General features: G+C 43.5%; 15 protein-coding genes and 2 long non-coding RNA genes across 34 annotated transcripts; 10 read left to right on the top strand and 7 right to left on the bottom strand.

The window, feature by feature from the left end:
- The first annotated feature begins 10,145 nt into the window (after positions 1–10,145).
- il11a (interleukin 11a) lies at positions 10,146–15,844 on the top strand. The gene is made up of 5 exons (XM_056445178.1): positions 10,146–10,228; positions 10,939–11,096; positions 13,767–13,862; positions 14,025–14,186; positions 14,304–15,844. The coding sequence occupies exons 1-5, from the start codon at positions 10,222–10,224 to the stop codon at positions 14,481–14,483; spliced, it is 603 nt and encodes a 200-aa protein (XP_056301153.1). The 5' UTR covers positions 10,146–10,221; the 3' UTR covers positions 14,484–15,844.
- Positions 15,845–16,243: 399 nt separating this feature from the next.
- znf628 (zinc finger protein 628) lies at positions 16,244–27,344 on the top strand. The gene is made up of 9 exons (XM_056445033.1): positions 16,244–16,344; positions 16,755–17,308; positions 17,628–17,700; positions 17,784–18,722; positions 19,407–19,577; positions 19,708–20,041; positions 24,049–24,203; positions 24,659–24,901; positions 25,032–27,344. The coding sequence occupies exons 2-9, from the start codon at positions 16,947–16,949 to the stop codon at positions 26,991–26,993; spliced, it is 4,239 nt and encodes a 1,412-aa protein (XP_056301008.1). The 5' UTR covers positions 16,244–16,344; positions 16,755–16,946; the 3' UTR covers positions 26,994–27,344.
- Positions 27,345–27,385: 41 nt separating this feature from the next.
- On the top strand, positions 27,386–29,536 carry nat14 (N-acetyltransferase 14 (GCN5-related, putative)). Of its 3 annotated transcripts, none has more exons than XM_056445161.1 (4): positions 27,386–27,681; positions 28,121–28,277; positions 28,366–28,671; positions 28,764–29,536. In XM_056445161.1, the coding sequence occupies exons 2-4, from the start codon at positions 28,197–28,199 to the stop codon at positions 29,211–29,213; spliced, it is 837 nt and encodes a 278-aa protein (XP_056301136.1). In that variant the 5' UTR covers positions 27,386–27,681; positions 28,121–28,196; the 3' UTR covers positions 29,214–29,536. The 3 variants fall into 3 exon arrangements, with proteins under 3 accessions (XP_056301136.1, XP_056301137.1, XP_056301135.1); XM_056445162.1 differs by having other exon boundaries at positions 27,386–27,946; XM_056445160.1 differs by having other exon boundaries at positions 27,386–28,277.
- A 2,681-nt stretch (positions 29,537–32,217) lies between these two features.
- On the top strand, positions 32,218–39,504 carry LOC130213480 (adaptin ear-binding coat-associated protein 1-like). The gene is made up of 7 exons (XM_056445168.1): positions 32,218–32,585; positions 33,485–33,585; positions 34,016–34,120; positions 34,329–34,410; positions 34,528–34,636; positions 34,849–34,996; positions 37,538–39,504. The coding sequence occupies exons 1-7, from the start codon at positions 32,485–32,487 to the stop codon at positions 37,636–37,638; spliced, it is 747 nt and encodes a 248-aa protein (XP_056301143.1). The 5' UTR covers positions 32,218–32,484; the 3' UTR covers positions 37,639–39,504.
- On the bottom strand, positions 39,418–41,267 carry mfap5 (microfibril associated protein 5). Its single transcript, XM_056445186.1, has 6 exons — positions 41,191–41,267; positions 41,047–41,079; positions 40,888–40,923; positions 40,690–40,777; positions 40,080–40,153; positions 39,418–39,988 (listed from the first exon to the last, which is right to left on the bottom strand). The coding sequence occupies exons 1-6, from the start codon at positions 41,231–41,233 to the stop codon at positions 39,876–39,878; spliced, it is 387 nt and encodes a 128-aa protein (XP_056301161.1). The 5' UTR covers positions 41,234–41,267; the 3' UTR covers positions 39,418–39,875.
- A 1,827-nt stretch (positions 41,268–43,094) lies between these two features.
- On the bottom strand, positions 43,095–45,383 carry LOC130213502 (uncharacterized). Its single transcript, XR_008835473.1, has 2 exons — positions 45,308–45,383; positions 43,095–45,196 (listed from the first exon to the last, which is right to left on the bottom strand). It is a non-coding gene; the product is annotated as an uncharacterized LOC130213502 (long non-coding RNA).
- A 2,770-nt stretch (positions 45,384–48,153) lies between these two features.
- sbk3 (SH3 domain binding kinase family, member 3) lies at positions 48,154–52,883 on the bottom strand. 2 transcript variants are annotated; one of them, XM_056445145.1, is made up of 4 exons: positions 52,609–52,883; positions 50,468–50,657; positions 49,810–50,012; positions 48,154–49,262 (listed from the first exon to the last, which is right to left on the bottom strand). In XM_056445145.1, the coding sequence occupies exons 1-4, from the start codon at positions 52,612–52,614 to the stop codon at positions 48,486–48,488; spliced, it is 1,176 nt and encodes a 391-aa protein (XP_056301120.1). In that variant the 5' UTR covers positions 52,615–52,883; the 3' UTR covers positions 48,154–48,485. The 2 variants fall into 2 exon arrangements, with proteins under 2 accessions (XP_056301120.1, XP_056301121.1); XM_056445146.1 differs by having other exon boundaries at positions 50,468–50,615; positions 52,609–52,882.
- Positions 52,884–61,178: 8,295 nt separating this feature from the next.
- On the top strand, positions 61,179–70,980 carry epn1a (epsin 1a). Of its 4 annotated transcripts, none has more exons than XM_056445075.1 (11): positions 61,179–61,280; positions 61,648–61,806; positions 62,817–62,945; positions 63,290–63,410; positions 63,888–64,045; positions 64,251–64,322; positions 65,590–65,673; positions 66,711–66,999; positions 67,615–67,779; positions 68,021–68,263; positions 69,111–70,980. In XM_056445075.1, exons 1-11 carry the CDS (start codon positions 61,212–61,214, stop codon positions 69,557–69,559), a joined length of 1,938 nt encoding a protein of 645 aa, XP_056301050.1. In that variant the 5' UTR covers positions 61,179–61,211; the 3' UTR covers positions 69,560–70,980. The 4 variants fall into 4 exon arrangements, with proteins under 4 accessions (XP_056301050.1, XP_056301049.1, XP_056301048.1 ...); XM_056445074.1 differs by having other exon boundaries at positions 63,290–63,419; XM_056445073.1 differs by having other exon boundaries at positions 63,290–63,419; positions 65,560–65,673.
- Positions 70,981–71,043: 63 nt separating this feature from the next.
- Positions 71,044–75,661, bottom strand: foxj2 (forkhead box J2). Of its 3 annotated transcripts, none has more exons than XM_056445095.1 (10): positions 75,463–75,661; positions 74,845–75,243; positions 74,607–74,681; positions 74,415–74,492; positions 73,554–73,709; positions 73,097–73,478; positions 72,871–73,008; positions 72,668–72,769; positions 71,606–71,908; positions 71,044–71,469 (listed from the first exon to the last, which is right to left on the bottom strand). In XM_056445095.1, the coding sequence occupies exons 2-10, from the start codon at positions 75,163–75,165 to the stop codon at positions 71,357–71,359; spliced, it is 1,668 nt and encodes a 555-aa protein (XP_056301070.1). In that variant the 5' UTR covers positions 75,166–75,243; positions 75,463–75,661; the 3' UTR covers positions 71,044–71,356. The 3 variants fall into 3 exon arrangements, with proteins under 3 accessions (XP_056301070.1, XP_056301072.1, XP_056301071.1); XM_056445097.1 differs by having other exon boundaries at positions 73,097–73,475; XM_056445096.1 differs by having other exon boundaries at positions 74,845–75,201.
- A 280-nt stretch (positions 75,662–75,941) lies between these two features.
- isoc2 (isochorismatase domain containing 2) lies at positions 75,942–78,195 on the bottom strand. The gene is made up of 7 exons (XM_056443999.1): positions 78,107–78,195; positions 77,876–77,983; positions 77,379–77,503; positions 77,076–77,288; positions 76,540–76,610; positions 76,299–76,416; positions 75,942–76,098 (listed from the first exon to the last, which is right to left on the bottom strand). Coding segments are annotated over exons 2-7 (594 nt in total). The 5' UTR covers positions 77,877–77,983; positions 78,107–78,195; the 3' UTR covers positions 75,942–76,032.
- Positions 78,196–78,237: 42 nt separating this feature from the next.
- Positions 78,238–80,657, top strand: atg12 (ATG12 autophagy related 12 homolog (S. cerevisiae)). The gene is made up of 4 exons (XM_056444000.1): positions 78,238–78,431; positions 79,199–79,335; positions 79,454–79,516; positions 80,465–80,657. The coding sequence occupies exons 1-4, from the start codon at positions 78,338–78,340 to the stop codon at positions 80,522–80,524; spliced, it is 354 nt and encodes a 117-aa protein (XP_056299975.1). The 5' UTR covers positions 78,238–78,337; the 3' UTR covers positions 80,525–80,657.
- Positions 80,658–83,366: 2,709 nt separating this feature from the next.
- On the top strand, positions 83,367–87,233 carry LOC130213377 (germ cell-specific gene 1-like protein). Its single transcript, XM_056444952.1, is given in 7 exon segments — positions 83,367–83,562; positions 85,867–85,971; positions 85,974–86,042; positions 86,210–86,257; positions 86,361–86,513; positions 86,654–86,765; positions 86,870–87,233. Coding segments are annotated over 7 exon segments (1,047 nt in total).
- A 2,769-nt stretch (positions 87,234–90,002) lies between these two features.
- rcvrn2 (recoverin 2) lies at positions 90,003–93,286 on the bottom strand. The gene is given in 5 exon segments (XM_056444406.1): positions 90,003–90,527; positions 90,985–91,020; positions 91,023–91,095; positions 92,648–93,154; positions 93,267–93,286. Coding segments are annotated over 4 exon segments (579 nt in total). The 5' UTR covers positions 93,029–93,154; positions 93,267–93,286; the 3' UTR covers positions 90,003–90,438.
- A 5,324-nt stretch (positions 93,287–98,610) lies between these two features.
- si:dkey-17m8.1 (C-Jun-amino-terminal kinase-interacting protein 4) lies at positions 98,611–109,794 on the top strand. 6 transcript variants are annotated; one of them, XM_056444946.1, is made up of 29 exons: positions 98,614–98,681; positions 98,847–98,937; positions 99,770–100,160; positions 100,268–100,462; positions 100,562–100,682; positions 100,803–100,873; positions 101,298–101,362; positions 101,782–101,854; positions 101,955–102,124; positions 102,284–102,540; positions 102,852–102,909; positions 103,120–103,272; positions 103,399–103,441; positions 103,549–103,676; positions 103,831–103,884; positions 104,493–104,621; positions 104,772–104,868; positions 105,066–105,152; positions 105,257–105,304; positions 105,438–105,579; positions 105,702–105,744; positions 105,868–105,948; positions 106,067–106,134; positions 106,249–106,397; positions 107,100–107,271; positions 107,741–107,854; positions 107,932–108,030; positions 108,471–108,560; positions 108,722–109,794. In XM_056444946.1, exons 3-29 carry the CDS (start codon positions 100,062–100,064, stop codon positions 108,838–108,840), a joined length of 2,925 nt encoding a protein of 974 aa, XP_056300921.1. In that variant the 5' UTR covers positions 98,614–98,681; positions 98,847–98,937; positions 99,770–100,061; the 3' UTR covers positions 108,841–109,794. The 6 variants fall into 6 exon arrangements, with proteins under 6 accessions (XP_056300920.1, XP_056300921.1, XP_056300919.1 ...); XM_056444944.1 differs by having other exon boundaries at positions 104,736–104,868; XM_056444945.1 differs by lacking the exon at positions 98,847–98,937 and having other exon boundaries at positions 98,611–98,681; positions 104,736–104,868.
- A 79-nt stretch (positions 109,795–109,873) lies between these two features.
- LOC130213375 (uncharacterized) lies at positions 109,874–110,944 on the bottom strand. The gene is made up of 2 exons (XR_008835462.1): positions 110,824–110,944; positions 109,874–110,511 (listed from the first exon to the last, which is right to left on the bottom strand). It is a non-coding gene; the product is annotated as an uncharacterized LOC130213375 (long non-coding RNA).
- A 282-nt stretch (positions 110,945–111,226) lies between these two features.
- Positions 111,227–115,261, top strand: LOC130212798 (coiled-coil domain-containing protein 106-like). Of its 2 annotated transcripts, none has more exons than XM_056444010.1 (8): positions 111,227–111,450; positions 111,926–111,995; positions 112,082–112,180; positions 112,286–112,507; positions 112,633–112,689; positions 112,843–113,124; positions 113,224–113,391; positions 113,501–115,261. In XM_056444010.1, the coding sequence occupies exons 2-8, from the start codon at positions 111,926–111,928 to the stop codon at positions 113,815–113,817; spliced, it is 1,215 nt and encodes a 404-aa protein (XP_056299985.1). In that variant the 5' UTR covers positions 111,227–111,450; the 3' UTR covers positions 113,818–115,261. The 2 variants fall into 2 exon arrangements, with proteins under 2 accessions (XP_056299985.1, XP_056299986.1); XM_056444011.1 differs by lacking the exon at positions 111,227–111,450 and adding an exon at positions 111,468–111,754.
- A 976-nt stretch (positions 115,262–116,237) lies between these two features.
- Positions 116,238–124,596, top strand: u2af2a (U2 small nuclear RNA auxiliary factor 2a). Of its 4 annotated transcripts, none has more exons than XM_056444023.1 (13): positions 116,238–116,813; positions 118,040–118,184; positions 118,766–118,810; positions 119,372–119,410; positions 119,719–119,825; positions 119,936–120,087; positions 120,221–120,337; positions 120,420–120,558; positions 120,697–120,776; positions 121,193–121,315; positions 121,413–121,499; positions 122,198–122,446; positions 122,541–124,596. In XM_056444023.1, the coding sequence occupies exons 1-13, from the start codon at positions 116,765–116,767 to the stop codon at positions 122,673–122,675; spliced, it is 1,467 nt and encodes a 488-aa protein (XP_056299998.1). In that variant the 5' UTR covers positions 116,238–116,764; the 3' UTR covers positions 122,676–124,596. The 4 variants fall into 4 exon arrangements, with proteins under 4 accessions (XP_056299998.1, XP_056299997.1, XP_056299996.1 ...); XM_056444022.1 differs by having other exon boundaries at positions 120,420–120,576; XM_056444021.1 differs by having other exon boundaries at positions 118,013–118,184.
- The last annotated feature ends 10,013 nt before the right edge of the window (positions 124,597–134,609 follow it).

The raw sequence follows: 134,609 nt of genomic DNA, 5'->3' as shown, positions 1-134,609 counted from the left end.
ATATTCGCTCCAAACAGGCTTTTTTTCCATATTAGTGTCAGGGATACTCTCTGAGTTTCTGCCTTCCACTGATTCGGCACATTGGAGGTGAAGGGTGGTGGGGGACCGCACCTCAAATGGATCGCTCCCTGGAGGATAACGAGGGTGTTCCATAGGTCGTCCCAGGGGCCTGTTCTTATACCCCTGAGTGAACCCCAGCCACACTCAGCTGCAGACCTGAGAGACAGCCCTGCAGCCATATATATAAGTCCCTGTAGTGAAGGAAAACACACACATAAACACATGAAAACACTCTCCCTCCTGCTTGGCTGCCCCGGGCTCCACCTCAGCTGTCAGTCGTCCAAACCTCCCAGGGGTTCTCTTTAATGGAGTTACCAAAAAAACAGAGTTACCTCGTCTTGTCTGCCTGTGCCATGCACTGCCTCACCTCAAAACACACACACCTACCTTGTGTCAGCTGGTTCAGATGGGTCGAGTCATTATATGAGGTTTGGACCTCCACGTTCACTGGATCGAATTCTGACCCCAATTTGTTCTGTATAAACCGTACTATGAAGTACAAATAAAGTCTCATGTATTGCCCCTCACAATGTTCATCACTTACTGTATTTCTATATTTTTAATGTTGATCTGACCTGAGTTCCCAGAGTGGCGACAGGCTATGCTTTGTCATTTACTTTGAGAGTTAATCAGAATGTAGCTTTTGAGAGAAGAAGCCCAGACTGTGGCCAGAATATTATTTACCTATCTCAATTGTGTAATTGAAATTGGCCACAGTTTCTGCTGTTACCGAAATGAAGCACTGTCACACAAGATAAAACACCCTGGGGAGTTTTATATGGATAATGTTTCATTTCCTTCTGGGTTGTTCATTATTTATGATCTGAACACAGAAAAGACCGGGTTACGGTCAGATTGGAACAATAAGCACACACACACACACACACACTGGCATGCACACACATAAACTAGATCCCCATCAAGCTTCCTTAAATCTCTTATCTTTTTATTGGAGATGAATAGAAAACCATGCGCAGCAAGGACCGTTTACACTTCCTGCCCCCCTACAAACTTCCCATTATCCGCTTTTCTGTTCTAACATATTAGACATGTTTCTGGCCTCCCATGTGACTGTGAGGTATGTGCTTCTCACAGATGAAGGAGCCTACACTGTGATGTAATCCAGGGGAAGCAGGGAAACAAGAAGGGGAGGCTGCCCTGGTGGTAATCCAACCCCTCCTGTTGCAATCTAGCAGCTCAAAACAATTACCAACCGGCTGTCACCAAATCAGCACCGCCAGTCAGACATGTGGCCTCTGCTTGTTAGTCGATGCTGATTTGAAGTCAGATTTAGTAACTCACTACAGAGGGGAAGATAATCTGGATTAGAGTTTGGCAATGCTGTCTCAAACTGAGCTTGAAAGCCTCTGCAGATGGTAGAGTGTGGGGCGACGTAGGGTCAGTGAGTCATAAAGAGGGGCTGTCAGTCAAACACAGAGATCCACCAGCCAGAAATCTGCCTGTGAGATATGTGTATCCTCCTCTTCCTCCTCACTGTCACCCAATCAGGGGCTGATTAAAATGGTTCGCCTTTCCTCTGTGACACGCCCCTATCTCTATCTCTCTTCCTGTCCCACAGGTGCCCCTTGCTGTGGCCCCACACCCTTCAGATGGCTGATATTCTGTTTTAAGTCTTGCTATCTTCATTTTAGTCATTCTATTCCATAGCATTTACTGGTCATTGAATCTTTTCTCCATGACCGTCTCACCTATCTCTCTCCAGTCATCCCAACCCATCCCATTCATTTCTCTCTTCACCATCAGCTTCCTAGGAGAGAATAGCTGAGTTTATTGTCTCAGTGTCAAACCGAGACCTATGTCTGTCCAGGCATCCTGTTCCATCCCCTCCCGTTCCACTCGTTGTCGTCATCCCTTTCAATTCTCCCCAGTGATTGTACGTGCTCCTGTTGTTTCTGGGCTTTTCGTCCAGTCTGGTGTGGGGAAATTCATTCTTATCGTTCAAAGGGTCATTCCTTACATTCCTGGCATGCTTCCTGGCACTACCGGGGGTCCAGCCAGATGAGAGGGCGTCTGTAATACAAGGCAGACGGTGAGGCCGACTGACACCGTTCATACATCCGGCAATGACCTTCTGGTGAGAGTGGACAGTGCGATTGATGAACAAAAAGAGGATGAGGAGCCAGGGAGAAAAGGGAGGGGGAAACATAAGAAGACAGTGGCGTCGGGGGTGTAATGGCAATGTGTGTGAACTCTGTGCCAAAAATAGAATATTCTGGATAGCTGTCATTTTTAAGTTCTCAACTCAGACTGATAAAAGAAGACATGTAAGGCATTTAACCCTTGTGTTGCCTTCGGGTCAATTTGACCCGATTCAATGTTTCACCCTCCTGTCGCCTTTGGGTCAATATGACCCGATTCAATGTTTAACCCTCCTGTTACCTTTATATTTACTCACATATTTTACCCTTGAGGTCAATATGACCCCAGCTATTAAAATCTCCAGAAAATTATTAGAATTAATATTGTTTTCCAAGTTTAAGTGTGAGGTACTTTATGTTTGTTTGTTGACTCCCGAAAGAACACCGACATTAAACATTGAATCGGGTCAAATTGACCCGAAGGCAACACAAGGGTTAAACACCTCCCGACAGAGCAGTTTGTGTCTGATTAGGAACAGCAGGGGGTCAAAGTGTACATAAACAATGAGATTATAATAACTTTATGTCATTCCTCTTAGTCACAGCCCTCTAACTGCACACTAAACAAAGCGTTTGTGAGTTCCCACAATGAACAAAAGTCAGGAAAATAAAAGTGTCGAGAAGTGACGGGTCGTACAGACGTAGCCTAAATGTAAAAGATGGCAGTCAGACCTCTCATCCGGAGATAATGATAATGGTGGTTGCGAAGAATGCACGCCAACACGTCTTGCTATCACTATTCCTGAGTTAAGATAGCATGTCCGAGAAGGATGAGGAACAGATAGTCCACAGTTTATGAAAACATGTACATTTGCACTTCTTTCCACGAGAGAATGCAAACAACTGCAGAAACTTCAATCTAAAAAAGGAAGACAGTGTATCTTCTGTGCCGTGTCTGCACCGCTTTTGAGTAAAATTCTCTTCAAACCAAAGTTGACATTTCAGTGAACTTGAGGTCCGCCTCCCCTCCCTGTGCGGTTGAGGCAGAGCCGACTGAATGTGGAGAGAAGTCTTTCTGATCTGCAAACATTTGCAAATGCACTCGGTCTCCAAACTGTTGTCCTCCAGCTCCCCGTTCCTGATGTCCGTCCGCTGTTTCAAAACATAAACAGTGACAACATGCGGATATGAAATTTCCGTTGTCGTGTTTGCTCTTAGTTATGATGAAATTTACACTGCACGTCTGACGCACAGGAAGTGGTCGGCGGAACGACGGTAGAATCAATACAGCTGCTCGTGTGCGCTGTTATAAGTTGTGTTATCTGCTATCATTGTTGTAGGAGGTTGATTTACGATTGTCAGCATGTAATGAGCGTTAATTTAATGAATGCTAAGTGATGAAGAGGCCTGATGTGCGTCAGCATTCACAGAAGCAGCCAGGACATGACAGGTTAAAGGGGGGGCGCCGGGTTATTAATTGAGTTTAACGCTGGGATAGACTGTCTCACAGACGTAAGCATACGTGTGTTTCTGTGACTTTGTTTGTGTATGTGTGTGTATTTGTGTGTGTCCATCTGTCTACAAAGGGCATGTTCCACCCCCCCCCCCTCCCCCCTGTGGCTGAGGTCACGTGACGTTGACAAAGTCACTCAGTAGGGCAAACTGCGACGTCACACGGGTGCTCTTCCTTTTGTCTTCCCGCTCCCGCTCCCCTCACTTTTCCCCTACGTCTCTCCAGACCCCACTGCCTCCTTGCACACACACACACACACACACACACACACACACACACACACACACACACACACACACACACACACATTTCCCCGTTTCCCCTACATTTGTCAGCAGCTCTTAGCTTCCGTAGAATAACACGACAACAGGCTCAGTGTGTGGCTGACGCAGACGCACGGCGCGCCGGCCAGTGGTGGTCAGCTCTGATACACAACACACACACACACACACACACACACACACACACACAAACACACAACGGCATAAGACTGACAAAGAGACAGGGAATGCACACATATTGTTTCCGGGATCACTATTCTGCACGCAGAAGAATGCACCAGGAATAGGACCTTTCCGTCTCTCTCTCTCCCCTCTTTTACTTCTCTGTACAGGAACACTGATGCAGAGATATTGCAGCCAAGCTATAAAACTAGTTCATTGCTTGATTACACACGCTTTGATTGTTTAGAGCTTGTACTGTTTATGTTTAATTGATCCTCCTGCGCACCAGACTGCAGCAGAGAAGTGAAGAGAGGGATGTGAAGTGGAGGTGAGGGAGTGTATGAAAGAGAAAATGAGGGGAGCTGAGGGGAAGCACTTTGAAAGGAGGAAGAGATGGAGGGAGCGAGAGGGATGCAGACAGGACACGCAATGACAGAGGAGGAAAGAATGTTTAGGGCGACTGAGAATGGCGGTGAGAGGAACGGGAGCTCTGAGACCAGCCTGAGCTCTCCAGTGTATTGACACCAGTCTGAGATGGAGGGAGCAAGCAGGGTAGATGGAAAGAGTGTTTGCACAGTAAAAAGTTCCTTTTGCGTGGGTTGCTTGCTTCCCGTTGTATGCCCCCCACCCACCTCTCTCTCTCTCCCTCCTTCCTCTTCTCCTTCTCACACTCTGTCTGTGACCTATTGGTTCAACTAGTTCATTCAGACATTTCCTTACTAGCGGAGGCAAAACTGTGAGTGAAGCAGGTGAGCAAAGCAGAGTCAGAAAGGGAGAGGGTTTCTGCTAATTCCAGCTGTAGCACACACACACACACACACACACACTGTGTTTTGTCACAGACCCTAGAGTTTGGTTTCCAAACAAAATGAGCCTCGTAAATGTGTGTTTAATAGAGAGCTGATTTAAACATTTTGCTCCCCCAAGTTTCTGCCGCGAGAGACGTTTGCCTCATGCTCTTCCTTTCATCCCTGCATCCTGCCCTTTGCTCGGCTCTGTGAGTTGAGCGAGTGGAGGAAACCTGCAATAATGATGCTGGTTAAAGCCCCTCTTTAATGATCTAATAAAAAGGAAAAGCAACAGATGCACAAAACAGCGTATCTGCTCCCATTGGGCCACTCGCATGATAAAGGAAGAGAGCAATTGACACGCATCATTTGTAAATCACGTCCATGGCGAGTTTTCTCAACTACAGTCTCGCCAGAGGAGGGAGGTGAAGAGGGTTGAGAGGAGCATCCCTTTCCATATATCAATTTGGAAGAGGACAACAGCACTTTAACACTGATCACCGACAGTGAGAAAAAGAGAGTCATGGACGTCACTTTATTGCCCAATGATTGCAGCCCCCTCCTGGGTGTCACTATCCCCCCCCCTGAACTGTTAACACACTCACTTGCTCTCTGACGTAGGTTGAAGTAAGGGGGCATGCTGGGGGGCAGAAGAGGGATGGGGGTGATGATGTCGCTGGGTCGCGGATTAGGGTACGGTTACCATGACGACTCCCCAGATAGGATACCCAGTCGGAGACACGCACTTGGCTGAGAGCTGGAGAGAATGAATGGGCGACAGGATGACGGAGGAGAGAGGATGAAGAGGAGGAGGTGGAGGAGGTCATGGGTAAACTTGAAAGTATCCTGTTATAGGAGAGTAAATATTAACAGTAAAAGGTCAGACCTTTGGTTTTCCCTTTGAACGTAATCTGTGCATTTGTTTACTCAGGGCCTGCTGGAATTCCCTGAAGGAAATGAGGGTGCAACATGAAAATGATGAATTTATTACTACTCTTTCTCCAACAGTCCCTTTTACCATCGGAGCAGTGTTGCATCACAGCCAACATATTCACTGTTGACACATGACCCTCTGAGGTAAGCAGAACATGGAAGTTAACCCTAAAACCCACAAGACTACTTTATCACCCACCTGGACATGGAAATTAACCCGAGGCAGCAAACGTCTACGGGAAAGCCTGCATGGTCCGATCGGGCTTATATGATGCGTGTTCTGATAATCAGACTATACAACCATCGTCACACGGAAGTACACACTGAAAAAAAGAATCCAGACATAAAAAAAAAATTATGTTCAAGTGTTCCTTGTCAGATAAATGAACGATGAAGATTACATTAACGTGTATTCTGAATTTGTTTAGACTTTTAAAAGTGACTCTGGCGAAACCAATGAATCGAGCAACTGTGCGAATTAACAGCCGGGCAAAAGGTGAGCGAAGAGTGTGAGGCATTCAAATAATTTGAAGGCTGCGTAATAATGTGTGAATACATGCCATGGCGCACAGGAAACCCAGTGTAAAGCATGACCGAATTGAGTGAAGCTTGTGTGAGTAAAGTTAGTCTGGCAGCGAGGCCTGGCAGGCCCTGTCACAGGTTCCCCTTCCTCTCTGATGTCTTTGAGGTTGTAGTCTGAGTGTCTCACTCTGTTTCTCCTCCTATGGTGGTTTATACAGATTGGTGATGTAATGGGTAGCATATGAAGGCCACACACAAACACACAGACGCACACACAAACACTGATGCTCATGCACGTTATACAGACACCGCACTTATACCACCACATACCCATAATTACACACATATACCGTACGCACACCCATTCACACAAACCCTGGATTCCCCCTTTTCCAGCAGGCATGCGCCAGAGTGCGCTGGCTCTCTCACACACAAACACAAAAGTCTAAACAAAGATACATGACCCTTTTTGATTTTGCACACTGACATCTAGATACCGCCCACACACACACACACACACACTTAAGGGCACCCAGCCGGTGTCATGGTGTGTGAGTGATCAGCGCTGGCGGACGGCCTAACAGGAGACCGTGTGCTTCAGAACCACCCAGGAGACCCCCATCACGAGAGGCAGCCCGGAGAGGGAACGAGGGAGAGTGACTAACATCACTTTTTCTTTTCTTCTTTCCCCAGCTGTGTCTTCAAACGGCCCTTTGATGTGGGAAATTAAAAAGAGCGAGTGTGTCAATATCTCCCTACGTCCAACTTCGCTCATCTATTTCCACTCCGCCGTCTCCTGCTTTTCTTCTCTGCTGTTGACCCGAGGAAACAGAGTATGCCCTCTTCCCACCACAACAACTCTACCACCCACTCGCTGCCACCAGGCCCTCATCCTTTGGACGGTGTTTGTTTGTCTGTGCAGGCGCACCACTGGACTGGCAACTCTGTGTGCAAATGTGTATGAGTGTGCGACTGTGCGCATACAAGGCCCACCACTAATTATTTTCTAACCACACATGAGTGTACGTCTGCGTATGAGGGTCTCCTAATCTCACACCCAGACTCAAAAAAGCTTTCTTCCTTTTCCCTGGTCTCTTTCTCATTCTCTCTTTCCCTTTGTGCGTGTGTCTGTATTGACTCTAGGTAGGAAGTGGCCGTAGTCACTATGTGTAGTCACCCATTGGTGCGTGGACTCCCTTTTTGAAGTCTCGAGGTCGGCATTGTGGCCGTCACCATCTTGGTTTTTGGTCGTTGCCATCTTGTTTTTTGTAAACAGAATTGACAAGAGAGGGTGGAGCTAAGTACTAACTCACCCTGAATCAGTCATTGTCATGTGACCACAAATGTTACAATGAACCTTCATGAACTGAAAGCCCTTGGTGAAAGGGTTAAAGTTCAAACACCAACACATGTACAACTCCCAGACCAGACAACCAGGGCCAGCGACCTGTCAATCAGGTAGCCATGCCCTTAAGCCTGTTTATTTTTCCATTTACTCTAAATAGGACCATAAGTTACATCATACTGTATTTAATTAGACTTGAAACAAGGGATTGAGACCATGAACTCATGTTAACAGTTTACTGAGGTAATAAATTAAGGGAGAAGTTGATACATTTTCTCACTGACTTCTTTCCTATCTGATTTATAGAGGAGTCGCCCCCTGCTGGCCAGTAGAAAGAATGCAGGTTCAAGGGATGTTCACATTCTCTTCACTCTTTAGACCCAGAGGTTGCCACCAGGTAAATAATCAGTTTTCCATCCAAATATAACACACATTTATAGAAAATAAAACTGCATAAACACTTGTACACCCTCCACTGTCCATTGAGATAAGCAGAACTTGGTGGTGCTGATTCTCAGATGCCAGGTGACTATTGATGAAGAAGAGGGTGAAACGAGATGAACCAATGAGAGGCCAGTCAAACTTAAAAGGATTTTCCTGACTTTTTTTAAATTTTTATATTGAGCATTTATGTTTTTTTTATTGATTAACTTGAGGAAGGTGACATTCTCCTAATTGTTCCACAGAGATCTGATATTTTGGTCTGTCTGCATTTTTTACACGTCGAACAATGTTTTGCATTTTCACTGGTGGATGGAAACGTACCTATGGATTTCCTTTTGATTTACAATATATGTACAGTGTGATACATCAACTGTCCCCTTCTGATGCCAGGAAACTCATTTTTGCCCTTTGCAACATGAGGCCACGCTTTACTGCACCTGACTGAGTGTTTCCAGGCTGCCCCACTCTACTGTGTGTGTGTGGGTGTGTGTGTGTGTGTGTGTGTGTGTGTGTGTGTGTATGACAGAATTTGTGAGAAATCATGTTCACGTGTGTACAGTGCATGCTCAAATGTATCTTTTTAATAAAGCAGCATGTTTTATTATGATGTGTGATTGCATCCAAGTGCATGTTTTGTGTGCGTGTGTGTGTGAGTATGTATGTGTGTGTGTGTGTTGTGCTGACCCCACCAACCACCTCCCACCCCTCAAACGTGTGTGTCTGTGTTAATGTCCTGTGGTGTGTATATATATATTAGTGTGTGTCCGCTCACTGTTTCTATGCAACACTTTCAGAGGCCCCTTCTGGTCTGGACAACACCTCTCTCCTGCTCCTATTCGTCTCTCACTCCTCACTCTTTCCTTCACCCTGGAGAGGGAGAGAAGGAGTGAAAAAAAGAGGAGGTGGGTGGGGGGGCAGTGGAAATAACAGGCTGCTGTCTCAGGAGGGGCTCTGAAAAAAAAGAGCAAAGGGTGAGAAAAGAAGGGAGAGAAAAGGTGTTTGCTGTGCGTATTAGCTATGATACAGGGAATGTGGCATGTGTAGCCCAGCGCGGACATAAATTAAATAACACAGGCGAGAACACACTCTCTGTGACATGTCACCCGAATACAGCGCATATCACCACAAGGAGAAGACAGGGCTCTCAAAGATACATGGTTACATAAGATGTGCTGATACACGTGAACACAATGGGCTTTTTAAAGTCTGATGTGATAGAGAGAGAGAGAGAGAGAGAGAGGGAGAGAGGGAGAGAGAGGGAGAGGGGGAAGAGATTTGGAGATGGAAAGATTTTAAAAAGGTAGATGGGACTGATTGGCGCAGGTATAGCGGGATGCGACAGAGGACGTGCTGGAGATAGAGGACAGGACGGGAGAAAGTGATAGAGGAAAGAAAAAAAACAGGGGGAAAAAACAACGGAACATTTTTTTTAAGTTTCGCAAAGGGAGACGGCGAGCGGTAGGGAGGGGAGGAGTAGAGAGAGAGAGAGAGCGTGTCTCTCTGTGTGTGTGTGTCTCTGTCTGTGTGTGTGTGTGTGTGTGTGTGTGTGTGTGTGTGTGTGTGTGTGTGTGTGTGTGTGTGTGTGTGTGTGTGTGTGTGTGTGTGTGTGTGTGTTTTTATGAATGAAGTGAGTCACTGCCGATGTGTCATAGGCCCGACGTCTTTATAAAGGAAGTTTTAAACAAGCCTAAACACTTCACTGCGCGCAAAAATTGGACTTACCACACTCGCATCCCTCTCTCTGCATTTCTGTTGCCTCTCTCTCTCTCTCCAAACTATAGTGTCTCTCTGCCTTCAGCACTCCATAAAGACTACAGGGACTCATCTCTAACTTTACCAAAGACAGCAAGTTTGATTACTTTTACCTTTCCTCTTCTGTGTGAGTGCTGCAGTCATCACTCTCTCATTCATCCTCTCTCGTCCTGACAACTTTCCTCCTCACTCTGACTGAAGAGTGCGAAGAAGAAACCGGAGCACGTGACAATTTCCGGAGTTCAATTTATTTATTAATTTTCTATTTATTTATTTATCTACCATTTGTTTGCTGGTTTTATCCCTTGGATCAGAACCAAATATGAAATGTAAGTGGTTGTATGAGTGTGTTTTGTTTTCTTATTTATTTATTCAGCTTTGCTAGTTATATATTATTTATGAATGTTAATGTGACTGTTACCAGATATTTTCTTATAGGCTTTGTTACAGGCTAAATATATTATATTCTAAACAATTGACCCACAAATGGACACTCAGAATGGACAACTTTAGTCTCTGGTGATAAAATGCTAATGTTACACTAGGACATGGAGATGTTCCTGCAGTGTTATTTTGGCTGCGATTCTTGTGGTTCACCTGTAATTATCAAGCATTCATCATTTCAACACCACTGTGGTTCCCTTTTAATATTTAGTCTACCTTGTATTTGAACTTGAAAGGAAAAAGAATGAATGAGCTTACTGTTAGAGAGTTGCCTTGGCTGGGTCTATATAATTTATACCACCAACTCACGTACCTATCCAGTTGCAGGTGTGACGATCAGCAGCATTCATTGCAGTTGCTTATGGTAAAGGGGTAATTGTTATATTCAGTGTCAAAGCCGGCTTTTTAATGATTTAATGTGTAAACATGACTGTGACACTGAAGCTCTTTAGGATCCCTCTGCCAAGTCTGGAGCTATTGTTTACATCATGGTGCAGCATCTTCCCTCTGACAGCCGCGGCCTGAGGTCATTATCGTTATTGCGAGATGACAGCACCTCTCCACTAATTGCTTCCGTTTTGTTCCATCCCTGCAGTGTTGCTCGACTCCTCCTCGTCGCTCCTCTTCTCGCTGCTATTGGCTCATCTGCCCGTGTTCACGACTGCCTCTCCGTTACCACCGCGGCGGCCCACTGACATGGACAAACTGTCCAATCAGACCAAAAATCTAATGAAGCTCACCCAAGAACTGCTGGTAAGTAAAGATGTCGTCACTGCGATTGCCAATCACAGCTATTGATTGGAGGGGAGGCTTTAATGAGGCTGATTGAATTGTCAGCATGAAGGTGGAAGAGGATGCACAACCTGTCTTGATTGATCTTTGCCTAATTTGATTACAGTGTTAATGTTACCTTTCAGTTTGGGTATACAGCACTAACTTTGTACCCTGCACACACTACAAAGGTGTGCTCAGGTGTTCAGTTTGACTTCAGCTGCTTTCATTGGTGACAGACTGGCTGTAAGCTTAGTTTAGGGCAGCAAGAGGGGAGATTTGACCAAGTGATCTCACTTTTAATCCACACTGGACTGGAGGGGAGGGCTGACTCAGCCGCCTCCCGGTCTGCCTGCTCACCTGACTGGTGGCAGTGGCAGGAGGATTGGGGACCAGGCCAGTGAAGGTGCAATGAAATCAATATAGTGTATAGAATTAGTTAGAATAAACACACATTTACAGCGATTGTCTTGGAGAATGCGTGATGGAGTCAAGAGGCTGGAGAAACAAAACATAAAGTTATGTCAGTTCACCCATTAAAACTAATTCAGACCTGCATATCAACACCTGCCTCCATTCGTGAAATGACATATCACTGGCCTGTTTACATAGAAACATGTTTATGTTCTGCAGCTAGACTGTGGAAGCAAGGATGGAGTTGAAGGAGTTTTTTTCTCTGGTTAAATGGGCACCGGTCTGACAATGCTGGCTCCAAATTTTAATTTGTTGACAGTCAAATAGGAAAGTTAGATTTAAGAGCTCGGCCAAAATTTGGTTTCAGCTGTTGATTGTGTATCAACAGCGTTTTACAGGTGAGAAGAAAGCGGGATCATATCTGTGGATCTTCAGTTACACACGGCTGATTAGATTCTATTTTTGCAGTGTGTGTGTGTGTGTGTGCATGTGTGTGTGTATGGGTGGGTGTGTGCTTGTTGCTTTAAAACAATGTTACAGGCCATTGTGTAGCAGAAGTCTGAACCTGGGGTCCAGATGTGAACAACCCAGCATTATCAAAGAGTGATAGGGACAGTCGACGACAGTGTTCAGTAACATGGACGGTTTATTTTTAATTAGTTTTCCTTATTGTGTGGAATTCCACTAAAGAGAGGAGAAAGTTAGGAAAGATAAATAGAATGGGAATCCATGGAAAGTCCCTGCAAAATAAGCAATGAAACTGATGCTTTAGGAGAGAAAAATGTGTGTCCACACATTGGTCTAGATAAGTTTTCTGACGCAACTGTGTGTGTGTGTGTGTATGTGTGTGTGTGTATGTGTGTGTGTGTGTGTGTCTGTGCACGCGCACGCATGTTTGTGTGTATTTGCATGCATATGGGTGCAACTGTATGTGTGCATGCATTTGTGAATGCATTTTTGTGGCTGTGTGTGTGTGTCTGTGTGTGTGTGTGTGTGTGCGTGTGCATTGAGGGTTCTGTAAATAGTCATGGTTGTGTAGGTGCGGTGTTTACTGTTTTGCTTTCAGTCGCCACAGCAAAGTGACTTGATAAAAATCAAAAAGATTCATCACATTCCAGTATTTGCATTCAGGAAAAAAAAGGTTGGATGCGAGGGTTCTGTCGGGTGAGGTCATGATCTGTGATGGAGAGAGCAAGAAAAGGAGAATAAGAGGGAGAATTAAAGACTGAGAAAGATGGAACAAAAACCACAAGAGATGAAGAGATCAGAGAGTCAACTAGATGACAAGCCAGTGGTGTATGTGTGTGCATGCACGCACACGTGCACGAGATATTGCATGTGCTTGTGCACCTGGTCAGAGAAACAGAGAGAGAGAGAAGAGGGTAAGGAAGCAAGGGATGGAAGGGGACAAAAGCTACAGAGACATAACATTGGACCACAAACAAGTGCGCTCTTACAAAAGGCTGACGGAGAGACATACGAGACAATGAGGCACATTCATCACTAAAAACATCAACACAAACAACTGGAGGAAAACAGGAGGGCACGGAAAACACTGCATAGCAGTTTGAGGAAGCATGAAGCGCACACACAACCTGTTTACACACACCATTATCAGCACTTATCATCCCAATGTTGTTATGTTCCTCTACTGATTAGATATGACGCATGCCACACCAGGCATCTCCACGTATACCCATGCATTACTGAATCAGGCATCTTTAATACTGCAATGAAACAGCACAGCTGCTTTTGTAAAGGAACATTTAATTAACCTGCAGTCAGGTTTTTATCCCCCTCTGGTGGTCACCATGAGAACTACACCTGCCGTCTGGACGTAGTTTATAACACAACTCGAGCTGGGCAGCGGTACTGCGTCATTCCCTCTTTTTATAGCTGTGACCCTGGAGTTTCCCTACGATCCTGTGTTGTCTGTGGAGCTTTCTTAGTCATTGCATATGTTGTTATCCTGGCTCCATGTAGAAAACATCCTGTGGGTTCAGGTCATTTGCACTTATTGTTGACATTCGGGAGGCTGAATGTGGGTGAACTCACACTGACCCCATCAACCACACTCCCCTCAGTGAGAGCTACTGTCTCTAAGCACAGAAAACAGTCATTTGACGGAGGTGCTAGACTAATACTTTCCTCATGTTGCCGTGACTTGTCTCAGGATGAGTTAAATTGCACCGATGCAAATTACTAACGGGCTGCTTTGCGTCTTGTTTTCTCTTTCAGAGGGAGCATGCATTCGACTCAGATGTGGAGCCTCACAGGTTCAGGTCTCTGCCAGAAATGAGCAACAGATCAGCCAATGACCTCAACAATCTTGAGGTAATGCCCTGGTATTTATATTCTGTATTTGTGTGTGACTGTGTGTGTGTGTGTGTGTGTTCATGTGAGGGTAGAGGGGCTTGTCTTGTTGCTATAGCCTACACACAGTCACCTCTTACCACACCCATGCTAAGTCTCTAAGTGTGTCTGTGCTCTTTCCAGCTGAAGCCCACACTCTCACAGCTGCATGCTGACCTGAAGCTGTACGAGCACCACTTTGAGTGGCTGAACAAGGTTTCAAAGAAGCACCACCACCCTGCACTGCCCAAGCTAGTGGAGATGATCAGAGAAATGAAATCTCTCATCAATCTGCTGCACCGTCAGGTAAAGAGTCATGAATTAGATTCTCTGGCTTCTTCAATGTTTAATTTGATGTTTATCCGTTACGGTTTGGGCATAAATAAATGAATTGTTTTTTGTAATCTGTCATTTCCACTACAGATGCTGAGAGTTGAAGCACCAAGGCTGACTCAGGTGACCCCCTCCCTCCCCCCTCACCTCCCATATCAGTTTGATGTCCTGCAGTCCAGCCATGAGCTCCTTCAACACTTCAAGCTCTTCTGTGACTGGGCTTACCGAGCATTCATCAGCCTCAAGCCGAAGGTCTCTGCAGTACAATGACGATCCAAGCTCATTCGTTTTCCTCCTCTTCACTACACGGCGACATAGCCAGTGAGGATACTTGGAGCCCCGCCTCATCCAAACGGGAATTAGGACCCTGTCACTGTGCACTGTAGTCAACAGCATCTCTTCAAGGGCCAAATGTCAAACAATGACACTTGTGTTGAAGAACGTGTTTCCATCACAGCCAATACGAATGTGCTATACTGCAGCCAGTGCAACCATCAAACTGCCAGTTTAACTATATGATAATCATGTCACAATTCCCCAAACCGTCTCCTAAAGGCCTTGTTCATGACCATGTTATTTATATATTTATTTATTTATTGACTGTTGGTAATTTATTTAATTGTATTTATTTGAAGTCGTAATGTGTCACTCTCATCTTTGTTTCTGTATTAACGTGAATTGATTTGCCCACATCTCTGTAATTTTTCTTTTTGTATTGTGTCTCACTGATCCTCATGAAAAACACGGTAGCACTTCCTTACTTTTGTTTAAATTAACTTAATCTACTTTGCATTCGTGTTTTTCTTTAGACTATACTTCTTCCTGTAGATGTAGCAGAAATACGGGACATCCAACGTTTTCACTCTCTCTCACTTACAGTGCCTTTAAATTAAACATTTTAGAAGACGTTAATGTCAGCAACCATGTTAAACGTGCCATGTCTTAAAATATCCATTTCAATTAATTGTATTTATGTGATCATGTCAAATGGTAGCCGAAGAGAATCGAAAACTTTCTTTGCTACCTTTTGTTAAAATCTCTATTGTTGTTGCCTCTTTCTCGTGTTCTGCATGAGGAGGCATATTTACCGTTGTGGTAAAGTTGTATGAATATGCCCTGTTGCTGAGCACTGATGGACCTGATTAGATTCTTTGCACAAACTTGTTAGGATTAGCCGCTTGGATGAGTGAGATGGCTGATTTTGAACCTGGGCTTTAGGGTAGAAAAGAGTGTTTTTGTTAGTTTAACACCCAAAGCCTTAAGATACTATGTATTGTGACACTGTGTTCTTAGTGTGTACATAAGTGTAATGTAAACTGTTGTATACAGTGCTTTTGTGGATTATGTTGTATTTTTACAATATAATGTAGATTACTTTACCAACTTTATCACTATATTTTTTTCATTCCTATTCTAGTATTTTTTACATTCTTGACTATTTATTTTAGTAACTTGGTGGAACTATTTATTTTGTGCTGCAGTGGAGCAAGTCTCCTATCTTTTTGTACTTTTATACAGTTTCTATTCTTATTTACTAATATTATACCATCATGTTTAAATTATTGTTGTCACATTAGGATGCCTCTTCCACACACTGATTGGCCTCAATGTGAAATATGTGCCTTGGTGAAATAAATACAAAAAAATGTGCACAATGGATTTGAATATATATTATTTAAAACCATGATCCACCTACCCTGTCAACAATGTGACAATTGGAAGTGAGGGCAGAAACACACACACATACTACATTACCCAGAAGTCTGTGCGACATAGTCCCAAATATAACGGACTCATATTGATTGTAAATAAAACGTTATAAATTAAATGTAAGATATTTAAGATGTTGGCGTTTCGACGTATCACTTGCTTTCCCTCAAACATGAAGGCTCAGAAATAAGTGAGGTTTAAAAACGTCAATCTGTCTGTTGGAGCTCTCAGCCAATGGCAGGAGCGCATCTATCGGAGCCACCAGCCAATCACCGTCGCTGTTCTTAGAAGGCGGATTCGGGTGGAGAACTGCTGTTAGTTTGCGCTGTGTTTATTGTTAAGGTTGTGTGGATTAGCACTGCGGTGCCCACTTCATTTTCACAATATCAACAGTTTAGCTTTAACCAGTTACAGATGCGCGGTGAGTAACGTTTCAGGCTGCAGTCACTCACGTCCCTGGCGAGCAGTTTAACGACGATATTCTGCATAGACGGCGGCTAGATTAGCTTTAAATTAAGGCCAGTAGCTGATTTTGTTGATAGTGTGGACACTGATATGTGCTGTGCGTGTTGTGCGTCTGTGTGCACGGCTTTTCGGTTGCATTGGGCTACACTCATAAAGCAGCCTCACGTGTAGGACAGCTGTAACCTCTGTGTCTGTTGAGCGAGTCCGCACTGCGGGGACCGACAGCAACGGACTGCCAGATAAAGACAGCAGGGAGGGGGACTAGCTTCATTAGCAGGAGGAGGGAGAGAGGGGAGGACTTAAAGGGGACATTCTCGCCTGGAGTTACCAAGTTGTAAAACTGTATTTCCATTTCCCTTTCAATAGACCTGTCCTGAGCTGTCTACTTGGGATGACAGCTGTTGTTTCCAGTGGCTGACAGGGAATATCATGTATGAAAGACATGGAGAGAAAAACATGAATGAAGGAAAGGTGGGAGAAAAACCATGATACTGCACCAAAACTGATCCACGCCTGCTGCCAAGGAACACCCTCATCTGCTACCAGCTTGCGCTGGTAATGGCGAACTCGGTCCAAGCAGAACTTCTACCGCCTCAGTCCACCCCCTCCCTCTCGAGTTTCCCATCTCTTCTTGGTTCGGGAGAGGATGTTGAGGACGACAGGCGGGAGCTGGTGGAGGGGGACAAGGGAATAGTAGAGGGTGAAGTAGAGGTGGTTCTGGACATGGTGACGTCGTCGGATCAACCCCAGCAGCCCGAGCAGTCGGACCATCCCTTCCAGTGTATGGACTGTGGGAAGAGCTTCAAGTGGTCATCCAGGCTGACCCACCACCAGCGGAGCCACAACAATGAGAGACCGTACCGCTGCAACCTCTGCCCCAAGGCCTTCAAGGGCTCCTCTGCGCTTCTCTACCATCAACGGTAACCGTCATTAGCATCTTTTCACCTTTTTTTATATAATTATAACACTGGTATAACAGAGTCCTGAAGCTGTTATTGTTGCTTCATAGATTGAAGTGAACAGGAGATAGAAGCATAAGTGTCCTGGAATCTGAAAGTAGTGAGGATCATGTCAAATTAATAATCTATAACTTTTAATAAAAACATCGATGGTGCCATACAACACATCACAAGAAAAAGTGTTACAGTGTACTTTTTATGTTTAGTATCAAACTGATGTCTCACCATATATGTACAATGAATTGTTGTATCCTCCTCAATAGTTGGGTTTCTTTTGCAGGTCTCATTCAGGGGAGAAGCCGTACAAATGTCTGGAGTGTGGCAAAGCCTTCAAGCGCGCCTCTCTGCTCCAGGTGAGGTGTCAAACAAAGCCATTTCATAAACAAGGAAATGCTTACAAATGAGCAAGAGATTTCACATCTGTATCTCTTTCCAGGTCCATCAGAGTGTCCACACTGGACTGCGTACCTTCTTGTGCCCCTATTGCCCTCTGACCTTTAAATGGAGCTCTCATTACCAGTATCACCTGCGCCAGCATACTGGAGAGTGTCCTTACCCCTGTGACACTTGCCCCAAGGCCTTCAAGAACTCAAGCAGCCTGCGGCGACACAAGAACGTCCACCTTGGTCTCAAGCCTTACACCTGCTCAGTGTGTAACAAGTCCTTCACTCAGTCTACCAACCTGAGGCAACACATGCGGATCCATACGGGCGAGAGGCCTTACATCTGCTGCGAGTGTGGACGGACCTTCACACATTCATCAAACTTGGCCCTGCACAAGCACTCGCACTCCAACCTCAATGCAGGAGGGAAGGAGAAAAAGAGGGGAGAGGATGTGAGGAAGGGAAATGAGATAGTGGAGGTGGTGGTCGGGACGGAGGAAGTGACATCGTCCATGTTGACGGACATGGTGGGATTTGTCAGCCAAGAGGGAACTGATGGAGTCGGGGTGGGGATGGAAGAAGTGTTCCTGTCCACCACCCCGTCCGGGCAGAATCAAAGCCTTCTCCCCCAGCTCACTCTCACCTCCTTAGGGGAAGGCGTGTGTTCTTCTCGGGCCATCGGAACAGAGGTTCACCTGAGCACACACACCGGGGCCAGTCTGCTGCTGTACAGCTGCGGCAGCTGCAGCCACACCTTTGGCACACGAACGGATCTCGAGGAGCACCAGGTCATCCACATGGCTCCAGAAGGACATGAGGCAGACGGAGAGCCCGGGCCCGGAGCAGGGCTGGAGGTTGGGGACGGGCTGGTGGGAGCTGGTCACCTGCTGGCCGATTTTGAGGAGGTGGTAGAGACTACCACAGTGCCTGAAAATGGACACACGGCAGAGGTGCTCCTTGGTCTGACAGAGGGAGTAGATGGCAACAATACAGTAAGTGATTGGATCAAATGGATTAATGTGAGAAAAGAAGAACAGATCTGAGAAAAAAACTTCCACAATAGAAAGTCTCGTGATTCTTGTAGCCTGGCTCCAGATCTCTGAATCACTGCCCACATCTCAGATCTGTTTAGAAACTAAAATTCCTTGGTAAGAGAAACCCTTGACCAACTTGAAGTTATCAGGTTATTATAAATGGAAACTTAATTTCCCTACATAACTACCAGCATTCATCAAAAATACACAAAAATGGTGATGAGATTTCCAAATCTGCATATTTCTTTTACCAATCAGACAGATGTTGAATTAGATGTTCCTGCAACTGCTTCTACTACAGCTTCTGTGAATTTAAAATTCCCTAATCCACTCAGTTGTGAGTGGATTTGGGAAAACAGGACATCAGATATTGTAAACGCCTCATAAACTCATCAAGCTAAATTAATGAATGGCAACACAATGTCAATGCAGACTCTATAAGTTGTATGTTGTACCGTATATCTGCTGTTTGCAATGAGGCATGGAACAGAATGACTACTCCTGAAGATCAACAGATAACCCCTTATTTGTCGACATAAATAATTGATGTAAAAAAAAACCTGACCCACCCTATACAGTGCTTGAGTCTGATGTGAAGATACATTTTATTTATATGTATAACTTCCTTTGGTTTGTCCTCAGAATGTGGGAACCACCCAGGCCCAGTTTGACCTGCTGCAGAGCTTCACTGAGGTGACTCAGAGCTCGGGGACCGTTCAGCCAGAGCCCAGAACCACATGGGCAGGGCTGTCATGTGGCTACTGCAATAAGACCTTCAAGACCAGTGGAGGCCTCAATAGACATGTGTCACTGGTGAGAATGATTGTTATGATTGCTTCGCTACTCACACTGGTATGCAAATTACAGCACTGCACTGAAGGCATTTCGATGAATCCATCCTTGAATGAATTCACCCGTTTGTGTTCCGCTTCTGTTTGTCCAGATTCACTCTCTATCATCACAGTCCCGCTCGCAGTTCAGCTGCTCGGCCTGCGACCGCTCCTTCCCCCTTCTCTCCTCACTCCTCACCCACCAACACTCCCACACGCCCGAGCAACGTCTACTGGCTGAGGCGGAGGCCGAGATAGTGTGCCCTCCCTCCTTTTCCCTGTCTCTCCCCCTCCCCTCCTCTCCTAGCGAGGCCGACAAGCAGCAGGAAGGCCACAGGGAGATCCACGTCAACATCATTACCGTCGGGGAGGAGCCAGAGGAACAACCGGCCAAACCGACCAAAGCCCCCAAAAAGACCGCAGCCAGCAAGACCACTCTTGCTGGAGGTAAAGGCATTTTTATAGTAGAGCACGAAACATACAGACAATGGAGATGTAACTGAACAATAGAGAATATGAGCCGGGCACTCCCTGCCCAGCGAATGATCTCACTGCAAAGCTAGCCACGCGGTATCAATGTGCATTTTCTACCTGTGAGGCGAGACTACTGACTACTTGGATCCTGCTAAGTGTCTTCTTTAAATTAGTTTTATCTGCTGAGTTACTGTTGTATTTGTTGTTTGGAGCTGCTGGATTGTTAGTCTGTACTGTTTTAGGATTGGTTTTGGTAGAGAGGTGTCCTGATTACTGACACCTGAATCTTCACTGATTGGACGAGCGCTCATCACCTGGTTTCAATTGAGTGTCATTTGAATACCAACGAGCAAGGGGTGGTGTCAACGCGGCTGGAGGTAATTGGCACCAACTTGGGCTCATAACCGGATCGGGTCTTTAGCGTCAACGGACGAAGACTCGGAGGACGAAGACATAGGAGTCTTCCGTTGGAGTCAAGACTCGGAGGACAAAGACATAGGAGTCTTTCGTTGGAGTCTTCGTGGTGCCTGTGTATTCCACCATTTTGTGAACATGTGTGTCTTTTCCATACCTGTGCGTATCTCTACTCGTAGTTACTATAGGACTCGTTCATTCATGTACCGGAACCCCTCCTCGGTTATCCTTCCTACCCGTTCTACTCACACCCAGCACCTTGTCACAGGAGGCCTCTGGAACTGTCAGTCAGCCAACCGCAAGGCCGGTTTCATCTCTTTGCCATGGAGCAGTCGCTTGACTTCCTGGCTCTCACTGAGACCTGGATCACAGCAGACAACACGTATACCCCGGCTGCTCTCTCCTCGGCCTTCTCCTTCAGCCACACACCCAGACCCTCTGGTCGGGGTGGAGCTACAGGTTTACTCATCTCACCTACATGGTGTTTCTCTCCCGACCCGCTTCCACTCTTTATCCCACTGACTTTTGAGTTCCATGCTGTGACGGTTACTCATCCGGTTCAACTCCACATTGTTGTTCTCTACCGTCCCCCTGGTTCTTTGGGAGATTTCTTGGAAGAGCTAGACGTCCTCCTCTCGAACTTCTCGGAACACGGCCCCCCGCTCATCCTTCTGGGTGACTTCAACATCCAGACAGAGAAGTCATGTGATCTGTTACTCTTACTGTCTTCCTTTGACCTCTCACTCAGTCCCTCCCCTCCTACTCACAAAGCCAGCAACCACCTTGACTACATTTTCACTAGAAACTGCTCTACCTCCAACCTCACTGTAACTCCTCTCCATGTCTGACCACTTCTTCATCTCTTACTCTCTCTCGCTCTATGGTACTGACAACCCACCCATATCAACAGACTCTACCTGTACGCCGCAACATTCGCACCCTCTGTCCCTCCTCTGTCCTATCTGCTCTCCCCTCAACTGGCTCCTTCTCACTCATGCATCCTAACTCTGCCACAGACACTCTCCTCTCTTGATTCTCTTTGTCCTTTTAAGACACGACCGGTTCGGAAATCCTCTCCGGCTCCGTGGTTGTCGGACTCGGTGCGCGCCGAGAGAGCCACCCTGCGAGCGACGGAAAGGAAATGGTGCAAATCGAATCAAGCGGAAGACCTGCTCTTCTATCAATCTCTTCTCTCTTCTTTCTCTTCCTCTATATCTGCAGCCAAAAGCTCGTTCTATCTGACCAAAATTCAGTCTTCCTTCTCTAACCCCAAAAAACTCTTCTCTATCTTTTCCAACCTCCTTGATCCCCCCTGTCCCCCTCCTCCTTCCACCCTTTTGCCGAGCCACTTTGTCGACTACTTTACAAACAAGATAGACGACATACGCTCCTCCTTTACAAATCCATCTTCTATCACCTCACCAACACTAACTTCTTCATCCCCCTCTCTTTCCTCTTTCACCCCCCTGTCTCCCAATCAAGTTCTTAGCTTGGTGACCTCCGCTCGACCGACCACCTGCGCCCTTGACCCCGTCCCGTTCCCATTCTCCAGGCTATTTCCCCTGACCTTCTGACCTTCCTCACCCATCTTATTAACAGCTCCCTCTCAACTGGCTGTTTCCCTCTGAAGGAGGCGAGAGTCAACCCTCTCCTGAAGAAATCACCTCGACCCGTCTGAAGTCAGCAACTACAGACCGGTCTCTCTTCTTCCTTTTCTCTCCAAAACTCTGGAGCGAGCTATCTTGAGCCAAGTGTCCTCCTATCTCCACAGTAACAACCTTCTTGACCCTCACCAGTCTGGATTCAAGGCCGGCCACTCGACAGAGACTGCCCTCCTTGCTGTCTCTGAGCAGCTTCACACTGCTAGAGCATCCTCTCTCTCCTCTGTCCTTATCCTTCACTCTGCTAGAGCATCCTCTCTCTCTCCTCTGTCCTTATCCTTCACTCTGCTAGAGCAGCCTCTCTCTCTCCTCTGTCCTTATCCTTCACACTGCTAGAGCATCCTCTCTCTCCTCTGTCCTTATCCTTCACTCTGCTAGAGCAGCCTCTCTCTCCTCTGTCCTTATCCTTCACACTGCTAGAGCATCCTCTCTCTCCTCTGTCCTTATCCTTCACTCTGCTAGAGCATCCTCTCTCTCCTCTGTCCTTATCCTTCTGGACCTTTCTGCAGCATTTGACACCGTGAACCACCAGATCCTGATCTCTTCTCTTCAGGACCTGGGGATCTCAGGCACTGCACTCGCTCTTTTCTGTTCCTACCTTAACGACCGCACCTACCGGGTAACTTGGAGAGGATCTGTGTCTGATCCTTGTCCTCTCACTACTAAAGTTCCTCAAGGCTCCGTCCTGGGTCCCCTCCTCTTCTCTCTGAACACAAATTCTCTTGGCTCTGTCATTCGTTCGCATGGCTTCTCCTACCATTGCTATGCCAATGACACCCAACTGATCTTCTCGTTTCCACCGGCCGAAACACGGGTGGCGGCGCGAATCTCTGCCTGTCTGACCGACATCTCTCAGTGGATGTCTGCTCATCACCTGAAAATCAACCCTGACAAGACTGAGCTACTATTCCTTCCAGGGAAAGGCTCCCCCACCCATGACCTGACTACCACCTTCAACAGCTCTGTGTTGGCCCCTACCCTGACTGCCAGGAACCTCGGGGTGACACTAGACAGTCAACTCTCCCTGACGGCCAACATCACTGCGACAACGTGTTCCTGTAGGTACATGCTGCACAACATCAGGAGAATACGGCCTCTTCTTACTCAGAAGGCGGCACAGGTTCTGGTCCAGGTTCTGGTCATTTCACGCCTTGACTACTGCAACTCCCTCCTGGCTGGTCTACCTGCTGAGGCCATCCGACCTCTGCAGCTCATCCAGAATGCAGCTGCTGGTCTTCAGTCTCCCGAAATTCACCCACACCACTCCGCTCCTCCGCTCTCTTCATGGTTACCGGTGGCTGCTCGCATCTGCTTCAAAACACTGGTTCTGGCGTACCGTGCTCTGAACGGATCGGGCCCCGTCTACATCCGGGATATGGTCACACCGTACACCCCGGCACGTTCGCTCCGCTCGGCAACAGCCAATCATCTTGTGCCTCCTGCACCTCGAGCTAATCACTCTACATCCAGACTGTTTTCTGTCCTGGCTCCTGATTGGTGGAACGAGCTCCCCACTGACATCAGGACAGCAGAAAGTCTCTACATCTTCTGCCGGAGACTGAAAACACACCTGTTCCGACTATATCTGGATTAAAACACAGATTTGCACTTCAGTGGCACTTAAATAGCTCTTATTATGGTACTTTAGTAGTTCGACTATGTTGAGGAAATGTTACTTCCTGTATTCTTGTTGTTCTTAGTTTGTACTCTAGGTTGAAATGCACTTATTGTAAGTCGCTTTGGATAAAAGCGTCTGCTAAATGACATGTAATGTAATGTAAAATGACTTTGATATTTACTTACAATGGCTACGAGTCAATCAACAGTGTTGTAAATGTATTATATGTCATTTTTTATTTAAATTGATCAGAAATGTGACCCTCTGTTTCACTCACTTTGATACAGAGAGACCGTACCGCTGTTCAGAGTGCGGAAAATCCTTCAAAGGTTCATCGGGGCTGAAGTATCACATGAGGGATCACACTGGTGAACGGCCCTACCGCTGCACCGAGTGTGGGAAGAGCTTCAAGAGGTCCTCTCTGCTTTCAATCCATCAGAGGGTAAGGCTTCTGTTCCAAGAAATGTAAACGCAAGTAAAGTGTCAAATGAGAGGTGCATCAATTGGGAGCGCCGTTTGAGTATTTATGTCCCCTCAGAAATGAAGATTTCTCTCGTGGACAGGTACGGCGGCTCTCTCGTACGGTTCACATCCCAGCTGATAAATGCCATATAAGATAGACAACATTTTAAAAAGCAATTAAAGATCCCTTTGATGAAATAACACACGAGTAAACACGTTCTTGTGACAAAGTGGCTGTTATCACACTTAATGTGTAACGGTTGTAACTGGGCTTCACATATTTATATGTTTCCTTGGGTTGCGTTCAGATTTTATTGGAACAGAGAAAGAAATGGGAACACTGGATTTCATTGCATTCTTTTAAGTTTTACTACCTAGAATGAACACTTAAAAACTGTATTTCTCCATCATTTTTTCCACGTCCACTTTACCCAGGTGCACACGGGCGTTCGGGCGTTCCAGTGCCCTCACTGCCCTCTCACTTTCAAATGGAGCTCTCACTATCAGTACCACTTGCGGCAGCACACAGGCGAGAGGCCGTATGTGTGTAAGGAGTGTGGCAAGTCCTTCAAGAACACCAGCTGCCTGCGCAGACACAGTCAGATGCACTCTGGACTGCGGCCTCATACCTGCTCCATCTGCTCAAAGTCTTTCTCCCAGACATCCAACCTCAAACAGGTCAGGACGGTCGGTGCACATTCAGCTGCGAACTTGTGTCGATTATTAGCTTTTTGCACAGAGTTTATCTTTTTTTAATCTCAATTGCTCTTTATTTGTCTCCCCTCTTTTGCTATTTCTTTGTGAGCAGCATGAACGCACCCATTCTGGCGAGAGACCCTTCCAGTGCACGCACTGCAATAAAAGCTTTACACACTCCTCCAACCTCCAGCTCCACCTTCGCACACACTCCTCAAGCAAGGACTTCAAATGCCCGTACTGCTCCAAGGAGTTTGTCATGCACTCCTACTTGCAGAGGCACATCCGTACCCATGGCAGTGGCGTTCCACTGCCCTGCCCTGGTGGTGGAGGTAAAGACGGAGTGGCTGTAAACGCCAGTGTTGGGGGAGTAACGACCACAACAACGCTGCTCAACCCCATCACCTTGGAAACCTCAGGAAACCATGGCAGCCTGATTGTGTCCCAGCCAGCACTTAATATTCCCCCCAACACCTCCCAGAACTACTTTATGATTCAGACAGCCAGCGGCCTGCAGCTCATTCCTCTGTCATCCCCACCGCCAGCTCCTCCTCCACCTCCGCCACCACCACCACCACCACCTTTGTCCCAGCCCCAAAACTTCTTCCTCCTCCAGTGCCCCTCCAATAATGGCAGCCAGTCCAGCTTGATCCTCGTCCCCACAGCCAACCATCCTCCAGCAGCTCCAGAGCCTCAGACCCTCCCCGTGCTTCAGACTATCCAAGCACTCCAGCCCGTCCTCAACCAGACGCAGACTCGGATGTCCCACTTTCCGGCCATTTCGCAGCAACAACAACAGCCGACCAGGTTCATATTCACCAACAATAATAACACTCCTGTTGTCATGTCATCGCGCACTCTCACAGCCAACCTCCTACTGACCAAGCCCATTTTAGGGAAAAGCACGCGGACTGCTCGGGGCAGACGGGGGCGCAAACCAAAAGCTAGTCTTCCGATGTCTGCAGCAGCGCCGGTCTGTCAGACAGCAGGTGGCGCTCCGTCAGGACTGAGCTGTCATGTGACACATGCTGCATTCCTGTCTTCGGTATCGACAGCGTCCCACTGTCCCCTGTCAACGTCTTGCACTGCTGTCCCATTTCTTCCATCTTCCACCACTGTCGCCCCCACAGTGGACACCTCAGGATCCTCATCAACTGTTACCATGGTTACACCAGCCACGACAGTACCTTCTCTGGAACCTCATGCCACAGTGGGGCAAATAAGGACAGGGGATACCATGACAGGGAAACAGTTTGTGTTGTGTTTTGATAATGAAGGGCGGGCCAAAGGGGGGATGAATGTGGAGGCGGGGGGGCACTCGTATGTGTTGCAGTTCGAAGGGGATGCAACAGAAGAGGCAGGAGATGGAGTGGTGGGCGGGGAGGGAAAATCACTTGTGTTACAGTTCAAGACGGATGAGCAAGGTGAAGGAGCAAAGGGGGAGGATAAGGGAGGAATGATGTCACTTATGCACGAATGGGATGGCGAAAAGCAGGGGCAGAGGGGGATTGGAGAGGAAGGAAGCCAGGGAGAGTCGTATGTCCTCCATTTCCATCCTGAGGCACAGGACGGCGGTCCATCCAGCACTACCTTCAGCCAAGGGCAAGAAAGCAGCCTGCAGCTCTCCTGCACACCAACCCAAAGTCTGGTGCCACTTGATGGGCAGGAGGTCGTGTTTGAACTCGGGGGTGAGACCAAGATGGATCAGGAAACTGACGACGGTATGCAGATGATCGCCCTGATGGAAGGTGAAGGGGGAATGATGGGAGAAGACGGTGCTGGTTGCGATTCTGCGAGTGGGAGGGTGGAGGAGGGTGGAGGAGCCATGGAAGGCATATTTCAGCTGGGAAATGGAGAAGAAATTGTCATAATTGAGGTCAGCACTAGTAGTTTAAGTGGAGGGGATGGAGAGATCTCACTAAGTAATGAGGTGAAGTACGAAAGTTTAACAGTCGAGCCAAATGAGAAGTGTGTCAAGGACCACGGCTCTGCAGCCGGTACAGAGGCACAGACATCAACGGAGGACACGATGAGAAACGGACCTATACCCAACTCTAAAGAGATGCAGTTCTGAGAGTGTGCATGTTAGAGAGTGTGTGGTGAGTGAGTGAATGCCTCACTATTTGTGGGCTCAGTGTGTTAGCACTTTAGTTTGCGTTTTCTCCTGGAGCTGAGGGAGAACATGCAGGTAGAGGAGTACTGTATCGTTATCCCATGGTGCCACATACTAGAAATGTTATACATTCAAATAGGCTCAACATGGACCTACATGGAATATTCTAAAATATAATACTTTCAATGATAGGCTACTGTGATTGGCAGTAAATAAGTATTTTGTGAATAAATGTTGTACATGACCCACTTTCTTTACATGTCAATAGTAAATAGAAGTTAATATTAATAAATCTGCCAATACCTTTCATAATTTGTTTCTTAATCTCGCTTTGTGTTTTGTTGTTGGTGAACACACAAAGGTCATCGCGTTTGGAGCGCTGGGTACGCCGTTACGTTGCGGAAGCCTTTACGCAGCCTTTACGCAGTACGCGTTGCCCTTACGCAAATAGCGCAGCTCGACACGTTGAAAACGTGAAACGGGACCTCAACCAGACTACCGGTGTGTTCTGAATCCCTCTGCACGAGAACCGGCTCGTATCGACCAATGAAACGTGTACAGGCTGCGAGGGACTTTGCAACAACACCGAGGGACACATTCACAACTTTCCCCCCGTTTTCAGTTTAATGTGCGCAGCCGGGCGGAGAAGGTAAGCGGACACGCGGGTTAGCGCAGGAGCTGGAGTCTAAATGTGTCGGCAGGACGCAACAACCATATAAGGGGCTGAACTCGGTCGTTTCGCTTTCGACTGTAACGTTGCCTTCTGGCCGTCACCGTTAAACGTGCAGATACAAAACAATCTGGACTGAGTGATGGGCACACATGTCATGCATCCTCCATAATCCCCATCTGTCTTTGTTTGGAACCAGTCTGGCTGTGATTGGTACAACGTCTGGCTCGTTGAAGGCAAAGTAGTACGTGAAGAGACATTTTCACCCATTTCCACTGCAGCCTTGGTGTCATAGTATCGATAACACAGTCGAGTCTACAACCGTATATGTTATGTGCGAGATTGTAGTATCAAACATCCCCAAAATGCATTTCGCTGACAACCTTCTGCCCATGTCCTCCTCGTGTGTGTGCTTTAGGGTCCTGTGCACACCGTGTGGATATGTGTAGAAACACTGGTGCGCCAGTCCTGCTGTTGGAGCTCAAACCCTAAACATGGTGAGGCTGGAGCTGGATCAGGTGGTGATGAGGAGGATGAAGGAAGACGATATAGAGATGGTCAAAGCCCTCATCAAGGTTGGTGCACATTTTAGATGGTCTCATCACGGTGGGAATCCATCCCTGTGGTGCTCGTGCTAACGTGTTGTAACTTGCCCCTCTCCAGGAGGGCTGCGAGGGCACAGAAAACCGCCTCATCCTTCACCTCGTCACTCGTCCGCTCTGCCTCTTCATCCTGGCCATTTGCTCTTCGATGCTGCGCTGCCTCGTGCATTCCTTCATCCTGGCCCTGGCTATTCCTGTCTTCCTGCTAATTATTTTTCTCAAAATCACCATGCCGCGGTCCACGGGGGTTCTGGGCAGCAGCCGGCCCTCCTGGGACTATGTGGGTAGCAGCTACAGAGGGACACAGGATGAGCCACTGCTGAATCCGTACTGCAGGATCAGTGGCAAGACACCCGGCACTAGAAAGGTCAGTCTACTCGTGTGCTCAACTGTATTTGGAGCAGTTTCCTTTTCTTTCTTTGATGTTGCAGCCAAATAATCATATTTTGTACTGCTCAGCCAAGGCGCCGAATCACACCCAAAGACAAGGACAAAGATCTGTCAACAGAGAATGTCACCCCGGAGAGGGAGCGGGAAGCAGGGCAGGTCTGGGTGTCGGAATGCGATGGCGAGATCCTCGGCTGCATCTTCAGGGAAAGCGAGAAGCGAGCCAACGTCCGGAGGATCTGCAGGTTGGTGACGGGCTGCTGGTACCGCAGGGAGGGTCTGGGCCGGCTGTTTGTCCAGAGTCTGGAGCGGAGAGAGAGGGAGGCCGGCGCACACAGAGTGTACACTCACGTCCCTTACCCGTCCAAACTCGGGGAAGCCTTTTTCAGGAAGTTGGGCTATCAGCAAATTGGGGAGGGGACTGATGAAAAAGAAGATGAGGAGGAGGAGAGGAAGCTCGAGCCTCCAGAGAGAGGCTTTCTGGGATACCCCCTCACCAAAGTGTTTTACAAAGACCTGTGATTGAGTGAAGATGGACCCATGGAGAGAAACGGGCAGCGTTGGAATGGCTAAAAGTAAAGAAGCCATAACACAAGTTACCATTGCTGAACATGTTTGGATGTTTGTTTAAACTGATCATTTTTTGAATATTTGTTATTTATGCCAGTGTTTATTTATGTTATGTGTTTCCGTTCTGTTTGTTGTAATTATATTTTTAGCTTTTCATCAAATAAGTACCATCTCTCCATTCTTTTAAAACGGATAGTTGTTATGTAAAACACCATGAAGCCACAAACATGCAATTCTCGTCTTTTATAAGGAAATAAAATATTTATGTAAAATGAGTGTTTCCTTAATGTGTTTGTGTGGTTCTTTAAATGTATTTTTTAAAGTGTCCACACTGTGAATTGTGTGTGTGTAATTGCACACGTGTGTGTGTGAACATATACAGATTGTCAAATAAGATATACATAACATATCTAAATATAATATTTAATATATCAATATAATTAACTTAAATATGAATTACTGCTATATTCATTTATAATGAAAGTAACGATTAGCTGCAGCCCTACAATGTTGAAGAAATATTTCTTTCAAAATCTCACATTTAAATCTACTTTGATGACCGTTTTTTAAAACTAATTTGTAATGCAGATTGAATCTCATTATATACACTTTATGCGTCGGTCATCTGACACCAGAATGTGTGTGTGGTTTGCAGGTGACTGGCAGTTTATGTGACTAAGTGGGGAAAGGCACACAGCCCCATTCTGAGGCTAACCTTCATATGGTGAGCAGCTCACACACGCATCTACCTCAGGCGATGTCTGTGTAGCATCAGTGCGCCACAGATAAACACCACAGGATGTCTGTGCTGTGCTAGTGTGTGTGAGAAGGAGGCATATCACACCTGATGTACAGACAAACAGGCCAACTGTATACTCACTGCAACGCAATCATGCAAGCTGCAGTGGAAAAGCACTGTCCTTTAATTAACTTTGATGAAAAAGCTGAGACACCCAGTAACATAACAGTGTTGTTACATGCACGCGTAAGTGTGTGGTCAGCTCGTTTCACCTCGTGAAAGCTGTACTTCACTTCTTTGGTCATCATCGGGTTGTTTCTTCATGACTGTCAAAGAGCAGACACCTGTTAGCTGTGCCTCTACCCGCCCGATCTGGAGCTATTATTGTTGTCAGGAAACAGATGTGAGTTCACACTGGAAAGAAAGTCTGTTTGTGACTGTGGTCATGTGCGTCTGCACGGTATGGCTGTGTGTGAGTGTGGGCGGGTGGGTTTTGGAAAGTATGACTTGGCATTTCCTACACCCGGTTACTGCCCCTGACGTTGGGTTAAATGCACAGCCGTGTCTGGCCATACTGTACTACTACACACACACACCAGAGGGGTGGTAGTGCACGTGAGCGTTCATGTGTGCCTATGAGATGACCTTGGTCAACTGTGGTCAAACCCAGTGAGCTGGGTGGGAAGTGGTTTCATATAGTTTGGCATTTGATCGCCTCTTGAAGTCGAGAACAGACCCATGCACACAGGATCAAATGTGCAGAGACATTAGGCTTAGTGCACCGTCAGAGTAATGCAATATGATGTGAGGTCGCTCAGAGCATGCACACACACACACACACACACACACATGAATCACTTAAAGTGTTGGGGCACCATACAATCATAGGATAAATGAGATAAATTAGTTCCAGATGATGTATAACATATCTGTTAATGACATTCTCATACAGATGGCTAACACATACACACGTGCGCACGTACACCGACAGAGGAGCTCCAAAAACAGCCACCCTGGGAAACGGTGAATTCCCCAAACCACAGAGTGCATGAGAGGGTGAGGGGAGTCATGGGAAAGCAGGATGCCTGCATGCAGTGCCACCGAGTGAGCCGACCGGGCTGGAGCTAAAACAGACAGAGCAAAGAAAAGACCAGAGCAAAATAATACGCGTCCCGATTTGACAAAGGAAGAGCGACAGCATCTCACGGTTCAAAGGCCTATGAGTGAGATTTATCCGCTGTGGTCGGTCAGCCGGCCGTTCCAACACACACGTAGGGGTGAGGGAGGTCGAGTACAGTTCTGCTCTCAGCCTGACACAGTTTGGGAAAACCCAGATCAGAGGACGAAGTAGGTGTCCGGGCCTTCGAGGTCAGGCAACGCCTAAGGCTCCACCAAATCTTGGGGCCCAGAGGAAGTGGGGGGAGGGAGGGGCCGGGGGGGAATGTGTGTGTGTGTGTCCGGGCTAGCTAGGTGGAAAAGGCCTGAATAGTAGAACAGTACTGTGGATCAAGGTGAGATGGTATCTGGAGATGTTTACTTAATGATCTGGGGAAATTAAAGATCGAGACTAGATGAGGCTTTAGTGTTCGGAAAAGTCCACCAGTTTACTCAGTTTACTGACGTCTATGAAAAAGTCCAAAAGTTCCAAATCTCATCCTCTCATGTGGTCACTCTGATTGTTTAGTCAAATGTTTGTACTGTAATCTATAATAAAAGGCCGTCATGGCCATGTACCAAAAGAAGCGTTTTACTTCAATCACTATGAACTAATGTTAAAATGTAAAAAAACAAATAAACATGAATATAATTTGGAAATTAAGTACTTTATTTATAGCTTGAATTGTTTTTGCAGCAACACAATTTTACCCATCCCTTTCTTTAGTGAACTTACTTTGAAAAACCTGTCCGTCCAAACTGTCTCTGTATGCAGGATGTTTATGTTTATGTTTTCAGTTCCCTCCTTTTACCCCCCAACACACAGAGACACACACAAACACACACACACGCACGCACACACACACACACACACACACACACACACACACACACACGGATATATTCTAATTATACGAAGGATGCCTTTCAGATTTATTTGCATTACACATCAAATGAAACAAAAACATGTAGCTGATACTTTGATACCAATAGAACATATTCCTCAGTGAAATAGTTTTCAATAACTGGCAAATACCACCTTTGAGTGTTATCAATGTGAGGTTTCCTTATTAATGAATAACGGTCCTAGCTTCGCTAGATGTTGTGGACCAGAGTGAATGTTAGTCGTCTTCTGGCTGTCCGTGAGTAAACTAACCTTCTGTGCGCAGAGATTTTGGGAATGCGCCTTTAAGGGCATCCCATAAGGAGCAGCGGGCGACCGTCGGTGCGCAGACACTCCGTCTATTACGGTACCGAGCTGTTAACGCCGCACGGACGCGCCACTCACCGTCACCACCGCCGGCGTGCACCGACTGAGTAAAAGTCAAGATGGCGACCGAGGGTCAGGCTGAGTACGAGTCGGTCCTCTGTGTCAAACCTGAAGTCTGTGTCTACCGAATCCCCCCGAGAGCCTCCAACCGGGCCATCAGGTGAGTGAGCGGCGGCCCGACGGAACCGTTTCTGACCCAACGAGCACGAGCCGCAGCCGTTCGGTGCCGTTGCTTCGGCGACCTCCACTACCAACCGAGCTCATCCCATAATCTCGCACGCAACAGCGGTGTTTTTGGGTGGCGCCGGTTGTTTTTGCTGTGCATTTACAAGGTCATCGTGGGAAATACGTAACGAACGGCTGGGCTGTGTGCCCACCGAACTGGGTCGAGATGGGTCCGTGTCCGTGTGATGGTGTGCTGTTCATGGCACGGAGGATAAATACTGCTTACGATGCGTAAAACCGCTTCCAGCAGCGTCAGCATGAATCACACTTTATTGGGCCACACAGATTCTCCTTGTGCGTGTCTGACCTTAGAGTAGCAGGTGGTAGCAGAATAAGCAGAGCAGCATCCCTGCAGCTGCCTTGCTCAAGGACACTTCAGCAGGGTCGATGCTGCACGATGACAGGGGGCTGTCACGTGATTATACAAACCGAGAGACAGCGTCGCTTATCAGACAGCTACGTGGCCATGCAGGAGAGCTGTTGTGTTGTTGAAAGGCTGCCATCGCATGGTTTATCCCACACTCCATTGGCTGGGGGCTCCAGCTGCATCATAGTGGACATCACACCAACGTAGCACCACGAGACACATGATTGGTTCACTGTGACCATATATACAGTGAGTAAGGGTCATGATGTAATATATTAGCCTTAGGTATATTGTCTTAATCACGTTCTGCATAGAAAATAGCCAAATAGAACTACAGTGGGTTTGAGCGTCAGGATGAATCACAACAGACGCATGCATCCGAAACACACATCTCAGTCTCAATAAACCGCTGTCACCTCCGTCACACTACATCTCCCTGCCTGTGTGTGTGTGTGTGTGTGTTCCAGGGCTGCAGATTGGAAGCTGGACGCTCCCGACTGGACGGGTCGCATGCGTGTGACGGCCCGGGGGAAAACAGCCTTCGTGAAATTGGAAGACAAAATCTCTGGTGAGAAGGCAGCAGACAGAGCTGTGTCATTGTTTACTGGCCCTGCCGCCGTTGTAAATCATTTCCCCTTCTCGGTTACTCATCTATTCCAAGGTGACCCAGCCCACGTCCAAGCATGCCGTTTATTTTGCAGCACACAGGGTTATAATCTCTTTCTGTCTGTGACGGTGATTTTCAGGTATTGGCATGCTTGTTGTCCTCCAGATTAAACTTTTATACTGCCCCATTTTTAAAAAATCATTAAATCATGATAAATAATCGTTACAAGCATCAGCCAAACGTTTAAAATATGTCCACTTTGTTGAGTTTTGGCTTAGTAAATATGCCTTTTTTTTCTTTTTTTGTGTGTTGTCTTTTCATGATCCAAATTCCCCACTGGACCATTTTGCCAAAAATAAAACAAACATATTTATTTTGCTCTAACCTACAGGGGAGCTGTTTGCCCAAGCACCAGTGGACGAGTACCCTAGCATCACAGTGGAAACAGTGAGTGACTCAAGCCGTTACTTTGTGCTCCGCATCCAGGATGACAACGGTGGGTAAACAGTTTGTTGCTACGCTATAAATATTTGGTAAATGTGCTCATAATTCAGAACACGTTTGAACGCCAATGAAACCCTTTAATTGTAGTGTAGCGAGTATTGTGCAAAGCTGTCGGGTTTAGCGTGTGTTCTGTTTGTCATGACTTGCACGTCCCTCACTGGTCTCCTTTGTTGTGTGTGTTGTGCTCATTCCTCTTGCAGGCCGCAGTGCGTTCATAGGCATCGGGTTTGGAGACCGAGGCGATGCCTTCGACTTCAATGTTGCTCTTCAGGACCACTTCAAGTATGCAGCCGCTTCATCGTCTGTCATGAATCACAACCATTCAGGAGTGAATTTATTCATTCTAGGTCGTTAAACTATCTCGTAATCATCTCGCCGTTCTCCTCTCATTTTTCCCAGGTGGGTGAAACAGGAAGAGGAGTTTAAGAAGCAGGCGCAGGAGCCAGACACCACCCCAAAACTGGACCTGGGATTCAAAGAAGGACAGACTATCACTCTCAATATAGGGGTAACCGTATTGTCATTTAATTGACTAGTTATAGGGTTGTAACATTAGAGCAGCAAGCGTGCTAACAGTTTGGTAATTAAACCTCCCAAATGTATACAACTATTTAAAAAATGAAAATTTCTCTTATGCTGTGTTTTTTTTCTGCAGTCTTGACCATAAATGTGTTTAATTCGATACATACAAACCCGCTAATTTTCTAAAAACTTTTCCAGCAATCAAAAAAGAAGGACAGGTCTCGCCCGCAGAGTACAGGTGGATTTGGGCTTCTGCCACCTCCTCCTGGGGGCAAGATAGCCCCGCCTCCTTCAGCCAGATCTACCAATCATGACACACAGCCATCTGCAGGAGGAAGTGACGCTGGTAGGTCATTAATAAACACGACAGTATGGAAAGCCGACGGGGTCATACCCCCAGGCCCGCCGTGTGTCTTTGCCTGTGTCCAGGGCAAGATGATAACCGATGTAACATGTAAACATGTGGATTGCACTTAAACCAACATTTGGCTAATTTCACACGGCAGTAGTGCGACAGCCTCAAAGGCTGTGACGCAGACGGTAAACATTGAGCTCAACAACAACTTAATCTAACATCCTGACTCATTTCTTTGTAACCACAATTCAAGTTAATGAAGACTAATTGTTGTTCCTGCTCAGCTTGCTTTAGTTTAGTGTATCCCAATTTAGTATCCATCATCCTCAACATAGTCGAACTACAAAAGTACCATCATAAGAGCTATTTAAGTGCCACTGAAGTGCTAATCTGTGTTTTAATCCAGATATAGTGGGAAAAGATGTGTTTTTAGTTTCCGGCGGAAGCTGTAGAGACTTTCTGCTGTCCTGATGTCAGTGGGGAGCTCGTTCCACCACTGAGGAGCCAGGACAGCAAACAGTCTGGATGTCGAGTGATTAGCTCGAGGTGCAGGAGTCACAAGTCGGTTGGCTGTTGCCGAGCGGAGCGAACGTGCCGGGGTGTACGGTGTGACCATATCCCGGATGTAGACGGGGCCCGATCCGTTCAGAGCACGGTACGCCAGAACCAATGTTTTGAAGCGGATAGTTAGTGTGTGTCAAAATGCAAACGTTACTTTGTATTTGTCTGTTCAGAATAAAGTTGCTTTGGTAATTGCACAATCTGTGCATGGTGTGTAGTTTTAACCACCAGTGTCGTCGCTGCTCAATTTCTTTACGGCGGGCACCTCGTTTCTTCTCCTGTCGGTTGCTTCATTGAGCTTTCCCTGGTTCAGATGTGCTGCTTTGGATGACGTTTGTCAGGTAAAATAATGTTCAGGCTGACCTGACAGTCGGGGAGGTTTCCAACTAGCTTTTATTTTATGCTCTGAAGATCAAATTCCGCCAGTCCACTCACTCATATTCTGTCTTTCTTTAAATTGAAAACTATTTGATTGTCATGAGTTGTCAATTAATCAATCGTTCATCGTTGGGCAGGAGGGGGGAGATAATCAACTCGGCCTTGACGTAGATATTTGTGGCTATTTGGTGATCTGACGGCAGTCTTTGTCCATTTATCTTGAGTTATAATTTACTTTTGGTTAATTTTATGCAGATATGATGATTTATAACAAGTATGCTTGTAACAGGCTTTTGCGCCTGTAAGGGTTTTTAAGTGTTTCTGTGACTGTTATGATTTGTGCTGTTTTTGATTGAATTGGTTGGGTTTTAAATTGTGATGGAGTTGGAAACTGATCTGCAGTTGCGCCGCTTATGTCTGCGAGTCCAAACTTGTGCTTGGCGTAGTATTCATCAAGTTCATATCTATTGTTCACAGTGGGGCACGTCAGCGGCCCTCACGCATCCGCTGTAATTACAGTCTGCCGGGTTTTGTTTTTCTCAGAACTTAAATAGTTGCATCAAGATCTCCACATTCTGTAATCCTACAACAAGTAATCCACCATCACAAGAAAGTAATTTGATAGCTTGTTATCAAGGTAACAGAATAATATGTGTATATGTATGTCAAGGTAACAGTGGAAAACACGTTTTCGAGAGCTCAACCCAATCTCATCTCTAAATGTAGTTTTTAAAAGCAGGTTATACGTTAAACGTTGTGGCCTGAAGGATTCATGGCGCGTCAGCGTTACTTCCACGGTCCTCCTGCAGGCTGTTGTCGACCGCTGCAGAGTGAAACCTCGGAAGTCATCCAGAATGAAAGTTCACGTTAATGGTCGGGGGAAAGTTATTCCCATGTTGAAAGCTTGTATTTCCTTGGCACCACTGGGGCCTGTTGTAAAGCAGTTTCCAGTGGAGCGTATGTATCCACAGTCTTTACAATGAAAGTGTTGAGTGCAATGTTAGGAGCACGAGCCAAAACTATGACGGATAGACTCCAGTTGTAAAATAATGGAATTTGTGTCTTGAAAATATCGTTGCCCTCGTCCTGTGTGGCCCGCTGTGTTAGACGCTCCTGGCCACTGATATCACAATGATGGGTTGATTTTGGTCTTCAAAGCATTGAAAAAGGAAATTTGACTTCTAATTATTTATCAGGATACTCCACAGACCGTTTTCATTGGAGCTCGTCGATACTAAATACAACTCATGAAGATGTTGTCAATGAAAAACTGTGGATTATCCAGAGTACATCGGAAGCTGTTGAAACACTCATCGCTTGTAGATTTCAAATGTAACATTTTATTGGTTTTGGTCGCACAAATGAAATCCTGTTTACCTCCATTGTGTTTTAAATCGATAGTACAACTCTGCATGTTTAGATCCCATTAGGTGACGTAGGATAGTGCTGAATGTTTATTTGAAACTTCATAATGGGTGCATTTACTCTTAAGATAGAAATGGTCTTGTTTAGGAAGAAACCATCATATCAGACCTCTATATTGCCATCAATATTTCAGAGATGCATTATGTTTTTTTTTTTTTTACCCACCAGGTTCTTTGCTTGATCTGGACGCCAGTAACTCAAACTCGGACTCCACCACGACAGCCAGCTCTGACCTGTGGGGAGACTTTGACTCCGTTTCCCCGAAGTGAGAAGGGGTGCACGTTGTTCTCCTCCCTCTTGCGGCGCTCGCTGTAAAAGTATGCAGCACCTTTTGCATTTGTCTTCCCCGTCACGGGGTTCCTCTCCCTGCCAAGCAGGGTACCGCCCCGCACTCGTTGGTTCTATTTGAGTTCTCTTGGCTTTTGGTCTTCGCCAGAGATCCACCCAGACCTCACGGTCCCGTCTTAATTTAGGCCATCACGCCCTCCACCCCCATGAGGGTCCTGGTCCCTCTCCTTCTGTATCTCCTCTCTCTTGTTTCCATTTTCCTCGTTTGAATTTGGCTTTTGCCCATTTTCCATTTTCGGTTTTATTTGCTTCTATATTATATATTAACTAGAAACACGAGCAAGGGAGACATACTTTGAAACATCTGATGATGATGATGAAGAAGACATCTAATTAAATAGGATAATGAATTAATTTTCTGTACAGAAAAATATTTATTTTCAATGTATATATTGTCAGTAGTTTGTAATTATTGTCATTGGTGTTGTCACCTGTGTTTTCTGTAGCTTAGCTTTCCTCTAAGTCCCCAGCAGTGGGGCTGACTTTGCACTGACTGGCAGTCTTTCTGTCTGGAGTTGGTAACCCATGAAGTCTTGTTTAACACTCGCATTGTTTAAATAGACTTGCACTGCTGTTCGAAGGTTTAGAGTCACCTATTCTATGCTGTTCTTCTTTCCTTCAATAATGACTCTTTTAAAAGGGATAAAAAGAATATGATTCAGACATAACATCTTCTTTAACTGTTGTTCAGATTGATCTTTGTCTCTTTCTGCCCTTTCAGTTGTCGGTCTTGTTGAATAATTGTACCAACAATAATAGCTTTTTTTGCAAACTTTCAAACTATTTGTAAAGAGGACTTGCTCCAACTTAACATCATGGCATAAACTGTGACAAAGCAAACTTATTTTGGCAGGTGATCTCAAACTTTTGGACAGCAGTGTAGGCTCAAAGTTTACCACACAAGGATTTTACTTGAAAGAAACTGATTTACAGATAAGTTGTGCTCTCTAGTGGCTCTACAGCATCATTATGACATATGTCACATCGAGCTGCAGCTATTGAACACATATTTCACTGGGGGCTGGGTCCTTGGCAATGTGTGCAATGTTGTAACTGTAGAGCGGTGCAAAAAAGACCAGGAAATAGGAATGTTTGATGCGATAGGGTGTTGGCGAAAGAAATCGAGACTTCAAGCACTTTTATCTTTGTCTCAAAGAGAAACAGAGAGGGTTTAGTCCTTGTTAAGTCGTCTCTACTCAGCCCAGCTGTTCAAGCGGCGACTGGTGAGTCATTTAGGTCACGACCTCTCTCCTCCTCAATGAATAGGTCTGTGTGTTTGCACTGTCCCGCATGTCATCTCCTTAATTCTTTATGAGAAGGCGGTCTGGTCGCGGACCTCAAACGCAGCATCGTGTGCAAACTGAGTTTTAACTGTGAACTTTGATTCCATGCCGACGTGTAACGTAGTTAAAGGTATTCTGATGCAGACGAATGCAACCTGGGACCAAGCTAGTCTGTGTTTGATGCAGTGTTGTGATATAGTCCTATACAGAGGGATGGATTATGGTGCACTGATGTCACATGTGGTGATGATGGATATTGATTGGAACACACATAGATTGTGTGAGTGTAAAGATCTGAACAATGTTTGCCAGTGTTTGTTTACTGTTTAAATTATATGCATCTCTCCCAAATGTGACTTGTTATTCAAACTGTATATGTGTATGTATGTATATGCAAAGGAAAACATAAAGATATCACTCAGTGACCATCACTTTAATTTGTTTCTTCTCCTGAATGAACAGAGTGGAAAAATAACAAATCAATAAACAAATAACTAATGAAAAGATGTGTTTTCTGTGGTTACATTTGTGCATATAATACTGGATTGTTTATGGAGTACACGCATCGGGTCGTTCTTGTACAATGAAAGGACTCGGTGCTGCTCTCGGCCCATTACTGCAGCACCTTAAATGGATTTATGTAAACGATAGATATATTAAAAACACACAACTGAAATGAGCTTCCATATTCAGACACAGAAGGTTAATACATGAACATAGATGTGACTCGGCACACGTGTGAAGGAGAAAGACGGCCGAGGTGTCGAGTGGAGGATTTACGGTGTTCTGGGCTGTTTTTATGACGACGTCCCTGGTTTGTGTCTCTAAGAGAGGCTCCATCCTCCCAGGTGGTCACAGCTCCATCCTGGGCCCCATCAGGCCGTGTTTGCCCAGGTTTTGGGGTTGCTATGGCGATTGCGACAGCGTTTCCTATGAGATGACCTCTCTACACGCCTGGGCCACCCGGACAACTCTCTGCACAGTTCAGCTGTAAGGTGCAAAACACAGATAATGTCTGTAATGTCTGGACCAGTGTGATCACGTGTCCACCAGCTCGTCATGCTCGCAGCGCGTCTCACCTTTGCGATGCTCGTCCTGCTCGCACACAGTCCTCCTACACACTTCGTTGTTGATCACGTAGACACGAGAAAGGCTGCGTCAGAAACACGAGGTCACATGAGAGCTGTAGTGATTGAGGTAAACGCCATCTAATAACATCCGTTTCATCAAAACACTGACTGGTGCTATTCTGCTGCATAATGAGTCATTTTATGAGTACTTGTATGTACAGGTACATTTTGCTTATATTATTATGCTTTGACATAAAGCCCCAGAATTGATTTCTTCAATCGGCTTTTGATTATAAGCAAGAGACGCTTCAATTTTCGCTGTTTCCTGCCGACGCTAGAACAGCGTTGTCTTATTTCACATGAGAGTTCTCCGTGTTTCAGGTTTGACTGTTGCTCTTACCTGTGTTTTAGCAACAGCTGAATCAAAATCTGAGGACATTTGAGGGATGTATAACCTGACCAGGTCGCTGAGTATCAGGCACAGGCCTGACAATATTAAAAAACTTAGCATGCATGTGTTTCCTTTACTTTTTAGTCCTCCATGACTAACTTTTCAAGGAGCATTTAAACACTACTTGCTCATTTATAATGGGTGTTTTGTACTAAGGCTGCAGACCACCTGTAGAGACAAAGAGCGCCAATACATCTCTTGATGGGCCGGTGGACCGAGTACATCCTGGTGCAAAGATACACCTCCTCCCTACAGTCTGCAGAGACAGGAGAGACGAGACATGTTGAAATTGGACCGACCACGATGACGAGCTGAAGGGCCTCCGGAGAGGCCGCTCAGGGTCATCTCCAATCGGCTGTCACTCACTGTCCGGCAAAAGGCTCCCAAGTGCATCAGGACTCTCTAAAAGAAGGAGAGAAAACAAGATCAGATTGTGAAAATACAAGTGACCCATTGCAGTGACTCACTGACTGGCGGATGGCATGCAGCTGATCTAAAGTGTGACTTTTAGGAGAAGAGTATTACCGGTCTGCTGGTCTTGGGCTACAGCTGTGAGCGCTGTGGAACAGAAACCACATGAGGGGAGTGTTTCGCAGCATAAAAACAAACACGCAGCGACTCAACCGTAGTTAAACAAGATGATTTGTGTGTCCTGTTTGGCAGCGTTACCGTGGAAACTGCAGAGGAGCAGGACCACTGGAAGGCCGCCCATTCCTTCAACTTGGAAGAGTTTGAGCTTTACGAGGCTGGAGGAAACCAAAGAGGAAAAGAGTCGGGATGATTTCACAGAGTGGAACTGTTCAATATCCTCTCTCAGGATTTTTGTTGCTGTTTATGTTTCCTTTTATCTCACTGCATATAAATGCTCCCAGATCGCTGTAATGTTTTCCCCGAGGTTTTGCCCCAGCTGAAAACACAGAGTAGTTGCCATAGAGGAGTGTGATGTCACTTTGCCGTGGAATAAACTTTCTGTACGTAGACTGTTGGACTTCTTGTGAGCAGCTAGACTAAGTAGTACAGGAGGCAACTGTCAGAGAGAGTTTTTTTAAATGACACACACAAAAATGTTTCCTCTGGCAACAATTGTGTTTTACTCCTTGCCTTCGCTCCTTCTCGTCTCTCTCCCGCCCTGCACCATTCCTCTCGTGATGTGTCAGTGTAACTTTGGAGTCCAAGAGGTGAGCTCTCTCAAAAGAATGTGTTTTTTTGGTGCCCTATTTGAGCCCCCCCCCCCCTCCTCCTCCTCCTCTGATACAGTCACACATTCTTTTCCAGCTTTCTTTTCATAGAACATATTACTGCTTTCCAGCTGTACGCTTATCTCAAAGCCCCTCTGAGCATTGGCAGTCTACTCACACGTTGTGGCTGTTCCTGCTCTGATAATCCCAGTCACACGTTTGCAATTACTGAATTGAAACTGTGGTCTTGTTTAACTCGGTGCCTGTGTTGATCTGTTTGTGACGGTGGCATCTTTCTTTACTTACTGAACTCTGCATGCAAGCGCTAATCACTCAACAATGAAATATCGATTATGTTCACGTCTCATCAATATGAAATATCCTTCTATCGACGTCTTTGGATGTGATGTCTCCTGCATGTGCCAATGCTCCTCTGTGTGTTTCCTACAGTATGAGAGGAAAATAGGTAAAAAGAAGCATAATTAAATACTCACAACCTGTGCTGTCTTCCACAACTGCTTTAGGCTTATGAATCGTTTGTCTTCTCTTCTTTCCTATCCTTCCCTCTTTTCCCTCCTCCCCCTTTTTTTTAACTTTTTTGTCCTGCCCCAATCTGGTAAGAAAATCTAGCATGCAGCTACAATCTGATCAGTATCTCGTCTTTGGTTCACACAGACACCTTTATATTGCTCTTCTTGAGCAGACATTTTATTATACAGATATATTTTGATTTTTTTGTTTCTCATCACCAGACAAAGCTAAATATTCACTGTCATCTTCCACAGAAAGTATGGCAGATTCTCTTGTTTATTAATTTGGCTCCATTGCATTTGCGATGGCACCCAAGTGACTTTTTAAATCTTTTACCCAAAGTTTTGTCAACACCAACTCTCTTAATTTCAGTTAATAATGTCAGGGAGTAGGCTTGTCTGAATACATAGTTTACACATGTTTGCTAGTCATTTCTTACATAAGTTTCTCCTGGAATCTGCTTTAAAAAATAAAAAAAATGATGCAATTGACAGACACAAAAATTCCCTCAAGGCATCCAACCACAGTGGGCCTCAAATTGTACTTGTGCACTACTTACTTTAACCAGCAGGTGGAGCAGCGCACTCAGAATATGGTCTGAATGTACAGTCTTATGCAACAATAACTGAATTGATCGAGCAGCTAATGAACCACAGTAAGGATCAGAGAAAGTCTCATGTTTTGAACTTGTTACTTCCATGTCTGACTTTTATTCTCCACAGGAAGCACACTTTGTTTAGTGTTAAAATATTACCTGATTAATTGTTTAAGTTATTGATGAAGCAAACAACACTAAATATTCTGTTTTATATCGATGTCAACTGATGCTCTTGCTCAAACAAAAAGAGACATTTGAAAAGGAAGTGGTGATGGGTATTTTCTTTATTATCTTTTGACATAATAAACTACCGATCAATTTATGCAAAATACAAATGCAAACAATTATTTCACAAGTTACTTATTAATTTATTGAGACAGGAATAAAGTCTTCAAAACACCTGTTAAAGAATATAAAATGATTTTTTTTAAACACAATCCGACCCCATATTTTAACCAGTCGGCTTTTAAAACAATTTGACTCAAGTCACAATCTTGTGGGTTTGATTCTTGACTTCTTAACTAATTAGACACAAAGATTGATTCTAAATGGAAATCTGTTGGACCAAATTTGCTCCTCCACTGGCTCCCCACAGGGATGTGTGCTTTCACTCCTCTTATTCATCCTCTATAGGACCATTTTAAAGTATGCAGAATGATTCTGTTATTGTTAGTCGGCTCCAGGGCAACAAGACCAAGACTTTGGTGTGAGGAGTCTTATCTTCAATTAAACATATCTAAAATGAAAGCCATGATAATTGATTTTAGAAAAGAATGTCCACACACATGAGGTCATATCCACTAAGGGTCAGACGGAGAAATATGTGAAATCCTATAATATATCTTGGGACAATTATTGACCAAAAACTGAATTTTGATGCAAACTGTGAAGCTGTGTGCAGAAAGGGGTCACCAGTGTTTTTGTTAGTTTGAGGAAACTGTCATATTTCAACATTAACAAGGATGACTTTATTTTATCATGCTATTATTGAATACATTTTTCTTTGCTGCCATGGTTTGGAGGCCTATCTGTAAAAAACATAAACTCTCTGTATCAGATTGTGAAATGGTCCAGCAGGCTGATAGGAGAGTCACAGCTAAGCCCAGAGTCCCTGAACACCACGCCATAACAACAGATAACCGGCTCCATCTTAAAGGACGACTCCCACCCTTTGCACAGGGAGTTTCAGCTTGTTCTGTCTAGAGACGGAGGTGTTTAGTACCAATGGTGGAGAACAAAGTGGTATTGAGCAGCCATCATCACGCTGAACACATTATAATTATAACAGTGCACTGATTTGTGGCCTTGTGTACTTTTATCATCATGTCTGTCTTGTTGTTAATTGTAATGTGTGTCGAGATGAAGGCCTCACTTTACATTGCAAAACAAATCTACCTACGGGTGCAAACACAGTAACCTGAACCTGAACCTGGACCTGGAGATCATGTCTGCATAGCATTGCTATTTATACTTAATGTGTTCTTGTGAGGGTTTTTTGAATATTGCGCATTAACAGGCGAAGCCTTCAATAAGATAGCTGAAAAATAAGCACTAAAACTTAGTTCTGACTTTACAAGAGCACCTTTTTCAGCAAACTAATTTTCTCAGTTGACGTCATTTGGAAAAAATATCACTTAATATCAAAGAGTTTCCCCCTGATAAGAAGCCCAAAGTACTCCGCTACTCATCTGCTCTTCTTTGTTGTCTCTTGGCGCCATTTATAAGAGACGAATATGTAGTAACAGAAGGGTAGAGGTTAAATCTTGCACAATTTAATTAATTGATGAACTTCCACCATTGGAACACGAGGGATTTGAACACATCTTGCAGTCAGTTTTTGTTTGCATGTGTAATTAAACATTTGTCATTTCTGACCCACAACTCCTTGTCAGTTTACTTAAGCTGTCTTTCAATTTTCCCAAGTGGTATCTGTGCGATGATGAAAGTGACAATCGAGGCTCTGGTTCCTGACCCTTTGTCTCGGAGGCTCCGCGTGTCGATGAGATGCTTTTCATTAACGCCGTCGCTGCGTCGGAAGGGAAACTTGACTCTGCATTGACTCGGCTAATATAAATATTGCTAAACATTCCATTGAAGTCACAACTCTCACTGGCTCTCACCCTACGGTGGGCCATGTCAGTTCAAGAGTGAGACGCTCATCATCCCCTTGGCATATCGGGGCTACACGGACTCGAGGGTGGGAGCCTGTGGGGTGGCCCTAACAAGGTCGACTAGGCGAGGCCGATGACAGCTTGACAGATGGAGGCCATGTAAGCAGAAAAGAGGAGGAGGGGAGTCGAGAGAGACGATCACTTCTTTGAAAGTCAACCTGCCTCTCTTCGGAAACGCCGATCAGGTTATGGGCGATCTAAAAAGTTTGGGAAACATGCCAGATAGTAAACACATGATAATCTTTAGACTTGTTTATTACTTATGGCATTTCAGAGGCATGCCAGCTCTGCAATACTCTACCACCGACCTCCTTTTCACCCCAACACACCTCCCTCCCTCCTCTTCTCTCTGGCTGGAGCTGGTAGCTGTTGTGCTGTGTTTCCTACAACACACACACACACGCACACACACACGCGCACGCACACACACACACTCATGAATTACGACAAACTAGACACAGTGTTGCTCATCAGTGCTGATTTGAGGCTCTTCTGGTGACTCAGTGCCATTACTCTCGATCCCTTCTAAACATTTAAAGAAGTTGCACCGTAACGAGCAGCCAGGTGACAATGCTGGAGGTTTAGGGGTTAAATCAGGTCGTGATGTCCCAAGTGTAATTTTTACTGGGGGGATACATTTCAGACATTCGGCTCTACGAACTCTTTATTTGCTCACCACTCACCATCAATCTGGCTCTTATATCGGTGTCCAGCTACCACTCCCACTAAACGTGACATCTTTTATCAGATATCTGTCTAAATATATGTTACACCTGACATCTTTTTGCAGCAGCTGTGGGCGAAGCCATGTGTTGCGCAAGAGAGAACTCAAAACTCTCCTCTAAAGACACAAGCAAGGGAACTCACTTCATATAAACGATAGACTATTCATTTTAAAGATAATTTACAGGCCGTGAATGTGACGCCATGCCTTCACGGTGTTTACACTTTGTGCTGAAGTGAGCATCATTCGATACCTGCAGCATGGAATCAGAATTTTGCTGACATTACATATCTAAATCTGATGATGTCGGTTTTCCAGAACTTCACAAATGTCTAAAGGTTCGTTGTAACTTAACATAACTAAACATAAATGAAGCTGCATCTCTTTGACATTGTGCTGAGGACCAGTGGGTAAAGCGTGGTTTGGTTCTCCTGCTTTCATCTCTCCTGTGATCCGTCCTCAGATTCGCACCTCGATCAGCATCTTTCTGTTGGCACTCTATTGTCTCTGTGGTCCGCACCATGTGTTTCCATTTGTCAGGCTGTGGTCCTCCATTGACCCCGCCCGAGTGTCACCTGAGCCGTGTGTCCTCTGTTTCCTGGGAAACAGCGCATCCCAAACAGCGGCTACTCAAAGAGATAGCGTCTTAACGTAAGCATACTTCGGGACACTGCTAAAGAAGCTATACGTTGCTGCTACCGGAGAAGAGAAGGGAGAGAATGAAGGGGAGACAGTTGTCGCCGATAGACAACGTAGACGTGACCACAGGAGCGAAGATAAAAGGGAAAGACGAGGCCTGAGTGTCGTGAGAGGAGGAACACAGGAGGAAAAGTAATCAGCACGAGCGCCAGGGATAAAAAGAAAGCAGAGGTGAAGGAATTAACGGGCATGATGGGTCACAGTGTTCTATCAGATTGTGCTGCTCCAGGCCTGCAGGCGCCAATGGAAGCCTGACTTTTGCATTTGAGGTCTGTGCAGTGCAGATAGTCAGAGGGAGGTGATGATGTGCACGGTGTGTAAATAGATGGGTCCGAGATCTATTTATAAGTCCATCTGGAGTGGCTCTTAGCAGGGGTTAGCACATGCCCTAGTGACATACACACACACAACCACACTGCACATTAGCAGCCTGCTACCAACAGGGATACACTCCAACTTGAAATTGAGACGTTGTCCATATTTCAAATTTAATTTGAAGTAATTTTTCTTTTCTTTTTGCAGTGGGAGTAATTTCAACTCCCTCTATTGTGAACTAAAGTTACTTTTAAAGTTGTATTTTCTTCTTTTAGCCTACAGTGGTAAACAGTTGATAACATCATAGAATAATTCAGGGGCGGCAGGAGTGTGCAAAGTGGCTAGAAGCAATACCAAAACCTTTTTTGGATGCGTGTGATTTTTCAACCAGTAGTTTTCCTGTGTGACCGCTGTCGGACGACATGCGTGCAGGTTTCACGTGAGGTCTGTTTTACTGCCAACACGTCAATCGATCATGCATACAGCACAGTATAATATACTATAATAAAAGTCCTTTAGCTTCAGTGTGGAAAACCTATTTTAAATAAATTGTTAAAAAATAAATATTTTCTGTTTAAATTTCTTTTGTACTTTTTTACTGTTTATCTGCTTATATTCGATCTTATTTGACATTACTATGCACTAAACAACAAGACACATTCCTTGTATGTGAAGACCTACATGGCAATAAAACCTTTTCTGATCTTTGATTCTATCTCTTTGGTCCGCCTCAGGTAGTCCGAGGCCCTGGATTTGCATCACATACACTTGAAAGAAGATCACGGTGGTATCACTGTCAGCTTGTATTGTTCAGTCCAATTTTAGATGTGCTTCATCTGCAGCACCTGTTGCTTCACTACATCAGAGATGTCACTTCATACGTACTCGTGGAAAGGTTGTATAAGTTGTCCATGATTATTCAACAATAATTAATTTAATTATTTACAAGATGTGCTTATGTTTCAAAATTGTGTTGACTGGTTTATAGCTCACATTGTTGTATGACTGACTAAATTATTATTATTATTATTATTGTTATTATTATTACTATTATTATTATTATTATTATTATTATTCTTAAGACATTACATATTTATTCAAGAGGTTTACTAAGTTTATTTCAGTTGCAGCAGCAACCTGACAACCATATAGCCTACAGCGTGATCCCAATAAAACAGGTATCTTAGCTGGTTACTTGCACTAATCATATCAAATGTAATTACATTTTGTTTTGTTACATTTCATTACATGCATTTTTTAAATTTATAATCAATAATGTATAAACACCCAATGACCTTTGTCTAGGTTGTTCTTTTGCTTTAAAGGGTCAACATGTCTTCTGGTCCCTTGGTGTCCTGCATCAGAAACATTTATATTATATATACTGCATGTGTAACTCACAAACTGCTTCTCATGAGAAGTTCAATACAAAGAGTTTATTTTACAACAATGCGATCCAGATGTTTAAAGGCACTATGATGACACTGCTACTTTCAAACTTTACTTGTATTTTCTATGGACTCTTTTCATTAAAAAGACACATATTCACATATATACACACAGTGGAATACATAAAAACAATGGAAGTGGAAACTTTAATGAGGATATTTATACAAAAAGATATGAAAATATAGCACCTTATATATACGTTTGTACTAGATATAAGTCTTGAACTATACACAAAAATACATGTTTTACAAACATGTTACATTCATTAAAAACCTAAAAAAAATATCATAATACAAAGCTTATCTCTCCCCTCTTCCTTCCCGAATTAGTTCTTCTTCGACACCTGCTCCCTCTCTTATATTTCTGGCCTCCTTCTCTGCCTCGTCTGCCTTCCTCTTCTCCTCGATCTCGGTCTCCATCAGCCACGGCCCTCCCAGGTAGCTCAGGATCTCCTCAGGGCTGCCTCTGTGTTTGGGTTCAGGGTGGAGCAGCTCCTTGAAAAGAGTCATCACGAGCGGGCTGAGGCCCTCAAACTGTGACGGAGGAGGGTTGTCCCTTTGTTTCTCCTTCATGATTGTATAACTGTCTATTTCCTCCTCACCCCTCCACTCACCAGCCCTCATCTTCTCCTCCTTTTCAGTCTCCCGGTCAAACCACTCCTTGAATCTACGATAGCCATGGTCGTCGTGGGTGCTCTCCTCCCAGGGGAAGCAGCAGGTTAAGAGGCAATAGCCGAGTACACCGAGGGCCCAGCTGTCAATACATGGCTCCACCGTTATCCAAACGTCCTCCATCTCCTCCTCGGTCCCTTCCCACTCCCTCTCCTTCTGAGCCTTCTTGGCAGGTTGCACCTCAGGAGTGCAGAAGGGAGACTCGTACCAGACGGCACGAACAGTGGAGCCAATGGCCCGGGAGAGGCCGAAGTCCCCCAGTTTGACCCAGCGACAGGAACTGTCACACAGGAAGATGTTCTCAGGTTTGATGTCGCGGTGGACGAAGCCCAGCGAGTGGAGATGTGTGACCGCTCCGCTCAGCTGGGCCATCACCCTCTGGACACACTCTTCATCCACGCCGTCCTAGAAGAAAAAGAGAAAGGCAGTCTGGGTCGGTTGCAGAAAACACACTCGATGACTTATTACTGCATTGCATATTTGATGACGGATAAAAATGAGGTGAGGAGGTGCGATCAGAACATCGTTGGAGCAAAGCTGAGCAACATCTCTTGAATACCCTCACGTTGCTTAATTCACTCCCACCAGAGCAGAGGGCCTTCTTCTTATCAGTACTCTATTATGTTGTGACCCAAACGCAGAGGAGGGCGAGCATGTTTCAGGTGGTTGCTGACATAAATGAGAGCTCAAAAAGGGGCAGCAGTTACATTTCCCATAAAATCCCCACGAGAAAGACACCTGCAGACATTGAGTGTAAGTCTTTCGAGGAGCTACTGTAGCCAATGGGTGGATGGGGATTGGTGGGATATAGATGTCGTGGTTGCAACCCAACCAAACATTCAAGCTTTTGTTTTGCTGAAACCAAACAAAATCCTCTTTAAAGTATGTCAGACTGGACACGCCATGCAGGGCAGTCACAGCACATTTTACGCCACAAATCAGGCAAACTGACCTCTGACACTATCACACTGTAGAGGTCACCGTATAGACCAGCTTGCTGGGCAAAGACATAGTAGGACGGCGTGGAAAAGAAGATGCCAAGGGCCCGTGTCAGAGAAGGATGAGTGCAGTAGGAAAGGGAGAGGTTGTATTCTCGTAGGAAAGAGGTGAGCGAGGTAGACTGACGAGGGAAGAACTTCAGAGCCATAGGCGTTCCTGAAGGGGACGAAGCAAGACAATATGTGGTGAACATCACAACATCGGAGCAGCTATGGTCAAAAAACTGTCAACAGTCATGGTATGGGAGTGTTGTCTTTCAATGACACTGTGAACAAATATAACTTCCCCTTTGGGGCGACTCTGTTACACCGCTAAGCCCCGGTTGCAGCAACTCTATCTCAGAGAACATCCCAAAGCGCTTCATTCACGTTACAGCAGCAGAAGTGCAAAAGGTTAAGTGAACACTATCAAAAGACAGATCTCTGCTCGCATTACTGCACGGCATACCACACATGACATGCCAGGTCCAAAGAAACCTGGAGATAATGCGCTGCAGTGGAGATTGACCATTTCACCCGTTTCAGGTCTGGCAGTAGAAAGTTAAAGGCATAATACAAAAAACTCTGTCTAATTTGTCTAATTTTATATTTGAACTTGAATCTTGCACCAACCTCTCTTTCTGTGTACAGCTAACATGACCTTTCCATAGGATCCCTCTCCCAGGAGCTTCACCACCTGGAAGTGATCGGATACCTTCAGCTTGGACATGGACTGCGCTGACAGGAAGCATCGCTCATCAAGTTCCAGAGCTGCTGCCGCCTGGACACACACACACACACACACACACAAACACAAACACATCTATATTCATATTTTTGTTAGTGATGATCAGGTCAGTGGCATCAAGGAGAAAGCAGATCCACAGATTGACAGAATGAAGTCTAAATCTGTCACCTGATCCTCCTACACAACTGTACATTTTTAATATTTCATGTCACTAATAGTATTCCCCTGAGGTTTTCTTTCCTCGCATTCTCCTAATCAGAGTAACATATGCATCCACCTGTCGTCCCAGCAGAGATTAGTGGTGCATTCATTGTGTCATGTTATCACGTTCTTCAGATCTGGGATGATCTCCATTGTCTAGGGGGAATAAACTTCAGACGTCATCAACCCGATGTCTTATCAGGCCGACCGCGACATTTGGCGCCGTCACTCAGTTTCCACCATCGTTCACATTCGTGACGACTTTCTTTGAAGTAGATCACGCACCACATACTCGAGGTAATTAGGAAGGCAGTGAACAGTTACCACACACTGCTTAACACAAAAGATAAAGCGATAACATGTTTTTAATTTTGACCTTCCACGTGTTGCGTAACTGAGTTTAGTGGTCAACCGATATGCGATTAAATTACGCCTGTTTATCTGTCTCTGCAAACACATGTAACATCGTGGTGATTATTGCAGTAATATCAACAACTTGTTCTCATTTGGATTACGATTTTTTTGGAAATTTCAATTTTCCAATCCCAAATAAATCTCTGATGGTGACAAGAGATCAAATGTTGACGTACAAGTCTTTACATTTAATTTGAGTTAATTGATGACAATCTTTACAACGTGATCTCAGTTCTGAGTTACTGCTCGACAATTATCTGATGTGAAGCCAAAAATAAGGGTTCAGTCAGTCTGAGAGTGCTGCTTAACGCAGATGTTATCAATATATCTTTATTTTAAACAGAGCCAATGATCGGCCACATCAGGATCAATGGTGTAAAGATTGATGTGGCTGTATCTGTACACCAATAAGACATTTAGGGAAAACTGTGCATTTCAGACCAGTTCCAAATGTAAACCTCTGTAGGTAATAGCTTTATGGTGAAACACATTCATTTTAGTGCAAACATGGAAAAACAGTCAGATATTATTATATTTCGTTCAAGTTTCAAGTTCTTTATTGTCATATAAGAAACAATAACAGATCCGCTGTTGTTGGCAATGGAAACTCCCTCCAACAATGATAATTTATATATGTACACATAGTAAAAAGGTAATTATAGACATACAACAGTTAAATGATAGTGATAAAAAATAGGATATATCCCAAATAGCCATGTTTAAATCTATTCATCTTTTTTAAGTTATTAAATTCAAATCACAGTTGGGTTTCGTTCACAGAGTTGTTTACACTTGTTATCGCATTATTACATTCTTCATCAGCTCCTCATTCCACTCATGCTACATATAAAATAAAAGTGTATTATGTTTGGAGACACTGAAACATTAACCGCGAGGCATGCACCCAAGACATTTGCTGCACCAGGTGCATCCTGATACATGCCGTGTCCTTGTGAACCGAGGTGATTATTAAACAAACCCTATTAGTTAATGGCCTCGGTATAAAGCGACAAGTGATCTGAGATTTTAAGAGGGGCTGTCACGAGCTAAAGCCATTGACAAATTTGAAGTTGGATACAAGTGCTCAACATTTACAAGCTGAAAATCCTCTCAACAACATTGTCTATCAAACCTTTGCAGCCTCGCAGTCATTTTGCAATAAAAGGCCTCAACGGATTTGTGTCATTCCTGCATGTCTTCTCATCATAGCGCTGCAAAAACACTCTTGTGATATGAAACATAAAACCCCAGCAGGTTTGCACTAACAGGAAATAAGTGCACGTTTTAGTTGCCATCATTTTAGTTCGCTTTTTTGCGGCACATTGTGAGGCTTTTCTGAACTTTCATTGAGGTGTGCATGAAGCATCTGGCAGCTGGACTCACGCTCACAGCAATACATTACAATACTTACTGTCATTTTCTGTTCAGTTGGTTGATCTCTGCTCACTTTCTCTCGACTCTTCTCAGCATCTAAAGACGTAACCCCTGGTTACTGGCTATACTGTTGCCTGCTCGGCTGATACTTTAACTGTAATAGAAGCTGATATGTTTCCCTTTGCTCCGCGGGTCCTTTCAGGAGCACAGCAGCTTTATAGTGGCAGCGCATAGATGTTTGCAGGAGACCTGGATGTTGGCTGTGTGACTCTGTGCACACACACCTCCCTCTCTTTTCTTCCTCCTGTGCCAGCTCTCTCTATCTCGGCTTCTCTCCTGTTATGCTGGCAAATACGCGTGAACCAGCTACTAGGCATTTCAAACCTCTCCCTCTCTGCCATGTGCCCCCCCACCCACCCCACACACATACACACACAGACACACACACACACACACATTCTCTCCCACTAAGATAAGATAAGATAAGATATATACTTTATTAATCCCCAAGGGGAATTTAGTTCTCTGCATTTAACCCATCCTTAGTAATTAAGGAGCAGTGGGCTGCAGTGATGCGCCCGGGAAGCAACTGGGGGGTTCAGTGCCTTGCTCAAGGACACTTCGACTTGCTACTAATGGGGAGAGCCGGGATCGAACCGACAACCTTGGGGTTGCAGGACGACCCCCTTACCCCACTGAGCTACAGCCGCCCCATAGCAGTGTCAATATTCCACCATTTACAATCTGTCACTCAGCCTGACCGATTTAACTCGTAGCTCTCCTTCCTCCCCTCTCCTCAGCTGTCACTCACTTTCTGCAATTTCATATACAACCTGGATCGTCCTCCTCTTTCCATGTTTCTATATCACTCTTTCGCACCCTCTCAGCGAGTCTGAGGCAGGAATTCCCACACAGTGTAGAATCTCTCATCTAATCAGCTGGTATGCTGGAATGATCGGAATAGGCCAAAAGGCTGTATCCGTGATCCCTGAATGTTACTGGGATTACTGGGACCAGTGAAGCATGCCATTTTACTGTCCAATAGCACTGCTCTTTCTTCCTGCACTCTAGGCTAACTTTGCAGGGGGATGTTAATTTAATTTCCCAATGAACTTCCTCAATTATTTTAAGTCTACATAAGGAACATCTTTAAGGTTTGTAAGTGCTTTTTTTCTTTTTCTCATCTTCCACCCTCTTGTCATCAAACACATCTTGCTTTATCACACTTACATGGCTGACATCGGAAAACACCTTTGTTCAGTGTTATGCTCTCTACATGCCAGCTCAGTTTCCTACCACTGCAGGTCAGGCCTCATCTCCAGCTCCCACAGCCTCGACACCCTCCTCCTCTTTCTGTCCACTCAGATAGATTTCCCTTGGTACAACATACTACAGGACTATACTTTCCACTGGCTTAATGGTTGTTTGTTATGTAACACAAACACTGGCTGCCATCACAACGCCGGGTCCCCGCTCAGGTTACTACCCCTGCTGCGGTTTATGTGGCTGGCTGTGACCAACATGTGCTTTCATGTTTTTGCTCACACCATAGGGTCCATCGGCCCCTGCTGTGACAACCTGCCACCATCTGAACTCAACTTCTAGCACTTTCACCAAAGTTGGTGCCAGGAAATAAGAGTGTGACTTTCATTCACAAATGCAGGGGGTAAAACACACACACACACACGCACACACACACACACACACACACACACACATCAATCTTAGATGCACACATGCTACATGAATGTGGATACATCAAGAGTCGTGCACACATGCACAAGAGCACACACTCAGGACAGCTTTGTTGACAGTTACTGTCAAGTGACATTATGAACGCTTTGCTATTTGGTTACATGTTCGTATTTTTGAGTAAACTAAAAAAGGAAATTGTTTTTGCTTACGCGACAGATGAGATGGTCTTCTCTTTCATCTCTTTCACTTGAGATAGTATATAGGACAACACACACATGTTATCTTAACTGAGAGAAGACTGCAAGATTTTTTTCGTCATAAATTGACATAATATATAATTTCAGAAAATCCTAATTGTAAACCATTAACTAAATATATTAATACATTAGTTGTACAGGTAACAACATGTTTACATTTCCTGATATGTGTTGTGAGACCAGTGCAATAAAATAAATAACATAGTTTGGAAATGATGGGAACAAATCTCAAAGAGTTCTAACCCTAATAATTGGTTTTATAATAACCATATCATTTTGGTTTTTTTCTTGAGCAATTCATGACATCTACAAATAACAATGTCGTGGTACAACAACATGATTAGATCCAACCCCAAATCTCTTATTCCTCCTCAGATGACACCACACGTTTTAGAGACAAGGAGCATCGTGTTGTGAGTGATGTTTTAGTTAAAATTATTGCAGCACAAGATCTATGAGCATCATCTGGACCAGATTTGACTGCTAAATTAGTTTCTTAAGAGGGGGTTCCCATTAGTTCATTTGGGGTGATATTCTGTTTTGCTATGTGCATCCAATTTAGATCTATTTGTATATGAACCTATACCGTATCAAACTACAAAGTATGGACAGTGAACATAAAGGAAATATAAAGTTTCTCTGCGTGTCAAAATAGCTTTTATGCCTGTTCTTAACGCCTGCATTTGTTTGTATGTTTTTATGAGATTAGTGTTTCCAAAGCAGAACAACAGTGGATCACAGTTATATAGTTGGCTTGAGTCATGCTGCAATGATTCCTTCAGTCCCCTCCTCCCTGGAGAGAAGGCACAGATAAAAGGATAAAGAGTTGGAGGATAAAAGGGGAACTTGTAACACACACATGCACCCCAGCTGTTACTGTGTTGTTCTGATCTATGAGGCTTACCATGTTTTATTTATGGTTCCACTTACAGGAAAATCTGAGGTACGTTGTTTCACTTGATGTTAGAATTAGTTCACCGATGCCTCAGTGTGGACAGTGTGTGCTATTACATTAAGGAGGAGAAACCACACACAGTGTCACTTTACTCATGAAGTTTAGAAAGTGAATTTGGATCTTCATTTAATAAAGTATACATGTTGTTCAGTTATAACTCAATATGATGTGACCTGTTCCAGATTACAGATCAAAGATTAAACGTACTTATGGGTATCTCAAAAACACTTTTGTTTGGTGAGCAGTCATACTGAGTCTGTGGAGAGAAACACGATGTGATGTGTTTATAACTATCTATGCAAAAATTAAGCGTGTAACCTACATTGTCTGAATGGCAAACATAAATTAACGAAATAGCCCTGCATGTAAGGATGATTTTAAAGATGTATGGATGCTCACTCAAAGAACAGTTTATGGACAGCTGTCATACATTTAAACAAAGTTCATGAGGATGGTGACGATGTTTCATTTGGACTTTGAGCATCATTTCCCACAATATTTAAAGGTTAGATGTATAAACCTGTTGTGCATGTGCAACCTTCGCATCGGCTAATGATGCATAAACATGTTCAAGAAAATAATTTTAAAATAAATAACAGACAGAATAATCTTGTGAAACATGACGTTGAATTAGTTTCATTATTATTAGTAAACATGGGTTATGGCTACTAAATCAGAAATAAGGGACAGGGAATGTTAACTTGTTTAATATATTATCACAAATAGTGTAATTAATTGTCTGTTTTAGTTTTTTGAATTAATTTATAACTATACAATATATCACCACTCTCAATGGTGTCTCTTATAATTGTCTTCTCCACATGGGTTTATAGGCACAATCAAGTTCAATCATTTACCTCTGATAGGCCTGAATGAAAGCATACCAAACATTAATTTTAATTTAATTTTTAATTTTAGATATACTTGTAAATGTAATATTGGTTTCTTGCTGTTCCAATTGTTTGGCTTTGACTCTTTGTGGAGCACTTTGTAAACATTGTTTTTAAAGGTGCTATATAAATAAAGTTATTATTATTAAAGTTATTATTATTACCAATCTAAACTATTAAAAAAAAGAGGGTGTGATTTATTTCCCCTACATAGACAGTAGGTGGATTTAGATTAAATATTAAACCAGACAATCAATCAAACGTTACGCCTCGGCTCTCTCTCTCTTGAAGGCGTCAGCCATTAACAAAACTTCGTGTTGTACATCTTTTCATTCGGGACTTTTTTTGTTTTTAATGTTCACTATTGTAACACCAATGAATAATTCATGAGTCTTCTCCTACAGCCCACCAAAACAAAGCTACAGGGGGTGCGGTCTTTCCTGTCGTCGGGAACGGAAGCGGAAACTCGGCCATCTCCTCGTACATTCAAGCTACAACAGGGTCAGTATTCACTTGATTGTGTTTGTTACTATCGTGCGGTCGTCAGTATTTCTTGACATTTGAGCTCTTGGTTTAAACATGTGTATATAACCTTGTCCCGAAGCGACACGTGTCCTCGTTGCGTCTCGGACAGTTTAGCGGTCCAGTTGCGAACTAACTCGCAGGAGCTAGCTAGCTAACGGCTAGCTTGCTAGCTAATCAGTTCCAGCAGCAGCAGCAAGTGATTTTTATTCCACGAGTCGAACTGACCAATAACCTTCATAACGTCCGTAACTAATCTGCCGTGAGTCGGTGTTGTGACGCGAATATCACGTTATATCTGACGTTAGTTTGTCTGCCTGTTCGTACCGCGCTCCAGCCTCCTGTGCCCTGTCCACACTTCACAGACTTCACTCTGGAGGCGACTGTCTGCTCGCGAGGATGGGAGCGTCGTCCTGCGGAGCGGCGGACGGACGCGGACACGAACGGTTGACGAAGATCTAATTGCTTCAGCGCCTAAGCGTGTCTTTCGCATACAGGTTGTCTGACAGGTGGATTATATGTCAGGCTGCCCATTGCCTCTGAGTGCGACACCCAACGTCAGTGCGCGCTGCCGGTGAGCGCGACGTTTCACAATGTTCCGCTCCGCGAGCTGCTTGATGACGTGAGGCGTGAACGGCGCAGATGTCTGGGTGGGCAACGTGAACGCGAAGAGTTGTTGTTGGCGTTGTCTAGATGGGCAACGCAGAGTTGTTGTCAGTTGTTGACGTTGTCTGGATGGGCAACGTAAACGCGAAGAGTTGTTGTCAGTTGTTGGCGTTGTCTAGATGGGCAACGTGAATGTGAAGAGTTGTTGACGTTATCTGGATGGGCAACGTGCACGCAAAGAGTTGTTATCAGTTGTTGGCATTCTCTAGATGGGCAATGTGAAAGTAAAGAGTTGTTGTCAGTTGTTGACGTTGTCTAGATTGGCAACGCAAAGAGTTGTTGACGTTGTCTAGATGGGCAACGCGAAGAGTTGTTGTAGGTTGTTGACGTTGTCTAGATGGGCAATGTGAATGTGAAGAGTTGTTGGTTGTTGACGTTATCTGGATAGCCACCGTGAACAGTTGTTGTCTGGATGGGCAACGTGCACGCGAAGAGTTGTTGACGTTGTCTAGATGGGCAACGCGAAGAGTTGTTGTAGGTTGTTGATGTTGTCCAGATGGGCAATGTGAACGTGAAGAGTTGTTGGTTGTTGACGTTATCTGGATGGGCAACGTGCACGCGAAGAGTTGTTGTCAGTTGTTGGCATTCTCTAGATGGGCAAGGTGAACAGTTGTTGACGTTGTCTGGATGGGCAACGTGCACGCGAACAGCTGTTCTGTCGGTCACGTTGTCTGTGTGCGGTAACAGGGTGCTGGTGGGGCTGTTCATGCACGTGAGGGGAGAAGTTGGCGTAGCTTTAGTGACGACTCTTAGCCGTGTTGCTTATCTATGCAACGCTATGATAACACGCCCTGGATGCTTTGTTACTTAATAATCCAGCTCGTGGATCCAGGTGAGCTCTCTGCCAGTCACAATACACAACGTGCTATGTGTGTTTCTTTTGATGTTTATACATTCCAGTTGCAGTACCTTACCTCTCATATACTTCATTCTAACTTCTTCTCTTCCAGCTTTCTTGTGAGCGGGACATTTTCCTCCCTCGCTTTGCTCAACTCCAATTTAAGGGGACATATTTCTGATTTCTGCACCACATTCCTCTCGTGCCCTCCATGCCTCGTCAGGTATAAGCCTGGCTGCAGATGAGTTGAGCGATTGTATTGCACGATGAGTAGATTCCTCCTGGTCATGGACTCCTCCTGTGGGCGCTGGAGGGAAACAGCTGGCACATCGATATATGATTCCTCGATCTCCATTTCGGCTTCAGTTTAGTTCATTAAACCACCTGATGCCTTCTTTTTTGTTAAGTGTCAGAGACTGTGGAGACATTTGAGACAACCTGAAACACAAAGAGCACTTTATGTCCCTTTATCGAAGATTAGTTGATTCAATTCAATTCAGTTTATTTGTATAGCCCAATTTCACAAATTACAAATTTGTCTCGGAGTGCTTTACAATCTGTACACATAGACATCCCTGCCCCAAAACCTCACATCGGACCAGGAAAAACTCCCAAATAACCCTTCAGGGGGAAAAAAAGGGAAGAAACCTGGAGGAGAGCAACAGAGGAGGATCCCTCTCCTAGGATGGACAGATGCAATAGATGTAATGTGTACAGAAGGACAGATTTAGAGTTAAAATACATTCAATGAATATGACAGAGTGTATGAATAGTTCATAGTAGGCATATTCCACGATGGAGACCTCCACGATCCATCAGGCAGATGGCGGTGGGGAGGAGGAGTGGGCGGAGTCTCAACAGGACAGTGGCGTAGTCATGAGCAGGAATTCCACGACCCAGACGATCCATCAGGCAGATAGGATCTATGCCGTCTCATAGGGTCCGATGACCCCATGAGACGTAAAGTCAAAAGGACTTCCGGGGAGAAAGCAGAGTTAGTAACGTGTGATTGAGAGATGAAAATTCATCCTTAAGGAGAGAAAATGATGTGTCTGAACTTTGGTCCAGAGCTTCAGGAGTCTCTGGGCTGCAATAGTTTACTTATGTTCCGTTATGCAACTTGGTTTCCTATTTGTCGATGAACACATCTAAACACGGACATGTATGTGTCAGGCTTGGTTAACGCAGCACAGTCGTGTCTTATTGTAGCACGTTTGTCATGTTACTAGTTTACCAAAGTATATATACAACCTGAACAAAAGCATAGATTCTCTAAATGTTTGTCTTTTTGTTATTTAATTAATTAACTTGATTTAAAACACAAGCGTGGAGTAAGTATTAGTGTATGTAAGACTATGAGAAACGGGTATTCAATTCAGTTAAGTTTATTTGTATAGCCCAATTTCACAAATTACAAATTTGTCTCGGAGTGCTTTACAATCTGTACACATAGACATCCCTGCCCCAAAACCTCACATCGGACCAGGAAAATCTCCCAAATAACCCTTCAGGGGGGGAAAAAGGGAAGAAACCTTCAGGAGAGAACAGAGGAGCCGACAGGACTCTATGAGAATGTCAAATTCAGATCCCGATAGAAGTAATGTAGGACTTAACGCGGCTTTAACTGCATGTTCTGAGATGCTCTTGCACATATTGTTTTGTTAAGTTCATATTTGTGTATTATCTGTTAGTATAAGTCTATTGTTTTGATCTTTGGCTTTATCGGCACTGTGGGAGTGTTTTTGGTCATCCATCCGAGATAAACTCACAGCCCACTGGACGATAACAGCCAGGTAATATGAGTTCAAGATAACAATAATGTTATCGGTCTAATTATAAGGAATGTTGAAATCTGAAATTAAGTTAATGGATACATGTTGAGCAGGCAGCAGATTTACAAATTCAGTTTCTTTTTAGACGATAGTTATTGAGTACTGCTGTTGCATCGCTTGACATTCATAAAAAATATATAGGTCAGTTCAATTATTGTAATTGGTAATCTGGCTCCTGTTGGAAATGTCAACTTGACCATAAACCATGTGTCTGACTCCAGAAACATGCTCTCCTGGTGTGAGAGAAACCAGACATCTTCATCCTTTCTGAACTCTTTCGACTTGACTTTGATAAGTAAGATGATATAATAGAAACTATTTGAGACTATTAGGCATGTGAGGATCAGCAACAGGTCATGTGGTTTTATTGCTGCATATCTGCACTGTCCCCATGTCCTCCTGCTGAGGTCAGAGTTGGACCTCGTTCTTGTCTCTTTGTGGTGATTTCGCGGTGATCTCTCCGTGCGTTCTGGTTCATTTTGTTAATCTTCATCTCAATCTTGCTCTATTCCTCACGCCGGAGGTTTTGGGACCCAATGTTGCCACGGGAAGAAACAGACAAGTGAGAAATAGCACCCCGTGAATGAGCGGCACGCAAGCCAGAAAAACAAAAGAAACCAAGAGGAGAACCTCTGATTCTGCATGGTTCTTGTGTAACCGGTCTCTTCCCCTGGTGATGCCGGCTGTCCCTTTCAGAGTGATCTCTGCTCGACACGCGCTCTTTACCAGTCTTTGTTATGTTTTTCTCAAGGTCTTCTGCTCCTTCATCCAGACTCTTGCCTCTGTGTTCATCTTCTCTAGTCTTTTGAACTTTTTGTCTTCTTGCTATTTCTTTCTTTTGTGTTTTCCATATATATTTTTTTAGAACAATGTTCTTTGCCCCGTATCGCTTTTTGTCTAGCCGTAACTATATTTTATATTTTACGACCCTTCTTCTCCATCTGCTGTTTAGATCGCAACAGAACTCGGCGGCCAGACCGTTGCCATGTCGACCTCATCGCTACGGCGACAAGTAAAGAACATCGTCCACAACTATTCAGAGGCTGAAATCAAGGTTGTGTGTCCTTCTGTTTATCTGGCCTTTTCTCTTTTCTTCCACCCACATCCCCCGTGTGTGCGTGGCCTAAACGTAGCCCGTGTATCTCCTTGGCACATATGACAAAACGTAGCTGCTGATAATCTAAAGATAATTTGAAGCGACCTCCTCACTCCTTCCTCTGGTTAAACATAATGAGCTCAATCTAATCATTATCTGTTCATTAGGTTGCCTCTCTCCGGCGTGTGTCGTTATTGAGTTTGCATGACTACTCCGAACATTGTGCACCATTAAATTGTCACAAACTATTGGCCCTGAATTATTCTTATCACGGGCAGTTTTGATGGAGGATGATTTCAAATGTGTCCCTTCCTGTGTTGTCCAGGTTAGAGAAGCCACATCCAATGACCCGTGGGGCCCCAGCAGCTCTCTGATGTCAGAGATTGCTGATCTGACATACAATGTCGTGGCCTTCTCGGAAATTATGAGCATGGTATGGAAGCGCCTCAATGACCACGGCAAGAACTGGAGACATGTGTACAAGGTTTGTGCATCCTTCACCTGTCGCTGAGGATGCAGCATGTGTCTTAAATCTGGCTTTAGAATCAGAAATCAGAATCAGAAACCGTTTTATTGCCAGGAATGTTTACACAAATGAGGATTTTTTTATTTTTTGGCGGAAGGTGCAACATTTAGACATGACAAACAACGCGACAGCAACAGTGAACTTAAGTATAAGATAAAGTGCTCGGACAACAAATAACGTTAGTGTTTAGGTGTGTGTTTCATGTGACGTGTTTAAGTTAAAGTGCATGTTAAAGTGGCGAGGAGGAGGAGGAGGAGGAGGAGGAGGAGGAGGAGGAGGAGGAGGAGGAGGAGGAGGAGGAGGAGGAGGAGGAGGAGGAGGAGGAGGAGGAGGAGGAGGAGGAGGAGGAGGAGGAGGAGGAGGAGGAGGAGGAGGACGACTTACTGCCCACTACATAGTAAACTAGAATGGGCACTTGGTAGAGCGCATACCTTCGCATATCACAAGATTGGGCATTGAATTATGAACATTTTGGCATTAGTTGCATGCCAATTGGATAAAAATGTATCGTGCTATGGTAAAAAAAAGAGTTTGACCTTTCCATGACCTTGACCTTTGACCCGATTGATCCCAAAATCTAATCAAATGGTCCCCGGATAATAACCAATCATCCCACCAAATTTCATGCGATTCGGTTCAATACTTTTTGAGTTTTGCAAATAACACGCATACAAATAAATAAATACACGGCGATCAAAACATAACCTTCCGGCATTTTCAATGCGAAGGTAACTAACGAGTGTGTAGGCAATGCATAAGCAAGGGAGGGATTTTAGGCGCAGCCACAATATCGCTGTTTTATGAATTGTATTTTATTATTTTGTAGTAATTGATGTGTGTTTGGTATGTATTTCATTGTGAACGGATGTTGAATCTAATAGGGTGTCTGATTGTAGCCTACAAACTGCTTTAACATTAGTATTTCTATATTGAATGATGATCTTTTCTGTGATTTATATTTTCACCAGGCTATGACTCTTATGGAGTACCTGATCAAGACTGGTTCAGAACGTGTTGCCCAACAGTGCCGAGAGAATATATATGCAGTCCAGACCCTCAAGGATTTTCAGTTCATAGACAGAGACGGCAAAGATCAGGTACGAAAGCACACCCGTGTCCACAAATTCGCAAAGAAAATTGAAAGTGATTAGCGAGTACGGTCCACCTTTGTGGAATGCAGGCCCGCTTTCTCAAACATGCAACTTGTGACTCATACAAGGACATTTTACAATGAGTTTCTGACCTCTTGTGCAAACAAAGCCAGCCAGTACATTTTGTATGGGTTGTTAATTGTTCACAAACTGTTCGACTAACAATAAGGTGTGCCGGGTAAACAGAGCACTAGTAATTTATGTAATAGTATGTCTGTTAATATATTCTTTAACTTTAAATACAGTTCATTTACTGTGCTGCATGGCCTGATACCTGTATTTTCTTTCAGGGGGTGAATGTGCGAGAGAAAGCCAAACAGCTGGTGACACTGCTGAAAGATGAAGAAAGACTACGAGAGGAGAGGATCCACGCCCTCAAAACCAAAGAGAAGATGGCACAGACCTCCAGCGGTGAGATTGGTACTTAACCCTTGTGTTGCCTTAGGGTCATTTTGACCCGAATCAATATTACACCCTCCTGTTACCTTTATATTTACTAACATATTTTACCCTTTGGGTTCAATTTGACGCCAGCAATTAAAACCTCCAGAAAATAATTAGAATTAATATTGTTTTCCAAGTTTAAGTGTGAGGCACTTTATGTTTGTTTGTTGACTACCGAAAGAACACCGACATTAAACATTGAATGGGGTCAAATTAATCCTAAAGCGGGGGGAGGGTGTAATATTGATTCGGGTCAAAATGACCCTAAGGCAACACAAGGGTTAAAATAGATGTTTTTAAAGATTCAAGCAATAGTTACAGTTCCAGTGTTACACTCTGGGAGAAAGGTGGCCTTACAATAGCATAGCATACCTTTATCTCCAAGCGACTGATGAACTAATGCAAGCGCTCTTCCATGCATCTGCTCCTTTGTTTCTGCCCCAGCCTCCTCAGCTCCCTCAGCTCCCAACCTGGGGGGCAGCCTGTCCGCGGGCTCCCACTCTGGAGGGGCAGACCCCGAGCAGGCATGGCCCCAGAGCACTGGAGAGGAAGACCTGCAGCTCCAGCTGGCCTTAGCCATGAGTAAAGAAGAGGCAGAGCAGGTAACGCAACCAGCATATTCAAGACAAGCACAGCTACATGAATGTTCTTCAAGATATGATTTAAAGAATAACTATAACTAACTACAGCTAATGTTACCGTTTGTACAGTCATGTGGGAACCTGTGTACTCAGAGGGATATTAGTGATATTATTCACTACATACATCTAGCTTTCCACTCACTATCTAATGCCTGACCTCCCCCAGACTAGCAAGGACCCTCTGGAGGACGCAGAGCTCAGCTATGCAATCACACTCAGCAAAGAGATCCAACAAAAGGTCAGGGGCAGGGAGTGTGCCCTGCTGACTGGCCATCCAGTCATCAACTATCTGTCTTTCTGTCAATTGGAATTTCTCAAACACACATCAAGTATTGATCAATCAAGTAATCTATGCTCATATTTGTTATGTGTCATCGGCCTCAGACTACAGTAACTTTGACATCATTTAGTTTGGTGTCATGTCACTTTCTCTTATGGAGCTTGTCCCCATAAAACATGTGACTAGTAGGTGCTTATCAAATTCATGTCCAAAGTGAGCACCCAAAGCATTGATTAACTCTAATTTGAATTTGCATGGCATTGGCAAATATTTCTCATAATTGACTAAATTAAACTCCGATAGGTCTGTAAGCACTGATTTTTCTTTTCTTCCTGTCATCCTCACTAATGGCATGCATTCAACTGTAGTCTTGGTTTTAAATGCACACTTTCCTTTCCACCTGTCTCCTGCTGTCGTAACTTACTTGCACTGGGTTCACTGTGGGCAAACCGAGTCAGCCTGTTGTATGCAAGTGATCACCTACTGCTCCCAGATGCTACGACGTCAACGGTTCATGCCATTGTGTTTGTGCTTAGTGGCGCAATGCACAATAACACCAGCTGATTGCTCTAGCACAGATGTCCTCTCCTCATGGATAAGTCTGTTTTGTGGTTTTCTCCTTGTAGAAAGGTAGGATGAAGGTGGTATTGAGGAGAGAGGCCCCGCTGCGATCTGCAAGGGCTGATTGAGGATTACATTCAACTCTTTGTGTGCTCGACCGAGTTTAGCTAAACGACTGCTACCTAATCCTAATTCACGGCATTACGAGCAAGTGAACCACAAGCAACACAACTGATTCTTTAAAAGGTCAGCAAGTGAACCAACCACAGCTGCTTTGTAGCTGTCCTACAGTTTATTTAAAATGCAATTAAACTTCCGTATTCTGTTCATGATTTAAAGTCCTATCCAACCTCGCTACAACAGCTTTACGGCTCTCATTTTTTGTTCAGGTAGCCGGGTCACATCAGGTCTGGATGAGGTTATTTTCTTTGTGATTTAATGATTTGATCGTGTTGATCACTGGTATAATAATGCAGTGATTGGTTGATTTGTGTTTATTCTCAGTTGACTGAAGACAGTGACTAAAGATCAGGTTTTCGGTTTCCCCTCCCGACAATTCAGACTTAAAGTGTGGACTTGTAAACTGATCCTAAATCTGTACCTGTGGTGTCCTTTCCGAGGTTGTGTGTCTCAGGTTGCTGACATCAGTATGTCTGATTGGCAGGAACAGCGACTGCGTAGAGGTGATGACCTGAGACTGCAGATGGCCCTCGAGGAGAGCAGGATGGCGAAATCTAAGCCTGAGGACGTATGTGTAAAATAAGAGATTAAATCCTGAAGAAGTTTCAAATGGCAGTGGTAATGTTCACAACAACAGCATGTTCAGTTTACTAAAAACATTCCATCCGTGTACCAGACATTTACAATGTGGAAGATATCAAGATCAATTAGATTCTCTAATAATTAGTCAGAATTGCATTACCGCTTCCGTGAAACATGTCCCCATTTTAAAATCCTGTCCAAATGGGGCTTTGATGTCCAAAGCCTCAATGTTTGGATTTATAGAAGAATATGAATATACACTTTTATTAATCCCCAAGGGGAAATTAGTTCTCTGCATTTAACCCATCCTTAGTTATTAAGGAGCAGTGGGCTGCGGTGAAGCGCCCGGGAAGCAACTGGGGGTTCAGTGCCTTGCTCAAGGACACTTCGACTTGCAACTAATGGGGAGAGCGGGGATCGAACCCACAACCCTGCGGTTGCAGGACGGCCCTCTTACCCCACTGAGCTAAAGCCGCCCCCAAAAGTTTATGGTTGTAGTTCAAGCCAGTTAAATATCCATCTGATGCAGCTCATCTGATGAGTCTGTTAAGATGTTGTCTGTTGATCATACGCAGACATGGAAGATGCCTTTGGGCTCACATTCTTTTGATTGCATCTGTGATTGTCATCATATGCTGTATAACCTCAGGTGAGGTATATTGTGATTGCCTCTAACCTTTTTGAGGTTTGATACTGATTTCAAGTTGTTGGTTTAAATTTGGTCAAACTTAAAGATTCTTGAATGCAGTAACTGGCTGAACTCTAGCAGTGTCTGTGTGTGACTGTAAACATGTCGACATCGTGCAGAATACAATCATAGAAATCTTGTGGTAGTTTTGTCAACATTGACAAGACACAGGCAAGGAAGCAGGAATGTAAGAGTAAATGTTATTTCTTTCAGTATCTATTTGACATTGATGCATGTCTGGTCTGCAACTATCTCTCTCCTTCTAACTCTGATTTGTAATAGTCCTAAATACCGCTGTGTCAACAATAATCAATAATATATATTTTCTTGCACAGGGGCCTCTGATGGAGCTGGGTGCCGCGGACCCCTGGGGGGCCACCGCTGCTGCCGGAGCCGCCGCTGTCTGCTCTGCCGGCCCTTCGCCTCCCCCCAAAGCTCTTTCTCTTGCAGCATCAGGTCCGTGGGGCACGGACCCCACAGACCCATGGGGGATAGCGTCACCCACATCTCCTACAAATTCTGACCCCTGGGGTGGGGGAGCCCCACCCGTTATAGCCCCTCCTCTGGACCCCTGGGGAGAGACGTCAAACAGGGATAACAACATCGACCCCTGGGGGAGCTCAGGTACGCAGCTACAACACTGGTCACATGTCAACGCCGTAGCCGGTCAGGTTTGTGGGAACGCCATCATCACCGTGTCCTGCTCTGATGATCTCAGAGGACGTGAAGACCCCTCCACCTTTACGCCTCTTCACTCCACCGGTCCATTTCCTGTCACATTTCAGCCTTGTTTCATTGTCTCTCATGTCACCATGCTGTTGTAGCTTTCACACTCACCTGCTTTCAGTTTGTAACGATGAAAGCGAGCATGCCGAGTCCATCCGCCCTCTGTGTCTAAACCAGGGATTTGTATCCTCTTGTTTCTACTCAGGACTGACTGGCTGTGTCTCCACCACAGCGGTCTCTTCTCTTACCCTTTTGTGCCTTTATACTGAATGGGGTAGCTGCTTATCATCTCTCCTTTACCTCCACTGAGCTTCAGATATTGAGTAGGTGAAGTCACATGGACAGCTACAGAACATCTGCTCTCATCTGTCCCTGTCCAGTTACTGGGACTGCAGAGGTCAAGGAGAGAAACACCAGTGTTGGAACCCAGCCCACCTCCCTGCTTTGTGGATTGTAAATGTACCGTGTGGTGTTAACCCTCCCCTCCCCTGCATCTCCTCCCCTCCCCTGTAGCTGTGACCCCCCCCAGTGCTGACCCCTGGGGTCCCCCAGTGCCACCCAGCACGTCCTCCTCAGGGGGGCCAGTAGACCCCTGGGCAAGGGACGGGCCTGTCCTGGTCTCTGACCCTGTCACCAACGACATCTGGAGTGCCACCGCCAAACACACAAATGGCACAGGTACATTCACCCCTAAAGCTCCACGGACTCACACACACGGAAGTACTTGTACACACTTTTAAATACAAAGGGATTTTACATTACGCACATATTTTCAATTGCATGCACAAAACAATTGTCTTGTCCTACATTTCATCCTCGTCTAGTATCTCTTATATATTGTGTTTTTTTATTATAATGAAAGACATTTTTTTAACCTTTTTAATTACTGTTTCTCTTCCACCTTTTTTTTCCTTCTCAGGGGACCCAGAGCGACGAGGCTCTCCAGCAATGGGCTGTGACGGCACGGGCTCCCCGGTGCCCTTTGACCTTTCGTCCCTCTGTTCGTCACTTCCTGTTCGTAAGACTCCTGAGTCCTTCCTCGGCCCCAACGCAGCGCTGGTGGATCTTGATTCCTTGCTGTCGTCTAAACCCAAACCCAAACAGCCACCGCCTCCTTCTATCTCGTCCTCTTCAGCGCACAACCCCTTCCTCCAGAACACAGGTCAGTTACAGCCATCGTGACGATCTAATTAAGAGTCTTTAACCACAATGCACTACCGTTCACTCACTAGCATGGAGAGAGTTCGGAAGGAACACACTGGGTTCTTCCCAACACCCCAAATCCAAAGCAGATAATTAATTACCAGACCAACAACAAACGATATTCACGTGTAAAGCTGATCCTCGTAGGAAAGAGAAAAATGACGATGTTCAGGAAATGTTTTCATTGATCAGTTAAGGAAATGTTGATGACAAGAGATTAAGGAAAGTAAATCATTTATAGGAAAGTGTTGCAGAATTTAGAGTTGATAACTTTGAATGAGTCGGTGCTGTATGAGTACCGCATGGCAACAGTATACATTATTTTCATTATTGACTAATTTGCCAATTATCTACTCTAATCTGTTTGGTGAGAAAATCTGCTAATTTTCTAGATTAATGTCCATCACTTCCAAAACATTTTTATCAGAAATGTAAAACAAAAACAATCACACAATGGTGTCTGAGCACAGAGGTATTTTATAATCAAACACAAATTGCATAAATTAATGGCTCCTACAGTTTTGTTTAGTGTGACTTGCATTCAGTTTACAGTCTGATACGACTGAGAAAAGGGAAACATATTCACACTTCAGAAGTGGAAACCAATGCATACATTGTGAATATCAGAATATTTGCTGATTTTATTTTCAGTTCATTAACTAAATTAGTCCACAGAAATGTTGTTAACTTTGAAAATCTTGATGGAAAGCAATGAAATTAATTATCTGAAAATATGTTGAACATGATATACTGGCACACGTCAAATGACTCTTTGGAACTGCCCAACTGTCCCCTCTGACTCTCAGGCTCATCTCCTGCTCCTGGCATGGCAGTGACTCCGGGCAGCTCCATTTCCAGTCGAGGGGTTTCTCCATCACCTGCCTCTTCCAACCCCTTCGGCGTGGCTCCACCCATGAATTCCATCTCACCTCAGCCCTCATCACTTGGCATCAGCGGCCTGCGCTCCAGTCCTGTGCCTCCCAATCCCATGCTGGGCATGGTGCAACCAGGAATGGGCATGGGTCCAATGAGTGTGGGTATGGGGGCTCCAGGAATGGGCCTGGGTATAATGCAGGCCAGCCCCATGGGCATGCCCTACAGCGGGCTCTCGCCAATGGCACCCCCAGGCTCGGCTCTGCTGGGGTCCGTAGCCGCAGGACCTCCTCAGCTGATTTTGGGTGGGCCCACTGGAACAGGAGGAATGATGGGAGCAGGAGGAACAACGGGAACGAGCACCAACCCTTTTCTCCTTTGAGGAAGTGTCACCACTACCACTGCTCACCTGTTTAAACCTCCTCTGTCGTACCTGCTGCCCCCTTTATTCATCCCCCTCAACACAATTTGTGTCCAAAAAGAAAGAAATGTGTACATCTATATATTTAAAGAAAAAAGGAAAAAGTCAAAAATTCAGTTCCCTATCCTTGAAAAACACTATTTTATTTCATAATAATCTACCACGTTTAGTTCCTTTCATTTCAGTATGGGTTGTTTGTGGGCGGGAAATAGAAATCTATTTATTTTTCTTTTAATCCTGTTCTGTATCGTTCTTCATGTTGTGTTTTTTGAGTCCTTTCTTGAGGTGAAGGTAAGTTGTGAGAGCAGAAGGCTGTTTCAGTCGCGTCACTCTACTCTGTTGTAATAGTACTGCACTGAGGGAGGCGGAGGGAGAGGGCACATAGCCACTAACAAACTGAACAGAGAAACTGTACCTGCCTCTTCCTCTTCTCTCTCTCTAGGATGAAGACGAACACTGAATCACTGAAATGAACAGAGTGCATGAAGGATCATTTTAAATGAACTCCAGTCAGAGAGACTGAAACCCTGCGTTAACATGCCAGGCACAATGTGGTAAACTCATTTCAACTACTTCACTTTTAATTTAACGTTGAAATTAATTACTTTTTCCAATTTTTTGGGAACAAATAAACAAGGAAAATCACACAATGATGCCATTTAAATCAAATGCTTATTTTTTTTCTCTTTTTATTATTGTAGAAAACGTTAAAAAGAGACATCTGTGGTCTGATGTTGCAAAAGGATGTTTGTTGAGTGTGTTTGCAGAAATGTGCGAATGAGGATATGAATGTTTATTTGTGAGAATGCTTTCGTGCAAATGCCTGTTTTTGGGTAAATGTATCATTTTGTCTCCAGTTTTCTCCCACGTCAGACTTTATTTCAGTGACACAAAGGAAGACATTACATCCATTATTCTTGTTTTTAAAAATTGTCACTTGTATACATACTATGTAATGTTGGGATTTCAAATGAGGTATTATAAGGGTCACATTTCTCTGCCAATCATATTTCAGAATATTTTTTGGGGGATTTTGCTAATCGGAAGCATAATGTTTTTTTCCAATCGCACTTCAAATGGGATCCCTGGTGTCCAGGTGTCCCAGAGCACCGCTGTCCACTTGTTTCATCTCTGTTCCCTCAGGGAGGAGAAAGACAATTATTTCATCAAATGAAAGGGAAAAAAAAATGGGACTTGACGACATGCTCCATGCTGTTCTTTTAATTTAGTTTGATGAATTTATTGTTATTTTATATCGACAAGAAAAAATATCTCTTTTATCGGGTAAGGTTGAATGTTGTGGTGATGACTGTGAACATTCGCATCTGAAAAGTAAAATGAAAAAAATCAAAAGGAATTTATCAAATAAAACAAAAACACTGGGTGTGCGTTTGGCTTGTTTCATGCTTGTTCTGTCGTTGATGTCTAAATCATACGCAGGTCAGTAATGTGACACCAATAATGTTACACTTTATTTTCTTTTGTGAACATGTTTATGAATCTAAAAGCCACCCCGCCAATGACCTGCAGAAGAGAAGCTAATGTGATATTACAGCATATGAATTTGAATAAAGGTGAAACATTTTACAACTTCTTTGACCTTGTAATGCAGCATTCAGTCATTTGTGACAAACTTGATCCCAAACTTTCTCTCCGAGAAGCTCCAAGTGACGCAGCGGCCTCTGCAGAGTTCAGTGAGGATGCCGTATGTCTCTGAAAAGTTCTGTTGTCATGGTTTGTCCACACAGACGCTGAGGGTCAGCCCAGCAGGGAGTCCCAGTCAAAGTCATCCTGGATCTCCTCACTGTTGCTGTGCAGACTCTTTAATGGAGCGCGCTGTGGTGATGTCATAGACTGAGGCTGCATCCCAGCTGAGACAGAAAGAGAAGCACTAAGGTAGCACACAACTAAGGAAGGTAGACATGATTGGAGGAATGTGCGTCTATTTAAATCACTTCTTACTGAGTTGAAAAAGTAAACTTTTTGAACATGAGATTTGGGTCTTACCGGTTGTGGTGGCAGGCTGTGGTCTCGGAGGCACCTGCACAGGCCTGCGGGGCGGCTGCACTATGGGAGAGTAAGGGAGGGGTGAGGGGTGAGTGAGGCTGGCGAGGATCGGGGAGGGATGGGAGGTGAACGGGGGGACCTGTAAGGAGTGAGGTGCACCGAGGGCTAGTGGGGAGTTACTGCCGGAGGTGATCATGCCTCTGTGAGTGAAGAAGCGATTCAGAGAGTCACAGAGGGAGGTGAAGAGCGCCGGGTCCACGGCCCAGTCGCAGAGCTCCGCCTGCCGCATGCTCTCCAGCAGGTCTAGAGACAGGAAGAGGGCCTTTTAGGACAGAGCATTAACAAGAGGGAAAAGGATCAAACATATTTTTTAAATACAGATGATGTTTTTACTCTATGAATATCCTTTTGCAAAGATCTAAATGATCATAATATTCATTATTTTATGATCTGCCAACAATTACACGTTCTAGTAAATCAAATGTGTGTAAAAGCTGCTGCTTTAGCTGCAAATGGCATGCGACGTTATTAAAGTGACACGTAGCCGTGAAGATGGTATTCATTTTTATTTGTTGACGTTTTGAGATTTCCATCTCTAAGATGCCTCCCTGCTCCCCAAACAGTGTAAACAAATGACATGTCATCGGTGTCACTCAGCGTTTAACAGATTGTTGTCCTTATTGGATAATCTACTCAATTAATCAAGTGTTGGCTGTAAAAATACCAATATAATTTCCAGGAGCCAATGGGGAAATCTTCAAATTGCTTGACGTCAGTCTAAAACCCCAACATATTTGGTTAACTATAAAATAAGAGAAAATCTAAGCAAAAAAATTGTATGTTATAAGAAAATCTTTGGTATTTTTACTATGAAAATGATTAATCAATGGTTAAAGAATAATTGCCAATTAATTTTGCCTGATTGACTTTTCAGCTGCACAGTCTTATGAATGTTCTGTATGACCAAAATCTCAAAACCTCAGCAGATAAAAACAAACGATCCCCATTTTGTGATGTGGGTGAAGCGACCCATTGAAGAAGACTCTGGTAAACAGCACCGACCTGGGTGGCCAGAGAGGTCTATGTTGGCCCAGTCCAGACTGCTGGCTATGCGGAAGCTCTCCTTCAGAGAATCTGGGTTAATGAACCAGTCGGCTGGCACCGCTAAAGTGGAAGGGAGGAAGGCATCTTTAGAAAGCAGAGGTATTTCTTGTGTTGTGTTGCTGCTTTTAATTCAACACAAGCTTTCCTGGGGTGAGACTCACTGTGTTGTGCAATGCGCTCTGTCTCAGGCGGGTGTGCAGCTGGTGCAGGTGGTGCATGTTGAGGAGACATTGGTAGCAGAGTCGGAGTGTGAAGTTGAGTCGCGTCATTGTTCAGAACCGCCTGCGGAGCAGCATCCGCTGGATCGAGCATAAAGGAAGTCATTCCTCCAGGCCGCCCGCGTGTATAATGTACACTTCTCAGAGTTAATGGACACGCACAACTTACACTGTGAGCCTCCTCTGTCCCTCATGGTCTTGACGAGCGACTTGAAGGACGCATACAAGTCTGGTAAGTTCATCTCATCGAAGGTGAAACGCAGCGGAGGATCAGTGGAGGGGTTTAAAGAGGCAGCAGAGGAAGAAGAAAGAGGGGGTCCCGACACTGAGTTAGGAAAGGACAGAGTGGCGGCAGAGAAGGAGGGAGCCGCTGGAGAAGACATGCTGGACAGAGGCGGAGCAGAGGCAGCGGGAGGAGAACAAGTGGGGCCGGATGGATGGCGAGGGGGGAAGGAATGGATGGAATAGGTGGAGGCAGCAGGGTTGAGCCCAGCTGGAGAAGAGACGGGGTGAGTGGACACGGGGGGGCTTGGCATGTAGGGGGACGGCTGCTGTGAAGATAAGACATTAGATTAAATGCTGCAACCCTGCTGCACTGAGATAGAGAGGGGGGGCAGTGACTCTACCTTGCATGGGGGAGGAGAGAGGGAGGCAAAGCGGAGGGGCTGCTGCTGGAGGGCTCCCAGCTGATGTCTGGTCAGAAGTTGGTCTGAGTGGGAGGCTGCTGGTGGAGGATGAGGAGAAGCTCTTCGCTCTGCTTGTGTCACCGCTGTTTGAGGAAGCTGTCACAGCAAGGTGTTACGATATGCAAAGGTAGAACAAGTTATTAAAATCCAAAAGTAAAGTAAAAGTAGCATTACTTTAAAAGTGTTAGTCCACCCAAAACTATTATTATTTTTAATTAAAATACATATTTTTTTCATAGGCGTGCTTTTAAATGCCTGATATTTAAATTGCTGCCCCAGTGCAATGTAAGTGAATGCTGACTTATCCCCCAAAATGTTAACAAGTTCTTCATATGAAGTAGCCCTGACTAAAACTGCTGACTGCATATTATCAAGATTAACCAGGATTATTTTTATTCGGGAAAGACATTTTTAAATTTAATTTATGAATTTACTTCATCAAAACTCACCTATTCTCAAAACCTGGACAAAGTCAAACCCAAACCAGTATCTGGCTGAAGAGCATTAGATCAAATGAAATGAGGAAACATGTTTGTTTGTTTGTTTGTTGAACCCTTTAAAGTAAAAAGTTATCAGTAAAAACTGTGTTCTCAAAAACTGCTTTAAAATCCTAATCTGCTAGAGATTACTGATTACAGCTGCCGGGTTAATGTCGTGGAGGAACATTTCAATATTGGGATAAAATGCCAGAATCCCAAAGTTGTACTTTTTCCTTTACACGTTTAGTTATTTGACATTTAAAGGAATATAGGTGTGATAGTTAAGTTAAGACAAGTTAATGAGTGAGTCATATCAACGTACATCCTCCTCTGGATCGGGACGCTTCAGGGCCCTCACTTGATTCACCTCTGCAGGTCCATCCATCGTCCAATAGGAACCCTATAAATCAGACCACGTTTCCATCTTCATCTCTCTTTGAGGCGATCCATCTCACATGATGCAAATACATGCTGACAATGTCATAATATAAAAAGTGTGTAAAAAGTAATTCACCTTGCCGGGGTCACTTTGTGGCCGCGGAACTTTCCTGAAGCATTTATTAAGGGACAGATTATGTCGAATGGAGTTCTGTTGAGGACACAAAGAGATGAAATACGTCAGTCGTGCACCAGTCGACGATGCAAATATTATTAATATTGTTTACAGATGACCAAACTAATGACTTTAAACTTATACTTTAGGAACAACATTATTACTATTCTACTAATGAGTTGCGACTTAAAAAGCTTACTTTCCATCCGCGGCCAGAACGGCTGTAGTAGGGAAACATGTCACTGATCCAGGTGTAGATGTCATTCAAACTCAACTTCCTTTCAGGTGCAGCTGCTATTGCCATGGCGATGAGAGTGGCATAGCTGTGAGGGGGTTTCCCTTTGGAGTTGGAAGCGGAGGGGTCGGGTAGAGAGGGTAGAAAGTCTCCTCTCTCTCTCCCCCTGTCTTTCTTCTTGTCCCTCTCGCCTCCTCCTCTCTCTTTCCCGGAGCGCAGGCTGCTGATTCCCAGCTGAGGCAGCCAGTCGATACTGGTGAGACTGGAGTCCAGTTCAGAGGACATCGTCTCTCCTTGTCTCTGTCCTGGGCCTGAAGGATCCTACGAGGAAGCACTAGATCAACTCGTCCTTCTCTTCTGACACTGTTGTGACAAACACAAACAGAGAAAAGCTCAAGTGGATTCCCCTCTGGCTGTTATGAACAGTCGACCAGTGAGTTCCTGTTCTTCCACCCAGCAAGTTCAGACACTCTGGAAACAATATCCACTTAAGCAAAGACATGGCACGACTGTGAGAGCATCCATGTGTGACACATTCACCCAGACTTTCTATTTTGTGAGGAAGAAGAATGACTTGCTTACCTCTTTATAGTCACTCGAGGCCCAAGGCCTTAAAAACTGTTCATATTTGATGTCATCAGCTGCTCCACTGCTGACCAACTGGAGTCCGTTCTTCCCTTCAGGTCTCTCGTCCGCATGTTGAGCCCCACGTACACCTTTTGGTTTGTAAAAGTTTGTGTTCTTTTGGAAAAATAAACACAAAAACTTACCGGAGAGCTTCCCTTTTCTCTCCCCGTCCTTTCCCCTCCCTTTCAGACTGTACCAGAATTACGTCACTCACCCCTCCCTCTTTGTGACATCACTCCCTGCAACCGCCTCTGTGAGCTGGCCCCTCCTCTTCAGCTTCTAACAGCTTGAAGTAGACGTTTCTGCAGCTGTGGGCTCACCCCAATATCAATAAAGAGGAACAAGCTATACGTTTGTCCTCAAACGGTTTTGACCCAGGAGACCCTCACAGGGCATGAGGCTTTTTTTTTAAATTCAGAAACATGAAAACAAACCAGATTTATAGCAGCATCACTTTATTAGTTGTTTGGAAGCAGTGACATTCTGCACAGTATATCTGGGACAGAAGGGCAGGTGATGATCTGCCTACAGAGCGCCGATGAAGCCGAGGAGGTCGGTGTCGGGGGACGGGTGGGTCAAAAGCCTCTGGATCTGTTAATAAAGAATACATGATTGTCACTTTTATAACTGATGCTGGCAGCACTATCAGAAGTCAAGATGGCAGCTTTACAAGTGAAAGAAGTGCCATCACTGCACCATGAAGTTTTGACAGCAGTCGGAGGGTATACTGCAGGACTTGTATGTTTATGACACATGGAAACAAACAAAAGCAACTGGGGTTCAGTCAGCACCTCCTTGAAGTTGGGGTGTTTGGCGTCTTGAACCAGCTGCAGCAGAACAGCCTCTGTGGTGGTGAGGTAAGCGCCGCTCTGCTTCAGTCGAGACAGAGCAAACAAACGGTCCGTCTGGCTGTGGAGGGAGACAAACAGTCACACACGCATACCTATGCCGTTTCCAGACACACACAGGAACATATTTAGATGTAATGTAGGTGATATTGATGCTATAGAACAAATAAAACTGTCAAGATACCTTCTGGATGAGACGGCATCAACCACAATATGAACCTCCATTCCTTTTTCAAGCAGGTCAAATGTTGTGCACTGTGGGTAAAACATCCTTATTGTTAACTTAAGTCACAAATTGTAATTCTTAACTAGTATTTTTTTGCATAAATATATAACATACACATTTAGATGCATCTTGGAAATTGTTTTAGAGGCTGTGTGATTAATTCTTTCATGGCTCGGGCCCAATGACAATTTGAAAACATTAATCCTGCAAGAATGTATTTGACACTGCTGATGTGTTCATTGGGAACGCTAGGAAAGAACTGGAGAATCAAACCGGCACAGAATTGTGTTTCCTGATTAATACAACTGTGGCACACACTTTAAATACATTTCAAACGGAGAGGGATAAGCGCCTGATGTCAACAAAAGCACGTAGTGAGTCGAGGGTGAACGTGAATGAACAGGAATGCGTTCACTACTGGAAGTGCTCTTCGTGTTGCGTTTCATGATGCCGAGACAGAGGAAGTCATTTGAACCGCTCAGCTGTGTTCTTACTGCGATACAGGCGTGGGCCTCTATTCCACACAGTATCGCCTGCTTGGGGTTCCCCAGGTCCTGCAGCTCCTTCTCCACCACGTCGATCATCATGGTGAAGCGTGTTTTAGCATGAGCGGTCATGCCTTCTGCTCCCAGCTCAGGTACCGTGGGACCCAAGCCTTTGGGGTACTGCTCTGTCAAAATGGAGGGGATGCCCAGAACACGACTCGCCTGTGAGAATAAGGGGAGCAATAATCAATACGTATAACACGTACCACTGATAGACAATGAGATATTGGTGTGATGGAGAGTATTTCAAACCTGGAGCAATCTGGCCGCATTGCTGACGATGTTGGTGAACTGAAAGATGTTGGGTCTGAACTTCTCCTGCATGTCACACAGGAGGAGCACTGAATCATTGGTGGAGAGTCTGCCGATGCCCGCCACTGCAAGGTCACAGAAAAGAAAGCGTTCAGATACATTAAGGTCCAACTCTATTTAGGTATTTACTGGCATTTAAATAGCTCTGAAGCTTTTAACAATAACATCTGAATAAATTCGCATTGAATGTCCTCTTTACAAAGTGGTGGCTACTTTTGAGCTTTATTTTAAACTTCTAATGAATGTTTCATGGTGCAGTTTGTGTCTAGAGGTTTTCTTCCTTGTGCGAAATGTCCTCCATTGTGCTTCATTGTCCTCATAACGTGAGACCGACTCGTGGCTGAACGCAAATCCATAGGAGCGACGTGGTGATTACTGCGGTCCTCGGTCATTTTGTTATTTGAGCGAACTTAAATATACAACGAATATTAACTTACTGTTGTTGTCTGAATGGTCCGATTGTGAGGCGAGGAAGTGGGCGACAGGTTCAACAGGACCGTGAAGTGTCCAACTGTCAGGTTAAAGTATCACCCTTGTGACGCCTCCTTTGTAATTAGAAACCAACAAAACATGTAACGTTAGCCTACCTATTTTACTGGCAAGTTAAAGAATGCATTGAATGTTACACAGAAACAGCACACTATCAACCACATCAGTGGAAGCCTTACGTTATCATCAAATATGGCTAAAGGAAAATAATAACTACTCGAGCACGCAGCGAAGAGGACAGATATGTTGAATAGCCTTTCGCACGTCGTCCAAGGTGGATTGACCAATAGAAATACGTGTACTGGTGATTGACGTTTATGTGAACCAATAGCAGCGACTGTTCATCGCAAATCGCCTCGTCAGCTCAGGTGGGCGTGAACCACAAAGCAGCCCACAGTGGTCACACGAAGATGGCTGACACCGCTGAGTCCCAAGTAGAAACGAAAAAAGAGAAGTCACAACCGCCTTCGGAGGATTCAACGACAGCTGATGATAAGAAAAAAAGTAAGAAAGTGTAACACATCAAATATTCTACGAAATAAGCGAATAACACCATCTGTTTACGAGTATTGTTGATATGGTTAGAGGAATCAATTCCGGGTATATGACGTAGTAAATGATGTACAGACATTCTGGCCAATAGGAGTTGTTCTTCTTTTTTGTTTATCCAATCAACAGTTAGCTTTTAACATTGTACTTCCGGTTTGGGGAACGTCTGAAGCTAAAGCTAAAACGTATCAAGGCGTCATAACTCTTTGCTCTCAGAGGGCACATATCTTTCAGAGGCTCTATTTGTTTTCATAATGTATCAAATACATGTCACGTTAATTTCAATAGCAACAACACATATTGTACGCACGAGTAATGTGTTAAGGCTAAGCTAACAAACTCCGGCTAGCTTCAGCCTGAAACGGCCACAGCTCAGTTTATTGAACTGATCATGCTCCATGTTTTGGTGTTTGTAAAGAGTTTATTCAGGAGATACTCCTTTTTGTTTTCTTATTGTTTTCATTAGCAGTGTGAGGTTTGATTCAGGGGTCGTTTTCTGTTCCAGATGTATTTATTTTGAAACTATTAAATAAATAAAGAAATATTTTCAACTTTGCCAAACAACTTTAATGTTGTTTCCTAGGTGCTGAAGTTTCACAGGTTATTCCAATCAGGGTCAACAATAAAGAGCAAATCATTCTAAAGATGTGTGGTCAAACTTCTAAAATCTATGGATAATACAGCGGCAGCACTTTCATTTATTATTCTCTAATTTTTTATAGTTGATTTGCTGCTCCAGGCAGTCGGAGCCACTCCTATAATGAAAACCAAGAAGTGGTCCGTAGAAAGGGGGAGGACGATACAGTCCCTGTCTCAGTTCATCTCTCGTTACCTCAAGCTGGATGGCAGTGAACAACTGGTAAGAATGTAGTTTGTCTACTCGTTGTTTCCCTTTCTAAAGTCGTGCATTGGACAGAGACTTTGTAAACATGCTTCAGGTCTTTCAGTTATTATCTACTTCTGCTTTTTTTCTCCAGTTCATTTATGTTAACCAGTCATTTGCCCCCTCACCGGATCAAGACGTCGGGGTCCTTTTTGATGTGAGTACATATAACGCATGTTTTTAATGTCATATGACTGTCGGGAGCTTCTTTTAAATAGGCATAATACAATTAACCAAAGAGGATTTAAAAGAGACACCAATAGCAGAAAAACATGAGTCACTTTTGTCTTCTTACTTTTTTAAATCCACTTAGAAACATGAGCATTGATTTGCATTCTTGACCTTTGGAACAAGACGTGGAACAAAATAACACAACTCCAAAGTCCAGTCTCTGACTTTTTCCACAACAAACACAAGCTCTATTTCTGTTTCACTGATAAAGACTATGAGATGTGGTTAAAATCACAGAAAAGCAACTTTAACTTACACACAAACTTAAACCATCTAACACAACACAGGTCCACACAATGAGTCTTTATGTTGACTTCACTACTTTTCAACAACAAATATTGAAATATTTGTTTTATTCAGTAAGTGATTACCGTTAAGAACTTTTCAATAATGTAAACGTTCTGAAAATATGACTTTTTTATAGGAGACATACTGTAAATACACGCTCGAACAGATAATGTAGTAATATTTAGAACACGTAACCATAGTATAACTTCATGTTTTACCCTGAATGAAGTATTAGAATAGTAGCCAATGTGATTGTCGAGCCTCTGGAGCTCAGCCCATCGGAGTGAGATGGTCATGTGGAGCGTTGACCAGCAGAGGAGGCAATAAGAGGGATGCTCCACATGAGAAATGCCGACATCCTAAACCGCTGATTAAAGTGACAGCAAAGTCCTCCGAGTCCAGAACTCACAGCAGACATCCGTTCTCCCTGCTCATCAGGTCAATGATGTCAAATTACATTTAGCAGTTAGCTTTATTTACTTCAGTAATTTTGGAACTGTACTGTCGCATCACTCTTCTGCATTACTTTTTAATGAGCATTTACCGTAATGTATTTTTTCTCTCTCTCTCTTTGTCTCTTTTTCAGTGTTTTGGCAGCGATGGAAAGCTCATTCTGCATTACTGTAATTCTCAAGCCTGGGGTTGAACTGCTCTCGTCGCCTCCCCCTTTCTTCAATCAACTTCCAGACATGCACACAATGTTGTTTTTTCCATTTGTATTTTTCTTTCAGTTTTTCTGTACTATATTGTAAATAAAGTATTGTGACTATATAACGCTCTTCAAACTGTCTTTTTGAGGAATCACATTTGGCTCCTTAACCTTAGCTTTGCACAGCGCAGCTGCTGATCAGGTGGGAAAAGAAAAAGCTCAAATCATGTGGATACGTTGGTTCACACACATATTCATTCTTTTAGTGTAATAATTGAGTCCTTAGTTAAAGTCACATTTGCATAGAACTCAGACTGATGTTAAAGGTGTTTGGGAGGTTGTGAAAAGAGACAGAAAGAGAGGAGGCACTATAGTAGCAGATGGACTAAGAGGGATTACATCATTCAGGATGGGTTTGTAACATAAATTCCCATGAAAGACGGAGTAGAGTGGCGTGGAGACGGTCGCTCCATCAGTCTCGCATCTCCGTCCAACTATTGGACGGGAGGATTAAAGGGAGGAGTACAGCTGGAGGGGTGAGGGCCACTCCTGGAGGAGGAATACTAGTGACTGATGCAGAGGGCAAAAATGAAGAGGTCAGTGACACGGGGAATCGGTTCAAGATGGAGCAACTAAAATCAAGTTCTTAACGGAGCTTTTTAATTAGGGCTCTCGAACGAGGCGGACATATCTGAGGACGGGAACGTGTTTTTTCTGGGAGAGCAACCTCATGTTTGACCTGGAGTGCTACAAGGGACAAGAACAATATCTTTGGTGGGTCCTTGTCACAGATTTCCTTTATCAGAACTAAAGCTGAAAAGATTATCGGTCAACAAAAAATATATAATTTCAGTCAAATTGTGTAGTTTTTTTACACGCCGCATCTTTAGATGAGAATGTGAAGCTTTTCTTTTGATTCATGATGTGAACTGAGTAGCTTTGGTTTGTTATTATTGATGTTCAGATAAAATTATATTATGTGCATTATACACTCTTTTCTCATTTAAAGAAACTAAACAATCATTCAATTATTACTTACAATTACATATTGCTTTTCTTATTAAGCCGGAATGGAACTTATTTAATTTTCTAATCAGCTGCTTAGTTTCTAAACTTATTTGTCACAAAGAATTTCCAATTTTATTGTAAGATTAAATCAATTGTATATTGGTGTTACGGTCTTCATATAAGATTCCGGCTAAATCTAAAGATGAACTTGCATCCAGCCTGTTTAGGCTGTAAATTTGCAACCCAATATTGTTTATATATATATACTGTATATATATGTATAAACAATATCGGGTTGCAAATTATATATATATATATATACATATATATATTGAATATGTTCATAAGGTTATTGAAGAGTAATATTAATGGAGAAGAATTTGACACTGGAGGAAATATAGATAATACTGGGATAAACCGCGTGCAGGTCACGTACCTTGTACAGCTAGCTGTCTTTAGCATTTAAAAAATCACATAAATGAGATATTTAGGCCGGCCGCCTTCTTCCTTGCTGCAGTACAATTTACATATATTAATCAACTATTTTCACAGATACAGTAAAACATACAAATAAAACCCATGTCCAGAAACATACATATTCTTATAATTTAGTAGCCACGATTAATTTCCCCCCCGATGTTGTTGCTCAATGTGTTTATGGTCAACATTATTCTAGGTACTCGACCCCACCATGTTCCCGTGTGTGTCTGGCTGAGCTCAGTTGGTTTAACTGATGCTCTGCTGTATTTCAGGCTCTGTGGGCTGATGGGGAGACGCTGCATGAGAGACGGACAGCAGACATGGTCAGAATGCACTTCACACCAAAACACACCTTACGGTTTACACAATCAGATTAAAGAAGATTATCAAGGATTACGAGTACAAATTTCATTTACAACTGTGGTTTATCCATAATTTAATCAAAAAAAGTAATCTCTTGTTTTTGCACCCCTCCGCCTCGTCTTCCACGGACTCAGCGTCCAGCGGTGGAGTTCATGATGAGCGGCAGGGCCAGGCCTGAGTGAGTTCATCAGGAAGCAGGAGGATGTTAGCCGGGATCACGGGACAATCACTGGCTCCTCGACAGCCGGTCCTCACAACCAGGAGGACAGGTGTCCTCAGCACTTTTATGGCTCACTGATAGTCAACAAACTCATATATCGCCATATGGACACACTGGTTGTAGCCTTTATGTGCTCTATTTAACTATTTAAATTTACTTTTTTTGCCAGGTGATGAATTGGGATGAATTTAAAGATGTTCGCTATTGCCTCTTTAAAACATACTAGTCTTATTGTATGTTCTTTTGGGACAGTCGCACTGATCTATGGTACACACACTAAAGGGTCTGCACGTGCTGAAGTCAGGGGATGCATGGCCACAGCCACTCACCACGGGGGCCGACAGCAGGACATCAACGCGGTCTGCCCAGCGTTCTTACGCCCTTGCAGTTGTCCTCGAGTGAACCCCGTCCGCCTAAATCCCCTCTTGTTCATATATTTTCTTCCATCTGTCTTTTCCCACGTGTATCAACTTTAGAGCATCTCATCCACCTACCTCCCCTCTCGCTCTCTTTCTCTTTCTCTCTTTGAATCACATTGACTTTAAAGCATCACTTTGTCCGCTTTTTATTGTCCTCTTCTGTCTCTCCTGGGACATCGTGTTTATCTTTCCATTTAAACCTGGCAGCTCGTCACCTCTTTAAACCAGCGTCAAACGTCAGCTCCATCTGTCCTGTTTGGCCTCTTCCAAGGTGCATCGTCCGCCCCTTCTTTACCTCCCCCCCCCCCCTCTCTGTCCTCCCCCTGCCTCCCTCTTCCCCTGTGTGGCCATGCTGGAGCGAATGTCCCGTCGATCTCGCTCCTGGCTCTCCTTGACCTTGACCACTCTGGCTCTGGCCCTCTCCATCCTGGCTCTGTGCACCTCTTACTGGTGCGAGGGCACCCACAAGGTGGTGAAGCCACTCTGCCTGTCGCCCGTCCAAATGAAGAACTGTGGTCAGAACAACAGCGAGCCTGACACCACAGGTAGATGTCCCATTGTCTTTGAGCTCTCCACGTCATTTGTGCAGCTTTATTGCTTATTTTTGTTACGTTTACCGTAACTTGGATTGCTCTTCTATTTGTACTGGTACATTTGTGTGCATTCGTTTATTTTAATATCCATCTCCCTCCTGATTTTGACACTTTTTTGAATTCCAACAGATCATTTAGCAGGCGGAGAGGTTCAGTTCAACACTTTCAAGATTATTGGTGAACACGCGCAGATTTAGCATCTCATAAATGACAATGTTGAATTCATTTTTTAAGGTTAAACTCTATGAACAAAGGAGCAAAAAGAGTTGCGACTAAGAACTTTTTCTAGCAAACGAGGAAGCAACAAGCTTACAATAGATATGTTAAAAAGTATGCAAGAAGTACTCAGAACCTCTTTAAGTAGGTTGTTGGTGTGTTTTTTATGGCAAATGTTAATCTGCAAAGCAATTAGTGAGTACAGCTGTCAAATAAACTTAGTGGATTAAAAAAAACATGTCGTGAAGTAAAAGTATAAAGTAGCACAACATGGAGAAACTGTCGCTCAACATCTTTCTGATGTACAGTACGCTGCTACAGACTAAATGTACTTTGTTATGTTCCACACTGGTGGATTGGAGTATTTCAGAGTATTAAGCTTTGAACTGGTCCAAAGATAAAGTAGACGATACTAAACTGCAAAAAGTTGCCCCGTGACTTATCCTGATGTCTGTTGCAACACGTTCACGGGTGAGGCACAATTAGTCGTGCCCAGCATGAGACATTCATTTGTTTTCTTGGCATTAGGCTTTTGCAATCGTCAGCCATGACGATTATGTTAACTGACTTTAAATGTTGAAATGTTGTTACTGACCAGGTGCCACAGGCTATTGTCTTAGAGACATATACTCTCAGCAGGATAATGCACCATTGCTTTAAGAAAAATTATTCAGACACTTGTTTCATTTCTATATTTCTTGCTCAATCACCATAACTCCTCAAAAACAATCCTGTCTCAAACTCTATTTACAGTCTTTTCCGGAGATTTCAACTTCATCATTAGCAGACTCTGTCTCAGTGGAGCCGATCAAGTCAAATGACCAAACACTGAGATGTGATGGAAAACTCTTCTTTGCCATTTCAAATGAAGATGAATTCCTCATGAATGAATATGTATGAAGGTGCCTTAACGCTCAGTCTGCCTGTTGAGGCCTCTGGGAATGAACGTCCCCCATGTTGAATGAGTTGAATGTGTTGAGTGTCTTGGTTTGAGTGTCATGTGGTCATTTGTCAGACGTATCGTGTCTTAAGTCTTCCAAAACGTGTCGAGGATATAAATTGCAGCTTTCTGACTTTGACTTTTCAAAAGAATATGGCCTTGACCGTTGAACCTGATTACACCAATATTGGATTTCTTTGTGTCCGTTTGATACAACCAATACCTCAAACTAATCTGAGTGGATAAACTCACTCCTGTGAGAAACTGATTGTCCTTGGTTTTATTTTTGTAATCTCTTTTTGAACATACCTCAGTCCCACAGTGAACTAAATTATGGGTTTGTAATAATCTGCAGGGTGTGAGGGTGGATCCCAAAGGTTTATTGGGTCCATGGGGGCGGCACACTGCCTGCTGCTTAGTTTTTACTTTCTCAACAGATATGCTTCATCCACAATGGGATTAACTTCTCCTACTGCATGATGGGGGAAATCATCTTTCATCCCTACATGTTGACTTGTCCAAAAAGATCTACCTGTGGTGGATTTAAGTCTCCCTTATGCTTCAGAACATGATGAAACACACGTGGGATGACAAGGAGCATGTGACTGAAGACACAGAGGCATGTTACTTCTGAGAAGAAGGTGTGAATCACACACTTGTTTTATGCTCGCCGTTTCTCTCGTTCTAAATCTCCTACTCTAACACTGTCCTTGTATGTTTCTGGCAATTGGTGCATAAAGCTTTTGAGCATGTCAAATATTCAGTTAAATAACCTTTTATGGATCTCTGAGGTATGAGTGCATGTGGGAGTCATACAAGCACTGTAAGTGGGATCAGTTGTTGATGCTGGTGCCTGATAGGAAGAGGGTCCTGAGTGTGTTTCATGTTTGCATGATATTGCTCGTGCAGAGTAAAGTTGGCCCACAGATGTGCGTGAAAGCGTTGCTGTCTTGGTGTTAAGAGCTGAGACGAGTTGGTGCACCCACCGTTCTTGGGTTCGACTCCTGCCACTAACTCCATCATCCACAACAGGACTCAGCAAGTGGAACAATGTCCCTCGGATGCTCCTTTTATTGTCGTCCCCTTGTGCCGTCACACAGAGAGTCCCACCCAGAACCCCTTCAACCGCACACTGTCTCCGGCCCGGAGAGACGAGCTGGCCAAGATCCGACAGAGGCAGCTGGCCAACGCAGTTCAGTACATCTGGGAGAAGACAAGTTTGCTTTTAGATACTTCCACACTGGTTTCTGGGAGAGCTGTGAGAAACACAGCGACGGTGAGGCCAAAGAACACACAACCAAACACACATTATCAGTTATACTCTCTGTATGCTTGTTTTTTTGGGCTTTCTTAGGTTCTTTTCAGTCTCAGTTCTCTAATCATTGCATTTGTTCTGAAAGAAATGTCTTCATTTTGTTCATATCTTTATATTTTGGTTGGCAGGGGAGAAATGTCGAAGCTTTATCGAGTTAACACCTGGAGAAACACAAGGCGAGTTGTGTTTGAGCCGCTTTATAAAACAACATGACATTATTATACATTGTTTTATATCGATTTGTGTGATTAAAATAAGTTTGTATTTTCAATGTTGCAGGTGTGCTCTGGCTCTCAGTTGTTTCAGAGTTTACGTACATCGGCCTGCTGGGGATGGGCTTCTTACTGATGTGGCTGGAAGTCTTGTGTTCCAAGAAAGAGATGCACTCGCTAAAGATTAATGCCTATGCAGCTATCTGCACGGTGTTATCAGGTGAGGCGCAGTGCATCCTTATGTTGCACTTATCTTTGATTTAACTAACTTATAACAACCTCCTCCATATATGATTCTCTATTCGCATGGTCGTCTTTCTTTTTTCTGTCTGTTTTTTTGTTTGTTCCACCCCCGTATAGGTCTTCTAGGGATGGTGGCACATATGATGTTCACCACAGTGTTTCAGATGACAGTCATCATGGGCCCCAAAGACTGGAGGCCTCAGTCCTGGGACTACGGCTGGTCTTTTGCGTAGGTGGTCGCTCTTTTGCGACAGCATGAAGCTGCGTTGTGAAAGCACGTTCTTCCAGGAGTGTCTTCTGTCTTTAATGATGATACATCTCCCCTGTTCCCAGTCTTGCTTGGGTGTCCTTCAGCTGCTGTATGGGCGCGGCCGTGGTCACGCTCAACTCCTACACGAAGACCATCATCGAGCTCCGCCGCAAACGGAGGCTCCGCTTGGAGGAGGCGAGAGCCGGCACTCACGCTCCCTCCTACGATGAGGTCATTCCAGGAGGCGGGCTCTACTCCGTCAGCGGCCTGTTGCAGTGTCCGGAGGGCATGATCGACGTCGCGTGGGCCCCGAGCGGCAGTGTGGTCGGAGTGGGAAATGGAGACGTGCCAACGCTAGTTTTGGTTGGAGGCTGTGGCCCAGAGGGATGTGAAGACTGTGAGAGAGAGATGGATGAGGCCATGGACCGAGTTGATTCACCTTGTTAGGGGATCTTTTATATCCATCAACTGAAAAAGACTGAAAAAACGGCAAAAGGAATGACGCTGCCACCGTGCTGAAGACGATCAACGTGAGCAAATAGCCTACATCCTGTTTTTTTCTTTCACGATGACTTTCAGTGAAGCAGGAAAATACAAATGTGTGTTTGAAGGCCGGTTAAATAAATGCATGTCAAACTGCAAAGACTACACTATAAATATGTCCCGCTGACATGCACGACTGTGTCTGGGACTGTTTTCTGGGTATTTCTCAGTGCCTCTGTCGTGATCGCGCAGAGGTTTGGACCCAAACGCAGCAGGCAGAGTTTCAAAATAAAAAGGTTTCCTTTAATTGTTCACTGAGCAGAACCACAGTCTGGCAACAGGAGAGAAACAAACAGGAACAGGGACAAGAACCGGACAGGAACAAAAACGACCAGACACCGAACAAGCAGAAGGACACAGGCTAAATACACTGGGGAAGCGAGACAGGTGGAGACACGGGTGGAAACAATCAGGGCGTGGCTGGGAACAATCAGGAACGAAATAGACAAGCACAGGGAACGAAGCACAGGGAAACAGGAAACAAGACAGGGACTTCAAAACAAAACAGGAAACACTCCAAATCATAACAGTACCCCCCCCTCAAGGGACGGATTCCAGACGTCCCACCAGGGCGGGTGGAGGGGAGCCGGAGGAGGGGCCAAGTGCATGGCGGACAGAGTCTGGGGGGCGGGCCGGGGGACGACCACCCGGACGAGGGACGCGCTCCGGAAGACGGGCCGGAGGATAGGAACGGGAAGCTAGGGGAACAGGGGTTGGACGGGACGGTTCACGGGGAACCGGGGCTGGACGGGTCGGGTCACGGGGAACAGGGGCTGGACGGGACGGGTCACGGGGAACCGGGGCTGGACGGGACGGATCTCGGGGAACCGGGGCCGGACGGGACGGAACACCGGGGACTGGAGCTGGTGACGGAACACCGGGGGCTGGTGACGGAACACCGGGGACTGGTGACGGAACACCGGGGACTGGTGACGGAACACCGGGGACTGGTGACGGAACACCGGGGACTGGTGACGGAACACCGGGGACTGGAACTGGCGACGGAACACCGGGGACTGGAACTGGCGACGGAACACCGGGGGCTGGAACTGGCGACGGAACACCGGGGGCTGGAACTGGTGACGGAACACCGGGGGCTGGAACTGGTGACGGAACACCGGGGGCTGGAACTGGTGACGGAACACCGGGGACTGGAACTGGTGACGGAACACCGGGGACTGGAAGCGGAACACTGGGGACTGGAGCCGGAACACCGGGGACTGGTGACGGAACACCGGGGGCTGGAACTGGTGACGGAACACCGGGGACTGGAACTGGTGACGGAACACCGGGGATTGGAGCCGGATGCTTCCACGAAATGGTCCGATTGATTATGTCGGATAAACTCTGCTGTATCTCCTCCCAGGTCCTGGGTGCTGGCGTCGGTGGAACCGGAACTGCCGGGTGCTTCCACGAAATGGTCCGATTGATGATGTTGTAAAAACTCTCCTGCGCTGGGTCCATCTTCTTGGGTCTGGTCGTTCTGTCGTGATCGCGCAGAGGTTTGGACCCAAACGCAGCAGGCAGAGTTTCAAAATAAAAAGGTTTCCTTTAATTGTTCACTGAGCAGAACCACAGTCTGGCAACAGGAGAGAAACAAACAGGAACAGGGACAAGAACCGGACAGGAACAAAAACGACCAGACACCGAACAAGCAGAAGGACACAGGCTAAATACACTGGGGAAGCGAGACACAGGTGGAGACACAGGTGGAAACAATCAGGGCGTGGCTGGGAACAATCAGGAACGAAATAGACAAGCACAGGGAACGAAGCACAGGGAAACAGGAAACAAGACAGGGACTTCAAAACAAAACAGGAAACACTCCAAATCATAACAGCCTCATGCTAGGAAAGTAAATGTGTGTCTCTTTATGTAAAGGCATATACATGTTTAAATCGTTTTATTGTTTACTGATCATTTCACTGCTTAGACAGGGTCAATGTTTCTTCTCCTGTTGAAACAGATCAGCCCGTCCTTTAAAGTAAATATACAATACTTTGTCATTTAGTGGCGACATGCTTCCTTTTGCTTCTTCTCTTGCTTATGAACAATTTTTAGTGCAATGCATGTAAACCAGAGGCTACAAAAAACACAGTCTCTCTGCAGATGCACAGACGAACCCATACGATACATACACACAGTGTAGAAAGATTACAGAGATTTTGAAAAGTCTGCTCTCTGATGTTGAACAGAAGATTACGTGTAAACCAGTAATCCCGAGTTGGATGGAAAGAAGGAGGAATAGAGTGAGGAGAGATGGACAGCATGTGAAGGGATGGAGGGGTGGAGGAGGGAGCGGGTTGTGGGGGGTCGGACTGAAAGTTGGAAAGAAACACAGGCACACACACACACACACACACACACACACACACACATATCTGCACCATGAAAAATGTCAGGGAAAGAATTGTTTTTAGCTGGATATCACGTTTAAGTATTTACTGTGTTTAACGTAAAATTATACAGGCACATTTTCAAAATGAGTGTACCAAAATGTACTTTAAATGTTTGTTGGTTTTACATGTGGGATGCTCCTGGATTTACTGTCCGGGATGAACATGATTAAAAATATAAGACCTAAAGCGCCATTTTTGTCAACATTATATCATACATTATGTTTCCAGGTCATAGAAGAATAGAAGACAAATAAATTAATATTTTCAAAGCACAGATTTTTGAGAAAACCTTTAATGAGCTACGACTTCTTTTAAGACATTTCCAGTTCTGTAAAAATAAAAAGAATGAGCTAACAATCAGGTGTGATACTTAAATAGTTGTCATTACCATTCATTTATCTGCAGCCAAAATTAAATTTCAACCATTTAAAAGATTAACAATAGGACTATATTTATCGTGCACATTCTTTATATATATAATATAATATGTATTGCATCAATAATAACCATAATCTTATTTTGATCTGTACACACACTATAAACACTACGACATGATGTGCCTATATTTTAGTCTTTTAACTTGATATAAATGTATCATCCATATAACATGAACAACAATGGAGAAAAGAGTATTTACACAGAGGGGTTGAGAGGTAGTAGGGGGGGGGGGCATCTGGGGCCAAGTGAGAGTGGGCGAAGTAGGAATGACTTTATTGTTTAATTGGTTGGTAGTGGATAAGACGCATTGCATTATCATTTTCAATCACTCCTTGGATGAACTCTCCTTCGGCCAGTCGCTCTGTGAGGCGGGGAAATGAAGAGAAAACAGTAAACAAGATATACAGTAAGAAGTGTTGGGGTAAGGAGGAGGTTGAATAATGCGTCTTCATGTTATCTAAGACGTCGGTCTAATCACTTGTGTGCAGTAGCACGCAAAGCATGTAGAGTCACTTGAGGCTCCATGATACATGGCTGCTACATACATAATAACATATTAAAGCTTGCATGACACATGGGATGCTGTAACTGGGGTGTTGGGGGGGGGGGGGGGGAGATGTGCCTCAGGTGGATTTATTGCTCGTATTATTGTGAAGCCAAAAAGATGTAAAAAAGTAATCTTCACGACAGGATGTGAGAACAGCTGTTGACGAAAGGTAGAAAGAGCTTAGGCCGATTTCATCTCTCCCTGACATAAGTACATACGTACATATGATGGGGCACAATGTGTGGGCATGCGTGTGTTATATTCCCTTTACCGTTGTCTTTCTTTTCGAGAAACGACCACAGCTTGTTGCTCTTTTCTCGGGTGTGTTCTCATCCTCTGGTAGCTTGCACTGCTCCTCCTTGGGGATCAGCTTAAATATGGCCTGGGGGGGGGGGGGGGGGTAAGATCAGTGATAATGCTGCAACATTTCTCTCACACAAACAATGTATGGAATGTCAACAGCACAACAAAGCACATCAAATAAATGTATGCATGCCCAGAAGTGTGTATCCTGGGGGAGGAAGCTCAAGTTAATGTTTTGTGTTTTATAGAGCGCCTGATGCAAAACAACTTGACATTTAGAGAAAAGCTACAGGCCAACCCATTTTCTCATGGCTAGTCCCTGATTACTGTCATTAGTCTTTGTATACTCTGTAAAACGTGGCTGAATACAACCAAATCTAGTCGCCGACAATCAGCACCATACAGCCATTATGCATCATGCAAAAGAGAGCAATTAGAATCGTAAATAATGTAGGATATCTTGAGCACACCAATTCACTGTTCTTAAAATCACATACACTGAAACTTAGGGATATAGTAGAGTTCAAAACAGCACAAATTCTGTTCAAAGCTAAACATAATTCACTTCCTGGAAATATTCAAAAGATTTTTAGAGATAGAGAAGGAGAGTATGAACTAAGAGGGAGATGGAATTTCAAACAGCCGATTGTTCATTCAACTCTAAAAAACATGTGTACATCTGTCTGTGGGGTGAAACAGTGGAATAGTTTAACTGATGACATCAAGGAAAGTACGAATCTGGTGATATTCAAAAAAAAAAATTAAAGACATGACTCTGGACAAGTACAGACGTATCAGCATTGATGACGCTTCATAAGTGATGGATAATGGGGACAAGCTTTTTTGTTCTTGTTTTGTTGATTGTTTTATGTATATGTAGGTATGTGTGTGTATATATGTTTATATGGGTGTGTGAATTTGTATGCATGTGTATATGTTTATGTATATATATATATATAGGTATATGTAATGGTTCTTTAAAATAAGTATTTTCATGAAAGCATAGGTTAGGGCACTTATAAGCTTGATAGCATCAGCCTTGACCCTTTCGGTCGGCCACTTTCTTCTTTTGTTGAAATTTTGATTTTTGTATAGTATTGCTGATCGAAATAAACTAAACTAAACTAAACTAAACTAAATTTTACGTGGACCACAAAGGTTGTGGCCAAAGTTAAAGGAAGACCTGACAATACGATGCAGGCCAACCATAAGTCTCCAAAACTAGAAAGAAATTAAATTAACATTGAACATTATAAATTTAATTTAAAAAAACTGCAAGCAATGGCATTTATTTGCGTGATGTCAAGAATCCTCTTCTGTAGCTTTGACATCCTCGAATGAAACATTCCCCTGAGGACCACGAGAACAACTTAAATATGTAATTGTATTTGTTTATAGCTGCGATGAATATGAACATTATGGGAGAATGACATCGTCTTTCTGTCTTTGGCACTCCGAGTCAACATGGTTGATATTACTCTCCGGATGAATGCATCTGAAGAGGCAACATGTTTAGTGAAAGACACATCACACATTAGAAATAGTTAAAACCATGAAATGCTTTTTGTCAAACTATAATAAATAGAATAAAAGAGTCTAATTCTTCCATCTGACGCCGTGTCCCCCCTCACCTGGCAGATCTCCGTCACCTCCGTCTTGCTGATGTATCCGTTCTTGTCCACGTCAAACAGTGAGAAGGCCCACTCTAGTTTCCGTGACGTCGTCCCGGTGGAAGTCATGTGCAGTGCGATGATGTACTCCTTGAAGTCCAAAGTGCCGTCATCGTTGGTGTCGAAGGAGCGAAACACATGTCGTGCGTAGCTCTTGGCGTCGCTGTCAGGGAAGAAGCGGGTGTAGATCTGCTCAAACTCTCCCGGTGTGATGCGTCCCGTGGGGCACTGCTTCTGAAAGTTCTCGTACCACTGGGAGATCTCAGTTTGAGTGAATTTGGTGCTGAGCTTGAGGTCCTGCAGGATCTCCTTTGATATTGCGCTACTGGTAGTATTTCCCATGGTAGTTGCTTTCAGTGTCTTAGTAATCTGTCACCTCTGACAAACTCACCGGAAAATATTAATTCGTTGTCCTGTTCCACCTCAATTTTCCCTTCGTTTTAAATATTTCACACCTCCTGTCCAACTCTGCAAAAAAAAATAAGCACACGTAGGCTATGATACAGTGCACATATGAATCCTGAATGTTGATATAAATAAATCACATGGTGAGGATGACCAACTTGTAGAGAAAGCTCACCTGTGTGCTGTGTGGGCAGCTGATGGCTGGAGCGGTGAGGATGTGTCTCAACAGTGGACAGGGAGAGATAAGGAGGGGGGGCGGAAACACAATCCGAGGGTTAATTCTGTTAATGAGGGATTTAAGGGCGCTGAGCTTTCGACCAAAACGAACCCCCGTATCCTACTTTTCTCTATTGGTTCTGGAAGTCGAGAAATATCAGCAGCATATGACAGTGTAGAGTTCATCATTCTGATCATTTTAAAATAAATGATTATAGTAGACTTATGCCCCGTGGTGTTTTCGGTCTTACGAAAGCCTTAATTGATCAATCAGAAGAGGTTCAATGCATTTCACTGGATCCTTTCGGTTACAATAACTTCCTGAAATTGACATATGTTGCTGCTACAAATGTTTAATTTTTTTAATTACTAGTATGCACTGACCAACGCAGCAGACACGTTGTGGGAAACCACTGTTTACATGGCACAGGGAGGAGGAGGGGGGCGGGGGTGTTCAAAGCCACCTTTAAATTCTTCAGCAGTATGTCTGCTATTTCAGTGATGGCCTTTCAAGGGGTTTAGTTGACCACTGGGACATAATTCCAGACTACCATCTGTCCAGGCAGTTTAACCCCCCACTACTCCAATCCCACCTACGCCTTTCACGTCATCTTCCCTCCCGGCCTTCTCTGTGCGTGACCTCCTTCCCGTGCTACGTGAGCTATGGCGGCGTTTCACTGATTTGTCTGTCACTAGCTTGGGTTTGTTTTACTGAGCCCAATGTTTAAATCATTAGCCCGTCTTTCCTTGTGTTTTGTTGTTGGGCTGCCACGTTCTCATTATTTACAGCATCAGTGTCTGCTTTGAAAAGACTGAAAGTTGTATCTGGATTGTCTTGTTATTTCTGAATAATTTGGCGGTCTTTAAGTGTTACAAAGTTGCATAAACAGGACAGATGAAAGCATTTACTGACATTTTTATTCGCAACATTATTTACACTCTATTACACTATATGATGACGTTCATCCCTGTCTTATTTTTGCAGAAGGAATTTCTTTGCTCCATAAGAATGCTCAGTGAGTCCGTCTATTGGATTACCTGACCCGCCTCTCCCACCCAATCCAACATCAGCCAATTACCATCATCATCATCCTCTGAGTGCCATTGCCGATATAATTCCCCCCCCCCCCCATCCACAAATCACTAGCTGACACCAGACCTCAACCCTAGCCTTTATACTTGTGTTGAAGTATTCATATACTATTGATGTATAACCACAATATGTAGGATCTAAGTAATAATAATGATGTAAGTATAAGTATAATTGTTACTTATATGAATACTGATGCAGAAATGAGAAAATATAAATAGCAGATATTACAATGCTTTGAAACAATAATAATACTATGTACTTTGCAGGCAGTGAAGTGTTATACAGGTTAAAAATATTGCAGTAACAGGTGGAAGTTTATTTATAGTAGAAGTCAACACTTCTAGAAATAGCTTCAATTAGACCAGTGGCTCACTATACTGGCAGCATCCCAGTTGGCTGGACAGCATCAAAGCCAATAAACTGGCGATATCGAGCTCCACCTGTGTGACCGCATCGGCCTGAGAGCCAGCGCCACGTCAGCGCTGACATATATGTTGTACATCAGTGTCAGCAGGTCAGGAAAACTCATTTGGTGGTTGTTGCACCTGATAAAGGATTCACGCAGACACTGAATTAGATTGGAAATGTAATTTTTTTTTTTTTTTTTTTTGATTTTTAATTGTTGATGTCCCAAATAACCACCCAATGACCCCAAAACAACTTTTCAACACGCCGTCTATAACAGTAGAGGAAGCTCTATCATATTCATGCCCAATACTTCAACATAGGTTTTAGAAGCAAAGGTACCGGGGAAATAAATAACATGCAGCATGCTCCAAGTGACATGAGAAATTCTGAAGCTGAACAGGAAAAGAAAAAAAGAAAAATCCACTCTCAGCCCAAACAATGCTTTGTGGGACACGACTGAAGACTGAAAGAAAGAGGCAAAGAGGAAGGGAGTTGTTCCTAGATAAATATCTGGTAATGGGTTGTAATGATGCTTAATGACGGACAAGAGCTTCCTTCTGAACACAAGGGAAGAGAGGAACAAACAAATGGTGACAACAATCTTGACATTTGTGTCCACCATCTTGTGAGGCCTCATGTTGTGACGTGTGTGATAAGGGGAACAGCACTCGGGGCCCCTGCTCACATTTCTACACGTATTGTCCAGAAAGAAAGTCAGCAGCACTTTAAACATCTATGATTTTAAGGGACCTTTACTTAACACTGACATTTGAGGTCCTGATTCAACACTGAGGTAAGCAATGCTTGGTTTTTTATATAAATAGCCAAATATCTGCTTTAAGCCAGGGTCCAACTCTTTTATATTCTATTCTACCCAAAAAGTAAATATAGGAGACTCCATTTAGTATTTACAAATGTCATGGGCTTGAGCAATTCTGTCAGCATCACATAATTTTCCATTCCAGACCTGCCATTGTCCATTGGGTTGAAGAGAGTCAGGCTTATATTCAGGCGTATTGCAGTTGGCTGAAACGAGGGCATTATAGTTATCATGCAGGGAACATCTTTATTGAGTTTCATTTGTATGTATGTGAACTTTAACTCAGTTGCTTTGTATCTTAATTCAGTTAAGCAAAAAACAATTGTTGTCATATTGCTTATGATCAAATATTATTATTATTATTCTATATTTTCAAAACCCAGCCAACCAGTGAATCAGTCTTTACACACTCAACATTGTTCACACCCACAGATCTTTATTTCAAGTTATTTGGAGCTCCCGAAGTTTCCAAAATAATAAATGTATGAGGCAATCTTTTGGTAACCGTGTAAATAATATTAAATACATTGATATTGTTTGAGTATTTCCCTCGGTGTCAACATCAAATAGCTTCAATGAAGAGTTGGAACAAGGGATGAAATCATTTTTACAATCTTTCATCAGGCAAAATGAAATGTGATGTCACGTGTATTTTAATCAGGACTATGGGTCGTGTTGTAGGTGTAAGAAAGAAGAAGAACAAGAAGAACAAGAAGAAGAACAAGAAGAAGAAGAAGAAGAAGAAGCTGCAAGAAAAACCCTTTTGACCATCTGACAAAGAAATAAAAAGGAACCATGACAACCAAGATGAATACGCTCGATCCTTCGGCTCTATCAGATGTCACTTCCACCGTCACCTACGATCCTAAATCTGAAACGGTGACCTTACCAGGTGGGGTCGTCTCGGTGGCGGGCATCACCTTGGTGACCGGGGGTGTTGAGCTGTCTTGTGGATCCTGCATGCTGGCCTTTGGTTTTTGGGGAACTCTCATCGGCCTCAGTTGTGTGGCTGTGGGTCTGTGGGACCAACTGAACCGGTCTAAAGGAAGGACCTCTCACTTACTGGGGCTGGGATTCGTGATTCTGACCATCAGTTTTGTGGTGGTGGGAAGTGTGGTGGCATTTTACCTCAAGACGAAGAAGAAGAGAGAGACGTCCAGAGAACAGAGAGAGGACGGAAAACAAGTTCTGGTAGAGAGTGGCAGGGTGATTAAAAAAGTCACAGTATAAAGAAGAACTTTTGACAGAGGATAAGAGACACGTGTGAAACGTCTCCATCAATTAAAATAGACTGTCTCTAACCAACAAAGTCATCATATTAGGCAGGAAAATATATATCTTTTTTTGTTAATTGGATTATCAAGATTTTACAAAAAAATTGACCAATTTAAATGTTTTTTTGTGTATAATTAGTTGCATTGCTATAGATTGAACTACGCAGCAGTATGTAACGCAATTAGAGAGGCGTCATATTGAAGAGCTTTTGATTAATTTTTACTTTATTTACTTATTTCACATTTACCGAAGTGAAATAATGAATACAGGACGACTGCTTGTAGTGATTTAGATATTCAGTTATTGTTGTACCCTTCCACCACTGTCTAACACAGTCCATAATCATGATGCATTACGGTATTTGCTTTTGTTCTCACTATATATTGTAAAGACAGACCATGTCGTGTATAAATGGACTACATGTACAATGTGTTTGTATGTGTGGAAATAATATGAAATATAAAAATTATTCTACAACTGTATTATATAATTAATTATATTACACATATATTCTCGCACTGTACTATGGAATCTTTTGACCTACTATATGTGTGATGGAGGAGCAGTGATACGACAGTTCAGGAGTGCTGAGTTAACCTGGGTGAAATTAAAAAGATAACAAGGCTTGCTTTTATTAAGAAAGCAGTAAGAAATCCTGCTAATCGATGGATCCAAACCAGCAGTTGAACTTCTGTTGGCGCTACTCGTTATACAGCTCTGCTCATAAATCTGACATTGTTTGAATTACATTTTTCATTTGCTTTCTTAATGTTGTTATAATTTGTAAAAGTCACAAGACTGTAAATAAGAAGGCTAACGTATTTGGGAGCGAACTGGCCCTTTAATAAAACTAACTGATGAATGTGTAAGATGTACTGTGTCATTATGCTCTGTAATGAATGCAATGCAGAGGGATATATTAAGAAGTGAGGATCAGAGAAGCAGGCCAGTATCTTAAAGGACCACTGCGTGCATGTCAACCATGGATGTATTAAGAGAACATAACAGAAGAAAAAAACATCACCAAAAAACTAAAAACATGAAGAAAGAAGGAGAGGAGCAAGAAGTGTGAAACGTGTTACCTCCATCTGCTGGAGTTACACCGAACTGTAGTGCACTTCATGACATGATTTACAGTAGGCCGACATGTTGGTGTCTCCAGTCAGTCACTGGAGGAAACACTGCACCTCTGTCCACGCGGTTTGCATAGTGAAAAATGGCACAGGACATTGTAGGCCTATGTGTAATAATGACATGGGTTTAAGAGGATGTTGCTATTAAACGAGATGCATTTCCTCTTTGCCTTATTTACATTACACCTGAATCCCTGTCAAGAAGCATGGTTTCACAATGTTGACTTTTTGATACAACTCTTATCACTTGGAGCACCACGGGGTCCTAGTAGACGAGCTACTTCTCGGGTATGATCACTCGACAGGTATACGACTGGGGTTGGGTTGCTCCGGTCACCTGACAGGCTGCTGCAACCTCCGTGGTCACGTGTCATCGTTCAAGTTTCAGGAAACTTTTTTTTTCCTCCTTCTGAAAACAAACTGCCCACGTCCCGCCTCTTCGTCCCGCCTATTGGTTGCACGGACGCTTGCGGCGTTCTGATTGGCCGGTTCCAGGGACCCGTCGCTGCACGTCAGACTCAAACTACAACCTCTTTTTAAACTGGTTTATGTGTGATTGATATTGTGGCCGAAGGAAAAAAACAGCTGGAATTTCAGTATTTTCGGGTCTGTGAAATGAAAGTCACAGAGGACTCAGTCGTAAAGGTGAGTGTGTGAAGTTAGCGCGCGACGACTGGGCTGGTTCTTTGGTCAAGTAACTTTGTATGTCAAAGAGCTGCCAAGGTGTCCACTGTCAGTCACGTTACTTATTTATACAGTATGCTATGTCACTTCATGCGTTTCATTTTCAAAGGTCTGTGTTTTTCTCAGCTCACCGTGGAGGCTCGTTGTTTTCGTTTCGATCAGCTGGTCGCAGGTCGAGGCTGTTTGAGGTTTACATGCAAACGTCCACTGAGCTTTGGTGGGAATATAATGTGATTCTCTCCTGTGCGGGACATGAACTCCTTCTGAGAGATGCGAAGATAATCATAAGACAAGTGCCTTGTGTCTTTATTCCTTCACTAGATGAAACACCAAAGGGTCTTTAGAGTTTATGAGCGGGACTCTAAAAACAAATGATATTTTAAGAAGCATAAATGAGCTGCATACGAGTTGCCAGCTCCTGCAAGCGGTCAGGAAATAGTAATAATAGTAAAACTATATCCATCACAATGTCTTGAAGCTGAGGGTCAGAATTGTTCACGTTTTTGACATTGAAAAAACAACTAATTGATACAATAGCTGACCCAAATATACACATACAATACAATATAAAACAGTTAAACTTATATCCAGTTTACAATTACACAAGACAAAATAAAGTAGGAATTCTTCCCAACTGAGAAGCTGAAACTAGGCAAAGTTTATTTTTGCTTGAAATTAGATTTCCATGTATTCAACCCATATACATACACTTACTTGTGGCCTTTGAACATAGTGACTTTAACGAGAAATCCATGAGGTCATGGAAGTCTGTGCTCTCCTGCTCACGAACACGTGACTGATCCTAAATGGATATCTGTTTAGTGTAAAACCAACCATTTAAATTCAAATGTCATCCTTAATGAGCAGATAATGATAAACAAACTACATTAGTCACATTAGTGTGTGTGTGTGTGTGTGGGGGGGGGGGGGGCATGCCTACACTTGCATAATACCCACATCAGGTGACTGACCTCTTGAAATCAAACTGTGCTGCTGTGTAGAATAGATTAATAATCATTATATTGATATTCTCTTCTTTTCTTTCCCAGGACTCTGAAACGCCCCCTGACGTCAGATAAACATTACACTAGAGTGAAGACTAGTTTAATTCAGTGTAAGATCATGCTGCCCTTGTCAATGATACATGAAGCATAACGTTGTGGAGGATGGGTGGTGCTGGTGTTAGCAGACATGTTAGAAAGCCAGATAAAGTAGTTGTAGTATGTGGTGAGGAAGTCAGAAGAGCAACAGAATCAGCTTAAAGAGTTGTACAATCATTCACCTCCTGGGTAGAGTTGAGAACACTTATCAGTTAATAGGGGAAATAAAGATAATCGGCTGATGGAGTACAGTGAGAGAGTGCTTTGTGGGATAGGGGAGGTGGAGCTGGACCCCAATGTCGTGAGTGAAGAGGCAGGAAAACTGTATTCAGAGCTCCAGGTAAGTCGGCTCCTTTCCCGTTACATGTCCCTTCTATACTATTGTTGTTTATAAGAACACGCCATGTTTTTCTGAATGGTTTCCACTCGGCTGCTTTGCCCCATCAGACAGTTATTGAGAACCATGGTGAAGGTGTGGTGGAGTCGCTGGTACCCATCTTCGTGTGGGTCCTGGAGGCGCTGGCCAGCTGCAAAGCCCAGCTGAGGGACCGGGAGGAGGAGGCGGAGAGAGAGAAAGTTGAGTGGGAAAAGCTGCTGGAGAGATACCAAGCAGAGAAAGCCCTCCGGAAAGAAAGTCAAGAGGTGAGGAGTGATGAGCGTGTGATGCAAGGTTTTAGGTCAAGTGGTGAGAGTCGGCGGTTGCCTGTACTCAAAGCTGGTCAAGCATTATGTTTTCTTCAGAGGTATCTGGAGCTGGATGACCAGATTGAACAAGAAAGGAGAGCCATGAGGGGGAGGGAAACGGAGAGAGAGCGGCGAGGTAGAGAGCTGGAGAAGAAGGCGAGGGAGCAGGCTGATCACTGTGAGTATTTGAATATTGACGGAGTGATCTTTCTTGTGCATCTTATGACTAGATGCATTTTAAATCTGGCTGATGAAGAGCTGCAGCCTCCACTACGTTTTTATCATGTTCTTCTTGCAGTGATGGCCTTGGAGGACCAGAAGGCAAACCTGAGTAGAGAGCTGAGCACACTGAGGCAAACGCACAGCAAGGTCAGACACGGCTGTTTAGTCTCTTGCATCATCACCACGCAGCGACTTCTTAACCCTCCTGTTACCTTCACATTGACGAACATATTTTACCCTCGGGGTCAATTTGACCCCAGCAATTAAAACCTCCAGAAAATTATTAGAATTAATATTGTTTCCCAAGTTTAAGTGTGAGGTACTTTATATTTGTTTGTTGACTACCTAAATAGCCCTTTAAATATATAAAAAAGTTGATATTTCTTATATGTTTGACACAGTGAAAAACAGCCTGGGGTCAAATTGACCCCAAAGAACACCGACGTTAAACATTGAATGGGGTCAAATTGACCCTAAAGGTAACAGGAGGGTTAAACACCATTTCTAAATATTGATCAGACTTTTGTTCATTACTGTATTTCTTACATATCACTGATGTTTTCTCCTTTAGCTGGTTTACACGTATCGGGAAGTTTTGGAAAAGAGAAAAGATTCTGACAGAGATTCTCCTTTAAGGTTGTAATGACGCATCACACCTCTATCTAAAGTCATTGTTTATACTGTCGAGCGTGTTTCACAAAGAAGGCTCTGAGATGGCAGTTTGACATTTAGTCACACCTGTGAACACACTCGTACATTGTCCATGTTGTATTTGTATTAAATGAGACTTATGTGCAAATTGTTAGCAAGAAAGTTATAATTTCATCTTTGAGCATTAAGTCTTAAAAAAAAAATTTAGTGGGAATTTTCTAACTGATATTCCAGTTGTTGCTGGGTATGAATCAAAGACAATGGGCTATAATTTAATAATGGCAACAGTTCTGCATGAAAATGTATTGTAATGTTTCTGCAAAATGTAAGAAATTAGCATAAATTGATGAAGTTAATTCAGTTTACTTTTCTTCTCTTTGTCACAATGCATGTTTTGCGTTTAGGAATCAGGTCGGTCTCAAGAATAATTACTTTCCATCCAACCAAGTCTTGTCAGGATTCAGTATGAATGACAAGGTAAACATATTCTGATGCTACACATAAAACTATATTTTGAGTTTATTTTCATACAACATTTTGGCAGAGAAATATATTTAGTTTCTTCCTTTTGTTGCAGATGATGCGAAGACCACATTCACAGTCTGGTCCCCCCAGTTTGGAAGATCTAGGGGTCAAGACAGAAAAGGGAATTGTCATCGCCGTGAAGCCCGCCGCAGATAGATTCATCAATAACATCATAAGCTCCACTCCTGAGCTGAAGCAATTTCATAGCGGTGGAATTGTAAGGTAATAACATGAAACCATAAACCTGTGGATTGCAGAAGTCAGTGAAACGAATGTGTAACCATTAACTAAACCCTAGATCTCTAGAGCTCATGCTCACTCAGAGCGAAGAGACACGCAGTTTCTCCACATTTGATCCTCTGTCACTTGTATCTTCATCAGCACCACAAATCCAGCGGGAGATGAGTCTGAGATCACCGTGGAGGACGAGATGAGGGAGGTGGAGGAGAGGGAGTGCAAAGTCGAAGAGGTGCAAGGTGGAGGGAGGCAGGAAAAGTTTCTGGTTAAGGAGGAGGTGGAGGTGGAGGAAGATGATCTTATGGAGTACAAGTTGCGCAACAATGACTCCGTGTTCTCCGAGCTGTCCGACCTGAGTCTGGATTACGTGGAGAGTGTGGACCGAGGGGCCAGTGTGAGAGGTAATGTCACAAACATGCTTCATGTGCTTCTGACTCATCCACAGTTATCATTGTGATGATCTATACAACAGAGTTAGTGATCACAGATGTGAGTAGTGACTGAAACTATGTAAACCCGACGAACAAGAACTACAAATGTAGTTCAGTGAAAAGGTTCTCTTGCCTTACGTTTCATAAAGCATTACTTACTTTTTAAACTATTTCACATTCATTTTATTTAGTTTTTTCTTCTTGGATGTGAATGAAGAGTAGATATGAAAACCAATCAATATGTCTCTGTGTGTGTTCAAGCATTATGTGTTTCTGTGTAGGCGGTGCAGACCAGTTTGAGGAGATACTTTCTCAGTATGAGGAACTAAAAGTCACCCAGTAAGTCCTATATTTAATTTCTCTGATCGTGTTGTGACTGATCCAATGTTCATAGCACTCTGCCAACACCTGGGTTTCTTTATTCAGTACAAACGCATTAATAATAGCAGAAAATGTCATCGTCACTGATGTCAGACCTGTTTTCTCTTTTTACTACTTGTCTTCATTATCTTAAATGGCTAATCTTTCGATGTGTTCTGATTCCATCAGGGAGTCAGTGGACGCTGCCCGTAAGGCGTTGATATCCCGGGTCGTAGAGCTCACCGATGACCGCTCTGCTCTTCAACTGGAGGGGACCGCTCTTCAAGGGACCGTCTCACGATTAGAGGGGAGGATGAAGGAGAAGGAGGAGGAAATTAAGAGGTGGAAAAAACTGTTATTCATTCTTGAAAAAAGTATTGCTTTTTAAAAAAAATCATAATGCCGATATTATCATATTTTATAACACTATTTACTGACGTTACAATAACTGTGCTTTGTGTCCATTAGACTTCGTAAAGAACTGGAAGCCTGCCAGTCTGAGGATCCTGATGCGAGTCATTTTCAAATCTACTCAGCAATTACATCATCGCTGCAAAGTGAGCATATGATGAAACTGATGGAGACAATCCATTAAATAGCATAAATCTTTCCTTTCAGGCCTCTCTACCCACGTGCATGCGCAACTTCTCTCGCTCTGAAATGGCCCGTGTGGTCATGGAGAAGAACCAATACAAGCAGCGTCTGCTTGAGCTGCAGGAAGCTGTGCGACGCAGCCAGACACTCCGGTAACTGCTACTGAATCCACAGAGTTGTTCATGTGTTTTTGTTGCGTTGATGTCAGCTTCAATAGAACAATTAGTTTAAAACAAGAACAACTGTGTTCCCGGTTCTTAATCTCCAACCTGATTTTGCGTTTTTCTGTGTCTCTTTCTTTTTCAGAGCAACACAGGATGAGAGGTCAACAGAAGACAAAAGGTCAAGTGTTTGGCGAAAGTAAGTGTTTTGATATCGCACTGAATATCAATCCTCTCAATTTTCAATGAAGTTCTTATCCTCGTAACACACTTAAAGTTGCTGGAGAACTGCAGAGGAACATGCCTGTGCTACTGTGCGTCAGTAACACAGGTATAAATAATACAACTAATAACAAAGGACACAATAAACTGTATTATACATTTTTTAACATTTGGGTAATGCCAAGATGGGAATTTTTGCCAGATTGCCCTATGTTGATAAAGCAACCTGTTGTCAATAAACACAGTAAAATACGAATATCAAACAGTGGGAATGTAGCTCGGGGTTCATTTGGTTCTCAGACGTTGGCGTTTCGGAGTTACACAAAAACTCCTTAAAATTGTTAAAAGAAATAATCCTGAGCATAGTGAGGGTTTGAATATGTAAACGATGTCAGCTGAGCAACACGTGCCTGAGAGGGAATAATATTTGATGTTTTTGTATTCATACTCAATCTGTCTGTGGAGGCACACATAGGGCAGCTGAAATAAGCAAGTGTGCTCTATCTTTGCACGTTTGCTAACTGCTGTCGTCAGACAGTTCATTGTCTTTATGAAATATTGCAAATTGTTCTTCTTTTTCTTCAGGTTCAACCGCTTGTTTGGCCTGTCCAAGGTGTCTCTAATCCCACCCTCTGCTTCTGCATTCGCCATGCCAACTTCCCCACCACTCACTCGCTCTCCACAACGACCGGCTACCAGTCACCCTCATGCCGAGTAAGCTCATGTTTCTGGTCATACGCGGTGACATTCACTTCATTATTTGCAACACACTGTGATTGTTATGAACGTCTCAGTCAAGCTGATTAACAGCAGAAGCATTCTCTCTAGATCTGCTTCTCCCGCTGCTCTCTCTCCTCATGTCAGGAGGCGAGAACTCTACAGAGAAATTCGCTCGCACATCTGGGCATCGCTTGGAAAACGGCAGATCCACGGCTGGAGCACACCGCTGGCACACACACAGGTAGAAACACACACATGGGTCCATGGAGATGCAGCAGTGTGAGAGGCTGTGTAAAAGCGAAGATGGTTTTAAAATGGGCTACCATAGAGCATTTATTTGAACTCAACCCATGAGTACAGAATACAGAGCGTTTAACATACCTCGATATCTACATTTACACAATCCTAACGCAATCACGGTGATGCACTGTGATGTAGGAATCCCATGAACCTGTGCCAGAGCCGAAGGATGTGCCTATTCTACTGCAGCTCAGACTGCTGGATCAAAGGGACTCCACAGCCAAGGTAGAGATTATTACTGCTAATCTCTCTAAATCAAGAACCCAGGAGCCTTTTCATTAAACCTCTGGTGCATTGAAACGAGGGCCCTCACTTATTTTTCTCTTCAGCTGAACTGTGCGGTTGCAGTCACACCTGAGATCTCAGGAGAGGCCACAGTAAGTCTGTCATTATCCTGGTTGAATAACAACTGCAGTCCAACTCTAATCACCATGTACCAAGCCATAACTAACACTGCCCATAGACACAACACTCATCTTTACAAACTCCATATCTGTCTGTCTCTGCCAGTGTTCTGTGTGGGTCGTTTCGGGCCCTGCCTCCCGCAGTGAGATCACTGTGATCGATCCGGCGCGGTCCAACACAGTACTGGATCAGTTCTGCCTCCCTCCCACAGCTCCTGCTCTCTGCATCTGCGCTGTTCCTCCTATAGGTCAGTGCCAGTACAATGGGTTGCAGCAGACCACTTATCTAATGTATTCTGTACTTGTAATATCCTCCTGTACCAAACTGATAACTGCTCACTTCCTGCCCTTTCTGGTCTTGTTATGTCAGGTGACACTGCAGGAACAGTGTGGATCGGAACTCAGGAAGGAAGGTAGTGGGCGCTGGATAAACATGCTCTCTTCAATGAAGACAACTCTCTCAGCAACAAGGGTGCTGGCAAAGCACTCTAATCTCTTTGTTCCCCCCCCCCCCCCCCCATGTCCCTTTCTCACAGTATAATGATACACTCGGCCTCTGCTGGCAGGAGGCGCTGTCTGCAGTCGGTTTATCTCTCAGAAGGTGTTCATTCGCTCCAGTGAGTTTTTGTTAAACCCATTTGTGGTCATATTGAAGTATTAGTTGAATGTTAGTTTGAGTTATGTTCGTGTCTTCGTTAAGAATCTTTTGAAAAGCTGCTTTTTGTTGACTGACAGGTATTCCCAGGATCAAGTCATCGCTGGTTTAGCTGATGGGACTTTAGCATTTTTCTCACACAGTTCAGGTAATTTTTCCCCTTCATGTTAAAGTCTCGATGGATCAATCTCTTCCTTTCCCATTTAAGACCAAAATTGATGCTCAGTGACGTGAATAATGAATCGACGAGTGCTGTTGACAGGCGGCTGGAATCTACAGTCGCACTCGGTGATGCCTCTTGGATTGAACCCTTTGCAGCCAATCCGCTGCTGCCTCGCTAAAGGTGGCCGCTTGTGGGTGGGATATTGGAACAAAGTCCATGTGGTGGATGTTGTCAGCCAGAAGCTCGAGGTAAGAACCAGCGGTGGTACCTATCATGCTCTGGACGGTCACGTTAACTCAACTTCCTTGACTGCCAACATTACTGCAGCAACACGTTCCTGTAGGTACACGCTGCACAACATCTGGAGAATACGTCCCCTTCTTACTTATGGTATTACTTATGGTATTACTCATGGTATTACTCATGGTATTACTCATGGTATTACTTATGGTATTACTCATGGTATTACTCATGGTATTACTTATGGTATTACTCATGGTATTACTTATAGTATTACTCATGGTATTACTCATGGTATTACTTCTGGTATTACTCATGGTATGACTTATGGTATTACTCATGGTATTACTCATGGTATTACTTATGGTATTACTCATGGTATTACTCATGGTATTACTTATGGTATTACTTATGGTATTACTCATGGTATTACTTATAGTATTACTCATGGTATGACTCATGGTATTACTCATGGTATTACTTATGGTATTACTTATGGTATTACTCATGGTATTACTTATGCCATAAGTAATACCATGAGTAATACCATAAGTCTTATGGTATTACTCATGGTATTACTTATGGTATTACTTATAGTATTACTCATGGTATTACTCATGGTATTACTTATGGTATTACTTATGGTATTACTCATGGTATTACTCATGGTATTACTCATGGTATATATATATATATATTTTCCATTACAGCAAACCTTCTCAGTCTCTGAACGCAGTGAGCAGCAGGTTCGTTTCCTCTGTGCTGGGGGAAGTGGTGTTTGGACTTCCTGCCGACTTGACCCGATGCTCCGACTGTTTGACTGGTCCACAGGACGGCCGCTACAGGAAGTCGATTTCACTGTTTTGGTCACTAAAACATTAGGTGCTTGTTTTTCTTGCAAATTAATATATTTACTGTTGGACATGTGCAATGTGCTTATCTATTGGCTCTGGAATCTACTGTAATATACGGCATAGTGTAACACTTTTGTTTTCCTCTTCTTCATGTTCATTCTGAGGAATTACATTTTAACCTGTGGTATTTGTTTTCATATGTTATGCAGTTATATTTACGCAATCTTTGTAGCTTTAACTTTATTTGCCAATTCCTCTTAAGGTGTTGCAGCAATTCATAATAAAACTGAATCCCTGCTAAAGTGTTTATTAAAAGGAGTTATTGTTTCAACCAGGAGGATAATATGGCTAAAAAGGCTAAAACCACTGGATTGATTAAATGATTATGCCTTATCTGAATAAAAAATAACAAAATCAACACATTTAGTTTTGCAAGGTAACTTTGAGCTTAACGTCGTTCCTGCAGCTCAGTAACATGCCTCTGTCTCCCGCTGTAGGCCAGGCCTTCCTCACACTCTCACCTCTCCAGATCTCGTCTCTCGCCGTCATCTCTGGCCGTCTGTGGGTGGGCACAGGAGGGGGGGCCATTTTCTCCATCCCATTATCCATAAGTGAGTTTAATTTAGATTGCTTGCACTTGAATCGTTGAGCTCCATCTAACATGACCGATACCGATTACTGTCTACAGCATCAGAGGCTGTTTCCATCCCATATTGCTCCATTTCATCCGCCCAGCTGTGTTACCATGGACACAGACACGCTGTCAGGTTCATCATCGCTGCACCTGGTAAAGATCTGATTGCTTTGAACCAAACACGCTAAACATTTATTTATATATATATATATACATACATTTATATATATATATTATTAACTAATTAATGGTATTACACTTACAAATAAATAAAAGTGATAAAGTATATTTACAAAAATGGCTTCTGTTCTCACATGTTTTACCCTGGCCCTGCATTTCAAGGATCTTTGATATGTGGACAAAATACACACCAGCAAAGTCAACATTTGCAAAAATGAATCTCAAACTTACCTGGTCGTATAATATATATATACTGAAAATGTATACTGAAAATTATTTTTTATTATGGTTTGTTGGCAGAACTGAAAAATGTAATGCTATATATACATATATATGTATGTATATAAAGTTGTTAATTCAGGGAGCTTTTTCAGAGTGTGCTTCTATACAGTATCTGTCTATTTGCCCAACAGGTTGTTTGATTGTCTCCCCTGGCAGCAGCAACGTTACTACCTCTCAGGTTATCCTCAGTGGAGGAGAGGGCTACATCAATTTAAGAATTGGTGAGTTGAAGAAACTTATCATTGTTGTTTTAAATTGTTTAAAAACAGTCTGATGCATCAGATCAGCGTTTCCCGCTGTATGTTTGCATTTACCGGTTGTTTTGTCAGTATATAAACTCACTGTAGTTCTTCTAGTACCAAACAGCTGTACGTTTTTTCAGGAGACGATGCAAATGAGGGATCTGTTGAGCTGTCCCAAACGACACCTCAGCGGTCTGAACGCAGTCACATGATCATCTGGCAGAATCCCACCCCCTCTGTGCCGAGCCCTGCCCTCTGACATCGATCATCTCCTCGTTGTGTCCTTTTTGAAATGAGATAAAGACGCAGCAGTCACGTACTGCACACCAGCAACACTAGAGACAACTTTGGAATTGGTGCTTTCAAGGAACTGAAAGAACCGGCGTCTCAATTGTGGCAGCAGTAAAAGTGCGTGTGTGTGTGTGTGTGCGTGTGTATGTATAAATCAGGTTTCATTCTTGTTTACCTCATTCATTTTGAACATCTTTTGACTGAAGTTTTCTGATGGATGTTGATGCCTTACTGTTTGCCTTCATCTAACTTTATATAATTTCTGGTCAGTAATTCAGCTGCTTGATTGTTAATAGTTCTTTATTTTAACCTTTGCACTAACAAAGTATTCAGTTTCCCTGACATACAGCTTATCATTCCTCCCAGGGGGCACCAGGTGTTTCTGTCCAATATCTTTTGATTATAATGTTTGATTTAATGTGGCTGCTCTTGAAACTATTGTGTACATATTTTGTTGTTAACTGTCAACTGGAACCCGGTATTGATCTTCTCTCAGTTTACTGTACAGCACAGACGATTAGACACTCCCTATCTCCTGTTGGGGGATAATTTATATTGATTGTGATGTTGTTTTTTGATCTCTTTTCAAATTCTTCCCCTTCACATTGCATATGGTGTAACTACAAACAGCACATTTTGAATGTGCCCATATGAGAAATATGTGATATCCCATCTTCTAAATGAACAACTTTTGTGCTCATCGTCAGACATTATTTATTTTCTCTATCAATTATCTGTTTAATGTATTTGGATGTCTTCATTTGTTTTATGTTTTAATTTGATTTCACTTTTGTAAAATAAGGGAGTTTGTGCACTCATTATACTTTTTGGAAAGTAAGTTAAGACTTGAGTATTTGTTGACGCTCAACTCGTGCAAAAAGTATTATTGTAATGTTTTAAATGGTTAATGGAGTAACTTTCATCACGAGGAACTTTGCTTTCAACTGGTGCTACAAATTAAAAGTTAGGTCAGCAGATGAATGAACAAAAAAACAATTTAAAACAGCAGATTTATCTTTTTAATCTTCATATATTAAAATGTAGCCTATTACATTACAACCCTGAGTGTAGTACACATAACACTACTTAAGCAGAGTGGATACAAATTATCCCAGTTTTCCATATGTAGACAAAGAATTTAATTGGTATTTCTTCATGGGACCGAGGTATTTGTTAAGACAACGACAAGCAACAGCAACAGTCCTTTTGCCTCAGGCAGTTTGGCCTGCGCCCTGGTTGAAACAGGTCTTTGTGTAATAGTCCAACAGTCAGTCGGTTAGTTGCATCTTTGCGCCACGCTTCCTATGTCGGGCTACTATGAGTCCTGGGGACTCGTATTCTGCGGCTGAGGGAGCGGGCAAGGCGGTCCATAGCTCCATCGACAGATCTCCCAAAGGCCTTTTTGGAGGTCAGACCCTCAATGTTGCCGCTGTACCACATGACCCAGCCTGCCAGGGACATTACTACCAGCAGAGCTCCTGAGTACACCAGCAGATCCCCAAAGTCTCTGCCTTTAATCTCCAATGGAGCGAAGACTCCCAGTAGCAGAGATATCACTCCCAACAGGTCCATGAGCACAGCAAACACCAGGGCCAGCTTGCAGTGGGACAAGCCGTCATATTTGGGCGCCATGGCTGCACTGAAACAGACAAAGGAGGATCTCCTGAGAACATGTGACCTTGTCTTCAGGACATGTCAGTTCCATAAAAATAAAGACTATCACAGATATATATTATGAACTAATTAACAGTATTACCACTTACCAATTGATACAAGTGATAAAGTATATATACAATTCTGGCTTCTGCTCTCACACGTTTTACACTGGCCCGAGAGTTACACATGTCAAAACAGGTGCCACACCTGTCCTGTTCGTTTCAAGACCTATAGTATGCAGACACAACACACACTAGCAAAATCATCATTTGTGAACAATGAATCTCAAACTTACCGGCGTGTCACCAGTTTGGTCGTATATCAAATTCAACGGCGAATCCGATGGAAATCATACGTTTTGTATGTTTCCGGATCGACTCTCAAAAGCCACCAGACCACACCGCAACCTGACACCTGGGCACGTGACCTGACACCTGCTCTACCTGTCCGACGTCTCCTGCCCTGCCTGCAGTGTGTCGACGCGGAGTCTCGTCGCTGTTAGCGCACATGTTGTCCTTTTGTCAACTGAGTTGAGGACTCATCATTTTTTATAATCAATTTATCGAGTAGTATCTCAGCAAATCACTCAGGAGAATTGTAGGCTACTTTACTGCACGCACACATATATTTTTTCAGAATGAATTATTTATACACCTATATAAAAAGACTACGCTTTAATAATTACTGAAATGAGTTATATTGCACATTACTAGCAACGATCCTGCAGGAGCTTTTGTTCTATTACAACCGTTTACTAAAGACGGTCATTACATCCGGAAATGACGCAGGAGAGCGTTAAAAAACCCAGCGATAATTGTTATTGTTAGCTTGTTAGCTAGCAGACGAACTGGTGAATGGAGATATGACAGAGTAATAACGTCTTATTACATGTGCACGATTAAGTTATTACAAACGTAACGTGGTATGTACCAATTTCTGCACAATATACTGGTGGCATGAGAGTTGCAGTGATGTCTGAATGACGCAATACAACACGAAGGTGGACTTAAAGGATGGAATCGTAATTTTATATTCGCAGCTAAATTATAGCTAACGTGAAGCCGCGCTAACGCAGTGCGGAGCTGAGAGTGATGCGGACTCCTCACAGGGAGCACATTACCTGTCCGACACACACTTGTGTGTGGACATCGTGTCACACATGCATGACCAGAAAGGTGATCAGGGACATCAGCTGAGGTCTGCTGGGTGCCTGGGCTTGTTGAAAGGTGAACTGTAACGTCACCTTTTTTATTTTTTTAGAAAAATCTATATTTATGTAACAGACGTGAAGTTATTTTGTACGATGCATGAGTGAGAAATATTCCAGTGAGTTATTGTGCATTTCTTCCAAAGCAGTAACTAATTAAGTTTTGTTTTTTTCGTGGTTGGTTTATAAGATGGAGGATGGAAATAGGACTGATGCTGCTTCCACATCCAAGAGCCACGCAGCCTCACTCCACCTGCAAAGTAAGGGGTTTACACCTGCAAATGCAGATGATTTTCAACCTGTAGGTCAGGCTTTTAATGAACACTGCGTATTTCCTCCTCTACAGCTCCCAAAAATGAGGACGCCTATGAAATTTCCATCCCTTATGAAGAGAGCAACTTTGAGCAGCAAGGATTTTTCAATCAGAGTGATCAGAATTTTGAAGGTGAATGTTTGAACCAATATTCACTTGTACCTGTACAATCATTATATTCTTCACACAAAGTTTCCTTGTGCACATTGATGATTTCCCAAACTCTGTCCTGCTCAGAGTCGCCTCCATCTGCTGCCCCGTCTCAAGTAAACAACTCATACATGGTGATCACCAACCTGCGAACCCAGCTGCAGATCTCTATGGAGAAAAACTCTTGGCTGCAGAAAAGAATTGAGGACCTGGAAGAGGAGAGGGACTTCCTCCGTTGCCAGCTGGACCGCTTCATCTTTTCCACAAAGAGCCATGGACAGGAGCAGAGCCAGAACCAGTACAGTAACGGTGAGGACAGGGGACAGGTGTGAGATAGTAACCTGTCCACTAAGAATTTGAGAATAGGTTGATTAGAAACAAAAGTCTCTCGAGATGGAAAACATTGTTTTATGTCTTTGTATTCGTCTCTGTAGGTTATGAATCCAGACGATTCAACTGGAGGGTAAGAAGAGAGGAAGATCGTCCCGTTGGTAAAAACAAAGATTTATGCACTTAACTGCTCAAATACAAACAGTTAAATATAGTTGTGATTAAATGTAGCATGCTCATGGTTTACTGTATTACACATCTATTCCATTTAGAATTACAGATTCTCAACTGTTACACCTTTCTCCTCTTCATAGACCAGCAGAAGTCAGAGTCTCAGCATTTCCCCTCGCGTCAGTTTATCCAACGAAGGCCTGGCCCCCCAACAATGGTGCCTTCCAAAAACCATGTGTCCAATCCACTAACCAATCAGCTTGCCTCTATAAATGCTTTGTTCAACTCGACACAATCCCAGGCCCTCTTGCAAGGCCATAGTCATAACACTCCCAATACCACAGCCAGCGGCAGCGGCGGCAACAGCAATAGTGCTGCAAGGTCATCCATGAATGACATGACTGGGCATGGCAACATTGGTCCAGGTAATATAAACCACACAAACCTTAATTGATCTAAGTCTTGGGAGAGAAAATGTTTTCTTTGCCTTGTATCTTTAAATGTATTTTCAATGTTCTCATCAGATTCACTTTCACTCCTGGGAGAATCTGATGACTACTTGGAGCAGGAAGGTTACCTCGAGGAAGAGGAACTGATATCAGGGGAAGATTTACTGCAAGACACCATTAACAGCAACAGACACCAATTGAAGAGAAGGCGGGTCTTCCGAGCTCCTAGAGAGCGGCAACGAGGTAAGGGAAGGAGACAAATCCTGCAACAACACTCATTAGTTTCATTAGTTGACCATGGACTGCCACATACCTGCTGTGGCTAACGCTCTTCTCCATTCTTGATCTTCAGTGAAAGATGCTGCTGGAGTGCTGTTTCGCTACAAGAAGATCCTGCTCACATACCAACGTCTGAAAAATATGTCGAAAGCCTTCCAAATTCACGGCGTGGACCGCAACACGGTGGCTTCCACCACACCCATTGCCGAGCTGCTACTAGTTGCCCCGGAGAAAGTGGCCGACGTGGGCGAGTTTGACCCATCCAAGGAGAAGCTGCTGGACTATGCCCGGCGCTGCTACTCAGCCCTGGATGAGGAGACACTTAACAGGGTGCAGGCCCTGAAGAAGAATAACCTGCTCCTGCCCATCTCCTACAGGTTTAGACACTGAGGAGAGAAAGACAGAAGAAGGGGATTTCTCTCTGGAAAATAGGTGGACTGGTGGTCAAGTTTGGAGAGAAGAGGCAGCAGCACATCGAGCACAGAGAGCATGTCGAGAGGCATGAGGAGTTCATCTCCTTGTCCTGGATATGGCCATGTGGACTGGCTGAGATCCTTTGCTTTTCAAACAAATACACATTTCACATCTCACTTTTATTAACACTTTGATATCAGTTTCTTTGACAAGTACTCTCCGTTGTTCCAGTAATATTAAGGAAACAGGAGTGTGCTAGATTCAAAAGAGAAAAAACATGGTTCTCATTTCTTAAAGAGCAAACATGCCACGTCTCTGATTTAGAATATGTCTTATCTTTCGGGATTAATTTCCTTCGGTACTTAAATAAGTGAAACCAACTTAACTCATTTATGTTTTTGCCTCAGAGTTTGTAGAGACATACATATCTTTCTTTGGCTCGTAGTTCACGATTGTTTGTCTGTGATTTTAGTTCCCGACCGTCCAAATGATTTATATACATAGCAATTATGTATCACATCATTTGTGTGTACAATCCTAAAAATACGAGAGGTTTCACTCACAATTAGTTATGTATAAATTATGCTGTACTCCATATGTTTTGTAGAATTATACTGTAATGTTAAGAGATCATCATTTCCTTTTGTTTACATTTCTCTGTGTTTTTGTTGCATTATTTTGTACATTGTCATTATATCTTTAACCATTTTCACTTGCCTTAATCACATTTTTGGGATTTCCTTGCGCTAGACATGGAACCGTTTTGGGCTACTTTCACTACCTTAGAGTCATTTTCATTATGTTTTGCTTTCCAGTTCTTTGGATTCAAAGAAGAGGAGAAGGAAGCAAATCACTGTTGGTTAAAATAACAAATATGTTTGTGATATTGTATGTGTTGGACTCATTGTATTAATAACTGTTGGTCCTGGGCTCGGTTTTAACAACAATACTGCCGCATTACTCTGATGTTCCACTGAGGGTTGTAACAACCTTTTTTTATATAATCTGTACGAAAATACAGTAAGTGTCTTTTAGTGCTTCTGGTATTGAGACTCTTGCTATAATGCTTTTGTGACAAAAAAATCCTTTTGTAAGAATTAACTAGCTATTTGTAACGTTGTGTAACTTCTGGTTCTGTGAGAAACACTGTCGGCATTAATCACACAAACAATTGTCCAATGAGAGTTACAGAATCGGCAAAAGCAACTATCTCACCAATAATCCGTGACAAGAGCCCCTTGATGGTCTGTAGTTTGTAAAAGTGTTGTCAAAATTCATAATGTTCAAAGCAGCAGACATGTTAATCATATTGTACAATAATGCATGGTGTTTATATCAGTGCAGTGACATTATGATATCTCATTAAAGCTCTTGGCTTAGAAATTCCTTTTTTTAAGTAAACAGATACTTAATAACTTCATTTTGACTATTTGATTGTTTGTAAGGCTAAAAAGCAAGAAGTGCAACTTCCAAGCAGGCTTTGCAAAATCATACCAGGGTACAGTGTTTTAAAAAATGACAATGTATTTCTCATATTCTTATCTATTTATATTTATGTATGTTGACTGAAATGTGTATCTCACTGAAGCAATGCCTATCATTCAACATGTATATTAAGTCACGCATTTCATTAAGGCATTTGATTCCTTCCAAAAATGTAGATTTATTAATTTGTAAATCCAACATCACCACACACTGAAAAAGGCTTATGATTGGGGAGTAATATTCTACCAGTTTGGGTGTTTTAGACGGTCTACTGGGAGGTGCACCAGATGGAGCCTCTCCTTTAGCCACTGGCATCAATCACATATAATCCCACACATTACATATACATACGATGTGCAAAAAGGATTTTACTTCTATTTCAAGCATAAAAAACAGGGCAACTACTTTATGCAGGAAATATTCTTTCATCTAAAAGGAAACGTTTCCCTTGATCACTTGGTTTGTTATCTCCAATTTACTCCATTAAACAATGTAGTCATATTATATACATATTTTCATTTTGGCATTAAGACTTTGTGAATATCTTTAGTCAATTTGATTAATCTGGCTTGTGGTAACATGTTTTATATATAAATAAATAAACGCAAACACACATAGCGACTTAAAAATAGAAACACATTTGTTCTGGACCCCTCATCCTAAATTGACCGTCTTCACTTTGCCGAGACACTAGTGACCTTTCCAATAAAACAACATAGCTTTAGCAGACAACACTGAGACTTTACGTAGCCATTTAAGAATTGGGAATAATGAAGGGGATCACGTTGAAACTTCGCTTATTCTCCGAATGTATCCAAGCAGGATATAATTCGCTTCAACGTCTTAACCTTACCGGAAACCTGTCATTCATCAACTTCCGGTGTCACGGTACCTGGGAGACGGAGCAAAAAAGCGGGCATACCGAAATCGTTTTGTTTTCGAAAGCCTCTTGCATTTAAAGGCGTGTACATTTGACTCTTATAGTCAATTAACTGCGCATTGTCTACGGGTGGCCGCCTGGGATTTGTTTTTGGCTCAGAAAAGAGTGTAATTAATTCGACTTTCGCACTAGCTCGCGCGCTAACGGGCGCTCGGTCTCGCACCAAGGTCTGGAGGCCGCGCGCTCCTGGACTTTGCTACAAGCTAGCTGGCTAACATTAGCGAGCACGTTTTCTTTCTCAACGATTCTGTCTGTTACGCTGTAAATACAAAACACACTGCGGATGTGTGTGCTGGCTAACGTGTTTTGGATACTTAAGTCGATAATTAGGCTGCGAGTTTAAGCGAATTTATTTGAGCCAACGTTGCATCGACGAGGCTCTTGTTTTACTGTGTTGTGCACTTTGTCGCTAGCTGTAGCTACCGTAAGCTATCTCCAGCTAGCCGCCGCCGACTGAACAACGCAGACGCTGAACGCGTAGCAGCCATCGACTCGAAAATGTCGGACTTCGACGAATTCGAAAGACAGCTCACTGAAAACAAACAAGGTAATTTAACCAGTTTCGTAATCATTTTAATCGATAGTTTTAACGATTGATTGTAATCGCAGCCATCGCTTTCGCAAGCCTGGGTACGTCTAATTACTGGATCGTGGTCAGAACTAGCGTTTGAGACATTGTATATGGGATGCAGTGTTACTGATGCTCGTTAGACTATACTTTCGGACCCGATATCAATAATTTCGATGAATGAAAAGCATCTAGTATTTGTAAATCGGCAGCTGGCCTAGTTACAAGGCAACGTGCATTGTTTCTTTGGTTCAGGGCCAGGCTATATCATGGCGGTCACCCTGCCTGTGCCAGCTGACTGACTGGAAGCTAGCATTCATTAGTTGCAGCTGTTCCGTCCAGTGAACATTTCCAGGGTTATTTAACGTCACCCTTTTTGCTTTCAGCTTTCTCAGCCTGTTGGTAACGTCACCAACAATAGCCACTGCCCTTATCCCACAATAAGCTCTCTTAAACCCAGATTTACATTAGCACTCAATGCACTGCTGCTTGTTGGAACACAACGTCTGAGTTGGTCAAGTTACACATTGTGATCCTTGGAAATCAGTTCAAGCTACATATTTGTTTAGGTCTCTATTTTCAACAGTGCATTTGAACTACATCTTCCGTCGGAGACTGAAAACACACCTTTTCCGACTATATCTGGATTAAAACACAGATTAGCACTTCAGTGGCACTTAGATAGCACTTACTTATGGTACTTTTGTAATTCGACTATGTTGAGAAATGTTACTTCCTGTATTCTTGTTGTTCTTAGTTTGTACTCTAGGTTGAAATGCACTTATTGTAAGTCGCTTTGGATAAAAGCGTCTGCTAAATGACATGTAATGTAATGTAACTATTCAGCATATATCTGTCATGTAATTTTTAATGCATAGCTTTTAGGATTTTTTAAATTATGTGTTGTAAAGCGTCTTTGAGAATTATGAAAAGCGCTATAGAAATGTTATGTATTATTATTATTATGAACATGATATTATTATGAAATGGCTATCATAGCATTTACACACCTTTTGTATGACCATATGAAAGAGTTATTTATGTGGCTCATTGCATTTCTAATTTCCATCTAAGTACAGGCATTACAACAGTCTTTGACATGTATACTATGGTGGTTATGAGTATGAATTTTTGTGTTTTCAATGCTCTACTGCCTAGATGTGCATTACATTTTATAGGCGTAAATAAGCGCTATGTTCCTGCAGCTGAAAGGGACAAAGAAAACCGTCACCACCGTCGGTCCTCCTCCCGCAGCCGTAGCAGAGAGAGAAAAAGGAGGAGCAGAGACAGGGACAGACGCAGCAAGGACCGTCGTGGTGACAGTAAGGATGAACGCAGACACAGACGCACGTGAGTACCGTTTAAGAAAACTACAGCAGGACCAAAAAGTGTGAGCACTTATGTCTCATCATATATTCTACTCTACTGCCCTTGCAGTTTGTGTAATTACCACTAGGTAATCTGACTTTAGATGGTAATCTGACTATCTCCACTCAGAATTGACTGCCCTTTAGTTTATGTAATATATTATTCACCAAGTGTTAGACTTTCATGCAGTCTATTTTGGATGATTTTATTTAGATGTTCTCTGCTGTTAAGTCCTTCGTCACAGGTGCTAATGACATTGTAGTAATTGTGCATCAAGCTTATGGGATAAACATTTAAATACCCAAAGCACCCTGCTTCAATGTATTTTCTTTTAATGATCATTTAACATAGAATAAACATCAAGACTAAGTCAATTCGTTTTATTTAGAATTTCAGATCTATCCTGGAATCATAAATTGTACATGTTGGTATTAAGTGAGAACAGTTACTTGTTGTTATATGCATATTCACATTACATCATATGTCTTCGGTGCATGCAGCCATGCACTACCTGTTTGATTGTCTCATGGTGAACCAAAGTTGCATTGTTTTCATCTGTTTAGGCTTGCGGTTGAGAGCAAGTCCCTCCCAGAACCCCCAAACCTGGGGTAAACATCTACCAATGTGACAATCCTGTCTGTTTTCATGGAAACATACACTCTTTTGAACACATAACACCATGTCTTTTAGGAGATGATTACAAGTTTAGAGTATTGTGTATGCGTTGCTTATCCTGAGTGATTGCTTGAATGTATTCTTTTTAACATGTCCTCTTGTAAAGCTTGTTCTTCTTGATGGCTGTGGCCTCTAGCCTGACTGTTGTTTCTGGTCTCTTTGCTAATCGTAAACAAGTTTCTGGTGTTCGCTTGGTGTTGGCAGAAAGATGTAGCATTTGACCCCTTGCCCTCCTTTTCAACTGCTCTATATCTTTGAGGATATAACTTCTGCTTTCATTGCCCCATTGGTTGTTTCCTGTGAGGCTTAATGAATGCACCAGTTTATCATTTGAACTTCACAGATTTTGTTTTTTAGAATCTCATAGATTGCTTAAGGCTTGTGATTAATTTGGGGAGGGCATAAAAATACACATTCTAATTTTGTTCACTTGTAATGTTGAATGTCGTGATTGATTTTCAGAGCAATGTGAAACTCTTCCTCTGTCATTTCAGCTCACCAGCAGCCCCTTTCCCCCAGGAAACTGCTCCAAGGTAACAAAGCAAACTAACACAAAGACTCTCTGGGCATTATTGTGAAAACTGCAATTTAATGACCCGATTCTATGTAGCGTTAACTTTTTATGTAGATAGCTGTCTGGATTGGGGTTTCTGTCCCCTTTCTCACAAAGTGTACATGGTTTTGATTGATGCAACCCACCACAAGGTACAATATGTTTCTGTATGTTTTTAAGGATTTGACTGAAAATCAAATCTAGTATTTTACTGCACCACTAATTATGGTTATCTTTTACATGTGGATTATTTTCAAGTTAATTCATCTTCTGTTCGTCCCTGCACAGTCGCTCACCACACCGTGAGAAGAAGAAGAACAAGGTGAAGAAGTACTGGGATGTCCCTCCACCTGGGTTTGAACACATCACTCCCATGCAGTACAAAGCCATGCAAGGTAACCATCCCAGTTTCCATTTGTATCAGTAATAAGCACATCAAGCTAATGTATGGTTTGAATTAAAAATACATTTAGATTTTTGACTACTTCCTGTCTTTGCTCTATAGCTGCAGGACAGATCCCAGCCACAGCCCTGCTGCCGACCATGACTCCAGATGGCTTGGCTGTTACTCCCAGCCCCGTACCTGTAGTGGGCAGCCAGATGACCCGGCAGGCCCGCCGGCTCTACGTTGGCAACATACCCTTTGGTATCACAGAGGTGAGGAACGGAACAGCATTTGCTTGTCAACTTAAAAAATGTCTGAATGTGGCTGTGCCATCCTTGGGTTTTTACTATTTACAAAACAATCTTTAAATACTCTGTTCCATAACCTCCCACCCTTTCTGTGCAGGAGTCAATGATGGACTTCTTCAATGCCCAGATGCGTTTGGGTGGTCTTACTCAGGCCCCTGGAAACCCTGTCCTTGCAGTACAAATAAACCAGGATAAGAATTTTGCCTTTCTTGAGGTGATGTAACAGTCCATTTTTTACATGTAATTTGGGTCGGTCTTAATGTATAATTTATTAACCTGTAAATCTGTTTGTGTAGTTCCGTTCAGTGGACGAAACAACACAGGCAATGGCCTTTGATGGTATAATCTTTCAAGGCCAGAGTCTCAAGATTCGTCGTCCCCATGATTACCAGCCCTTGCCGGGCATGAGCGAGAACCCCAGTGTCTATGTGCCTGGTACACAGCCAATTAATGGTTTTTAACCCTAAGTACTTGTGGCATAATTCATGAGTAAGCTTTAATACATGAGGCACAGGGGCGTGCTCTCGGTGGGTGTCTTGTATGCTTCTTACTATTGTCTTCATGTTCCTGCAGGTGTAGTGTCTACTGTGGTGCCTGACTCGGCTCACAAGCTCTTCATTGGGGGCTTGCCCAACTACCTGAATGACGACCAGGTCGGTATTTCTCCATGAAACCAAACTGGGCGACAGCTAATGTACCAAACTTGAACTGCACAACACATTAATGTTCTATTCCAAAATGGTTAACTACCCTAACAATGGCACATGGCATTAGTAGATTGGGCTTGAAGGAAAGGCCATCAGATGATACTTTTGAGTCCCGCATCACTTAAGGGCCTCATATTACCTCGTGTACAGCATCCTATTTTTTTTATCTTCAAACAAATTTTGCAACTGGTGCAAATATAACATAAAATAAAAAGACGGATAAATGATAACATTATATTATTATATTATATGCCTTGATTCTTGCAGTGATTATAGCCCCGTCAAAAATGGCAATACTAAGCTTTGAGCTGTTTGTTTACATTTGTGCATTTTCTAAGCATTACTCTTGTCTTGTGTCTCAGGTGAAGGAACTCTTGACGTCATTTGGGCCTCTGAAGGCTTTCAACTTGGTAAAGGACAGTGCTACTGGCTTATCTAAAGGATATGCCTTTTGTGAATATGTGGATGTCAACCTGAATGACCAGGTAGGCAATGAGAGAGAACAAGTTATCCAGATAACACTAAATTTCCACATTTGCTTTGGTTTTTGAAAGTATAATTTAAATCTTGAATGTTTTGCAGGCTATTGCAGGGCTGAATGGCATGCAGCTGGGAGACAAGAAGCTCCTGGTGCAGAGAGCCAGTGTGGGATCCAAGAACGCCACTCTGGTGAGTGTCCAAAGGCTGGACCGACGACAGCAGGGGGGTGGGAAGCTGGACGGTCTTTGAGAGTAGACGGTTAACTCATCGGACAACCAACGGCTATAAACATAGCCATGTGATTCGCTGATAGTCGGACAGCTAATTAATACGGTTGCCCACATTTTCAATGCTTTTGGTTCAAAATGTATAAATATTCCAATTATTTAGTCTTACACCTGCTTTTTAGAAAATATAATCGTAGGCGACATTGAGGATTCATACATTTCACTGATTTACCCACCAGAACTCAAAACATAAATGCTGTTGCTCTACTGAGATCAGGCGCAGCATGACAACTTATCAAGGTGTAAATAAATGTCCATTCTATAACCTATTAAACTAGAACGTGGACCTCTGCCAAGGCTGTTGACCATAAGTGAAAAGATGTCCAGTTTTGATCAACGCACCCTTCTCTTGAATGATGGACCGTTCTGGTTTATCAACACATGGTGTAACGTACCCTGGTATAGCTTAATATGGAGGGGAAAAAGTGTTACATTTAACTAGGGTACGGTCAGAAAGTTATTGATGTCTGATATAATTTCCCTGTTCAGTAATCCAGAATGACATTGAAGATGTCTTTCAGCTCGTCATAATCCTCGGAGCACGTTGTTCTGTAGCGAACGCCGTTGACCCTGTTCTAACCGTTCTCTCTGTCCTTGCAGACGAGTATCAATCAGACCCCCGTGACGCTGCAGGTGCCGGGTATGAACAGCTCAGTGACTCAAATGGGTGGCCTGCCCACTGAGGTGCTGTGTCTGATGAACATGGTGGCACCAGAAGAGCTGCTGGATGATGAAGAATATGAGGAGATTGTAGAGGATGTGAAGGACGAGTGCAGCAAGTACGGCCAAGTCAAGAGCATTGAGATCCCGCGACCTGTGGACGGCCTGGAGGTGCCTGGCACTGGCAAGGTAGGAGCTGCTGTCTTTGATTCGATCATCGTCTTGCGTTGGATGTCGGAGGATAAGAATGTTTAATGTAATTGTCATTTTGTTCACTCTATAGATCTTTGTGGAGTTCATGTCCGTGTTTGACTCCCAGAAGGCGATGCAGGGTCTGACAGGAAGAAAGTTTGCCAACAGGGTGGTGGTGACCAAATACTGCGATCCAGATGCTTATCACCGTCGAGACTTCTGGTAGAGAAGGCTTGAAGAGAAGATTTGTGGGGGGGGTGGGGAGGGAGGGAACATGTATTGTCAATTTTCAAATCAGCCCCCTGATTGATTTGGCAGAGCAACGTTTCAGGTAGATCTGAGAGTATTAACCATTTGACAAATGGCTTTGGTGATATCCAATTAATCATTTCAGATCTATGTGAAATGTCCAGCAGTTGAAACAATTTTTCAGAATTGGAGAAGAGTGGGGAGTGTTTATATGGAGTCCATAACGGAGGGGGCTAGGTTTGTGTGGTAAGGTTGTAGCTGGGGAAGATTTTTTGAGTAATGTGTGTAATAATGGGTCCAGGATGGGGTCAACAATTTTTATACTTTGAGAGACAGGAATGTCATTTTGGGTGGGAGGGGGGTACCACACTTTACGGTTTGTATTTAAATGGAGGCAGCCTGTTTTAAGTACATTAGGAAGAAGTTGCAGCCGGGAACTAACTGGACTTTTCTGATGGAGAAGAGGGATTATGAAAACAGGAGTGTTTATTTGTGAGCGGGAGATGTGGGCAGAGGAAGATGAGGGCATTTTAGTTTGACCATCTAATTTAGATACACAATAGCTGTAACATCCACTTCCGTTTGGCCAGCATCATTAGAACGGTGGAGAAGTTTTCATTTTACTTTTTGATTTGAGTAATTCTGTTGCGTTCCTTCCATTTTTATCAGACTACTGCCCCCCTCAGGACGACTGTTAGAGAATATGTTGTCTCGTGGGACTCTTATCTAAATGTCAACTGTAATTGTTCCAAAACTGTGTTTAGCGTCACTGATTTGAGCTGTAATATCACTTATATTCAGGCCGCAGAATAACGAGCGGCGCAAAAGAACATGTTCAACGACAGCGTGTTGAGTTCCTTCTTCCTGTAACTTTAGTTCACTCTCGTGTGCTCAGCTTTTAACAGGTGAGGCTGTTTGCTCAGCACTTCAGTCCGGATTTAATTGGAGAAAATAATACAAAGTATGATAGGAGAGGCAAACATATTGGTCTTTAATAGAGGATTTTTATCTTCCTTACCAAAAAGCCTTAATATAAATGTCAATTCGCTAAAGAAATAAATTTGGCTTGCCCCTCGACCAATGATGTCGCTGCGTTAATAAATGTCACCATCTTGTCCTTCAGCCTTGCATCACTAGTTCTCGTCTATCCTTGTTTCCCCGCAGATTGGAGTGAGCGATGTGTTGGATCCGGTTGTTTTTGTGTGTGAAGCGTCTCGCCTCTTTAATAAGACCAAATAAACACATGACGAACACCCTTGACTCATGTTCTACCGCAAGGTGAAACCAAAACACACAACTTCTATCACTTCTGTCAACTTCCAGCATGATTTGTCTCGAAGATGGATAATATAAGATGGACGAGATAAGATAAGATGGCTCGGCCACAAAACTTAAGATGAATATTGTCATGGCTTTTTTGAGACGTTTGGGCTCTCCGGAGATTAATTCATAAATAACTGCAGACGAAGCGTCGGTATCATATACCTTACTAAATTTCAACAAACAGAATTTCCCATTTTAGTGTTTCGCTTTCCTGATTTTATTATGTTGTTTGTGAATTTGTTTTCTAAGAGTATGTACCCGGTCAGCTTTTCTCATCTCCATCTTCTGCCCTGAAATCTGAAGACCACATGTTCACACTGCAGCCGGAGACTGCTTTTTTGGGGTTGCTAAAGATGAATGCGCTGAAGAAAAGTTTGTCAGTAATAACTTATGAGATGTTACTCCTTATGTTCTGAACTCTGCTCTCTCAGTGTCTGTCATTTAATTTCTTTTCCTCTCTGAAAAAAAAGTGATTTAAAATCCTGAAAACCACATCTAGTTTATAAAAAGCAAAAATAGGTCATTCGTTTGTCCAATTTGTTTTCAAATGTTGATTAAAAACTGAATTTACATGATGTCTTTGTCCTTCATGCTTCTTCTCGTTTCGCGCTCTGTAATTCATCCAGTGAGACCAAGTCCTGTGCTCAATGATGTCCAAACGATGGAGCTATTTTACAGACACAAAAACCCCATTAGCTTAAAATATAGATCTCGACTGAATACGCTGTTGCTGCCATATTTCAAGGACTACACATTAGTTTACTTGGGAGGAAATATACAATTATTGTATAAAATCAAATTTTAATCTTTCGGGTCTACTGCAGAGGAGTCGTCAAATGATCCCACAATGGCAAATAGTGCATTTAATCAAATTAATAGCTTAGAATGCCATAAACATGTCAGAAAATCATAGAAAGTGAGCCATAACAATGTCGGAACAAAAAATTACAACATTCTACTTTTTCAGGTCATGTATTTGATAGTAATCTTCATAATTCTAGATTCAAGACCATTGGACAAAACAAGACATTATTTAACTTTTTTATCAACCGAATTCTGAATGTTCATAATGTTAATAGGGAAGACTTAATGTCTCATGGAAACTTAACAATGTTGTGTATGTAGTCTGAAGAGGTTAATAGGATTTTTTATACACATGGCCATTTTTAACGACACAGAAACCATTTTAGGAATGATACAGTATAAAACAGTTAAAAAAATAACATGGCAGCGACACCTTTCCAATTCAATTTAGCTGTTTTGTGCAAATATCCATTTACTTTTCATTTCCAAGGTTGTTTTGATTGTGTGCAACATGGTTCAACTTGAAACAAATGCAACCCGGATGACTTTGTCTGTTTTTGCTTGGTTGGACTGGTGCCAATATCTTTTACTTTAGATTTTGAATGCTAGGGTTTCACCTCCATATTTATACCGTGGTGTTACGATCTGTACTTGTAGAGTTGATCCATAGAAATATGGATATGTTGATTGGATTTTGTATCATTAATCTGAATCTGCATAGTAACAGATAGTTATATCATAATAGTGGAGTTTAAATGTTGAATAAACAATCTTACTTTTCATCACCGTTAACGTGATCTGTAATGACTGCCAGCAGGTTTTTGAATATAAAAACGTTTTATTACATATACACCATTCAAATAAAACTGAACCCATTCACACACCGTCGATAGGCAGACTCTCCAGTTTGATAAACATCAATAAACAGTGGCACAGTTCTTTACAAAAAAATGTGATCCATAAATAAATGACAAATTAAAAAGGCACAAGGTATAACAATGTGTGTGTATATATATGTATATATACATATTACATTACATGTCATTTAGCAGATGCTTTTATCCAAAGCGACTTACAATAAGTGCATTTCAACCTAAGAACAACAAGAATACAGGAAGTAACATTTCCTCAACATAGTCGAACTACAAAAGTATGTAAATGTATAAATATATATATATATATACACTACCGTTCAAAAGTTTGGGGTCATCCAGACAATTTTGTGTCTTCCATGAAAACTCACTTTTATTTATCAAATGAAATGAAAATTGAATAGAAAATATAGTCAAGACATTGACAAGGTTAGAAATCATGATTAATATTTGAAGTATTCATTTTGTTCTTCAAACTTCAAGCTCAAAGGAAGGCCAGTTGTATAGCTTATATCACCAGCATAACTGTTTTCAGCTGTGCTAGCATAATTGCACAAGGGTTTTCTAATCACATTAGTCTTCTAAGGCGATTAGCAAACACAATGTACCATTAGAACACTGGAGTGATAGTTGATGGAAATGGGCCTCTCTACACCTATGGAGATATTTCATTAGAAACCAGACGTTTCCACCTAGAATAGTCATTTACCACATTAACAATGTATAGTGTGTATTTTTGATTAATGTTATCTTTATTGAAAAAACAGTGCTTTTCTTTGAAAAATAAAGACATTTCTAAGTGACCACAAACTTTTGAACAGTAGTGTATATATATTTATATATGTATATATGGTTGCTCGAGTGGAACTCGGGAGCTGGTGGAGCCTCCATTGGAATCTCCAATGGAGAACATCCCCAAGCACACACCCAATGTTCACCCACAATGCATCGGGCCGAACCAGGCTCTGGTGGATTATAGACGGTGTAGAGCCACCATAGCCTGACGTGTACCCCCCTGGATTATTACCGGAACGCGCTACGTCACTCCCGGACCGGGGGAGGGTGTTGGGAAGCCGGCAACCCAAACAACCTGGCCCACTTCCATCAGCGGGCACTCTTTCCGGAAGTGTCCGGGCTATCCTCACCTCCAACACTCCTGCCCTGGTGTTTGACCCCCTGTGGGTTGGGAAGGGTCCGTCGGTTGCTGCGATCGGGAGATCGGGGAGCCGGGGCTCCGACCACGGGGTCGGTACGGGCCACGCCTGGAGCTGCGGTGGAGCCCTAGTCTGCAGGGCGGGCGACGCCCGAGCCAAAGCCGGTGTGAGGTCACTGTCCCCCTGACCACAGGGATGAACCGCCAGGTTGAATTTATTATCCCCCAATCAATAAATGGGATGTTGGCGTCAAAAGAAGCAGAGGAACAGTATCAACCTCCAGATGGGGAAACCACAACAAATCCTGTCTTAACTTGTTGGCAATCCCAGCCCAATGTCAATAAGCGTTTCCTAGTGCATAAGGCTGGTTGGCAACAAGCAGTCAATGGATATGAATGGATAGAAATGGAAGCGAGAGGAGAAAACATCGGGTTCCACAGAGAGGAAGAGGACAAAGGGGGGCAGAGGGTGGAACCACAGGGCACAATCTGCCCCACATCTGGACACTCTCCATCATGGTATTGCAGCTGAGCCATTACAATACAATACTGCTGGACCACAGCCTGTCTTGTATCCAGATGTTGACTATCCAAGGGAAGAAGAAAGTACTATACACCTTCCTGACCAACCAGCAATATTCAGGGAGGAGCCTGAATCATTAGGACAAACACAAGAGGAAGCTATATCAACCAATAGGGACTCAGATTCCCAGTCTTTGGACCAGAAGAATCCAGAAGAAATTCCGACTGCAGCCAGTCTGGAGACATCCAGACATCTCCAGAGGCTTGGGGTTGCTCCAAACGTTTGAAGTCACCCGGTTTACGCAGGAGGAGGCCAAACAACACCCAGCAGGGCCCCTCTTCTCAGATGGCTCAGCAGTTCTTCCGGGACTCAGGGCAGACAAACAGCTTTTCTTTCTCCAACTCAAATAGCCACATGAAGAGCAACTCTCTTCCATCTGGGTCAGAGTCACACCGAGTGCTCAAGCTGGGCTCCTTGAAGCATAGCCAAGGGATGTTTTTTAACATTCACGATAGACTCTCCAGACCCCCAAACATTGTCTGAATCAGAGCTTCCTGATCCTAACGTCTCTAACAGAGTGAAACCCCAAAGAAGGGCCTCTATTCCGAACATCATCAATGAAGGAGGCCACGGACTTGGCCTCCACACCAGTAGTCCGTACACGTTACCCCAAGCAGAGGATGCACCTTTTCCAAAACCAGACAGAGAACACTCAGCTCTGGAGAGTCTTCTGGAAAGAGCCAAAGAGCAGGATGGATTCAAAAGAGACAGGAATGTGAGGATGGCCAATTTGAGTTCAAGGAATCCTCCTTCCCCCTCGTTTTCCACCACACCTTCACCATCGCACATGGATGGAGAAACAGGATGGGAGGAGGAGGAGGTGGAGCTGATAAGACACCGAGCGCTCACAGTGAGTCAAGGATGGAAGGAGCAGCTGGTGGACGGAGATGACGATGACAAGAGGAACAGGTTAGTTTGACATTGTCTTTTACATTCACATGCTTTTTTGTTTTGGCAATATTAACATATTATTGAGGTCATTTTTAATCGTGAAGGAAAAAGTTTCCTTTGCACAGTGACAACAAAAGAGACACAATATAGATCAGTCACAACAAATGACATTAAATATGTACAATACAAACAAAAATACAAACCATCACATTTCCAAGAATGCTAACATTTTAAATTTTGAATCTGAAATATAAAGGACAATAGCTGAACAAAGCTGAGAATAGCTGAAAACAACTGAGAATTCCAAAAAGGAAAACTTCCTGCTGAAAGCGTTGAAGCCCAAAAACATTGACATGAACTGCTGAACATCCTTGCAGTGGAAATGCATAACTGGAAAAGAAAAGCTAAAAAAAATCATCTAAATATTGAAAGATATGAATCACAATCAAAGAAATAGGAGAGGGAAAACATCAGACAGAGAGAAAAAGAGATACATAAATAAATTGAGAGAGACGAGAAAGTTTTGATGGTGTGGCTACTACCGAGAGGTGTTTTTATATACAGGACTGTCTCAGAAAATTAGAATATTGTGATGAAGTTCTTTATTTTCTGTAATGCAATTAAATAAACAAAAATGTCATGCATTCTGGATTCATTACAAATCAACTGAAATATTGCAAGCCTTTTATTCTTTTAATATTGCTGATTATGAACAGTTTAAGAAAACTCAAATATCCTATCTCTAAATATTAGAATATCATGAAAAAGTATACTAGTAGGGTATTAAACAAATCACTTGAATTGTCTAATTAACTCGAAACACCTGCAAGGGTTTCCTGAGCCTTGACAAACACTCAGCTGTTATAAATCTTTTTTTTTACTTGGTCTGAGGAAATATTAAAATTTTATCTAGGATTTTAGAGTTTTCTTAAGCTTTCTTAATCCAATCCTAAGAATACAAGGCTTGCAATATTTCAGTTGATTTGTAATGAATCCAGAATGCATGACATTTTTGTTTTTTTAATTGCATTACAGAAAATAAAGAACTTTATCACAATATTCTAATTTTCTGAGACAGTCCTGTATATAGGAGGCTGTAGCTCAGTGGGGTAAGGGGGGCCCATCCTGCAACCCCAAGGTTGTCGGTTCGATCCCCGCTCTCCCCATTGGCAAGTTGAAGTGTCCTTGAGCAAGGCACTGAACCCCCAGTTGCTTCCGGGCGCATCACTGCAGCCCACTGCTCCTTCATAACTAAGGATGGGTTAAATGCAGAGAACACGTTTCGTTGCATGTTTATTCTGTGCAATGACAATAGATTGAATCCAATCCATATATATTCCATGTCCTCTCCTTCCTTCCTTGTCTAGCTTCCTTATACCTTTCCTTTCTCCCTTCCTTGTCTCCTTTCCTTCCTTTCTTACATCCATTCCTTCCTTGCCTCCTTGTCTAGCTTAACTTCCTCCCTTCCCTTTCTCCCTTCCTTCCTTGCCTCCTTCCTTTCATTCCTTGCCTCCTTCCTTTCCTACCATCAGGCCGGGCAGCGGCGGCCAGTCGTCCAATTGGTCGTCCACCGGAGGCGGCGGGACGACGACGCTGTTGCGCTTGGCGGGGGGCGTCGCCCTCGTCCATGAGGGGGATCTCGGGGGCCAAGTCCTCGATGCGCGACTCGAGGGTCTGCCGGCCCTCGTAGAGGGACAATATGTTCATGCAGGCATTCACCACTGATTTGCAGGCAGTCTTGCGGGCCGTAGTTAAATTCAAACGGGCCGTATCCGGCCCTCGGGCCGCTAGCTGAATAGGCCTGGTGTACACCGTGGTTTGAATGAGGGTGTAGAAACGGGAAAGAGCTTCGTCGTAGGAGATGCTGAAGACATAGTGAGCTTTGAATATCACACCAACAGCAGCCACCGATGTCCGAGCGCTGAAGGGGACTCTGGTTCACAATGATGAAGAATCTTTCGATGTTCTTCTTTTGCTCACAGATGCAAAGGAGGAAGGGTTGTTCGCATCAACTTTCTCCAGGAATGTAGTGATGCTGGCTCCTTCCTGTTGTTTGAATAAAATAGATTCATATATTTAGCATAATAAGCAGTTAGATGGATATATTATATCAACCTGCAACTCACACTTCTTCTAAATAACTGCAGCACTCAAAAATTAAAATGTTGCTCATACAAAAGGCTGATGGTACATACCTTAATAAACCATACAGGATGGCTGGCTGCCTGGGCTGAGCTTCCTTTGGCTGTTTTTTGTGGCCTCTTGATGTAGGAGGCAGGAGATGCAACAGAAGAGCTGACATATCACAATCCCAGCCTTGAAGACATCTAAGATATTTTATAAAGAAGAAAATAAAGCAATGGAAAAGAAAACATTATTTTAGCCTTCAACAGCGACTGAATAACTCTTTATTTCAATTTAGTTTTACTGGACTTGGCAATTTGGGTATTTTTTACACAGAAAAACTGTCCATATTTACCAAAGTCATTCTCAGCCTCAGTGTCACAAGCCAGCAACTCCTCGACATGGAGACTTCGGGGAAGACTCTGGCATTCTGCGATGACTTTGTCCTTGAAATATGAAGGCCACTTTGCAAGAAACTCCCCAGATACTTCAGCCCCAAACATCATTGAGAAATCCTGTTCAATCTTTAAACAGAAACACAATGGCCATATACAGGTTAATTAAGTATGCTTTGCATTTAGAAGGATTCAGTTTTGAAATATTTCTAATAAGATGAAATAATCAATGCATATCCTTACCAATCCGGGTGTGTCAAGAAAGCGCTGAAAAACATCCAAGATGGAAGATGTTATAACCACAGATTGATCACTTGAGTGTTGAATTGTTGAGAGAGCCTCTCTGCACTCCTTACAAAGAGCTGTCCACCAATGAACAGAGTCTCTCGTTGGGCTGTTGGGCTGTCCTGGAAATCATTCCTGGAGCGCCGACAAAAGCCGTCATAGGTGGTGCGTTGGACTGTTTAGAGCACATGTGTCAAAGTCAAGGCCCGCGGGCCAGATCCGGCCCGTGAATTAGTTCTCTCTGGCCCGCGGGATGATATCTAATTACTATTAAAACCGGCCCGCAGTATTATGTGTCCGCAGCACCATAATACTACAAGTCCCAAGATGCACTGCGAGTGCATTGGCGCGTACCGAGTGCCCGCGAGCGAGCGCGATCCCGCGTCTTCTCTTCACTTCATGAGCAGCAGCAGCAGAGTCACAGTGGAGGCCTGAACATCGCCTTCAATTGTCATCTCCCTCTCCCCCAAAATGGCAAAAAGAAAGGTAGACGCTGAAAACAGGGGGTTTCAAGACAGGTGGGAGGCAGAATACATGTTCACCGAAGTAAAAGGAAAGCCTGTGTGTCTTGTGTGTGGAGACAGCGTGTCTGTTATGAAAGAATATAACTTAAGAAGGCACTATGAAACATCAACGAAACACACAGACGCACAGAAAGACAAATACAAGAATATGAACACAGAACAAAGGCTACAGAAGGTAGCAGAGTTAAAAAGAAATCTTAAGTCCCAGCAGGCTATGTTCACAAAAGCCAAATCACAAAGCGAGGCTGCAGTCAAGGCCAGTTTTATTGTGGCTGAAGAGGTCGCAAAATCAGCCCGGCCATTTACCGAGGGAGACTTTGTAAAGAACTGTATGCTCAAAGTTTGTGACGTTGTGTGCCCAGAACAAAGGCAGCTATTTTCAAATGTGAGTCTGAGCAGAAACACAGTTGCTGACCGTGTAAACCAGCTTTCCACTAATCTTAAACAACAGCTTGTGGGAAAAGGAAAGATTTCATCGCATACTCCCTTGCTGTGGATGAGAGCACCGACATATCGGACATTGCTCAGCTGTCAATTTTCATCCGTGGAGTGGACTCAAGCCTGTGCGTGACAGAAGAGTTTTTGGGATTATGTCCGATGCATGGCACAACTACAGGAAAGGATCTGTATGAACAGGTATCCGGGTGTGTAAATGACATGGAGCTGCCTTGGGACAAACTTGTGGCACTAACAACAGACGGAGCGCCCGCAATGTGCGGTCATAAAAGTGGCTTGGTGGCAAGGATTCGGGAGAGAAAAAAGGAGAAAGACGGCACGGGTGAGCTGATATCTTATCACTGCATCATACACCAGGAGTCGTTGTGTCGCAAAGCTTTGGAAATGGAACATGTTATGAGCACCATAACACGAGCAGTTAACTTCATTAGAGCAAAAGGTTTAAATCACCGCCAGTTCAAGACGTTTCTGGAGGAGTTAAATTCAGACTATGGTGACCTGCCCTATCACACAGAGGTGCGGTGGCTAAGCAAGGGAAAGGTGTTGAAAAGGTGCTTCGAGCTGCGTGAGGATATCTGTCTGTTCATGGAAAGCAAAGGGAAAGACACTACAGAGCTCCGTGATAAAAAGTTCCTGTGTGAAGTCGCATTTCTGTGTGACATCGCTGGCCATCTGAATGAACTGAACCTGCTGCTGCAGGGGCGGGGCCATGTCATCTCTGACATGTATTCTACTGTGAGGGCGTTTAAAACCAAGCTGAGCCTGTGGGAAACGCAGATGCGAAAAATAACTTTGACCATTTTTCGTGTTGCAAGACCATGCACGAGCTGGTCTCTAAACAGCCTACTGAGCCCATGAGCCTACTGTCGTGTTCCCGAGTACAGAGTTTGCTGACAAACTCGGCATACTTGCTGCCGACTTCAGGCGGAGATTTTCCGACGTTGAAGCCCAAAAAAGCAGGTTTCAACTACTCAGCAATCCATTTGCAGTTGACGTGGAAAGTGCACCAGCAAATCTCCAAATGGAGCTGATTGAGCTCCAGTGTAATGACACACTGAAGGCAAAATATGAGTCCGTGGGCGAGAGAGGGCGAGTGCAATCACTGGCACCGACAACTCACTGGCACCTCACTGGCACCTCAGTGGCAAGTCTGTGGCAAGTGCCGCACTGGCAACTCACTGGCACCTCACTGGCAACTCACTGGCACCTCACTGGCACCTCACTGGCACCTCACTGGCACCTCAGTGGCAAGTCTGTGGCAAGTGCCACAGACTTGCATAGATAATGTATTTTTAGACTTACTTAAAATATGCACGATATTGCTGTACAATACTGCTGTACTATATTGAATATTGTTTTGCCACTTCGTAATATATAACAATATACCATGATATGTATAATGTACCGCCTTTCTTTAATAATAAAAATATATAATTATTTTTACCATATCATACTGTTATACCTCCATGAAATTCTCCTTTGAGGAGATGCCACTGTTAGTCTAAAGTTTAAGCACTGGCACTCAGTGACACTTGCCGGCACTTGCCATCAGTTGCCAGCACTTGCCAGCAGTTGCCAGCAGATGCCACTACTAGTCAAAAAGTGCCACTACTAGTTAAAAAGTGCCACTACTAGTTAAAGTGCCACTACTAGTCAAAAAGTGCCAGCAGGCGGAGGGTCGGCGGGTAGCGAGTTCGCGACGATTTAGTGACACCTGAAGTGCCCGCCGACAGCGGAAGAAATCACTTTCATGATCACAAAATGGAGGAGCTGCGGTTTAGCTAGATAGATAGATAGCTAAAATAGCTAGATACACAGATGGATGTGTGTGTATATATAAAAAAGACACTAATTAATATATATATATATATATATTAATTAGTGTCTTTTTGTAGACACTTACTGACAATATGCAATAAGATAGTGCTGTACATTACTGCTGTACTATATTTAATATTGTTTTGCTACTACTACACACCCCTTAACTCCGTTTTCCGACAGGTTAACCCCGCCTCCCTCTCCGCCAATCACAGCACGCCCCTCGACCAGCATGCACGGTGCCACACTTTGATTGACAGCCACTTCACAGGGTCGCTACAATATATTACGAAGTGAAACGTAGTAGAAGCAAAACAATATTAAATATAGTACAGCAGTAATGTACAGCACTATCGTGATATTGTAAGTATAGTACAAAGAAAGAGACTATATATATATATATATCCATCTGGGTAGGTATTATTTTAGCTATCTATCTATCTATCTATCTATCTATCTAGCTAAACCGCAGCTCCTCCATTTTGTGATCATGAAAGTGATTTCTTCCGCTGTCCGGCACTTCAGTGAAGCTTGTCACTAAATCGTCGCAGACTACCGCGCGCGGCCCCCCTCCGCCTGCTGGCTTTTTTGACTAGTAGTGGCACTTTAAACAGTAGGTGGCACTTTAACCAGTAGTGGCACTTTTGACTAGTAGTGGCATCTGCTGGCAACTGCTGGCAAGT

This window comes from Pseudoliparis swirei, chromosome 22 (genome assembly GCF_029220125.1).
Source record: "Pseudoliparis swirei isolate HS2019 ecotype Mariana Trench chromosome 22, NWPU_hadal_v1, whole genome shotgun sequence".
Taxonomy (NCBI): Eukaryota; Metazoa; Chordata; class Actinopteri; order Perciformes; family Liparidae; genus Pseudoliparis; species Pseudoliparis swirei.
The sequence above is the reverse complement of the archived record's forward strand: the minus strand, read 5'-3'. Positions and strand labels throughout refer to the sequence as shown.

Coding starts and splice junctions, on each gene's coding strand:
- si:dkey-17m8.1 (XM_056444945.1), top strand. CDS start 100,062: ATGGAGTACAGTGAGAGAGTGCTTTGTGGGATAGGGGAGGTGGAGCTG. Junction 103,442..103,548: donor GCCAGTCTGAGGATCCTGAT/GCGAGTCATTTT, acceptor CTTTCCTTTCAG/GCCTCTCTACCCACGTGCAT. Junction 108,561..108,721: donor CTACATCAATTTAAGAATTG/GTGAGTTGAAGA, acceptor ACGTTTTTTCAG/GAGACGATGCAAATGAGGGA.
- foxj2 (XM_056445095.1), bottom strand. CDS start 75,165: ATGTCCTCTGAACTGGACTCCAGTCTCACCAGTATCGACTGGCTGCCT. Junction 73,009..73,096: donor GGACAGAGGAGGCTCACAGT/GTAAGTTGTGCG, acceptor TGCTCGATCCAG/CGGATGCTGCTCCGCAGGCG. Junction 71,470..71,605: donor ACAGCCTGCCACCACAACCG/GTAAGACCCAAA, acceptor TTTCTGTCTCAG/CTGGGATGCAGCCTCAGTCT.
- LOC130213480 (XM_056445168.1), top strand. CDS start 32,485: ATGGCGACCGAGGGTCAGGCTGAGTACGAGTCGGTCCTCTGTGTCAAA. Junction 32,586..33,484: donor GCCTCCAACCGGGCCATCAG/GTGAGTGAGCGG, acceptor TGTGTGTTCCAG/GGCTGCAGATTGGAAGCTGG. Junction 34,121..34,328: donor CCGCATCCAGGATGACAACG/GTGGGTAAACAG, acceptor TTCCTCTTGCAG/GCCGCAGTGCGTTCATAGGC.
- znf628 (XM_056445033.1), top strand. CDS start 16,947: ATGGCGAACTCGGTCCAAGCAGAACTTCTACCGCCTCAGTCCACCCCC. Junction 17,309..17,627: donor GCGCTTCTCTACCATCAACG/GTAACCGTCATT, acceptor TTTCTTTTGCAG/GTCTCATTCAGGGGAGAAGC. Junction 20,042..24,048: donor CAAGACCACTCTTGCTGGAG/GTAAAGGCATTT, acceptor ACTTTGATACAG/AGAGACCGTACCGCTGTTCA.
- mfap5 (XM_056445186.1), bottom strand. CDS start 41,233: ATGGGCGGCCTTCCAGTGGTCCTGCTCCTCTGCAGTTTCCACG. Junction 41,080..41,190: donor GCTCCTCTGCAGTTTCCACG/GTAACGCTGCCA, acceptor TCTGTTCCACAG/CGCTCACAGCTGTAGCCCAA. Junction 40,154..40,689: donor GGCGCTCTTTGTCTCTACAG/GTGGTCTGCAGC, acceptor TTTCTGACGCAG/CCTTTCTCGTGTCTACGTGA.
- atg12 (XM_056444000.1), top strand. CDS start 78,338: ATGGCTGACACCGCTGAGTCCCAAGTAGAAACGAAAAAAGAGAAGTCA. Junction 79,336..79,453: donor TGGATGGCAGTGAACAACTG/GTAAGAATGTAG, acceptor TTTTTTCTCCAG/TTCATTTATGTTAACCAGTC. Junction 79,517..80,464: donor ACGTCGGGGTCCTTTTTGAT/GTGAGTACATAT, acceptor TCTCTTTTTCAG/TGTTTTGGCAGCGATGGAAA.
- sbk3 (XM_056445145.1), bottom strand. Junction 50,013..50,467: donor AGCTGTACACAGAAAGAGAG/GTTGGTGCAAGA, acceptor CGTCCCCTTCAG/GAACGCCTATGGCTCTGAAG. Junction 49,263..49,809: donor ACAGTGTGATAGTGTCAGAG/GTCAGTTTGCCT, acceptor TTTTTCTTCTAG/GACGGCGTGGATGAAGAGTG.
- LOC130212798 (XM_056444010.1), top strand. CDS start 111,926: ATGGAGGATGGAAATAGGACTGATGCTGCTTCCACATCCAAGAGCCAC. Junction 112,181..112,285: donor GAGTGATCAGAATTTTGAAG/GTGAATGTTTGA, acceptor TGTCCTGCTCAG/AGTCGCCTCCATCTGCTGCC. Junction 113,125..113,223: donor GCATGGCAACATTGGTCCAG/GTAATATAAACC, acceptor TGTTCTCATCAG/ATTCACTTTCACTCCTGGGA.
- il11a (XM_056445178.1), top strand. Junction 11,097..13,766: donor AGCTCACCCAAGAACTGCTG/GTAAGTAAAGAT, acceptor TTTCTCTTTCAG/AGGGAGCATGCATTCGACTC. Junction 13,863..14,024: donor ATGACCTCAACAATCTTGAG/GTAATGCCCTGG, acceptor TGCTCTTTCCAG/CTGAAGCCCACACTCTCACA.
- epn1a (XM_056445073.1), top strand. CDS start 61,212: ATGTCGACCTCATCGCTACGGCGACAAGTAAAGAACATCGTCCACAAC. Junction 63,420..63,887: donor GACCTCCAGCGGTGAGATTG/GTACTTAACCCT, acceptor TTTCTGCCCCAG/CCTCCTCAGCTCCCTCAGCT. Junction 67,780..68,020: donor CAAACACACAAATGGCACAG/GTACATTCACCC, acceptor TTTCCTTCTCAG/GGGACCCAGAGCGACGAGGC.
- isoc2 (XM_056443999.1), bottom strand. Junction 76,611..77,075: donor AGGCCCACGCCTGTATCGCA/GTAAGAACACAG, acceptor TTTTACCCACAG/TGCACAACATTTGACCTGCT. Junction 76,417..76,539: donor GATGCCGTCTCATCCAGAAG/GTATCTTGACAG, acceptor CTCCCTCCACAG/CCAGACGGACCGTTTGTTTG.
- u2af2a (XM_056444020.1), top strand. CDS start 116,765: ATGTCGGACTTCGACGAATTCGAAAGACAGCTCACTGAAAACAAACAA. Junction 118,811..119,371: donor CCAGAACCCCCAAACCTGGG/GTAAACATCTAC, acceptor CTGTCATTTCAG/CTCACCAGCAGCCCCTTTCC. Junction 120,577..120,696: donor TGGTACACAGCCAATTAATG/GTTTTTAACCCT, acceptor ATGTTCCTGCAG/GTGTAGTGTCTACTGTGGTG.
- nat14 (XM_056445161.1), top strand. CDS start 28,197: ATGGTGAGGCTGGAGCTGGATCAGGTGGTGATGAGGAGGATGAAGGAA. Junction 28,278..28,365: donor TGGTCAAAGCCCTCATCAAG/GTTGGTGCACAT, acceptor GCCCCTCTCCAG/GAGGGCTGCGAGGGCACAGA. Junction 28,672..28,763: donor AGACACCCGGCACTAGAAAG/GTCAGTCTACTC, acceptor TGTACTGCTCAG/CCAAGGCGCCGAATCACACC.